General features: G+C 39.3%; 1 protein-coding gene across 2 annotated transcripts; it reads left to right on the top strand.

The window, feature by feature from the left end:
* Window positions 1-24,072: 24,072 nt before the first annotated feature.
* Window positions 24,073-77,189, top strand: DEPDC1B (DEP domain containing 1B). Of its 2 annotated transcripts, XM_084880612.1 has the most exons (11): window positions 24,073-24,193; window positions 30,145-30,410; window positions 44,093-44,228; window positions 46,939-47,066; window positions 47,689-47,819; window positions 49,916-49,963; window positions 53,752-53,892; window positions 67,167-67,333; window positions 69,012-69,188; window positions 71,188-71,373; window positions 74,564-77,189. In XM_084880612.1, exons 1-11 carry the CDS (start codon window positions 24,146-24,148, stop codon window positions 74,723-74,725), a joined length of 1,590 nt encoding a protein of 529 aa, XP_084736738.1. In that variant the 5' UTR covers window positions 24,073-24,145; the 3' UTR covers window positions 74,726-77,189. The 2 variants fall into 2 exon arrangements, with proteins under 2 accessions (XP_084736738.1, XP_084736739.1); XM_084880613.1 differs by lacking the exons at window positions 71,188-71,373; window positions 74,564-77,189 and adding an exon at window positions 70,450-71,140.
* The last annotated feature ends 42,350 nt before the right edge of the window (window positions 77,190-119,539 follow it).

Raw genomic sequence — 119,539 nt, 5'->3', positions numbered from 1 at the left:
TCTTTTCCGCTTGATATTGTTGTAAACAACCCATTTTTCATTGCCAGTTATCAGTCGTTTTAAAAATGGATCATTTTCATTACGTTTCTTTAGCAAATTGCAGCTGCTAATGTGTTGCGTTAACTGTGATTCTTTCAGTTCGTGAGGAACCCATGTATCGAGTTTTTGAACATAGCTAAGTTGTTTTAAGTGATTTTCAATGCATGTATGTGATACATGAAGCTTCTCTGCAATCTCACGTGTTGTACTGTGACAGTCTGAATTGATTATTGCTTTGATTAGGGCGTCATCAACTTCAACTGGACGACCAGAGCGTTTTTCATCTTTGAGTGAAAAATCACCAGAACGAAATTTGGCAAACCAATTTTGACACTGCCGTTCTTTTAAGGCTTCATCACCATAAACAGCACATAACTTTTTATGAGCTTGCGATGCGTTTTTCCCTTTGCGGAAATAAAAAAGCAAAATATGACGAAAATGTTCCTTTTGATTTTCCATTTTTCAACGAACGCCAAACGAAAACTACAAAACAGATCAAAAAACTTTTTTTATTGATTAACAGCTGAATAGCCAACTATCAAATAACAAAATGTGTTTTACATTTGTACTACGTCTGCAAACTAAAAATTCAACTGAAGCCATATATGTGTGAAACCCGCAATTACTTAGCTGCCGACCCAATATTATTTATATTAGTATGGACTCATGAATACCTATTTTATACTCTGGGTTATAATCCAGTAAAGCTTTATTTCATTACTCACATTTGTATGTCTCCATTAGGAGGTCTTCCTGTGTCACTTTGATATATCCCCACTTACTTTCTGGCACTACAAGATGCTCCAGGCTCATCTTATATATTTCCTGCCCTAATCCTAGAACAGTCGAATCTCCTAGGGGCCCTGGCTCCTTTGGTTGGAGAATGGTATTGGAAACCAAGAGCTGGAATTAGGTGTGCTAATTTCTACTGGAGTATCATTGCTCTGGGCCCTCTCAACTGACAGAGCCAGGAAGATGTGTGTATACTAACCAGAGTATAAACACATATCTAATCTATCTATCTATCTATCTATCTATCTATCTATCTATCTATCTATCTAGAAGCCTAAGTGACCAGACAACCAGTAGCTAATGATGTGCACTGACCATGAGGGGGCAGATGCTCAATGCAGGAGCTGCCCTCTGTCAGTGCACTCCCATAGCCAACCTCCTGCGGCCGGCCAACCACCTGCAGTCCCTTCCCCTGGCTGACCATCCCTGATTGGCCCCAACTGGGCGAGCTGGCCCCAATTGCTGAGAGGGACCCTCACCCATGCACGAATTCATGCACCAGGCCTCTAGTATTTCTATACGTAACTATATCTTATTAAGATAAATGAGTTCATATTGATATCTCCATATTACCTCATGGATCATTTTAGCCTTTGTCTCTTGCTTTATAACTCCAACACTGAGAAACCTGGCTCCCACCATCTGCTATCTATTTACTTAATAGTTCAAATCGAGTATGCATGTATAGTTGTTTCTGAATTGTTAACCCAAACCTCACTTTGTCAGTTACAGTTCTTTTTGTCTTCCATATACAGATTTCTCTTATTTCCAGATTTACTTACCATATTTTCCGGCGTATAAGACGACCCCCTAATTTTACAGTTAAAGCATAGGTTTAGGCGTATATTCGCTGTATAAGACTACCCCCCACTTCCGAGGCAACACCAGTTCTTTTTTTAATAGACCGCCTCTCTGACTCTGGCAGGCTTTTTACTAGAACACAGTGGTCGTCTTATACGCCAGAAAATACAGTAGGTTGCCTTTCTCCCTCATCTTCTTCAATGAGGTTGTTTCATACAGTATTTGTAACACAGTTAGATTCTTTTGTCACATTCTACATTTCATCCTGGAACCTCTCACCTTCTAAACGATTAAAAAATTTTGGCCTTCTTTAAGGTTTACTCCCTGTGCTGTAAAGCTCTTTGAGTTTTGACAAATGCAGGGTGTCATATATCCACCAGTATTATCTGGAACAGTTTCAATGCCCTAAAAGTTCTCTGTGCTTCACAGTTACAAACCTTCCCTGGCCTGAACTCCTGGCATCCACTGTTCTGTCTGCCATGTCCATAGATTTGCCTTTTCCAGAATGTCATATAAATGTAATTATATATTATGTAGCCTTTTTAGATTAGATAGGTCCACTTATAAATATGTATTTAAGATTCCTCCATGTCTTTGTATGGCTTGATAGCTTATTTCTTTTTATTTCTCAATCAGATTTAATTTTTCTTTATCCATTTGCCTATTGAAAGGCATCTTGGTTGCTTCCAGTTTGGGGGTGATTATGAGTAAAGCTGCTATAAACATTCACATGCTGGTTTTTGTGTGGATATAGGCTTGAAAGCATGTGGGTAAATATGTAGGAACACAATTGCTGCAGAGCTCTTTGCAGTGTCGTTCTGGTTTCTGTTCCTTGATAGCCCTGTGGTGTCATGTGGACTGATTGCTTACATTATGGCACCTTTTATCCATATATTTTCCTCACATGTGCACTGTATAACTTTCCAGTTTTCTTCCTTGTACCATTTTGCAAAGTGAATCAAGATAAATGGTTTTCACAATTCCCCTACCCATTGAAGAGTAATCATAGTTGCCAAGAGGGAAAATTTAAACCTGTGATTTTAAGAATATGTGCCAGTTTTATATCTACAGGCAAAGCAGTCTGTCATGCAATTCCTCATTGAAAACACATTTCCTTTGTCATTATTTACTTCTGCCACTGGAGAGCACTTTTGCATAAAACTGCAATATATTTTGTCCTAGTCAAATCAAAGCTGCACCTTAAAGGAGTAGCATCTAATTTTTTGTCCCTGACTACAGGAGGGAAGGGAGCATTTGTTGCTGCTGGATGGTGATGGTGGTGATGGTAGTGATGTGTGCGATTGTCTTTCAGATTTGAGGGACTCCTTTCCTACTTCGATTACTGTGCCAATTTCTTCCTTCTGGGCTACTACTGACTTCCTTGGACTGATTATGCAGGCTCTTTTTGGTCTTCCACCCAAGGGTGGGACATATAAATCTCCCAACTACATAAAACTACTACTTTTGTCATCTGTGACTCACAATCACATTGTCATTTTCATACAGGAGTCTTTGTTATGATTTCTTAATAGATTAACATTTCAGGGTGTGGTCCTGTAACACAATTAACTTTATGTTTGCCTAATTCATTGTTGTATGCTGGCACATTTTTTCTTCTTTTCCCCCCAGCTTTATTAAGGCATAATTGACAAATAGACATTGTATATATTTTAACTATGCAACTTGATGTTTTATACACATTGTGAAATTATCACCAAAACGAATCTAATTCACACAGCTATACAATAAAGTATTGTCAACAATAGTCACCATGTTGTACATTAGAGCTCCAGAATTTATTCGTTTTGTATAACTGAAATTTTGTACCTTTGGACCAGTATCTCCACATTTCCCTCTCCACTCCTCCCACTCCCACTTCTGGCAATCACTGCTAACTCTCTGCTTCTATGAGTTTGGCATTTTATATTCCACATATAAGTGAGCTCACATTTTATATTCCACATATAAGTGAGCTCACAACAAAGTGAGCTTTGTTTTTCTGAGTCTGGCTTATTTCACTTACAATAATGTCCTTTAGCTTTATTTAGGTCATCACTAATGACAGGATTTTTTTTTTTTAAGGCTAAATAGTATTTCATTTAATATACACACACACACCATATTTTCTTTTTTAAATTAAATTTACTTTTTCCATCACCATTGATCCTCTCTGTGCCCTCTTCCACCTCCACCCACTCCCTGCAATCACCACACTGTTGTCCGTATCCAGGAGTTCTCTCTTTCTCTTTTTTCTTCTCTCCTCTTTTCTCAAACCCTTTTCTTTATCCGTTGATAAACACTCATCCGTTGATAAACACTCGGGTTGTTTCTGTATCTTGGCTATTGTGAATAGTGCTACAATGAACATGGGAGTGCATACTCTATGAGATACTGATTTTCTTTCCTTTCAATATATACCCAGAAGTAGGATTGCTAGATTATATGGCAATTCTATTTTTTAGTGTTTTGAGGAGTCTCCATACTGTTTTCCATAGTGGCTGTACTAACTTCCATTTCTACCAACAATGTACAAGGGTTCCCTTTTCTCCACATCCTTGCCAACATTTATCTGTTGTTGAGAATAGTCATCCTAACCGGTATGAGATTGTATCTCATTGTAGTTTTGGATTACATAATTTTTACCTTCTCTTTTTAGAATGAGAAAATAAAAGGAAAAAGATAATTTTTGTTAGTAAATACGGTATTTTCCCCTTTTGAGCATTTATACACCCAGAAACAAAGATTTTTAATTTGCTAGAAATAATTTTTATGTAAAGCATATTATTCTTTAAACTGTTACGGGTTTTAATCCAACTTGCCAAATTCTATTTTTTAAAAACTAATTTTTGGAAGGAAGCTGATTCCCTTTAACATCATATAATAATAGTCTGCCTACTGTGTGGTTCTGCATCTCCCAACCCCCTGTCTTTGTCTTTAGCAGGGCAAAATAAACAATAAACAGCATTCATTTTTCTTCTACACAAAAGGAAAAAGAAACTTTAGATATTGTTTTTAAATAAACAATGTAGAAAGATTTAAGTACTTCTAGTTACTTGGCTCTGAACTTTTAATAAAAAGTCCTGTCTCTAACTCACAGGGATTGTAAAATTGAAGAATGGAAGCTGCTAGTCTAAAACATATCTGTAACATCAGATTATAGAATGTTCTTTGATACATTAATTTTTTCAAATGTGTCCTTGTAGGGAATATGTTTTTATGGCTGTACATACCCAGTTGGCAAACATAAGACAATCAGGGCTAATATGGAAAAATGATATGGACTGCAGATTTAAATAACTTTTACCCTGATGCATGAAGTAAGAAAAAGGGCAGAGTATTACCTGAACTTATACATAGACAGATGGTAGAATTCTTTAATATCGTGAGGGCAACATTTCAATTCTTACCCTCTAATTAGTTAGTAATTGAATTACTAATTAGTTAGTAATTAAGCATATTGATCACTCACAGTTTCCCCTTTTCTTATTTTTATAATTATTTTAAAGAAAAAAAAGTTTGTTAGAATAAGGCAGAAATGTGTGGTGTATGCTTCTAAAGACAATAGACAAAGGAAGGGTCTTCCTTCTGCCTAATTAGGGAAGCTAGCAAGGAGAAGAGCACCAAGACAGGCAGGATAGATTTTGTTGTTAAGATGTCCTTTTTCTTTTTACAGTGTTTACCATGTAAAACTCTCGGTGCTTGATTGATTGTAGCCATGCATGCACTGTAGAAAATAAACAATTTCATTCTAATCCTATATAACAAAAGCCTAAGTGTCCAGTTGTTTAGTTATCCGTTCAACCAATCAAAGTGTAATATGCTAATGATATGCTAAAGCCACTCAACCCCTCGCTATGATGTGCACTGACCACCAGGGGGCAGATTCTCTGACCGGTAGGTTAACTTGCTGGTGGAATCCAGCGGATTGGGACTGAACAAGATGGGCCAGACATGCTCTGGAGCCCTCCTGCAGTCCCTCTCTGGCTGGCCAACATCCCTCATCTCTCTCTGGCCCCAATCGTACACCAGTGGGGTCCCTTGGACTGGCCTACACTCTCTCATAATCTGGGACACCTCAGGGGATGTCAGAGAGCCAGTTTCGATCCCATCACACAGGCAAGGCCGAGGGACCCTACTGGTGCACGAATTCATGCACTGGGCCTCTAGTTTAAAAATATATAAAGTTAGGAAGAAGAAACTTAATTATTTACATTGTTGTTGTTGTTTTTTCTGTGTAATTCTTTCCCACCCAATTTAAAAAATAACAGAAGCTGGAAATAGAAAATGTGGAAAACACTAAAAGTATAAATGGAAAATGTAATCTACCATATTTTCTTCATACAAAGAGATCTACTATTAGTATTTGTTATAAGTTTCAGGTTAACTGTTGCAGAATAATGCTATCTAATAGTCAACCTCAAAATCTTAGTAGTTTACAATAGTTTTATGAGTCAGTGGGTTGATTGAGCTGATTTTAGTTGAACTCAGGGTTGTTGCCATTTTTTGGTTAGTGTAAATAATGTTTCAATGACCATAGTGGTACATATATCTTTACAGATTAGTGCTTCTATATTCTTCAGGAAAATACCCAGAAGAGGAATTGCTAGATCATATGCTTGTTCTATTCTTAAGGGTTTAAGAACCTCTATACTATCTTCCATAGTGGCTGCACCAATTTATAATCCCATCAACAGTGTATGAAGGTTCCCCTTTCCGCACATTTTCACCAACATTTGTTATTTCTTATTTTTGATAGTAGCCATTCTAACAGGTATGAAGTGATATCTCATTGTGATCTTCATTTGCATTTTCCTAATAACTAGTCATGTTGAACATCTTTTTCTATGTCTGTGGCCATCTATATGTCCTCCTTAAAAAATACCTATTCAGAGCCTCTGCCCATTTAAAAATCAGATTGTTTGTTTTTTGCTTAGTTGTAAGAGTTCTGTATATATTTTGGATATTAACCTAGTATTAGAAGTATCATTTGAAAAGATCTTCTCCTGTTCAGTTGGTTGCCTTTTTGTTTTGTTGATGCTTCCTTTTGCTATACAGAAGCCTTTCAGTTTGATTTAGTCCAGTTCATCTGTCTTTGCTTTTGATCTTCCTGCCTTTAGAGTCCAATTTGCAAAAATATATCTGAGACAAATGTCCAGAAATTTAGTGACTGTTTTCTTCCATATGTTTTATTGTTTCAGTCTTACATTCAAGTCTTTATTAATATTGAATTAATATTCTGAGTTAATATTGTGGTGGTGTAAGATAATGATCTATTTCCATTCTTTTGCCTGTCCAGTTTTTCCAACACAATTTATTGAAGAGACTTTTCTATCTCCATTGTTTTTACTTATTTCTTTCCTTTATTTTTATTTTTTCTATATCTTTAATTCCCATAATAAACATATGTATTTTATAGTGTAAAAAATTTAAACACACACCCATTAGGATGGCTACTGTTTGAAATAAAAAGGCAAACAAAATAACAAGGGTTGGTGAAGATATGGAGAAATTGAAACCCTTGTGCAGCTGCTATAAAGGAAAGAATGGGTTTCTCAAAAAAATAAAAATAAAATTACAATATAATCCAGCAATTCTGCCTTTGAGTAAATACACAAAAGAATAGAAAGCAGAGACTTAAAGAAATATTTGTACACCTATGTTCATAGAAGTCTTCACTTGAGCCAAAGGTGGAAGCTGCCCAAATACCCATCAGCGGATGAATGGCTAAACAATGTGTTTATTTACAGCAATTGGAATCCTATTTAGCCTTAGAAAGGAAGGAAATTCTGACACATGGGTCAACTTAGATGAAACTTGAGGACATTATGGAAAATAAAATAGGATAAAAGCAAATACTGTATGATTTCATTTATATGGGTACTGGGAGTAGTAAAATTCATAGAAACAGAAAGTAGAAGGGTGGTGGCCAGCGGCTGGAGGAAGGGAGGAGTGAGGAGTTGTTATTTAACGAGTACAGAGTTTCTGTTTTGCAAGATGAAAAGAGTTCTGAATATTAGTTGCACAAGGATGTGAATGTACTGAACATTGCTGAACTGAACACTTGAAAATGGTGAAGATGGTAACTCTCACACATGACTCCCCTTATCTTTCCTAAATTTGTAACCTGACACTAGGTTTATTAGATTTGGTGTCAGAGTTATGCCAGCATTGTAAAAGGAGTTGGAAAGCTTTAAAAGGTCTGTTAGACACTTTCACATAGCATATGGATTGGGCATATTTATAAGGAATCTTGCAGATTATAAACTCTGAATTCTTCATGTTACTCATACTTTACCTGCCCCACCTGAGTACAGACCACTGGCCTTCCTTCTCTGCGTTCACTCTTGCCACTGCTCTGTTTCAACCATGTCCAGGGCTGGGACAGGCCAGGTTTTTCATGAGCCACCTTGGGTGGTGGCAAAAGGGCAGACCTTGGAATAAGGAAGGGGGAAGGCAAGCCTTGTGCTCAGACACTGGTCCCCCCAACCTCTCACCCATCCTTTCCTCCTCACACAAAGGATCTAACCAAATTTCCAGCTCCTTTGCCATTTGTTCCCCTTCCTCCAGAGACTCACACCTTCCTTTTGAAGGCTTTTGAAATGTGTTTATTAGCTTTGTGTACCTTTGTATTCTTAAGCTCCTATTATGAACTCCATTCTCATCTTTGTACTTCCCTGCCGGATATAAAAGAAAAAAAAAGGGCATAAAAGAAAAAAGGGAAACAGAGAGCGTGGGGGCTGCTAGGGAACGCTAAGCTAGGGTGGAGACCATTAATTAGATTCCCCATTGTCTAGAGAAATCTTCAGAGAACCACAAAATGGGTGTGTGCTCGCTTTGGTGACAGGAAGTGACAGTGACATTTCACAGCTGCTGCCCTAGAACACTGTGCACTGCAGGAAAGAGCCTTCTTCCATCTGGAATGCTAACGCGCACCCCTGCCCCAGCCAATCTTTTCTGCATCGGCCAATATGAATTTTAAAATATAGATCCAGGTATGCCTCTTTCCTGTTTAAGCCTTTAATAGCTTTCCTTTATATGGATGATAAAAACTAAAAACCTTAACTTGCTCTCAAGGCCCTAAGGCACATGTGTCAAACACAAGGCCCGCGAGCCAAATCCAGCCCGCCAGGCCTTGCAACGTGGCCCGCACCACGCTGTCATCACTGCACTCCGCTGTCAGTTTATGACATTGTCAGTTTATGACTGTTCAGTAAACCATTCGGCCCGCGATTTAGGCTGGATTTTAGATTTTGGCCCCTTCTCTGATTGAGTTCGACACCCCTACCCTAAGGAGTCAGTATCTGCCCAGCCTTCCAGTTACCCTAACAGACGCCCCGCCCCTAACTTTTGGCTGAATAAAGACCTCAGCATTCTTTTTGGCCTCTCTAATATTCCAAGTCCCTTCTTTACTTCTGTCTAGAACCTGTTCAACTGACTAGGTCCCTAGCCCTCTGCCACCACCACCACTGCCCCCAACATACACACAAACCCCTAATCCTTGAACTGATAACACCTATCCATGTCTCAGATCTTAGGGATGCCTTCACAACTGCCCAGAGTATATCAGATTCTCTGTTGTGTGCCTAGGACTCAGTGCCTGTTTGTAGAGCCCGCACAGTATTTTCAGTTAAGTGTATGATCATCTAGTTCTTATTTGTTCTCCCCACTAGTAAGCTCCATGAAGGCCATGACTCCGCTTGTGCTGCTTCGAATTTTATCTTGGGTGCTTAGTATAACCCTTTGTAGTAGAAGCACTCACTCAAAAAATATATTTGTTAAATCAATATAGAAATTGGTCAATATAAAAGACAAGGTGTATGTTCTGTAACACACTGGGTCAGGTGTTGGGGTATAGGAGGGTTAATTCATTTCCCCTGCCTGAGTTTGGAAAAGTCTTAGAGATAGATGCAGGAGCCAGGAAGGTAAAAATAAAAACTAGAACTGAAGAAAATGGTATGAGAAATACCATTTCCAATGAAAAGGAATGGAGCCTCCTTGGAGAAATGGTTGACTTCAGATTTGGAGAAAGATGAGCTTGAAATCTCTTGTGATAGAAATAAAGACACTACTTAAAGATTAATGGGATATTCTGAAAGGACACAGGAGCTGGTTTCATAAAGACAAATAATAGTAATGGATCATAATTCATTAAATAAACAAAGATTTCATAAGTCCATGATGACACTAAAAACAAACAAACAAACAAAAAAAAAAAACAACCCCACAAACAAACAAAAAAACAGAAAGTGGAGTGAAGGTGAGGGAAGCTCTTCTTTACATAGAATGCCAGTTAAAAATGTAGAAGGGCTCTAGCCAGTTTGGCTCAGTGAGTAGAGCATTGGCCTGTGGACTGAAGGGTTCTGGGTTTGATTCTGATCAAGGGCACATATCTCAGTTGCAGACTGGATTCCCAGTCCTGGTTGGGGTATGTGCAGGAAGCAACCAATCCATGTGTCTCTCTCACATCAATGTTTCTCTCTCTCTTTCCCTCTCTGTCTCTCCCTCACCCTTCCACTCTTTAAAAATCAATGGAAAAATATCCTTAGGAGGATTAACAAAAAAACAACAACAAACAACAACAACAAAAAGAAATGTAGAAGGAATGATAGAATTAAAACATCACTATTTGCGATCACATTATAATAGCAGATTATAATGGATGCAAAAACTGTTGGGAAATGGGATATTCACATGTTTTCATAGTTTCACGTTGTTTATTAAGTATAAAAGAAAAAGATACACTTAAATGAAGAAATCTGATGGGTACCACCTTAACCAACAGTTTAAACTCAGTATCAGAGATAATGGGACCAACAAGTTCTTTCCGATGTGATGTGATTGCAAGCTCACAAGATCATCAACATAATATTCTTGCTAAATATTTAATATGAGTCTAACCATAGGAAGCATCATACAGCATACAGTATTCAATGACACAGTCAGTCTAGCCTTTTCAAATTTGTCAGTCAATGTCTCATAAAAAGGAGGGAGATTATTCTAGATTATGGAGAGTAAAGAGATAAGACAATTATGCAGTGTGCAGTTATTAAAATAAGTATAAAGTAAGTTTTGTGGTTAATTGGAGAAATTTAAATATGGATCATATTTTGCCCTGGCTCAGTGGATAGAGCATCAGGCTGTGGACTGAAGGGTCCTGGGTTCAATTCTGGTCAAGGGCACATACCTGGGTTGTGGGCTTGATCCCCAGTAGGGGGCATGCAGAAGGCAGCTGATCAATGATTCTCATCATTGATGCTCCTATCTCTCTCTTCCCTCTCCCTTCCCCTCTGAAATCAATAAAAATATATCTTAACAAAATAAATAAATATGGATCATATATTAAATAATGTATATTTATTAAACCTCCTGGGAGTAAAATGGTATCATAGCTAAATAGAAAACTGCTCTTGTTCTTAGGAAATACTTGTTAAACTGTAGAGATTCAGCCTCCTTTCAGCCCCCCAAAAGAGAGAGAGCAAGACAGAGATGGCAATAGAGCACAATGTTAGCAATTGATGAATGTATTTGGAGGGCATATAGGTGTATTTGAACTATTCTTTCAACATTTCTCTAGGTTAGAAATTTTTTCAAATACAAATTGAGGTGATACATAATTATAAGATGGTTTGAGGCCTGTTGAATAAGTGGTTAAGTTGGCTTGTTGATTCCTGTAAATGGCCTGACTAGGGATCAAACCTGCAACCCTGGCCTAACAGGACAATGTTCTAACCAACTGAGCCATCTGCCCAGGGGCACTGTTACTTCCTTATACCTAAATTAAATAGACTTAACTTGCTGAAGTCACTTCTGGACAACCACAGGCTTCTTCCACCTCCTGTTTGCTCTGCCCCTTGCCACAGGGCCTGTTATTATAAAATCTATGACTCAGAGTAATAAAACAAACTTGGTAAACTTTGTAGGCAGTCAGATGCCCACAAAAAAAAGCCTTAGGGCCTGAGCCATTCTTGCCCAGTTTCACTTCTGAAACTCTCCGTTCAGAGAAGTTCCAAGACAAGATACAATACATTACTGTAAGGTAGTGGCTCTCAAACTAGAACCTCTTTGGAAACACGGATCCTCTGCCCACACCATAACCCAGAACAGTGGTCGGCAAACTCATTAGTCACCAGAGCCAAATATCAACAGTACAACGATTGAAATTTCTTTTGAGAGCCAAATTTTTTAAACTTAAACTTCTTCTAACACCACCTCTTCAAAATAGACTCGACCAGGCCGTGGTATTTTGTGGAAGAGCCACACTCAAGGGGCCAAAGAGCCACATGTGGCTTGCGAGCCACAGTTTGCTGACCACGGACCCAGAACAATTGCATCACAATCTGTGGAAGTGGAACCCAGGCATCAGTAGTTTTTCAAGCTCCCCAAGTGACAGGCACATTTGAAAATAGTTGCTTTAAGGTAAGTCTTTCCATGTGGAAATATGATTAACCAAGGAATAAGTATTTAGTACCAACATCAGTCAGGGAAGAAAGGCAGCCCACCTGGGGCCTCCAGGTTGAGATAGGATGCAGGCTCAGAAGGGGAAAAGCTCCTCGGGGAGAATAAAGAGAAAGAGCGCTCTTGCCCCAATAGCCATCCAGCCCCTACCTTGCTCAGACCCTCCCTGTGACCACTGTATTGTAAAACTTTTTTTTAGAGCTCCTGCAAACCCCCCACTGGGGATGGTGCCTGCAACCCAGGCATGTGCCCCTGACCAAAATCAAAGCCAGGACCCTTCAGTCCGCTGGCCAACACTCTATCCACACCAAACCAGCCAGGGCTTATTTTATTTTATTTTTTTAGTCAGGAATGGATGTTGGATATTGCCAAATGATTTTTATAGTATTTCTTTTTCTTTATCCTAAAATATTTCTAAAATAGAAATTTCTAACATAACAAGAATAGAATAATAATATGGACCTTCATGTACTCAGCATCTAGCTTGTTAGAAATTGAAAATCTCAGTCCCCAATAAAATCCGGCAGAATTAGAAACTCTGGGGGTGGAGCCCAGAAATCCGTGTTTCAAGAAATCTTCCAGGTGATCCTGATGCATGATGAAGTTCTGAAACCACTGCTCTAACACAGTACGGTGTCTTTAAAAATATAACTAAAGCCCTAACCGGTTTGGCTCAGGGGATAGAGTGTTGGCCTGTGGACTGAAAGGTCCCGGGTTTGATTCCGGTCAAGGGCATGTACCTTGGTTGCAGGTACATCCCCAAGTAAAAGGTGTGCAGGAGGCAGCTGATCGATGTTTCTAACTATCCCTTCCCTTCTTCTCTGTAAAAAATCAATAAAATATATTTAAAAAATAACTAAAATACAATTATCACACCTAAAATTTTAAACACTAATTTCTGTTTACCTTTAAATATCTATTTAGTATTCTAACTTCAATTGTCTAATTGCTTGTAGTTTTTGTTACTTTTACAGTTGGTTGAATTATGTTCCAAATAATGTCCACACACTGTGATTAGTTGATTTGTCTCTTAAATCTCTTACTGGTTCTCCCTCCATTCTCCACCCTCCCCTTTTGTTGCAGTTGCGCATACTTGGTTATTCACAGAACCTCCCACATCTCAGATTTTGCTGGTTGCAACCCCTTATATTCTCCTATTCTCTTCATTTCTTATAAATTGGTAGTTAAAACAGCACTCAGGTCAGGTTTAAGCTGCATTTTGGGGGCAAGAATTCTTAATAGATAGTGTTGTGGTCCCTGTCTCTTTGGAAACTTCTGCCCAAAACTTGGTTCCTTCTTTCTTCCCATCTTCTTGGGTCTTATATTTCTCCTGGACTAACCAGGCAGAATTTGTAGCTCTAACTTGACTCTTTTCGTGGCCCTTAATCTAACATTCCTTTAGTATGCTACTTCTTTTTTTTTTTTTTTTTAAATATATTTTATTGATTTTGTACAGAGAGGAAGGGAGAGAGATAGAGAGTTAGAAACATCGATGAGAGAGAGTCATCGATCAGCTGCCTCTTGCACACCCCCCACTGAGGATATGCCCGCAACCAAGGTACATGCCCTTGACTGGAATCGAACCTGGGACCTTTCAGTCTCCAAGCCGATGCTCTATCCATTGAGCCAAACCGGTCTCGGTATAGTATGCTACTTCTGATAACTTTAGCTTCAAGCATAAGACAGGCAAGATGCTGCCTAGGTCCTCAGGACATTTCCTGGCAGGGCCCTCAGAACCCCTCCTTCAGCCCACAGCTTGCTATGGGAGGGGATCTGGTGGTAGTGGCATTTCTGTGATCTCTCCTCTTATGTCCCCTCTCCCCAAAGGGACTACTACAATCAGCCTTGCATCTATATTTTAGTCTCCAGGGTTCTGGTGTGTACACAGGCTGAGGACCACTCGGAAGAGCCACTGTCCCTCCTCATCCCTTATTGGAGCTGGAATCAAAGCGCTGCCTTATTGTTAATTCCAGAAGCGACAAAGAAAGCTAGTTAAGAAAATGCAGTCAAACAGGTTTAAATGTCTAGAAAGTCTCTCTGAAATGAAAGGAAAATCCACCAATGATATATCCAGTCAAGCTTGAAACCAAATGCTGTGTTTTTTGATCCTCTAAAGAAAATCCTTTCATCCCTTCACCTTTCATAGTTGGTTTTTGGGTTACACTGTAGGTGGACTAAATTTCTGGTGATTTGTGAGTTGGCTCCTGTTCCCTCTTTGGTCTGGGGTAAACTCTTGTTTCTTTCTTTTTTTCTTAAAAGTAAAGGATCTGCTTCAGTTAACCTTGGGAGGGGTGGTTGAGGCTGGAGGTGGCATGAGAAAGTCTGCTCAGGTACTGGTCATGTTTTGTTTCTTGTTCTGAAGGTTGGTTACAAGGATGTGTTCAGTTTGTGAAAATTCCCAAACCCTATTCTGATAATCTGTGTGCTTTTCTCTGCATATGTTATAATCCAATAAAAAGTTGATAAAAAGCTGATCTGTGTTAGAAATAATAAAAAAAAACAAGAAAAATTATAAAATATAACGTAAGCATCATCCATAAGGACAAATGCTTAAAATGATTTTTGTTTCTCATATCCGAGCCAGTTTCAGTTACTGGCTCTGAGAGAAAATAAGAGTGGCAGTGTTGTAGGCGAACAAATAATGATTGTTGCCTTTGTTAGTCCTGTAAGATAGCCCAACACGTACAGGCACACTGCCCAAGCCTGGCTCACAGATCCGCCTTGTTCCCCAGCTGCTTTTGCCTCACAATCACATTTTCATCCTGCTCTGACTTAGCGCTGCTGACCACTGCCCCACTGGGGGTCCTCTGGGCTCTTGTGTTTGTCTGTGGTCCATGGGCCTTGGCTGCTAGGATTCTTTGCTGCTGCCTCCAAGAGTAGGACATTCCTTGTTAAATATCTTGCCCCACAGGGAGCGACCCCTGCACCTTACTACTTAGTACAAGTGTCCCCTGCGAGACAGTGTTTTCCAAAAGTTCTGCACATTCTCCCCTTCCTTCACTTTTGTTTTGTAAATTGAATTATTTGGGGCTGTAGTAAATACAGGAACTTTTATTTCAGGAACTTTTTGTGATGAATATTTAAAAAGTGCAGATAATTTTATCTTATTCTTTACATTTTTCTTAAAATTCAGCTTAGGTGCTATAGGCCAGACAACTGATCTACTCACCCTGAAGTTTATAGTTTGACTATTCGTCAGCTATCTGGAAGTTCAGTAACATGTGCTGATTTGTAATCTGGAAACCTGTGCCTTTGGGAGTAAAACAGAAGAGAAGATCTTTGACCGATGGCTGGAGTTGAAACCTCTAGGAAGGGAATCAAGAGTGGGACAAATTGCTAAACCAGAGGTCCCTGGCCTAGGGCAGGCTGAGGAATGCAGCAGGCGAATTGCCAGGCGTGGGCAGAGAAGCTTTGGCTCAGCTGTGAAGTGGAGAGCAAGTCCTTTGTTCTCTCTATGTATTCTTCCTTCCTTAAACTCCTCATTTACCTGCAGGGGTCAACTTCCAAAGCTCTACCCTGTCCTCCTGATCTAAAATCTTCAACCACGGTGATCTCTATTTGGATGTTTCACTGTTAATCAAATGCTGCATGTCCAAATCTGAACTTGCTTTGGCCTTTGGCATTTATGAGGAACAGGGCTAATGACTTGGGTGAATTCTCAAATGCTAGTATGATATATTTCCCCCTAACATGCACAGGCAAGAAGAGGAGTTAATATCAAAGTCATATGGAGCAGGGGATTCTAAGGGGACGGCTAGACTCACTTTCAAGCTGATAACATTCTCTTGCATACCAGCCTCCAAGCTGGGAGTTTCAAGGTTTCACCTCAAGAAATTTAGAAAGCTGTATGTGTATTTGCAGTTCCTGGATATTTGCAGTTCCTGGTAAAGCGTCAAACTATAAGTCACATATGATATCTAAGTATCTCTAAGTACCTCTGTTGGTAGAATACATAAATTGAATTTTATGAATGTCAAGTCCCTTCTCTCAGCTCCTTCTTGTTTATCCAGACAAGTTCAATTTCATTGTGGTGCAATCTTTTTGCCAGTCTCCCAGACGATATTTAGGGCCATCCATGGCTTTTCCTTCCTCATTTCTTTTTAAAATTTATCTTTATTGTTGAAAGTAATACAGGCCAACCCCCCTCCCCCCATTGAGTCCTTCCAGCCCAGCCCCCTCACCAAGCCTTCACCATACTGTTGTCTATGTCCATGTGCTATGCATATATGCATATAAGTTCTTTGGTTAGGCAATATTCACTAAATATTGACATTTCTTCTATCCCTTCTATAGCCACATAGGAGCTAGAACAAACATTTATAGAGAGTTTGTTTATACAAGTTTTATCAGTTTTCTTTTGTTACATAAGAAATTACTATAAACTTAGTGATTAAGAACAATTTACTTGTTCATGCTTTACTTGGGTCAGAAGTCTGGCATGGTGTGACGTGGTCACTGCCCTGAATGTCAGGTATCAGAAGGCTGAAATCGAGACATCAACCAAACTGAGTTCCCCTCTGGAAGTCTTGGGGGACAGTCTGCTTCCACGCTCATTCAGGGTGGCAGAACTCAGTTCCCCTTCAAATCTCTGACTTCTGCAATCACCCAGAGAAAGCTCGTTCCTCCATAAGGGCTCATGAGATCAAGTCAGGCTCCCTTACCAGTAGATAATCTCCTGATTGTAAGGTCCGCTGAGTTGGGACGTTAATTTCACTTGCAAAAGCCATTTCCAGCAGTAGCTGGATTAGCGTTTGATTGAATATGTGGGAGAGTGTGTGTACATAGGGAATCTCGGAGACCATCTTAGAATTCTGCCTACCATACAAGGGAAGCAGAATGCTAAGAAATTGGAATATATATTCTCACGCAAGTATTTCAGTGATCCTATGAAGCAGATACCACTATTATTTCCATTTTATTGGTTAGGAAACTGAGACACAAGAGATGAGTTTAAGCTATTTTAACAATGCTCCCTGTCTATATTCATTTAACTACACTCAGAATGGCTTTCCTACCTCCAAGACCTTCCTCCTCTAATTTATCTTATGTCCCTTTGGCCAGAACAATGTTAGTTAAAAAATACTTCCCCCACCAGGTCACTTTCCTAGATTTGGAGGGTTATACATTGCTATAGCAACAAGAGGCATGAGTACTAGTATAGTATACTAGAAAATTCACTTATGCCCAAAGATGAGAATCTATTCAGCTGTATCCTTGGTGAAGATTTTGATACTAACATAGAATTGTAAGGTGTGAGTGTTAAGGTGGCAGGAGGGAGGTGTGTTTGCAAGTAATTATAACACTAGGTATAGAGTGTGGACTATATCTTTCCAGATCAGAAAGGAGAAGCAAGTATGAATAATACTGAACAATAAGACATAACAGAGCATTAGGTATAGAAGCAAATTTTATAGGTTAAATTGAAAGTCTAAGAAGTTTATTATATTGTAGAGTACATATATAGGAAATATACTTGAGCACAGAATAAATATCATTTATTTTTAAGAGATGAATAACTTTAGAAGCGTGGTTTCATTTGTTTATTCATTAATTTGTTCAGATGATATTTGTTGATTGTCACTTTGTATCAAGCACTGTAGCTCCAAGTTAACTTTTCTTCCCCTACTGGAGTATTGCAACAGCTTCCTGACTGGTTGCTTTCACTCTCACCTTGCACTCCTCTGCCCATTCCAGTCTATTAGCCACAAAGCAGCCATAGGGATGCTTAAAAAATCCTAGGTAAGGCCTGGACACTCTGTTGCTTAAGACTTTCTAATACATTTTTTTAAATGTTATATATATTATTGATTTTTTACAGAGAGGAAGAGAGAGGGATAGAGAGTTAGAGAGAATCATCCATCAGCTGCCTCTTGCACACCCCCTACTGGGGATGTGCCCACAACCAAGGTACATGCCCTTGACTAGAATCAAACCCGGGACCTTTCAGTCCACAGGCCAATGCTCTATCCACTGAGCCAAACCGGTTTTGGCTAATACAGTTTTAACTAATTCAGAGTAAAATGCAAATTCCAGGGTCTCACTATGTAGCCTACAAGTTCTTCTCTCTCTTGTATCCAGCCCACTTCCTCCACTCTCCTTTTCACTCACTTCTCTTCAACAAACTCTGGCCTCTTTCCCATGATCCCTGGACATGGCAGGCATGTGTCCACCTCAGGCATTCACATGGGCTGGTATTCAATTCACATGTCCACTTAGAATGTTTCCCCCCAGACAGCTACTCCTTTATTTCATGCAGATTGTTTACTCAAGTGTTATCAAAGGGACCCTCCTTTGCCACCTGGGACAAATTACCATGCCCCTCCTCTCTACTTTTTTTTTTCTCTTTTCTTTCTTTTTTTTTTTTTTTTCTATTTTTCTTTCCAGCACTCAATTACCACCTGGTGTATATGCTTAAAAAAAAGGATCATAGTTGACTTGTTGTTCCCTCCCTACTGGGATGTCAGTTCCTGAAAAGAAGGGTTTTATTTTATCTACTATATTCTAGTGACCGGAACAGTGTCTGACACATAGGAGGTACTCATACATGTTGAATAAATGAAATGGATGTAAATGCACGTATTTCTTTGTGGAATTTATTTTCTTAAATACTGAAATAAAAATATTATTAAACCATTTCAATGAAATAGTATTGTTTTATATTTTCCACATGTTTTTATGCCATCTTCTTTACACACATCCCAAAGAACATGATCTCTATTAGTGAACAGTATTGATACAAAAAGTTCTGGTGTGTGTGTGTGTGTGTGTGTGTGTGTGTGTCTGCAGGGTGGTGGGGGAGCAGGGAGGGCATTTTCCAACAGAATGGTGCTGGGACAGACCAATAGCAGTGGAAATCAAGTCATGGAATTTGCAACTTTTAAGAACCTCAGCAAACAGACTGTCTCGGTAGCTTAAATGCCAACAAACACAACAGAATGTATAATAGTTGCAGAACAATCAGGTTTCAGCAGAGGTCTTTCAAAATGACACATCCAACCGGCTGGGAGAGCTTTCACACAGCAGAAGGACTGAGTGTGGCGGCCAGGAATCCTCCTGAGAGTGAAGGCCTGACTCCCAGCCACTCCCTACTCAGTGTGATTGAGAAATACAGCTTCCAACACCATAATGTACTTGATGTCTATATTGTTTTTTCCTCCACAGCTTGAAACTTCCTGATGTTAGTGATAAGTTGGCTGGTGATAAGTCAGTTAGTGATAAGCCAACTGCCAGTTCTCACACTCTATAAAGATTTTTGAGGCTCACACTTTATAAAGATGTTCTGAGGCTGAATGAAGAATCTTTATATATATTGATTTTTTACAGAGAGGAAGAGAGAGGGATAGAGTTAGACACACCGATGAGAGAGAATCATTGATCAGCTGCCTCTTGCACAACCCCTACTGGGGATGTGCCCGCAACCAAGGTCCATGCCCTTGACCGGAATCGAACCTGGGACCCTTCCAGTCCGCAGGCCGATGGTCTATCCACTGAGCCAAACCGGTTTCGGCTGAATGAAGAATCTTGATGGTCTCACTCTTAATATGCCAGATAAGAATATGTACGGTAATTTATTAAAATTGCTACACTTGGAATGTGGAAATGAAGTTAATAATTGCTACATTCAGGATGTGGTAATAAATTTTAATAATTTGAAATAGAGCAGAGAATTCAATTGTCTTGGGGGTGTAGCCATCTGATTAAATTTATACTTCATATGCAGTCAATCCCAGTTAATCACCTGTAATAAAGAGGGAATATGCTAATTGACCCTCACACCATCACAAAGACGGTGGTGCCCACAGCCGATAAGGAGGGAATATGCTAATTTGACTGTCACACCCTCAAAGATGGCGGTACCCACAGCCAATAAGGAAGGAATATGCTAATTGACTGCCATGCCTTCAAAGATGGCAACGCCCACAGCCACAAGGTGGTTGGTGCCCAGTCCCCTTAGCCTTGCCAGGGGGCAGGCCCAGCCACTCTGCACTCTTGCCACTGAAGTCCCCCAGTCCCCTAAGCCCCCCAGCCACCCAGGGCCAGCCCAAGGCACAGGCAAGCCTTGGATGTTGGCTGCCCAGCTGCCCAGGGCCACCTGAGGCTCAGATAAACAGGGTTGGCCAAGGCTTGCAGCAGCAGAGGTGTGATGGGGGCATCGCCTTCCCCTGATCGTTGGTCACCTTCCACCCATGAGGGTTCCCAGACTGTGAGAGGGGGCAAGCCAGGCTGAGGTGAATTTTCAAGCGCCAGGCCTCTAGTACAAAAATAACAAGCCAAACCATAGTTGAAAAGAATTCAAATGTGTAATGTTTATGAAACTCATTCCTGGGAAGGAGCATTTGGATAAACTTACGAAAGATTTCTATCTTTTCCCCCCTTCTCCTGAAATGTGTGTTTGTATAAATATAAATGCAAAACTTGACTTTATATTTGAAAATTATGCTTTTTGCTTTCTGAAGGTATTGGTAAAAACCAATTAATCAAACTACCAAGCCAAACCAAACTCCCTAGGTTTTCACTGAAGAAAGTCTAGGTTCAAATACAAGTTTTGTTAATGGGACACTTAACTTCTCTGGGGAAGTCACTTATCCTCTCTGAAGCTTAGCTTCCTGAACAGTAATAATGGGTTATTCATGATTTACATCTCCAAATAGTTCTGAGAATCAAATAATATCAAGTGAAAAAGCTGCTTTACAAAAGTAAGGATTGTAATTTATTTCTTAAAAAAAAAATCTTTATTGTTGGAAGTATTATATATGTCCCTTCACCCCTCCCCCCTCCCCATTGACCTCTCCCAGCCCACCTTCCCCCACCCCTGTCCCCTAGACCAGGCCATCACCCCCTTATTGCCTGTATGTGTCCATTGGTTATGCTTATACTCATACAAGTTCTTTTGTTGGTCTCTATCTTCTCTCTCCCCTCCCCTCCTGCCCACCCTCCCCTGCCTTCCCTCTGAGGTTTGATGATCTGTTCCATGCTTCTATGTCTCTGGATCATTTTTTGTTCATCAGTTTATGTTGTCCATTATTTTCCACAAATGAGTGAGATTATGTGTTATTTATCTTTGACTATCTTATTTCTATTAGCATAATGCTCTCCAGGTCCATCTGTGCTGTTGCAAATGGTAAGTGTTCCTTCTTTTTTTTATAGCGGCATCGTATTCCATTGTGCAGATATACAACAGTTTTTTAATCCACTCATCTGCTAATCGGCACTTAGGCTGTTTCCAAATCTTAGCTATTATAAATTGCACTGCTGTGAACATAGGGGTACATATATTCTTTCTGATTAGTGTTTCTGATTTCTTAGGATATATTCCTAGAAGTGGGATCACTGGGTCAAATAGGAGTCCCATTTTTAATTTTTTGAGGAAACTCCATACTGTTTTCCACAGAGGCTGCACCAGTCTGCATTCCCACCAGCAGTGTATGAGGATTCCCTTTTCTTCACATTCTTACCAGCACTTCTCGTTTGTTGATGTGTAATTGATTTCTTTAAAAAACAAACACACAAACAAAAAATACTAAACAGTTCCTCTTCCCCAAAAGAAGCCGAGGTGACTTATATTTATAGACTACCAGATAATAAGTAGAAAATAAAGGTAGAAATATAAAATAACTCATCATTACATTCTTTATAGTTATTAGAAATTGGTCTCAAATTTGGCTATAAATTCCTAGTAGATAAATCAGAGATAAATATTCATTTACCATAGTCATGGAGTCGGTCAGACAAAAACATGAACTAGCAATTTCTGTGTTTATTAAATTGGGGTACCAACGAAGAGGGATTGTTGATTATGGTATGCTCAGGTGTGAAAACACAGGATAAACTATTTTGAATAAATTAAAACATTTTTACATTAAAATAAAGAAATGTCATTTATTTAAAACTTTTGAGTATCTATTATGTAACGGATATCGTTCTAGGAACTGGAATACAATGGGAAACAAAGGGACCTTGATCTCATGGAGTTTATATTCTAGCCCAGCAATGGTTCGTAACTGGATCAGAATGAATATCCTTTTTACTCTGCAAAAATGAAGTTCACAGATAATTAACCTACACACAATTAAGAGTTAACATAACATCCTTTTATTTAAAGGTCAAATAAAAGGGAAATAATTTCTAATAAAGCAATATTTATTTGAAAATGTAACTAAATACCTAAGCATGACTACACCTAAAGATATAATGAAATAGGCAAGTATTTGCATCTACTTATAAAAATAAATTTGGATTAAAGAGAAGTAAAAACAATAGTCAACTTAATATCATTTTTAAAAAATATTTGACATTTTGAAATAAGGACTAAGTAAATATATTGCATCAATATGCACCATGTACATGCATTCAACCATTACAGATGCAGTATGTCACAGGAAGGTGTCTCAAACACCACAGACTGCATTGCCATTATTTACATGATTTTCTGACATGAAAAGCAAGTTTTTCTAGATTAAAGAGAGCATACTATTCCTGGAAATTTCAGTTTATATTAAAACTGGCTGGAAATATTTTTTATTTATGTAAAATACATTTATGTGCTCGGCTCAGATAATTACAAACAGGTTTTTACTGACCTCAAGGGCCGGCGGGACACTGAAAATTCATGTCATGGGCCAGTTGCTTGTGCAGCCTAAGTTAAAAAAAAATAAAATTATCACAGGATATCTAGCTCCCCTGACTCCAGCCTACAAAGTACCAGTAGTGACCCTCCTAACTTTTTCTCTCCCCTCCTTTGTTGAAAAACAGAAAACAGCCCCACAGATGCTCAAAATACTCGCAGAAGGTGGGGCCCCTTTTTTGATCACTAGAAGACCAAAAATAAATAATTTAGAGACCTTTTGTGACAGGAAAAAAAACAGTGCAAGAGTGGGTGGCAGCGTTTAAACTGAGACCTGAATAGTGAGATGGGGACAGCCTTGCAGAAAGCTGGGTAAGAACATTCCTGGCAGGGGAGCAGTCCAAAGGCTGTGAGCTGGGAAAACAACTTGGTATGTTTGAGGAGTAGAAAGAATATGGTGGTTGGAGCTAGACTAGAAAGGTAGAAAGCACTGACTTTTTAGGGAACAGGGATGGGGAGAAATTTCCCAATTATTTTTATGTGATATTGAAAGGATGATTATCAGCAGTCCAACTTAAACTACATTTACAAACACTGTCTTTGTGGCTCCTGATCATTTTGAAGATGAGCCTTTCCAGTAAGAGGAATAATCTTTTCCAAAGCTTACAATGGACTCTTGGGTTTTGTATCAGATTCCAGTTCCATCACTGTGGCAGGTTCCAGATGGGCAAGGCTCTGAAATTCCTTGCCTTTCTCTCTCTTGGGCCCTGTGACAAGGGACTGAAAAATTCAGTCTGATATAAAATATAGAACTCAAATTTAAGGGAAAGCCTACTCTACCAAAAGAACAAATAGCTCAATCGGACTCTTTCCCACCTTTGTTGTTAGACACTCCTCGTGGCTAAGTGATCTCATCTGGTTTTTAAATGTCCCTCCACTTGCAGACGCTGTCCGCTCGCTTCCTTTCACTACCTCCTCCCAATCCTGGCAGCACCTCCAGGCTCACCGTGCCCTCGGAAGGACGGACAGGGATTAGTCTATCCAGTCCCGCTGGGTTTCGGTCACTGTCTCTTTCACTGACGTTTTTTGCAGAAAAAGCAGGTGTTTGCAGGGTGGACAGGCTATGTGGTCGTCCGCGGTGGCTGCAGCCACCATAGCCTCAGAGCGTGGCGGAGACACCCTTGCACGGTCATAGACCAGAGCCCGGCAATGAGGGCGAGGTGGGCAAGGTGGGCAAGGTGGGCGAGGGTCGGCAGCCGACGTAGCCCGGGGTGTGCAGCGTCCATAGCGCCCTCCGCCGCAGCGGGGCTCCGAGGAAACCCGGCCCCGCCCCCTTTCGCGTGGGTCCCGCGGCCCCGCCCCGCAGTTTGTGTCACGTGCCGCGCCGCCGCCCAATCAGCGCCCGCTGCGCTCTGGCTCGCGATTCAAACAGCGGCTCCGAGGGTTCACGAAGGTCCGCGGTGTCGCCGCCGCCGCCACTGCCGGGCAAAGGCCATGGAGCCCCGCATCGTGGGGCCCGGGCCGTACCGGGCCACCAAGCTGGTGAGTGAGCGAGACGGGGCCCCCGATTCCCCGGCCTCCCCGCCGGCGGGTCGCCTTCGCTTCTCCAGGGCAGACCAGGCCGGGGTTTGGAGGCCGGGCGGGGGTTTGGAGGCCGGGCCAGGGTTTGGAGGCCGGGCGGGGGTTTGGAGGCCGGGCGGGGGTTTGGGCCGGGGTGTTGCTCAAAGAACGGATAACGGGTCCCGGATCCCAGGCCGTCGGGGGGTCGCATCTTTGTTCCCGAGATGTTGGAGGTGTTCTCGGCCGTCCGCGGCACCTCCCCCTTTGAAGAGCCGGGAGGACCAGGTGACCCCCTCTCCCAGCCTGTTCGTCCTGAGTAATCAATCCCACGCCAGCTACCGGGAGCGGGGCAAACCTATTTCTAACCGGAGGGACCCTCCTGCCGTCCGGGGAGGGCGTGTCTCCGGCCCGAGAGTCACTTGTGGTGACAGCCTGAGGTTGTCACTTGTGGTGACAGCCTGAGGTTCTTTCTAACGGTGCCTGGAGCAGAGGTGGGTCGCCCTGACCGCATTTCCGGTTCCTGGGTTTCTGTGTTGTTTTTGTCATTGACATAAATGAGGGGGTGGGCCGGTGGGTCTAAGAGCCTTTGCTGATGGTCCAGGGCGCTGCCTTGTGTCCTGGGAGAAGAGCTTTGGCACTCAGGGGCACTTATTTTGATTTCTCTTAGGACCTGGGGCAAGTAATTACAGTGATTTCTGTTTCAGAGGATTACCATAAAGCAGTGTTTCCCAAACTTCTGACATATGTGAACCCCTTCTATACTTTTCGTAACGCTGAGTACCCCTCGTACTCATGAGAACGTAGAATTAGGCGCAGCTAAGCATGGTGCAGTGCACATCCCCACCAAACTCCGGTGCAACTCGTACCCCCACCAAACTCTTCCCGAACACCTGGGGGTACGCGTACCACACTTTGGGAAACACTGCCATAAAGGAACAAGTGATGACAATTTGGTATGTGCACGGCAGGTTTTCAGACAGCTTTCTATGAAAGCAGAACCGTGATTTGGGAGAAAAGAACCTTTCTCTTGGGTCTGTCACCACTTGTGGTCACTTGTTAACTTGGGAATTAGTCTCCTTGTTCTGTGCGCCCTAATGGACATCCAGGAAATGACGGGAATTAAGTTCCAACCTCTGATTCACCTAGACTTGCATATGGAAGAGGTGAGGACAGTGGGACAGGGGGAGGTATAATTAGGGTTTCCTTTTCTTTCTGGAACCAGTGTCACAGTGGCCGGTGGGGTCAAGCCAGAGCTAAGAAAGCCAGCTTGTAAGAGAAATCATGATTGGGGCAGATGGTTGTTTAATATTTTATTTGGCTCATAGACCTCTTTGGGAATCTTTCTTTTGTAGGCTAGTGCACATGCCACATACTCATGAAATTATACATAGATTTCAGAAGACTCGGAGAGTCTGTGGCATTGTTTTATTTAGCTTAACCATCTACTTGCCCACAGTTTTGTGTGTCAGCCAATCTGGACTGGGTTTATGTCAGTGTTTTTTTTTTTTGTTGGAGCCACTCATGTGCCACGATCATCTAGTGACTTGACTAGGAAAGAAGAACCCTTGACTTGGTTCTGGCTGTTGGCTGGGCCAAGTGTCTTCACATAGTGGTTCAACTTCACCAAAGGAAGGTTTCTGCCTGTAACTATTTGTTTAGATCTCACTGGTCAGAGCAAGTCAAACAGCTAATTCCAGATTGTAGAAATTCAGCTCCACTTTTCTTTTTTGTTAAATTAATTTTTTTTCAATTACAAATTGACATTTAATATTTCAGGTATACAACATAGTGGGTAGACATTTATATAACTTAATGAGGTGATCCCTCTTCCCGGAAGTCTAGTACCCATCTGACATCATACATAGTTATTACATTATTATTGACTATATTCTCTATTCAGTTCCACTTTTTTTTTTTTTTTTAAATCTTTACCTGAGGATATTTTGTCCATTGCTTTTCAGAAAGAATGGAAGGGATGGAGGGATGGAGGGTCCGAGGGACTGAGGGACTGAGGGGAGGAGAGACAGAGAAAGAGAAACATCGATGTGAGAGAGACACATCAACTGGTTGCCTCCTGTATGTGCCCTTACTTGGGGTGGGGAGCGAACCCGAAAGCCAGTACATGCCCTTGACTTGGAACCGAACCTGAGACCCCTTGGTTTGAGGAACTGTGCCCTAACCACTGAGCACACTGACCAGGGTTGTTGTACTTCTTTCTGGACAGATTTGCAGTCATGTTGCAGAGGTATCTGTGAACAGGATGGGAGGAGTGTTTGCATTCATCTTTGCAAACACTCGACTACAGACATCCAGAATGATTCATTAAAAAAAAAACAACCAACAAATACAAATTTAAGTTTTTCTTTCTGCTAGCCTCAGATATAGATGGTGATGGTAGGGAACAAATAGGGTGTTTTAAAAACAATGTTGTTTCTGCTTCCACTTCCCAGTTGTTTCTACTATTTGAAACCATGTGGTAGGTCCCATGTCAGGGATGAATTACAGGTTGTGCTTTATCAGGGTCTTTCAAAACCTTTAATCTCTTTTGGGGAAAGAAAAGAACACACCCTCCCTCCCATCTCCACCAATATATTCACATCATTTATGCAAGGAAAACAGAGAGAAGCTCTGGATATTGGCACTTCTCCTTTCTGCTTTAGACTTAAAAAAATTACATCATAATTGGAACTGTTTTTTAAATCTCATATTCCCAGAAATGTATGAAGTATACTTTCATAGATGCGGAGTGCCTATGTATTAGTACTTGATTCTGAATCACATTAAAATATTATCAAAGGAGGCTACTCTGAGGAGCATGCCCCAGCCTTTCCGCACCTCTTTCCTCGCACTTGCTCTCTCTTTCCCAGAGCATGCCGTGCCTCTCCTCCCTCTTTCGTCCCTCAAGGCATCTCTTTCCCTTTCTCCTGGGCTTCAAGGGCCCTTCTACTACCTCTGTAACTGTCTAAATAAACTTTCCCTTGTAAAAAATGTACACTATCAAAAGAGTTTAAAAGAAAAGTGTTCTTATTCTCCAGAAGTCTTCAGTCCCCAAGAAGTGGTACTCAAACATACTTTAGCAGAAATTGATAAAGGTTAAGCAGAAAATTAAATTATGTGAATAATTAATGAAAACACCTCAGTTTCACCAGAATTTCCAGATAGTCAATCGAGTTCTAAACTTTATTCTATTTGAGAAACTTGATCTTAAACTAAGATTTTGAAAACATAGGAACAATAGCCAATTTCTTTTTAAGTGAGAATTCCTGATTTGTCAGTGATAACACTTCACAGATGCTTACTCTCCCCCCCCCCCCATTGTGTATAAATATATAAAAGTTTCTCTGAGCAAAATTCAATTGTGCCTTAAAGCTTTTACCCAGTAAATCATAAAGCTTGTGGTGGTTTTTTCTCTACTTTCCTTCTCCCACTCCCAGCTTACCACTTTCCCCTTCTCCCAATTTCTCCTTCAACCTAATCTTAAGGAAAATCTTTGGAAAATCTATTATATTAGCAACCAAAGAGCAGGCCTTTACTTGCTCCTGTTATGGCACATTATACTTTCTAAAACCACATACAGCTCCATTTTCTAAAGCACCAACAAGTCTTATCTGAAAATATCATTTTATAGACTAGGTAAATTTGCCAAAAATCAAATGACAGACTTATAAGTCAATTCATGATGAATATGGGACCTAATTAGCAACTTATTCATCACAACTAAAATAGCTTTCATTTTTGTAACTCACATATAAATAGTTAATTATTTTAAGAGAAATGATGAGAAAGAAAATTGCTTTTACTGAAAATTGCTTTTGTTGATCCTTTCTTTGAACTTAATTTTGAGTTATTTGTATCATCTGATGTGACTAGTGAACTTGAAAAGACTTACAGCTGTCATTGAATCTGAGCGCTAGAATGCCCTCCAAAGATTGCTTGGTTAAATCCCCTTATTTGACTGAGACCTAAAGGGATGAGTGGACTTGATCAAGTTCACACTGCTAGTAATGGCAAGTATAATTAGATCTAGAATTTTGTTCTCTCTGCGTTCCTGCCCAGGTGCTATACTATCAATATTATATTGATAGTAGTTCTATAATAATGATATTGGTACTAAGAAGGAAGGAAATGGGATAAATATTCTGGAAGAAAGAACAGGAAGCACATTTCAACACTTAGTGTTGTATTTTATAGTTTAACTCATGATGTTAAGCAAAAACAGTTGTGCTGTATGACTATTTTTTAGATTATGGAACTGAATAAATAAGTAAAACAAATGGTTTTTAAATCAAAACAAATCTGTCCTCTTTGCTATAAAGATTATTTCTTCAAATATAGTATGTTATAAGAAAATCATATTCTCAAGCTCAATCTTGTTCTTTGTTGACATAGGATATTTTCTTCCTAAATGTAAGTGAGGCTTTGTTCAGTTTCACTCAGTGGATAGAACATTGGCCTATGGACTAAAGGGTCCCGGCTTCAATTCCAGTCAAGGGCATGTACCTTGGTTGCTATCTCCTCCCTGCTCCCAGGCCCCCAATCGATGTGTTTCTCTCACATCAATGCTCTGTCTCTCCCTCTCCCTTCCACTCTTTCTAAAAATCAATGGAAAAATATCCTTGGGTGAGGATTAAAAAAAAATGCAAATGGTGAATTAAAGATGATTATTTTTCTCTATTGGCAGAGTAGCCAAATAGCCATCTCATATAATAAAGAGATAATATGCTAATTAGTTGAATGACCTTCCAGAATGACCAGTTGGCAGGGCTGAGAGGCCATGAGGGCTTTGAGGGCTGAGCCCCTTGCATGAATTTCGTGCATTGGGCCTCTAGTTTAATTATATTTGGAAATAAGTGGATACAGAAGCCACACTCCTCACTGGGTTTTGAAATTCTAGGTGAAATACTGGATTGAGTAAATATAAATTATAATACGTGCCATTCAAAATAAAAATAAATAAATTCTAAATTCTTTTTAAAAGTTCCCTATTTAAAAAGAGATATGAACCTTTGACAAGGATATCTTATAAAATTTGTAGTGTGAAATGAAAGGCAGCTATCAGAGAACACATAAAAATTCAATAGAATTCCAACAGATTTTTTTTTTTCTGAGTGGGATTGCAGGTTGAAAGCTCATACACAGAGTAAAAGTGGAAGAATTCAAAACAATTTTTAAAGATGATAGACACCTTGATCTATCAGAGATTTAAACTTAATATTAATTAACTGTAATTACAAGAGTATAGTATTGTACCGGAATGACACATATCAGTGAGATAGAAAAGCATTTAGAATCAAGAAAGGTAACTTAACATTTTAATTCAGTTAGAAAATGATGGCATGATTGGCTCTCCATTTGAAAGAGAATAAAGTTAGTGCTCTCCTACCTCATATCATAAAGAATTTCAGTTAAAGTTTCAAATCTATCTATATAATAGAGGGTATGCAAATTAGCCAGGACACCATAACACCATGACCAACAGCAGGGACCTGAGGCTGCATGGCACCTGGCCAGGGCGAGGGACCTCAGGCCATGCCCCCTGCCCTACGGGGCTTGATGGAGGACCTCAGGCCACGCTCCTCACCCCAGCACCAGGCTGGGAGACCTCAGGCCGCGCCCACTGCCCGGAGCTGGGCAGGGGGACCTCAGGCCATGCCCCCTACCTTAGCGTCGGGCTGGGGGACCTGAGGCTGTGCCCCCTGTATAGAGGGGTCTGACGGTGGGGTGGGCCGGGTCCAAGGGGGATGGGGCCAGCTGGGTCTGGGTCCTTTGCATTTTCGAAGCACGTGCGGGTGGTGGGCGAGGACTTGACTCTGTTATTTAGACAGCCTCTTAAATGGAAAAATTGCATTTGTTGTCTGAAATATTTTGGATGCAATAATCTGAAAAAAAAAATCAATTGGTTACTAAATGCCTTTCTCTCTTTTTTCTCCCAGTGGAACGAAACCATTGAGCTTTTTCGCACTAGGATGCCATTACGGAAACATCGCTGTCGTTTCAAAAGTTACGAACGTTGCTTCACAGCGGCTGAAGCTGTGGACTGGCTGCATGACCTGCTCAGGTGCAATCAGAACTTTGGCCCCGAAGTGACCCGCAAACAAACGGTGCAGCTGCTGAAAAAGTTCCTGAAGAATCATGTTATCGAAGACATCAAGGGCAAATGGGGTCAGGAAGATTTTGAAGACAACGGTCACTTGTACAGGTAACAGCAACCAGTAAACTGTGAAGGGGAGGAGTATGGGGAGGTTGAACGGATCTGTCAGAGTCAGAAACTTCCTCATGTGAAGGAATTTATCTTGTCCCTTGGAGGGCTGCCTCTCCTGTGGTTTGTTAAGTGTAGACCTGAGTGAGTTGTTACAATAAAACCGATTGGAATGTTTCCTGACTCCATAGAGCATCCCATAGCAGTCTTTTGCTGCGGTGACTTTTAGTAAGGAAATCTTTCCATGCCTGTAAGGATGCCTGCCTTAGCTTAGTACTTGTTCTAGGGGATCTGAAAAGGTTAAACAGTACCTCTGGGTCAGCCTTTGTGAACAATGAGAAGGTACATATTCAAGGGATCTAGTGGCAGAGTGGGTCTGATCAGTAAGCAGAACTCAGGACTCAAGTGAAGAATTATACTAGCATTCCCTGATGTCTCAGATTAACTCTGGCAATGCATGTCTGCTTTTCTTCAGACATTTTTTTGCTTGTTTCAGTGCTTTCTTATGATCGGACACTTACTACCAGATAATCTCTTTGCTTGTACTTCCATGCCCACTACTTACTAGGCCTTTACTGCTGGATGTGGAAGGGCTCTACCTAAGATTCAGGGGATGGGAGAAGACGAAAGAGGGAATGAAGTCACACCAGTTCAGAAAAAAATTGTGTTATCTACAGAGAGGCTTACCAAAGTGCTAAGAAACTGTGAGGGATTTTAAAAAATGGAGAATATGGATTCTTAACTGCTTTATTTTACAACATCAAAATAAGGAATTGATTCTTCATCTATTTGCAAATCTAATCTTCCTCTAGCTCCTAATCTCCCTTGTCTGCTTTCATTATAATTTGGCTGTAGTGCCATTCAACTGCGAGCAGCACTGGAAATGGAGCAGTGAGGGCAGCCTGCCCCAGAAACTAAGGAATCCTCTTACAGCACAGTTATTGAGGGCATTTGGAGGCCGCTGGGACACCTGGCTTGAGTAGAGAAAACCTGACTTTTTCAAACCTCAACAATTTCTTTGGCTTCTTTTATACTAGCTACTGAGAAAGGCTGACAAGCAAGGAGAGGGTGCCAAGGCTGAGACCAGACTTTGCTGTTTGTTTAGAATCTAATTTCATCAGCAATCTTCAGCTTCTACTAGTAGATATCAAGTTGTCATCTGAGCAGTTAGTTGTTTCTCCATCTGGCAATTATTTCTGACTTGCTGATCCAACTTTTAATTAGGATCGTGTGTGATGTTAGCCTGTTCGGCGATCATCATGCTCTAGCCCTGGTTCCACATGCTGCACTTCATTGGGGATTCTTCAGTGGTTATTTTTCTTGGGAAACTCTAATTGCTTGTACCCCATCAATATTTAGCCAGCACACTGCTAAAAGATTCTATGGATGAGCAACTTCCAATCTGTTCTCTTGGGCACCTCTCATTGAGTTCCATGAGTCACTGAGAGTCATCAAACTGTAAAATAGGATCGTGCTCTAGGAGCTGACCACCCAGCACTGACATTGAGAGCATGTCCCCTTCAATATGAAGACTTCCCTATGTTTCCCCTTTAAAAAACAGTGTGCATAGATTAAATTCATCCATGAAATAATGATCCAGTTTTTCTTATAGAATATTTGAGTCATAAGGGAGCAGTATTTTCTTTTATTATTTACCAACTGGAGTGGCTGGGAGACATGAGGTTGTGCCCCCTGCCCGGCATGGGGATGGGGCCAGCTGGGTCTGGATTTTGCCTAATGGGGCGTGAGTAGGTGGGCGGGGACTTGATTCTGGGTCCCGCAGTGGGCCCCTGACTCTGATAGAAGGAAGGTTTTCATATATATTTTACTAATTTTCTTTCATTTTTGAAACTTATATTATAGAAAAAGGGCAAATAGCAATCCTATCTAATAAAAGAGTAGTATGCAAATTAACCATCACTCTGCTACACCACCAGCCACACCCACCAGCCAATCAGGAGTGAGTATGTAAAATTAACCCAACCAAGATGGCTGCAGCCAGAGAAAGAGCAGAAGGGAGGCTTGGGTTTCCCTGGCGATGAAGGAAGCCAAGCTTTCTTCACACCCTGGCCGGCCTCTGCTTAAGGCTACAAAGTTTCAATTATAGAAGATAAATAAATCCCCATAAAAATGGCATCAGCTATGGAGCTGGAGAAAGCAGGAGGCTAGGGTTGCCCCCAGCAATGGAGGAAGCCAAGCTTCTGCAGCCCTGGCCTGCTTTGGCCTCTGCTAAGGCTACAAAGTTTCAATTATAGGAGATAAATAAATCCCAACAGAAATGGCTGCCACCACAGAGCAAGCAGAAGGCTTGGCACCGCTCCTGGCTACAATATTTTAATTGTAGAAGATAAATAAAACTCAGATACCAGGGCCTCTGCTTGGGTCGCTGGGGGCATGGCTGGCCTGAAAACCAGCACAGGTCCCTTGCCCAGGCCGCTCCATGCCCCATGGGAACCCCCACCCTGATCCAGGACACCCTTCAGGAAAAACAAGCTGGCCCCCACCCATGCACCAGGCCTCTATCCTATCTAATAAAAGAGTAATATGCAGATTGACCATCACTCCAACACACAAGATGACTGCCCCCATGTGGACACAAGATGGCCTCCACAAGATGGCCAGCAGGGGAGAGCAGTTGGGGAGAGACCAGGCCTGTAAGGGAGGGCAGTTGGGAGTGATCAAGCCTGCAGGGGAGGGCAGTTAGGAGTGACCAGACCAGCAGAGGAGGGAAGTTGGGGGCGAACAGGCTGGCAGGGAAGTGGTTAGGGGTTGATCAGGCTAGCAGGCAGAAGCAGTTAGTGGCAATCAGGAAGGCAGGCAGGTGAGCATTTGGGAGCCAGCAGTCTTGGATTGTGAGAGGGATCCCAGATTGGACAGGGTGCAGGCTGGGCTGAGGGACACCGCCCCACTCCACCCCCATGCATGAATTTTGTGCACCAGGCCTCTAGTATTAAAATAGTTCCTTTCATTAATTTCTTTTTAATATGCATGAATTTCATGCACCGGGACACTAGTGGATTATATAAAAATAGAAGTCTGTAATATGATAGTTGCTTGTTTTGGGCTATTTAATGAGGAAAGTATTTGGCCTAGTGTATGTAGATCTTTAGCCTACACCTGACCTTTGACCTGCTCTCACTACTAATGCTGGTTTCATGAGTACTGAGAACCCAGAAGGTGTTCATGGTTTACAGAGGGCATTCACTTGCTCAGATGTAGTTTGGAGCTAATGTGTAGGGAGCCATTTTCTTTTTATTCTCCTTTCTCTGTACCTCTTTCTCTTTCCATCTGTCCATGTGTTACTCTCATCCTCCTTTCGTTTTCCTTTTCGTTTCCTCCTACTTCATTTTTTTATTCTCCTTTCTGTTCCTTTCTTTCATATTTACATTTTTTTCTGGCCTATTTCCAAAATACTGATCCTAATTTGAAACTAAAAAATTTTATGTAGATGCTGTCAACTTTGTTGAATACTGCTACTTTCACAGTTCTTAAAAAAATAAATAAATAAATAACAAAGGAATCATGCTACCCAGTTTTAAAACCTATTGTACATAAAGCCACAGAAATGAAGACTGTGGTCTTGTGAAAAGATAGGCATAGGTCAGTGGAACAGAAGATTCCAGAAACACACACAAATATGGCCACGTGATTTTTGACGAAGGTGTAAAAATAATTTAAATGGAAAAGAGTAGTCTTTTCAGTAAATAGTGTTGGAGCACTTGGATATCCAATCTCTATATGCAAGAAAGTGAGCCTTAACCTAAATCTCAGACTTTACACAAAAAATTCAAAATGAATCATAGATTTAAATGTAAAACTACAAGAGTTTTAATTAAGCAGGAGAAAATCTTTATGCCCTTTATGTTCTTAAATATGATATCAAAAGTGTGATTTATAAAAGAAAACATAATAAATTGGACTTAATAAAAATTAAAATCTTTTGCTCTATGAAAGATACCAATAAGAGGATCAGAAGACAAGGTAACGATGGGGAGAAAATATTTGCAAGCTACATAAATAACATATCAAAAATATAAAGAACTAGCTCTGGCTGTTATGGCTCAGTTGGTTGAGTGTCATCCCATGCACCCAGAGGTCACTGGTTTGATTCTTGGTCAGGGCACGTGCCCAGGTTGCAGCTTGATCCCCAATAGGGGGCATGGCAGGAGGCAGCCAACCCATAGTTTTCATTCAGTTATGTTTCTCCTCTCTCTCTCTCTCTCTCTCTCTCTCTCTCTCTCTCTCTCAAATCTATGTAAAACTCAGTAGTAAGAAAACTAACAACCCAATTAAAAAATGAATTAAAACACAAAACACTTTACTTGATCAGATACTTTACCAAAGATAACCAGATAGCAGATAAATATTTGAAAAAATGTTTAATATAGTTAGCATTGGGGAAATGCAAATTAAAACCATGACAAGATACCACTACATATCTATTAGAACTGCTACAATAAAAATACTGACAATCCTATGAGCTAGTGAGAATGCTGAGCAGTTGGAAATCTCCTTTATTGCTGGTGGAAGCCTACATTGGTAGTCACTTTATAAAACAGTTTGGCAGGGCTACACTATGACTCAGTATTCCTGCTCTTGGGCATTTACTCTAGAAAAAGGAAAACATGTTCACACAAAAACTTGTACATTAATATTTATAGCAGCTCTATTAATAATCACCACTAGCTGAAAACAACCCATATGTGCTGCAGTGGATGAATGGCTAAACTGCATATTTGTACAATGGAATGTTATTGTCTGTTGGGTGTGGGCAGTGGGGGTGTTCAGCAGGAGGCTGTCACTAAGAAGTCAGAGCAGGAAGGAGTTTTTTGAGAGGGGGAATAATGGAACTGTTCTGTTTCCTGATTGTGGTGATTATACAAATGTTCTAAATTTAATAGAAATTTACATACGTACACAAAAGTCTATTTTACTACATGCTAATAACATTTTTTTTTAATTCTGGGATTTGAAAAGCCCTATTTTCATTTATTTTCAGTGGTCTGGGAAAAGTTCTTTATAACTACCCTGGATCTTTTGAAGGGTACTGTTTTAGGAACTTCACCTTCAAGTTAATGCACTATTGGCTCCCTCTAGTGGACATCTTTTGTTTTAATAGTAATGCTCAGAATGTGTGCCTGTGATTTTTGTTTTTGTTTTTGTTTTTCTTTTTCTTAATCCTCACCGTGGAGAGAGAGAGAGAGAGAGAGAGAGAGAGAGAGAGAGAGAGAGAGAGAGAGAGAGAGAGAGGTGAGAAAGAAACATTGATTGGTTGTCTCGTATATGAGTCCCAACCAGGGACCTGCAACTTTCTGGTGTGTGGGATGACACTCCAACCACTGAGCTGTGAGTTTGTTTTTATTCATTTCCTCAAGCCTCAGCTTCTTGTCCTTTAATAGTTAGATAAGTTCCTTAGGCTTGCTAGGCATCAGTGTTTTTATCTATAAAAATACAGGGATGAACTAGACCTTTAGTACATTTTAAATTTCAAGCTTTAATAATTTCAAATATTGAGTACATAATCATGTTTTTCTTTTTTAATAATTCTTTATTGTTGAAAGTATTACATATGCTCCCTTCCCTCCCCCCCCCCCCCCTTTAACCCCCTTCAGCCTGCCCTCACCCCTTCACTTCACTGCCCCATTGTCTGTGTCCATGGGCCATGCATATATGCATACAAGGTCCTTGGTTGATTACCTCCCACCCACTCACCCACCCTCCCCCACCTTCCCTCTGAGATTTTGCACTCTGTTCCATAATCACATGTTTTTTTTAATCCAAGGCATTGAAGGTGACAAAAAAAGAAATATAACATGATTCTTTTCCTCCCTAACTTTGCAGTCTCTTGTGGTAGAGTATTCATATGTGATAAAGATAAGTAGCAGAATTAAGGCTAATTAACCTGTAACAAACAACAAATTGGTGGTGCTACACTGGTGGTCCTTGGGATGGCACATTTTTTTCTTTGACTGGTGTAATGTTTTGGGCATAAAATTTTGTCTATATGATTTTTATTTTTCATATTTTGTGGAGGTAATACTTCCATGTGGGCCATTAGTGTACAATAAAAAGTCTCGCCTGACTGGCATGGCTCAGTGGTTGAAACTTGACCTGTCAACCAGGCGGTCATGGTTTGATTCTCAGTGAGGGCACATTCCTGGGTTGCAGGTCTGATTCCCAGTGTGCAGCATGCAAAAGGCAGCAGATAAATGATTTTTTCTCATCATTGACGTTTCTATTCTCTCCCTCTCCCTTCCTCTCTGAAATCAATAAAAATACATTTCTTAAAAAAGTCTCCCTTCCAGCTCTCTTCTCCAGCCATCCAATTCCCTTCCCCAGAGGCACCTAGTGCTATTAGTTTCTAACTCATGGTTTTAAAAAACTATGAACCTGAAAGTTTTTAGGTGGGGCAAACCCATTTCCATTGCCACACTTCCCACCATCTCCCTACATCTTACCAAGATTATGCTTGGCCAGTGCAGGGATTGTGCCTGTGACCTACTCGGTGTGTACTGGAGTGTTTTGAGACCTCATGGAGGAGGAGGGGAAAACTTCAACCTGAGTCCTGAGAATGGGGTAGGACCTGAATAATAAGGGACAGGAAGAGAGATGATATTTCAGGTGACAAGAGTGGCAAGACTGAGGTTCTCAGAAATGAATGTCATCTTTCCTGGGAGAAGAAGTCTGCCAGCATGTCATCATAAGTGAGGTTTCAGTATGTATAACAACATGTTACCTGTTATTATGCAGGGAGTGTTGTTAGGTAAGGTTGTGAAAGAATTTGTTTTTATCTGTGTCCCCCACACCCAGCACAGTGCTTTGTTTTATTGAGAAAGAAGTTCAAAGATTAGTAAGTGAAGAGTTTCCTTTATACTGGGAAGGAATTGAGCAATAATCACCGCACCTCTATTCCTGAGTAAAAGTGACTCAGTCATTTCCCACATCAGGTGAGCTATGGTTAAGTGTAACACAAGCTCAGTAATACAAGGGATATACCAAGTACAGTTCGAATTCCAGTTCTGAAGTTACTGCTACCCATGTGATCTTAGGCAGATTGCTTACTCTCTGAACCTCTGTGTCCTCATCTACAGAGTAAGGGATGTTAACATTTTGGTCTTGATTGGTATATGGTCTCATTAGACCAGGGCACAGCAAACTTGTTCTGTGAAGGGCCAGATAGTAAATGCTTGTGGGTCAGACAACCGCTTGACTGCTGTTGTAGGCTGACAGCAGCCAGAGCACATGTAAAGGAATCCGCATGACTGTGTTCCGGTAAAACGTACTAAAGCAAGTGGTGGGATTTGCCTGAAGGTCATGGTTTTTTCCTCTGCACTAGACTGTTTCTTGAGGACAGGAACTGGTATAAATTTTTTTTTTTTTTTTTTAAGATATTTTTATTGATTTCAGAGAGGAGAAGGAGAGAGAGATAGAAAATCAGTCATGAGAGAGAATCATTGATTGGCTGCTTCCTGCATGCCCCACACTGCAACCGAGGCATATGCCATGACCAGGAATCGAACTGTGACATCCTGGTTCATAGGTCAATACTCAATCACTGAGCTGCGCTGGCCGGGCTGGTATTAATTCTTGTATCTCTGTTACCTAGTGGTATCTGATATGTAGTAGGCACTTACATTGTTGGAAGTGAAGTCATCACACACAGATGAGTACACATTACTAGAAGATCCTGTTAGTTCAGGCCCTCTGAAAACAGAAGAAGATGCCAGAATGGACCTAGGGAATGCAAGTGATTTAATGCTTGGGTTCTGGGCCACAGAAAGGATAAAGGGAAAAGGAGCAGGAATTGTGGTGAGCCTTCAGCTTGTGATGCAGGCCTGGCCTCTGTGAAACAGAGAGGGAAAGGATTGGGCAAGAAGGGCCTCAGGCCACAGGGTGCAGTTCTGAGAGAGTCAGGCCAGGCTGAAGGGGAGTCCTGGGGCAGAGGCTGCCTGCTAGAGGTGTTCCTGTGTCATCTTTAGGATTGGTCCGGCTCCAGAACCCCCACTGTGCTCACTTACGTGCTGGAAGCTTCCTGGGCAAAGCCTGACAGATATAGCAGCCAGAGACTGGTGTCTGTTGGGTTCTTGAAGGGAGACATGGGCTGTGCACCTCCATGACCAGCACAGTCCATCTCTTGTGCTGCCCAGAGCTGCTTCTCCACACATGTTCATGGGGCTCTTTCTGAGGTGAAGTCTAGGAAATGGAGACTGCTAGGAAGAATACTGTCCCTAACGCTGTAGCTGGTTTCCTGGCTACAGCTGGTGCTCATCTTCTCCACTCCTCACTGTAAATTTCCCCACCCTCACCTATCACCTTGGCAGGTTTGGGTTTGCTTTCTGGTCGTGTGACCCAAAAGTTCATTTCTGAGAGTAGGAACCCTTGATAGCCATGCACTTCTTAGGCTGGTGTTTTTCACATGCCTATTTGAGAGCTGCCACAGGTGCTCCTGTGTGGATGGGTTGGAGAAACCGCCCTCTTTCTGCTGGTCAGGATCCGTTACTGCTGCTGGGTTAGTGATTCCTCCTCTTGCCCGCTGCTCCCTGCTTAAGGAGACCAAAGTGCCCTATTATGTTTCCTGATCTGAGAACTCTCTAGGGGACAGGACCTCTAGTTGTGGGACTGGGTCACTGGGAGGGGTGGTGAATAAGGCTATTCCTGCTCTGCCTCATGGTTTTTGGCCATTTATTCGTATGAATATAAGACACTGCATCATATAGAGTCCCATATTCCAGCTTGTCTCCAGTACAACACTGTGTTGATTACAGTGGGTTTATAACAAATCTTGAAATCTGGTAGTGTGTCTTCCAACTTTGTTCTTTTTCAAAATTGTTTTGGCTGTTCTAGTAATTTTGCCTTTTTATATAAATTTAGAATCAACTTGCTTATTTCTACAAAAATTTCTGTTGAGATTTGAGTGAAATTGTATGGAACATGTAAATCAGTATGCAGAGATTTGACAAATTAACAAAATTGAGTCTTCTAAATCATGAACATGGTATTTCTCTCAGTTTATTTAGGTTTTAAATTTCTCAGCAGTGTTTTTTTTAAGTACACAGACTCTACACAAGTTTTGTTAGATTTAGATTTAAGTAGTTCATAGCTTTTGGTGCTATTGTAAATGCTATTTCCCTGTAAGTCATATTTCTCCCCTCCTTAAAAATACTCATTTGATCCTTTATTTGTAATGGAATCTTTATTCACTTGGAGTAAGGAATAAAGAATAATTTCTGAGCTGGGAACTCAAAGGTTTCCTTAGTTTGACAACTAATTATTTCTCACCTCTTCTTTTTTTTTTTTCCTCCTCCTCTTCCTCCTTGCACAGGTGGGAGGTGGGGTCCCTTTGGGTGGCCTGTAGGGATCAGGCCCCAGCTCATTCCCCTAGGCTAGCAGCCCGGCAGCCCCGCCTGGTACCCCGCTGTTGCCTGGCGCCACCCCCTCACCTACTCCACCATCCTGCCTGCGGGGCTATTGGCAGGGCACTCCCCCCCCCACACACACACACCTGCCTTGGCTTGGTGCTGCCTGTTCACATGCTCCACCATTCCACTGCAGTCCTGCTCTTGTGGGGGCCCATTGTAGTTGGCAGTGCCTCCACTGCCACCCTCTGCCAGAGACTAGTTGCCAATGCCCACCATGTTTCATGCTGCCCCCTGGTGGTCAGCACACGTCATAGCAAGCAGTTGAATTCCTGGTCTAACAATTTGCATATTAGGCTTTTATTATAAAGTTATTTTTTGCAGCCAATGGAGGTGGCAGTAGGAAACCTGAGTTTTTTTGTTGGATGATAACTGTGGTCAGTACCTTTTCTAGCCTCAGTGTACAAATGTGGAGTCTGTACTAGATCATTTCTAAGGAACTTGAAATTCTGGAATCCATGATCATGTTAGAATTAAATTTATAATTTATAAAGCAGAAACAAATGTAGCCCACTAGAGGGAGCACTGTTCTTTTTTAATGTTCTCAATTTTATTGAAAAATAGATCTTTTATGCAAGAATGTATAACTCGTAGCTGAACAATTTATATAATAATGATAAAATGAACATCTGTTTACCCACAATTTGCATATTTTCCTTAGAGGCCATCAATATCTTTTTTAAAAAATATTTTTTATTGTTTGAAGGATTACAAATAGTAGTACATATGTCTCCTGTTTTCCCCCTTGACCTCCCCCCAGCCTTCCCTGTCCACCCCCCTCACCCCCTACCCCCCACCCTGCATATGCCTTCACCTCTCCCCCTCCACTCCCCACCCCGTGTCTTGTATCCATATATGTATGAGGTCATCAATATCCTGATTTCTGTCTTAATCATGCCCTCGCTTTTTTTTTTTTTTTTTGGCTTTTTAGAAAATTTCTTTATTGATTAAGGTATCACATATTTGTCCTTATCACCCCATCCCATCCCCCACCCCTCCCCATTCATGCCCCCAACCCCCTGTGGTCCTTAACCACTGGTTAGGCTCATATGTATGCACACAAGTCCTTTGGTTGATCTCTCCCTTTTATCCCTGCCCTCGCTTCTTTCGTGTTTTAACACTTAAATCCTTAAACAGTATATTGATTTGTTTCTGAAATATTTTTGTTTTGAATTTTATATAAAAGATATTAAAGAATGTGTGTGCTTCTCAGATTTGTTCTTATATTTCTCATAATTTTTGCAATTCATCCATGTTGATATATTTAATTGTAGTTCCTGGGTTTTCTCATTTATATTCTATTTTGTTATATCAATATATCTGTTTTTCTGTTAGTGGTGATTTGGGTTGCTTTCAGTTGTTTTGCTTTATAAACAATGCTCCCATGAACATTTATGAACCTGTTTCCCTTTGCACATGTTTCTTTAGGGTACCCAGAATTACCTTGGAGTAGAATTATATTAGGGGGTATACCAATATGCATGTTCAACTTTACTAGGTAATTCCAAACTTTTCCATACTGAGTATGCTAATTTTTATTCCAGTAGAAAATATTTGATATTGACTGACTTACATTTTTGCCAGTCTGGTAAGTGAAATGCTGTCTCCTTGTGATGTTATTTTGATGGCTTAAAGAGTTTTATTTTTTAAAATATACTTTCTTTTTAAAAATAAAATATACTTTATTTTTAAAAATATACTTTATTTTGTTTACAGAGAGAAAGGGAGAGGAATAGAGAGTTAGATAATTGATGAGAGAGAAACATAGATCAACTGCCTCCTACACACCCCCTGGGGATGTGCCTGCAACCAAGGTACATGCCCTTGACCAGAATTGAACCCTGGACCCTTTAATCCACAGGCTGATGCTCTATCAACTAAGCCAAACTGGTGAGGGCTTAAAGTGTTTTATTTTGCTCTTTTTTTTTTTTTTGTCAAAAATTTAAAATAGGTTTGGCAGTTTGCCCTTTACCCATAAGCCATAGGTTGAGCTAGAAAATTCACTTCAAAAATGGCTTCTTTCTCTGCTTACAAACATGGTGCCTTTGTGCTTTTTGGCCTCTCCTTTCTATACGAGGTTTCATCCTCAGGGCATCTCTATATGGGTTTTGCTTTTTTGTGGCAGGATGCTTTTAGGGTAGTAGTTGCTGTCCTTACATTGTTGCTGGAATTATATGCAGTATAGTATGTGACTGTGAGTGTGTATGTAAGTGAATGTGTATGTATGCATACATGCTATACTTTGGCTGGAAATAGGATTTTTGTTGTGATTGTAGGCATCTAAAAAAAAAAAAAACAGGACTGGATTTCTATAAGCCATGCTCTACTTATGAACTAGGGTAAATTTTACTGGTTTATTTTTAACTTGATTTAATGATTTGCAAACCTCATTATTTTCTTACTGACTCAAAACTGACCTTTCAAATAAAGTATAGTTATTGGATGTTCTTTTCAGAGAAGATGAAACTTAACTTCTGTTGGTCAGTCATCTTTTTCCAAGTCTATTGTGACTGACTGCTTTTGAAATATTTCTCCATAGTACTCTATATTTGTGATTCTTCTGATTCATCTCGATAAAAGTTTCCTTGTAAACAATAGACATTTAAAATTATTCATTTCTGCATTTGTCTTAGGAATAAGATCTATAGTTTATTTGATTGATTTTTCCAATGGGTATCATGGACAAAATTTTAAGCCTTTATTTTGCCTTAAATAAGTAAAAAGTCAAAATAAAAAGTTAATTACCACATGACCGGAGTTGAATGTTGTCCTGTACACCAAAGGTTGCCGGTTTAATTCCTGGTCAGGGCACATATCTGGGTTGTGGGTTTGGTCCCTGAACAGAAGACAGCCAATCAATATTTCTCATATCAATGTATGTGTTTGCTCCCCCCTACTTCCTCTCTCTAATCATGTCCTCAGGTGAGGATTCAAACAAAAAGTTAATTGCCTACTGACTTCTATGCCAACATTAAGAACTAAAGTTCTTGCATTAGTTCATCAATGCAGTGCAATGCAATACAGTGCAATACAGTGTGTTGTTTTCTAACAAGCTAATAGAAAAAGAGCCTTTAAGTAAATTATGTATTAATTACATTTCTGTTGTTCTTTATCAGTAATGGTCTAGACTAGTTGATAGAGAGTTAGATTGTATTTAGGCTTCTGTGAGTTAGTTCAGGAATAATGCTGTTGAAACCTAGGAGGGATAGGAATAGTGGGTTATTGAACGTCAGAATAATGACATTGGACAGCTTTTACCTCCTTGGAGATGAATTTCTAGACCAAAGCTTCAATCTCAGTGTGAAGTATTGGATATTTTAGGGAAGGAGGATTAATCTTTATTAGAAGTAGTTATAATATAGAGTATTAGATCAAATGATTTTTGTTATAATATATGCTTCCTTAACAAGTATTATGCTTCCTTAGCAAGTATTACCGAGGATTTATCTATCAATTTCTATTTGTATGCTTATCATCTACAAATTTCAGCTGAAGTTATGAAGCAGTAAGGATTTTGAGTTAAGTGAAAGGAATGGCTCACTTGGGCATCCCATTAAGAACATATTGAATCATGAAAGTCAAATAATAAGAGAATAAATTCTATTTATTAAAAAATATGTCATATGCTTGATTCCTGTTTTTCTTCACAAATGTTGTTTGATGGGCATGATGAGTGGATATTTTTTTAAATTAGTTTTTATTTATTTTGGAGAGGAAATATCAATGTGAAAAACATCAATTGGCTGCCTCCCACACATACTCTGACTGTGGATTGAGCGAGCAACTTGAGGATTTGCCCTGACTGTGAACTGACCCTGTGACCTTTTGGTGTGCGGGATGATGCTCAGTGGCCAGGGCTGAATGAATATATTTTAAAAAATATATTTTTACTGGTTTCAGAGAGGAAGGGAGAGATAGAAACATCAATTATGAAAATCATTGATCAGCTGGCTCTTGCACGCCCCACACTAGGGACCTCGCCCACAACCTGGGCAAATGCCCTGAACAAGCATCAAATTGTGACTTCCTGGGTCATTGGTTGGTGCTCAACCACTGAGCCACGACAGCTGGCTTGAGTGAATATTTTTTAAAAATATTGTTGGTTATAGTTAGCCACGTATAATGATTTGATTAAGTATGAACTCATTTAGTATATGAAGTTTGCTGTTATATAAATTCTCAAGGATACAAGAAGTGACTATTGTTAAAATATCTGTGTTGTCTTCCACTGACTATAATAATAATGGTTTTCTTCTTGGCTTTTAGATTTCCTCCCTCCTCACCATTGAAACCATATCCAAAGAGGCCCCCATATCAAAAGGATACTATTAAATTTCCAGAATGGAATGATACCCCACCAGGCGTGTCACAAGAAAACATCCCAGTTAGGCCACTTGTGATGGTAAGTGCCATTACTAACAGACTGATGGCTAGCAGCAGGAAGAATAAGTAGTACTTTGTGAACCATCAGGCTGAGTCCAGTTCTCTCTGTCAGTTCCTTATGAACTATGGTCTGAACGTACTTTAAAACAATACCTTATATGTCCATAGACTGAGTTTTGCATTTTATTACTCTTGCCCATTGAGATTTTGACTGAAGATATGGTAGCTGTTTTCATATGTTCAGACCAAAAAGTTTTTTGTTAAAACTCCTTTATTCTTTTCCTTTCAGTTCTATATCTTGTTCTTTTCCCTCTTTGTCTCCTCCTCCTGTATTTTATCACCAGTTGAGAGTGAGAAGGTTGGGGCATGGAGTATTGTGGAATGAGCCCTACACAAAATAAGAACAAAGATAGAATCTGCTGATCTTAGAAAACCTATGCTAATTATGCAATGAACTTTTTTTGGGACCTATTTTTTCTTTAAAATATCCCCATTAAAGACTACCAAGATTGAAATAATGCTTAAAAAATAAAATTCAGAGACAAATTTTGTATGGCAGTTTTTAAGAATTATAGTAACACCATGTGTTTAATTAATCTAGTCTTAAATGACTTGATGTCCAATTCATGCCTTTGTTTGCAGATTTGATGTAAACATTTTTCAACAGTGTAATGAAAACAAAAAATATCTGAAGAAGTTGTATTATCTCAGTTTGGAGAGTATAGTTAAGCAGCTTAGGCTGTATCAAAGATAATTCAAGAAAAAGTAACACTGGTGACAGAAATGGGGACTCTATAGTGCTATGTCTGGGATAGTGATGAATTTTCTTTTAAATATGTTTGATGATAAAGTTGGGTTGTATTAAATGAAGTGTCTAATAGGCAGATGGAGATAATGGTGCTTGAACTTAGGGGAGCAGTCATATTTGGAAGTCATTAACTTATTCACTCAACAAAGGTTTATTGATTGTCTACTGTGTGTCTTGCATTGTACTAGGCTCTACAGATTCAGTAATATGTGATACAGTTTTATTCTAAAAGGATTCATAGTCTAGTGAAGCCTAACAATACAAACATAGATTAATAGAAAACATAGTAGAACTATTCTGAAAGAGTGAGCATAAAGGGTATTTGAGGGCTATTTAATTCCTAATAAGGGACACTTTATTAAGGTCTGCTTGCTAGTTCCTATCCTAAAGAAAATTAAAATGTAAGTCCTGTGAAATAAGGTATATTATTTTTGCACATTCACATTTAAAAATCTAATAAGACCCCATCCATAGAATTGTTATTCAACAGAGATAGAATCCCATATTAAATTAATGTGTGTTTATGCCATCAATAATAACTTCTTTTTTCTGTTCTTTTTGGTTCCTCAAAGTCATAATATTCCTGGTATTACCTCTAGGAAAACCAACTGCTTGTTAGCATACTTTAATACACCAGGACAGTGACTTCTATTTTCTTTTCAGTTTCAAATCTTTCAGGATCCCTGAAGTGTTATACAAGTGTCTTGATTCATGCACTTCCCTGTCCCCAGTGTAACTTTTCCTGGTCATCTGAATTTACATTTGTTTTGATAACTATTGTCTTGCCTTTTCTCATACTTTCCCCTTAAATGGAATTGTAGAAGTTTGAAAGCTCCCTACTTGTTAGAATTCCAGTAAAGCCTTGACTGCTGCTTCTTGAGAATTGTCCAAATAAGGAATGGCAGAGCAGGATCTATTTCCCTTGATATAGGTGTTAGAATGATGGCGGTAATCAATAGAGAAACAGTTAATCATCTTGAAGAACTTGAGCTTATTCGTTTTTTATTTCTTACTTTCCCTCTTTCTGTTTTTGCCTCCACTTTGCTTGTTGGTTTTTGTTTTGTCCTATCTTCTCTCTTTCCTAGCCATTATATCAAATAAAATGAAATACTTAAATTTATTTCTTATGTTTGCTGAGAGTGGCAGTATAATGTGGAAAGTCAGTGTGGGCTCTTGAATCTTGGCTCCTCCATTTACTATCTATTTGAGCTTATGTCTGTTTCATTCATTGGGTTTCTGTCCCAGTGTTCTTTTGGATGGAACTGGAATGATAATACCCCTCTGAGGTAGGGTTGTTTCGAGAATCAGGTGAGGTCACACAGATATTTAGTAACATATTTAAAAGAATTGTTTATAGGCAGAAACAAAAGAAAAAATACCCATAATATCATCCAGAGAGAATTAATATTAACATTTTTTGTGTGTAGTTTTTCTCCTTGCCATCTCAAGCTCTTCTCTGTGGAGGTTTGTTTTACCTGCCTTTTGCATATGCCTCCAGTCTGGGGGCTGCTAGTCAACACTGAACTTATTCTATCTTAGCTTACAAAAATGAGAACACCCTTGAATATAATATAATTTTATTTTAAATAATCATTCAATTTGGACAGTGTATAAATAGGTATTCTATTTAATTTTGAAATAATAAAATTTTATTTCATTGCTACTTCTCTTGATTATTGGGAGCTCCCACAGGAAATTTCATGATTATCATCATAGCTTTTCTATAATTCATGAATCTTAATTTATAATATGACCTGATTTTAATAGCCATACTTTATTTCTCTGCACTGCATGCAAAGAAATTTAGTTTATTTATTTTTATTTTAAATCAAATTACAAACAACAAAATTAAAGAATTTCTTATAAGACAGTACCACTGTCAATTGAAATATTTTCTTTCTACTCCCCTCTCTGCCATCAGAATTCTGAGATGTGGTACAAGCGTCACAGCATTGCTATTGGAGAGGTGCCGGCTTGCCGCCTTGTCTACCGCAGACAGCTGACAGAGGCCAATGTAGAAGAGATATGGAAGTCTATGACATTATCACAGTATGTGCATTTGATATTAATGAGACTTCTTATTGTGTTTTTTTTTCTAATTTGCTTCTTCATTAAACGCTGATATTTAAATTTTCTAAAATTACGTATAAAAATCTCAATTTAGCATTATTTGCAGCTGTGCTACTTATTAAACATAATTTAACTGGATTCTGTTTTATTTTCTATGCAATTTGTATAATAGTTAGGAGTAGACATTTGAAAGTTCTTTAATTTTCTAATAATACTGAACTCTTAATGAATTACAGTGAGAAATTTGGTCTTTTAAATATTTTATGTACTATATAATTAATAGCAGGTTTTTGTTTTTTTTTCTCTCACAAACATGTACTAGTACCAGTTGTTTTTCATCATTGGATAAGCTAATTCTTGTTTTTATAACATCTTATGAAATTTTCTTGGCATTTAAGGTGTTAACGTCATTAAATGTTAATGGCAAAAGGATATTTTTCAGTGTATTCTATCATAATCATTTTCTAGCCTTTTGCCCCACAAGAATTGGGTGATATGCAAGAAAACAACACAGTTTAAAGATTGATATTTTCTAGTGCTGGGGTAAATAATGACCTTTAAAAATTTAACTAAATAATGTAAATATCATCTTTCTTCTTAGTTTACAGAAAATCCTTGGTCTAGATTCCTTAGAAGAAGTTTTAGACATTAAACTTGTCACATCCAAGTTCATCATACATAATGTATATAGTGTGAGCCAGCAGGGAGTTGTTATCCTTGATGACAAGTCAAGTAAGTGCATAGAAACCATTTTGTTTCTGGTTGATCCATATCTTTGCTGCTTACCTATCACCTTCTATTTGATGCTTCTCTAAATCCTAACTAAATTTACACTTTCTCATCTCGCGAACTCATACCTTTTAACTAATTGTTTGAATTAAAGAAATGTCATAGAATGATGAATACTCAGGAGTGAAAATGTCAGCAAAATCCATCCAGAGGCCAGTTCAGTTAGCCTCAATGGGCATTATCCTCAGAAAATCCCTAAAAAGTGAGTAGGTTTAAGACCTACCTTAGAACTTGAGTCAGTTTTCAGGTGGATTCTGGGGTCTGATTGATTTTAGGTTCTCATTGACCTTTTTGTTATGATATTTCTGTGTAAGTGTTTCTGGGATACTTTTGGTTTATGTCTTTTTTTTCTTTTTATAAAGGTAGCTTTTTAGAGGTTGAAGGTTTTTCAATTTTGTATACTTTTTTTTTTCCAAGTCAGTTTACAAATGAGGAAAAAAAAACAAAACATTTAGCAGCTATCTATACTGTTTTGTTTTGTTTTAAATATATTTTTATTGATTTCAGAGAGGAAGGAAGAGGGATACAGAGAAACATCAATAATGAGAGAGAATTATTGATTAGCTGCCTCCTGCGTGTCCCGTACTAGGTATAGAGCCTGCAACCTGGGCATGTGCCCTTGACCAGAATTAAACCTGGGGCCTTTTAATCTGCAGGCTGATGCTCTATCCACAGGGCAAACTGGGTAGGGTCCTGATTTTTTAAAAATATTCTCACAGTACATGTAGTGGGCCAGAATCTCCAAACTGATTTTACAACTTCCTTCCCCTGGATAAGGGATGGGCTAGAATTGAATAGGCTCTTTGACTGGGTCTTCCTTTACTTCAAACACTTAATCCTGGGATTTAGCTGGGATTAGAATGACATTTGGCTGTGGGAAGGTGGTACAGTACTTTTGGGTTTTATTCGAGTTTAGGCTGGAGCTCCTGGCAGCAGACAGAGCTGTACCAGAAGGAGCCTGAGCAGTGGTGAGAGGGAAGAGGTTGCTCAAGGCTAAGTTTCCTGACAAGAACAGAATGTGTCTTTGAAACTTGAAATACTCCCCCTTTTTAGCCCCTGTATCAGGAATGAAGGACACCAGGAAACAGAAATAGATTTGTGAACTTAGGAGTTGTCTGGTTAATACCAACATGTAAAATTAAGTTACATAGAATGAGGGGGGCGTTGCCTTAGAAGTAGATCTAAAATACTTTCACGTTCTCTGAGTATAGCAAACATTCATACTTTTAGCTACCAGTTGGATGACCAGTCATTTTTATTTTTTTTGTCTTATTAAGTAAGTTCTTTATCAAGGAGAGCACTCACAAGTCTCAGGTTCATTAGGTCTAACAATTCAACCAGTGTCTTTGCAATTTTACCGAAAGTAGAGATGAAGAAGTGGAAGCATGAGTACCAGCCCTTCTCATCAGATGCCTGTGACAGGGCCAGGAAGGAGGAAAAGACTACCAGAATGGCTCACCTAGGATTTTTGTAGCAGTGTGTTAACCATTATTATTATTTTAAGGCTGTTCTAATATGAATAGCCTACACTAATGTCAGTAGAACTTGGTTTGCTTAAAACATTTTGAAAATTGAAACATGTAAAGTGATACATATATTGGACCTTGCGCATACAGAATTCACCTTTTTTATTTTTATTTTTTATTTTTTGGTGAGCTTGTTTCACAAATGCATTTCATGACTAACCTTTTTGCTTTTCCTCTTTTTTTCATTGACTGATATAAGTCTTAGGATAATTGATTTGTATGTTAGTTTGTTTCCCTGGAACAAATGATCAAATTTCTTCTTGTTACTAAAACTTTAAAAAGTTCATTTTGTTTTTAGAGAATTTTGCAGGCATGATTTATACAAGCAAATGTACCATTGCTGCTAAGGAAAAATTTTCATCTTTTAAAGTTCTAATACATAAATAGGTGATTTTGATTAGCAGATATGTTGTTTACTAATTAGGCAAGTACTACATTCTTATGATATCAATCATGTTTGTAATTTCTAGAGTTATATGCAATTGAATAAAATATATTTTTATTTTTATGCAGAAGAACTTCCTCATTGGGTACTGTCAGCAATGAAGTGTTTGGCAAATTGTAAGTACTTATTGTCTGCCAATTTTATGAACTTAACAGAAATTGGCACCCTGAATTAGAATATATTTTTGCCCAATGACCTGAACCTGTGTGATTGGTAGTTAATCGTTTTTGAGATTACTGTACTTTTACTGATAATTGTGTGACTTGGTGAAAGGGCTGATTATAGAATGGGTTTAAAGGAATTTGTGTTTTCATTTTCTGTTGTCTGATTTTTATTCCTGAAACATGTGTTCCTAAGTATGTCCTATATTTACACCATCAGTTTGCTTAGCAGATCCTGTCTACTATTGGCTTTTTACAGGGCAGTAGTTTAAATGGGGGAGAAATGTTTTAGAACACTAATCTGATTGGAATGCAGGATGGTTTGGAAGGAGAAGAACCTGCATGCAGAGAAGCAAGAACTATCTTGCAATATCTGCTTGATAAACTCTTCCAAAGTCTGTCATGGATAACATTTATAAAAGACTAGTTTTTAGTACATTAGTAATTTGGATGCACCTGTATCAGGGTGGTCCTTTTGAGGTTTTCATAGCCATACAAAATCTATTTCATAGGCAGTTGATATCTATTTTATTCAACTATCCTAAGAATTATATCACTTCATTGGATATCACAGGCACTGTGAAACGATGAATAATTGAAGTATCTCTTTTAACATTACTATTTTGAGGGAGATTTTCAGAAGGCTTGACCCAAAGAGGGAATTTCACTGGTTAGTGGCTTAACTCAAACCAATGGTTTTAACAAGAAGAATTCTAGTTATTTGGCTGACTGATAGTGGTGATATTCCTGGGTCTTTGGAGGCCTCACAGAGGTAGTTTCTTTCTTCCATTTTGGGTGAGACTAGTGTGAGCAGAGATAGGTGTATGCATTCTTGAATTAGTAGACTCTGAATTACTTAACTGAAGTTATTTTGTTTGATTATAGAATGAAATTAAAATAACTATTCAGATGATAGTGGGTGATCTCAGTGGTAATATACAAAAAATGATTATATATTATTATCTGAGTGTGAATAGCAATATTAGTTTATGTGAAGCCTAAAGCTCTCCATTTTTAACTATTAAAATTATTGTCCATTTTTGGTTAATATTTTAGAACCTCTGAGATGTAGAGTTCTATGGTTTACCTTGAGAGAGTGATTTTTATTCTTGCTCGATCATTTGAAACCATTTAAGTTTAAATTATATATTTGGCCAGAGTTGGCAGTGACAAGATAGGAGGTGTAAATGGGAGATTAAATGGCTCATTTCTGAATTCCTGGCAAACTTAGGACTTGGAGGTTGAGGAAGCCAGAATAAAAAATCTGGACTATAGTATGTTGTAAAGTGTATATTAAGGTGTATCTATTGTATAATGTTGAATTTTCAGTGATGATAAAAACTTAGTGAAGAGTACAGTTTTCCCTAAAGGAAGGATGTATATATAAAACCACCAAACTTCTGCAGAAAAGATTAGAATAACTGGAATTGCTCATCAATGAAGAGGAAAGATGTGAGGAGCAACTCAGTAAGGTTCTCCATGTGGGTCAGGTGGTGTTATATTTGGTGGAAATTCTTGGGACAGGAACATGTCTCAGAGGTAGCAAGTGCAGTGGATGGCTGGCATATCCATAAAGATGTTTGTTTATGTGTCAAAGAAAACAAGGTGGTGAAAGGGCAAAGTTAGCCTTTTGATTAGTTTTATAAAATAATTAATTTTTCCAAATTCTCATTGGTCTCCAAAATTAACTTTGAATCTGTAGAAGTTATGAACTATTTCTTACACTTTTTATTTTTAGTGAGTCTAGGTTCCTGTTGTAGTCATCTAAAAGGGAGCAGAAAGGATAGACTGATTATATAATATTTTGAAGACCTAGTGCTTCTTTTCTATAAATCTGCTGCCCTCTTCTTTAAGACTGTCTGCATTTATTGTAGACCATGCACACATAGGCCTGGGTACTTTCATTGGTGTCTAGCGTTGTGGTTGACCACAGAATGAAGAACTAATGCCAGATAAGTACAAAATCAGGTTAGCTGATTTTTTTCTTCTTTGTGCATGTAGATTGCAAGAATTCAATCAGAAATGGATATAAACAACTCTTCCAAAGTCTGTCATGAATAACATTTATAAAAGACTAGTTTTTAAAAATATCCTGAAGTTCAAGATAATTAAGAAATGAAAGATCTTAGAAATATGGCCTCTTCTCATAGAGTTCACTATGCAGAAGTATTTTTAGGAAACTCCCCCCTCCCCCCTTTTTTTTGTGTGCATATTTTTAACAAGAATGATGGAATGTTCACAAAAGGGTACAATTGCTTAGAATGAACTGCATATTTATCCTGGGAGGGAGTAAGCCAAGGCAATGTGTATTGCTTGCTGAGACATATCAAACTAATGACAGCATTTCACTTGATTTAGCCTGCAATATTTTAGAGGAGGAAGCAAGCAAAAAATGGTGGTTGTTTGCTGCTAGGTTAATGTGGTACCACATATAAAGATCTTTAAAAAATTTTTCTTATTTTAACCAAATTATTTTATAAGAAGTGTACAGAATATTAAGAGGTTAGAAGAGTTTTTTTTAGAGAGACCAACAAAAAGCCATATTCACTGTGCCAATTGCCTTGAAATGTGAAGGCCCAGAATGCTTGTCTTTTTCAGTTTGATCTTTTCTAGTTATAATAGTTCTGTAGTTAGAGTTTTCTTTCTGTTTTTATTGGCTTCATCTTTCATTCTCCTGAAGGAGGAGATCTCTTTGGGAACAGTTGTTGAGTCTTATGTTCTGGCCCGGAACTGGCCAGTGCAATTGAACTTCTTTCTTCCATGTGGTGATGGAAATAGAGAAGGCTGGCCAAATGTTCCCGTAAAACTATTTGCCATTTCCCTGAAGACATGGGCAGTTCTAGTTTGCCCCTCCACTTAACAGTGTAAATCTGTGGTCTCTGTAGGTATTGTTGGGGGCATTTGCTGCCAACTCCGAAGAGAGCTAAGCATTTCTTGTTCCTCTTAGTCCCAGACACAAGTGGATCTTTGCCTTGCTGCTGGCAGTGGGCAGGGCTAGAACGAGGTTGTTCCAGGCTTTGTATAGTTACTCCAACTTTGCAATATCTGCTTGATAAACTATCTTTTGATGGTTAGTTGGGGATTGAGTAGAGAGTTTTATAATCAGAATGAAAGACACAATGTAAAATTCCCTTTTCAAAATATCTTTAAGAAAGAATGTATAAATTCTATCCAGTCTGAAATAATTTAGAGGCAGAATGTGATAATTTTCACTCAACTCTGACTCTAGAATATTATAATATAGCAACGATAAAATAATGAAAAGCTTTAAGGTTATTTTGTAACTTATCTATTACATGTGTGAGCTAATTGTTATCATGAACTAATTGCTATCATGGTCAACTGTGTCAAGACTAGGAAAATATTGAATATTTCAAAGAAAATTGTCATTGTTTGCATTTAATAAAAATGCCTTTCGGAAGGGCATAAAAGAGTGTTTTTTTTGTTTTTGTTTTTAAAAAAATAGAAGTAAGTGATTTTTCTCATTGTGTTATAATAGATTTCAATGTAGACATAAGCAAAACGTATAATGTCAATTTATTTAATGTCAGTTACCCCCATGAAAACTTTTCTGTCATATTTGTGTAAGCAAAATATATAATGCCGATTTATTTGATGTAAGTTTTCCCCATGAAAACTTTTCTGATCTTGAATATCTGTACAGAATATACATATTCACAGAGGTTAGTACTCAGTGGGTGCCCTGTTAATGTTTCTCTTTCTATCTCATTCTCTTTCAATAGGGCCTAATTGTTCAGATTTGAAACAGCCTATGTACGTGGGATTTGAGAAAGATGTCTTTAAGACCATAGCAGATTACTATGGTCACTTGAAAGAGCCTCTGCTTACATTTCATCTTTTTGATGCCTTTGTCAGTGTTTTAGGTAAGTTGGAATATAATGAGCCTTTATCTGCATTACTAATATTGAATCATTTCATTTTCACTATCATGAGACTGTTAGCCAAACTTCCATAGTGTTTTTGAAATAAAAACTAAAAGGTTCTTGCCTAGTTGGTGTCCTGCCTTTAAAGGGGGAAATGAAAATGGTTAAGCTCTATTATGAAAATCAAAGCAAGGACAACTAATTATTTCTTAAGAAAGAATAATATGTTGTATGTCATTTTTGTATAAAAAAGTATGAGTTAGTTGCTAGAGAAGAATGTAAATTTGACATTTACTGTTCATGAGTAAATCTGCTACTCTGGATGTGATGCCATAAATAGGTATGGAAGGTGTATTTTCATTTAGAAATCTAATTTATTTTTATGGAAGAATCATATTTTATAGAGCTATTGGTCATTTGTGGCATGCAAAATATAGTAACTTCATCATTTTGTAAAACTTGTTGCTATTCTTCGTGTAGATCCGTACTTCAGAATTTACGCTGTCAAGAAAACATGGCAAGCCCTAGCCAGTTAGGCTTAGTGGCTAGAGCATCAGCCTGTGGACTGAATGGTCCCAGTTTGATTCCTGTCAAGGGCACAGGCTGAGGTTGCAGGGTCCATCCCTAGTAGGGGGTGTGAAGAAGGCAGCCGATCAGTGATTCCCTCTCATCATTGATGTCTGTCCCTCCCTCCCTCCCTCCCTCCCTCCCTCCCTCCCTCCCTCCCTCCCTCCCTCCCTCCCTCTTCCTTCTTCTCTGAAATCAATAAAAATGTATTTTAAAAAATAACAACAACAACAACAACAAAAACATGGTTAAAAGGAAAAAAAATCAACATTTGCTATGGCTCTTTCTGAAACTGTTTATTTTTCTAAGAAATCAGATTTTCCACTTGTTTTATGATTGTTCAAGAATACTACTGTTTTATTGTCAAAAGGTTTGCTTTAATAACCAGACCATTGTATGGGTATTATCCTCTGTTATGTAAATTTATATGAATTACAATACTCTTGCATTTCTTGAGTATTGTGGGGTTAGCAATCTTCCCATTTTTTTTTATCCTCTTTCTCCTCCTTTTCATCTTCCTTCTTGGAAAGTATGGATGTCGCCTAGCAAAATAAAGTATTAACAACATGTGAATAATTTACCTGATCTCATAGCACAGTACTTAAATTTTAAAATTTTGTAGGTCTTTTGATAAGAAACAAAAACAATTATAAATCATGTACATAAGGGTGAGTGTTTTCAGAGAGACATTATTGGAAACAGATGAAGGGATTTGTCCTGTTACTGAATTTTGAAGCCACTGGGTCATCTTGGTATTTTGTTTACAACCAAGGAAGACTGGGGGCTTATGTACTGATGAATATCATGCCTAATGATGAGTACTTGCTGTTGTTGAGTATGCATATGGACTGACTGAGTACATTCTCATTATTGCTACTTAATTCCCATTATGCTGCTGGTAAAAGAATTCTAAAAACTGGATTAAAAATCACTTCTTAGATTTTTTCCCTCATTTTCCATTTTCATAATGTCTTATTGTAAAATTATCTCATTTAGAAACAAAAGAACTTGGAACTTTTAAAAATGAATTCTAATTTGAACCAGTTATATTTATGATGTCTCTGGTCTATTCTACAATTGTCCATTTTGAACTCAGCTAGGAATTACAGCTGATTATTTCCAAATTGATGTCAGAGGCAGCCACCCTCTAAAATATAATCAATAGAGGGTTTATTGTGTAGAAGGATAGACAGAATAGAGAATTATCACACTTGGATATCAGCAAGACTAGACTAATGCGTGTAAATGGTCATGATATAGTAACCTTCCCCAATCCAATCCTTTAAAAAAAAAAAATATATATATATATATATATATATATATATATATATATATATATATATTTGATTTCAGAGTAGAGAGATATAGAAACATCAATGATGAGAATTATTGATTGGCTGCCTTCTGCACACCCCACACTGGGGTGGTGGAATCAAGCCTGCAACCCAGGCATATGCCTTGACTGGCATCTACCATGACTTCCTGGTTCATAGGTCAACCCTCAACTATTGGGCCCTGCCAGCAGGACTGATACAGTCCTTCTTAAGTAAATATGTTTGATATACCCTGCATTAAAGACCATATGTAATAAAAGAAGAAAGTCTTCTAGATTACTAAAGACTATACTTTGTTTATATGATTAACAAAGGTTATTTAATACTAAAGGCCCAGTGCATGCAATTCATGCATGGTCTGTGTCATCCCCCCCACACACACACACACCTCCCTGGCTGTGGGTTCCAGCCGGGGTCCTCCTTCATTCCATGCTGCCCCTTGGTAGTCAGTGCACTTCATAGCGAGCTGTCGAAATCCCGGTCAGCCAAACTCCCGGTCGGTCGAACTCCTATGGGAAAAATTTGCATATTAGCCTTTTATTATATAGGATAGAAATCCTGTTACAGCCTGTGGAAAAAGATATCTAGAAACTGTGTATCTACAAACTAGATGTGTAGGTTGAATCCCAGGAGGGTTAACTCATTCCTTAAACCTTTTGACTTACATTGATTGGAATAAGATGCCATTAGGTAAACATATTTTAACGTAGGTAGTCAATTTTGTATAGAAGCTAAAAATCCTACATTTTCAATGGAAATGATTTTCAGTTTTGTTAATGAATTTCTTTTGAGGTCTATTCTTTGATATCTAGCATGAAATAATGCTAGCTAATGCCAAAGCTGTGACCCTGAGAGCAGTTAATCATTTTTATTTTTATTTATTTATTTATTTATTTTAAAATATATTTTATTGATTTTGTACAGAGAGGAAGGGAGAGAGATAGAGAGTTAGAAACATCGATGAGAGAGAGTCATCGATCAGCTGCCTCTTGCACACCCCCTACTGGGGATATGCCTGCAACCAAGGTACATGCCCTTGACTGGAATCGAACCCGGGACCCTTCAGTCCCCAAGCCAATGCTCTATCCATTGAGCCAAACCGGTCCCAGCAGTTAATCATTTTTGATATATGAAACAAGACATCTAAGAGTTCTTAAAAGAAAAAAAAAAAGGACTTTTCAGAGATGTAAGACTTATTATTTATAATTAAAAAAATGATTTAATTTGGCTCAGTAGTCTGACTTAACATAACTATCCATAATTAATTTTTATTTCCTAAATTTTTAGTTCCTTGTATTAAGATCAGAGTTCAGCAGATCCTTGAATTGGGTGAATGAGGTAGTATAGCATCCTTAACTCACACTCCACACACACCCTAGATCAGGGGTCTTCAAACTACGGCCCGCGGGCCACATGCAGCCCCCAGGGGAGTCTGATCCTGCCCGCCAGGTTTTTTGGGCAGTGAGCGCAGCCAAGGTGTTACAGTAGGAATTAGTAGTTCATATAGTCCGGCCCTCCAGCTCTCTGAGGGACCGTGATCTGGCCCCCACTTTAAAAAGTTTGAGGACCCCTGCCCTAGATTCTGCGAAGCTTGCAATAATTTGGCATATCGAGGAAAGGGCAGCAATAGGAAGGAAGCACATAGGGCTTGGGAGCAAGGTAGAGAACTTTGAAAACTGGGTGACTTATGGGTTGCATGTGTAATCTGAGATCCCACAGTAGTGTCCTGTGGGCCAATGGGGCTCATACATACATGTGGCTTGTATGTTTTAAAAATAAATTTAATTAGTTGCCAAACTCCAAGAAACAAGAAATTTATGTAAGAATTTATAATATTGGATTCTTTAGGAAAATTGGAGGATCTGGCAATTCTGCACTTGAATTTTGAGTGGCACAAACTGCAGCAGCTCTGTAGTGTCTCCACTAGAAGGAGCAAGTGTTTCAGGGACATGAATTCTATTTGGCCAAGTCTCCAATGCTCCCCATTGCTTTTCAGATTCTAAAGCTCAGTTCACTGGATCCCCTTTGCTCATTTATTCCCTTTATCCGTTCTGTAAGCAGTTGAGCCCAAGACTCCTGGTTTATTTGCTAATAGACTGGAAGACTGAGATAGTAGCTCTTTGCTGTTCCCTTCTTTCTAAATAATAAGTTTATAAAGTGCCATTGAAATTCAATAGACTGATTGTACACTGGATCATCTTACTCAAAGGTTGAGATCTCCTCCTGTGTTTTTAACCTAGAAGTATCCATAAAGATAGTTTTCTATTCTTCGGCTCTTTTTTTTTCTTTTTTCTTCAGAGTGTGCCTAGGTAGTGTGCTTGATCAAACAGAGGGCTCTTGTCTATGTCAGTCCAAAGTTTTTGCTGGTGATGCTCTCTGTTCTCAGGGCTCAGGTCTTACTTATGACTGGAGCTTTTAAAGATGCAAATGGACCAAGGTAGAGATATTGAATCCCTTCCAAATGTAAGGACTACTGTTATATGTTGAGATTGTTTGCAAAAGTGGCATTAGATACTTCTTAAAGGTGGAAATTTAGAGAAATGCCTAGGTATTCCCTGGTTATAACTAAATGCGTAAGATATTTATAAGCATACTGTTAGTCACTAGGATGATTGAAAAAATTTTTGGAAAAAAAATGTCTTTCTCCCACCATTCAGCAGGATAAATTCCAGCTGTGTTAGAGAATTAAATGTAAAAAATTCATATTCTAAAACATAGTTGATATTTATCTGATGTTGGGGTAGATGAAGGACTTTCTAAGCATAAAAGCAAAAGAAGTCATAAATATGCTGAAGCATTGGGACTCTTCCCGTAGGAAAGGGCATCATCGTGTGCGTGGGTGAATCTTTATCTCCTTCTGAGCAATTCACAAAGGCATCTTGTTTGCCTTTCTTTAAAAGCCTCTGCTCTCTCTCGCTGTGTCTTTCTTTAGGCAGGGTGTTCTTTCCAATTGATGTGTAGTCTGAATTCTTTAGGCTTAGTATAAACCTTTCCCTTTTTATATCTCTTTTCAGTGAAAATGAAATCTGACATGTTTTTTTTATTCCTTTGGTTGTTCAAAACTGCAACAAACCCTTTGAATCTCTTGTTCCCTGGCTGAACAGACATGGGCCCAGTGCCTTTCTGGGAACTCCAAGCCCTCTGAAAGTCTTCATATTTCACTTCTTTTTTTGAAGCTCCCATAAGGAATAGCTTATTGTTAACATTACACATGTTAGTGGAATGGTTGGGTCTACTTTACAAAAATGAAAATTTGTTTTCCTAATTATTTGAAAATAAAAATCTGATATAACCATTGGGGAATGGGAGGGAGGACAGCAGGGAAGGTCATCATGGCCAAAGTATCACCTAGCCTCTAATGATATAGAATATTGTAAATTTTCTTTTAAAAAAAAATATTTTTATTGATTTTTTACAGAGAGGAAGAGAGAGGGATAGAGAGTTAGAAACATCGATGAGAGAATCATCGATCAGCTGCCTCTTGCACTCCCCCTACTGGGGATGTGCCCGCAACCAAAGTACATGCCCTTGACCGGAATCGAACCCAGGACCTTTCAGTCCGCAGACTAGAATATTGTAAATTTTCATTGATTTCATTTATTTATTTCTTAAGGGACAGTTGGGTTTCTTTGAGTATTGAATTTACCCTTATTGTCCCTCAATATAGCAAAATAATGAAGTGTTTTCATGATTGAAAAAACTCAGATGATTTGGTATATTTTTAATTATCTTTTTATTATTTTATTTTTATTTCATCATTGAAAACATTGCCAAACGTAGGTAATTTGGTTTGTTGACCTATTTGTATTGACTTTGGGCCCCAGATTTCTCATTGATAAGTGGCAGTAATGCCTGTCATACTAATAGATATAAAACTTAGTGCAATGGGCAGCACTTATTTTTCTACTACAGTTTCTCTTAAAAAAATTATTATTTTTTTATTGATTTCAAAAAGGAAGGGAGAGGGAGAGAGAGAGATAGAAACATCAGTGATGAAAAAGAATCATTGATCTGCTGCCTCCCCCACTGGGGATCGGCCTGCAAACTGGGTATGTATTCTGACTGGGAATTGAACTGTGACCTCTTAGTTAATAGGTCAACACTCAGTCCATGAGCCACACCAGCCAGGCCCCAAAATAAATATCTTTTATGTTTGTTTTGAAAACTACAAAAAAATTGGAACAATGAACAAACTAAGGATAATCATATGTTGCTATCCAGTCATTTCTTCTTTCAAATGATAGGATAATTTTTATGTAAAAAATCTGTGCTTGAAATAAACACTATTATATCATTCTGAAAAAGGAAACAAGTTATCTATGGGACTATAGAAGGCCCACTTTCTCAAGAGAAAGAAGATTCAGTATTTTTATGATGACATTGAGAGTGTAGAAATGGTGAAAGATGAGAAAGTTACTCTTTTAGCTTCCATTTTAGGAAAATAAAATGAATCGAAATAAAATAGTTACAACATTACAACACTTTGACTGCAAAATGAGAATAGAATGCTAACGTTCTTCAGAAGTTCTTAAAACTGAACCTAAAAAACCAAGACACTTTTTAATAGTAATACTTTATGATCTTGAAGAACCCGAAAATACTTGCTGAAGATGTTTGTTATACAAGTCTCAGTTCAACCCCAGTAGTTCCGTAAGCCATTATTTCAGAAACTGAGTATTGGATGTGAAAAAAGACATCCTGTATAATAAAGACATCCTGTATAAAAAGCATAATATGCTAAGGGTCTGGTCGACTGGTCAGCCATTCAGCAAATCAAAGTGCAATATGCTAATGATATGCTAAGGCCACTTAACCACTCTCTATGACGTGCACTGACCACCAGGGGGCAGACAGTCGACCTGTCGACCAGTTGGTCTGACATGCACCAGCCACCAGGGGCAGACAGTTGACTGGTCAACCAGTCACTATGACCTGCACTGACCCCCAGGGGGCAGACACTCCAACCAGTAGGTTAGCTTGCTGCTGGGATCTGGTTGATTGGGACTGAGTGAGACAGGCCAGAGCCCTCCCTGGCTGGCCAACCTCTCATGTTTCTCCTTGGCCCTGATCATGCACTGGTGGGATCCCTTGGCCTGGCCTGTGCCCTCTCACAATCCGGACCTTTATTTTTTTTGGGGGGGGGGGTCGGAGAGCCCATTTCGGTCTGATCCTGCAGGCCAGGTCGAGGGACCCCACTGGTGCACACATTCATGCCCCGGGCCTTTAGTAAAATAATAACAAAATATCAGAGTGTATAATATGTAATAAGAGTAGGTATTTTTATAAACATTTTTGTTTTATATTCCTATGAATATGCATATGTGTTGTTATGATGTAAAATATATTTCTTAATTTTAGTTGTAAACAACTTAAAAACACCTCTAAATTTTATCTCTACCTGTATATAATAAGGTGATTCTGAGGATTTAATGAATGTGAATGTTTCTCAGAAAGTATAATATTGCTCAAGTATTATTGGTATTAATAGTTCATTTTGACAGATGCTTATATTATGCATGGTTTGTCCTTTATGCTTAGCTAAAACAACACATGGTTTGTTCTTTACACTTATATTAAAAATGCCTTTTAACTTTGGCTCAAATAGAGTTATATTCAGTTTTTCATTTCTATTATAGTGAAATTAGCATTTTAAAGTGTTGTGAGTTTCTTCAGGCATAAACTACATTCTATTTTTCACTTTATGAGAGGAAACTAGCAGTACTTTATCTCCTGGCTTTCATTTTGAACTCTCAAGGAAATTGTTTTGAAGTGCCCTCTTTAGTATAAAAGAGACAGCTTCAGATTTAGCTATGTTCAGAAATTCTTCGTGCTTTTTACTGTTTCTAATCCTTGCCCCCACGTTGAAGAATGTAGAATGATATTTTCTTTGTCTGCTTATTAAATATTTGTGGTACTCTTTGAAACAGCATTTTTACTTCTAGGCACTTATCCTTAGGAAATAATTTTGACCACATGGAAAAAGTGGCACATATTTGGAGTCCATGCCCTAGACCACATGTGTCAAACACAAGGCCCGCGGGCCAAATCCAGCCCGCCAGGCCTTGCAATGTGGCCCGCACCGCGCTGTCATCACTGCACTCCGCTGTCAGTTTATGACATTGTCAGTTTATGACTGTTCAGTAAACCATTCGGCCCGCGATTTAGGCTGGAATTTAGATTTTGGCCCCTTCTCTGATTGAGTTCGACACCCCTACCCTAGACTATATGGGCTCAGAACCACTAACTAGCTATGTATTTGGGCAAATGACCTAATCTCTCTCTTCTTTTTAAAAAATCGTTGTTGTTGAGAGTATTGGGAATGTAAAATGGCACAGCCATTTTGTAAACTTTTGGCAGTTCCTTAAAAAGCTAAATACAGTAGGTCCTCGGATTATATTGGAGATCTGTTTCTATGGTGTGACGTAACATGATTTTCGCCATAAGTCGGAACCCATGTACATAAGTACCTACATCAGTCACATGGAGCACATGTACAGCAGTAATGAAGTGAAACAGTAAAAAAAATTTAAAAGATAACAATTCCTGACCTTTACTTGTGGTAAATAAATAATAAAAAACATAAAGCACTTTTTTTTTTAATAAATAAACTAGAGGCCTGGTACACAAATTTTATGCATGGGGGTGTCCTCTTAGTCCAGGGGATTGGACCTAAACAGGCAGTTGGACATCCCTCTCACAATCCAGAACTGCTGAATCCTAACTGCTCACCTGCCTGCTTGCTTGCTCCTAACTGACCCCCCCTTGCCAGCCTGATTACCCTAACTGCCTCTGCCTGACAGCCTGTTCGCCCCTAACGCCCCCCCCCCCCCCCGCTGGCCTGGTTGCCCCCATCTACCCCACCCCCCCCACCCCCACTGGACTGGTTGCCCCCAATTGCCTCCCCTGCCAGCCTGGTTGCCCCTCACTGCCCCCATTCCCCCCCCCCCCCCCCCAGTGCCTGGTCACTCTACGCAGCTTTCTGTTCATTTGTTTGGTTGCCCCTCACTGCCCCCAGTGCCAGCTTGGTCGCCCACACAGCCTGCTGTTTAGTCATTTGGTCTTCCCTCACTAAACCCCCTGCAGGCCTCATCACCCCACGCAGCCTACTGTTCATTCATTTTATCTTCCCTCACTAACCCCCCTGCCAGCCTTGTCACCCCACACAGCCTGTTGTTTAGTCACTTGGTTGTCCCTCATTACTCCCTCTCCCCCCCCTCCCCCCCCCCCTTGCTGGCCTGGTTGCCCCACAGCCTGCTGTTCAGTTGTTTGGTCGTCACTCACTAACCTTCCTCCCGGCCTTGTCACCCATGCAGCCTGCTGTTCAGTCATTACTGTGAAGGTGTGCTCACCAATTTGCACAGTACCCTTTTATTAGTATAGATGGGAGATGGTGACATAACCACAAATCAATGTACGTCGAGTCCGACGTAACCTGAGGACTGTCTGTGTGGAGTTAACATGTGACTTGGCAAATTCCACTTTGGGTTTTATACCCAAAATAATTGAAAACATATGCCTAAACAACTTGTACATGAATGTTCATAGCAGTGTTACTCAGAATAGCCAAAATGCAGAAACAACTGAAATGCCCATCAAATGATGAATGAATAAAATGTATATCCACACAAAGGAATATTATTCAGCCATAAAAAGGAATAAAATACTGTTACATACTATAATATGGATGAATTGTGAAGACATTATTCTAGGTGAAAGAAGCCAGACTCAAAATTACATATTGTATGCTTTCATTATATGAAATGTTCAGAATAGATAGATCTATACAGACAGAAATTATTGGTTTCCAGGGGTAGGGGAAAAGATTATAGGAATTAACTGCTAATAGGAATGGGGATTTCTCTTTGGAATGACAAAAATGTTTTTTGAATGAAATAGTGGTTAGGTGCATAGCTTCATGAATATACTAACCCTTCCCCCCACACACACATCCACACAAACCCACAAAGAGAATCAACCCACTGAATTGTACAAAAGATTAAAAAAAAAAAAAAAAGAACAAAGAAATACGAACCAAATTGAACCTTAGGAGTTAAAAAAAAATACAGTATTGCAAAGGAAAATCTCATTGGATGATATTGGGAGCAGATTAGACAATGCAAAAAACCCCAACACATTAAGGAACTTAAATACTAACGGCAATAAAAACTAGCCTGAACAAAGTATGGAGAGAAAAAAACACCTGAGAGTGGGGACTAAACTGAACAGCCTCAGTGATATAGGACAGTAAATATCAAGCAGTTTGTTTTACATAAAATCCCTGAAGGAGGCTCCTCAAACTGGCTCACATCCTTTTGCCACATCCCCATCATTCTCACAGCACTGGCGCTATGGGCTCCTCTTGTACTTCCTTTTCCAAGCCTTGGAACCAGCCACTTCTTCAAGGATTCTTAGTTCCTTTTAGTAAAGTGATATTTAGAAGCCAAAACATAGTGCTAGATGTGCTCATTATTTATTGGAGGTATTGCTCATAAAAAGAAAATGTTCTTAAGTAGCATGTAAAAAAGGAACCCTGCTATTTGATTTCCATCAAAATACTGTTTGAGAGGTGGTGGTGGTGGTGGTGTTAAATTGGTAGAACAGAGACCAGTATAAGAGACATCCATGTGCCCATCCTCCCCAATTTAACATATAGAAGCAAAATCTCTAGCAAATTGCTTTCCAGAGTGGTTCCAGCAATTTACAAACCCGTTAGCATTATACTCCTATTTGACCATTCCTTACTGATATTTGGTTTCATTGGTTTTTTTAATTTTTCTAATCTGGAAAGAAATTGCTATTTATTGGTTATGTGGGTTTCTTCTTGGGTGAAAGGCTTTTTCTATCCTTTACCTGTATATCTCTCTCTCTCCATTCTAAAATAAATATTCTGTAGTCTTTTTTTACCTTCAGTCTGACAGCTATCATTTTGTAGTCTGTGACTTGTCTTTCATTTTAATCACAAGATAAAGAGTTTTTGTATTTTACTTTGTCAAATTAATTTTTGTGTCTCATGAAGTCTTTCTATCTTTTTTTTGCAAGGAGCTTCTATACTTCTAAGATTTTTAAAAATATGTTTTTATCGATTTTTTAGAGAGAGAGGAAGGGAGAGGGACAGAGCTTGAACCTCAGTGGAGGGCATGCAGGAGGCAGCCAATCAATGTTTCTCTCTCATCGTTGATGTTTCTATCTCTTTTTCCTTCTCCCTTACACTCTGAAATATAAAAATATTTATTAAAAATAATAAATATAGCCCTAACTGATTTGGCTCAGTGAATAGAGCATCAGCCTGCAAACTGCAGGGTTCCAGATTCGATTCCGGTCAGGGGCATGTACCTTGGTTGTAAGCACATCCCCAGTGGGAGGTGCACAGGAGGCAGCTGATCTACGTTTCTCCCTTATTGATGTTTCTAACTCTCTATCCCTTTCTCTTTTTCTCTGTAAAAAAAATCAATGAAATATATATTTTAAAAAAGTAATGAATATAACGCAAAAAAATTTTTTTGATGAAATATACTTCATAATTTTCTTTTATGGTTCATGCTTTTTGTGTCTCCAGAAATCTTTGCATTTAAATATTATATTATTTCACATATAATGTTACTATGTTGCCACATTTTTTCATTTTTCCCTTTGTACTATTGTTTCATACACTATAATCCTACATATGTTTTTTAATAACCCTTTATAAATCCTACTACACATTGTTATTTTTTCTTTAAACAGATATTTTTCCTTCAAAGAAATTAAGAAACATAAAAGCAAGTTTTATCTACCCACATATTTGGTATTCTTCATTTCTTTGTGTAGATCCAGTTTTCATCTGATATCATTTTCCTTTTGCTTGGAAAGTGTTCTTAACATTTTTTATAGTATAGGTCTATTGGGAAACAAATTCTGTGCTTTTTTTGGAGGGGGCTCTGAAAAGTACTTGTTTTGACTTATTTCTGAAAGATATTTTCAGTGGATATAAAATTCTATGTTAAAAGGTTTCCTTTCAGCACTTTTAAGTTGTCTATGGTAATTCCTTATTTTTGTTCCTCTGGGCATAATGTGTCCTTTTTTCCTCTGACCACTTTTGAGGTTTCTTCTATCAAGAGTTCTATGATTTTTAAGAATTTAATTACAGTGTGTCTTTATGTGATTTTCTTTGTGTTTATTATACTTTGATTTGTTGAATTTTTTTTTTTTTTTTACCTGTTCATTTATAGATTGCATCAAATTTGGAAACTTTGGGGTCATTATTTCTTTAAATATTTTTCTACACTTTCTTCCCCTTTTCTAATTATACATGTGTTAGATCATTTGATATTTTTCCACAGGTTGCTGCAGCTCTGTTCATTGCCCCCCACCCCCCACCCCACCCCCCCACCCCCAACCAACACACACACTTTTCTCTCTCTCTGTTTCTATTTTGGCTAAAGTTTATATTACTGTGTGCCTAAGTTTCTTGATTTTTTTTCCCCCCCACAGTATGTAATATGTAATGATTTGCATCTAGTGAATGTTTGAGGCTTAGTATATTTCATCTCTAGAAGATCCATTTGGTTCTCTTTTATATTTTCCATTTCTCTCCTCAGGACCTAACATAGTTCCTGACATATCATAAATGGTCAGAAAATATTTATGGAATGTGAAAGATGATTTTGCCTTCAAGTCAGAGACTAGAAACTCCAAGAGGTCGGATATGGATTAGTAAATTGGTGAAAGCAGTTTGATCTCTGTAGTGGGCTTGGAATGGCTGTGTCCAGGGACAAATGGCTGTGTCAGGGACAAAAAGGTGCACACAATGTTAGAATTTTTAGCAAAATCATATTGGGTGCAGAGGAAAGGCATGTAGCATAATTTAATTAGCCTCTTTAACCAGAAAAAAATAGTTTAAGAGGGAGGAAGGATTATTGGACAGGTGTTACTTAGAAAGAAGCAGACTTATTTGGCAATGGATTAACCATAGGAGCATTAGTTCTACTGTTTAGACTGAGAATCGTGTAAAATGGTGACCTGCTCATCCTGAGGAAATAATCAAGGGGGAGAATTCAGGGAAGTAATGGCACATTCATGTTCTTGCTCATGGGGGTTAGTGGTTAATCTGACTGCTCTTAGTTCAGTGGGAAAGAATGCTATGAAAATTCAGTTATAATCTGTTAATGGTGTGGAGGGGGAAATGGCTGTATTTGTTCAATACTAGTTGATGGTTTGTATTTTTTGTGCTAATTTGTGATTGACCATGGATCTATAATCAGTTGGCCCAGTAGTTGAATATGTAAACACGTTCTACATAATTTTAGTAGTGTATATTTTATAAAAATGTGAACTTTATAGTGTCAAGTAGGCTATAGGTTTTTAAGATTAAAAACTCTTTTTTTTCTAAATTAGGTTTGTTACAGGAGGAGAAAATGGCCATTGAAGCATTTCAGATTTGCTGCCTCCTCCTGCCACCTGAAAATAGGAGAAAGTTACAGCTGTTAATGAAGATGATGACAAGGATCTGCTCAAATAAGGAGATGCCGCCACTTTGTGATGGCCTTGGCACCCGAACACTGGTAGGTTGAGCTATAACATCTAACATGACTTGAGTTTTTGGAATACTGGTAAAATTAACCAAACTAAAGTGTACTAGCTTGGCAAGCTGAAGAAGATACTAGTACATGGCAGACCCTGTTATGGAGCATGGCTTGGAATCCACCCAGCCTGGTATTGTGCTTTTGGCCTTAGTGTCTTAAAGAACATAGTAAAAGTGAGTAGGGTAGACTCTGAGTGTATCCTGTGTATTGTCAACACAAAGAGAAGGAAGGTGGACAGAAAGGGTAAGGGATTTCTCAAGAAAACAATACTCTCCTCCAGGTCAAAAGGGTTGCAGAGCCATTATTACTATAACCAGTAGGAGAGATGCAGATATAAAGGGATTAATGAGGGAAGAAGTAAAATGTGGAATTTGACCAGATAACTTGTTTCTGTCTCCTGAGGTATGACCTAAGGGTCCATGAATGAGGGTTTTTCTTAAAATATGCTCCATTTTGCTTAAAATTGAGTAATTTTAAATTCTATTTTGTATTGTCAGCATGTGTTTTAAAATGGGGTTTATGTTTGGAATTGCTAATTAGCTAAATTTCTTAATTTATCTAAAAAAAAAAAGGTCTTGGAGTGAAAATGATGCTTCATTGGTGTGTATATGTTATTCCCATATCCTGGTGAACCCTGTGTTCTCCTGGGGGTCCACTGGCCCAGTTTTAGAAGTGTGGAGTAAGATAAGAGGAGTCCTCAGTGCCCAGGGAAGTGACTCCTGTCCTTCTTGGGGAAGGAGTTGGTAGGGAGGCTAGTGGACCTTTCTGGAAAGCTGAAGAAAAGTTTGCACATTTTCTCCAGAAAAACACATGTAAAATTTTGCATACAATTTTAAGGCATTCATGGGTACCCTTGGGTCTGTAGTCTCCCAGTACAGAGTCTCTGTGCACATAAATGTGAATGAAGATCAAGTTTCATCTGCAGTGTTGATAAAGTGATGCCTTATTAGACAGAATTACATGTTTATAGATTTTGAAATACGATCGATTTTACTAAGAAAATCAATCCAACAGATAGCATTAAGAATGGAGTAGTTTATATGAATTCTGTTTATATTTCTGCTTACCGTAAAGGGTCTCATCACTTAATGTACTTATTGTAAAGTCTCATAGTTTTCCTCAAGGTCACTGTTAAATGTACATTCAAAATCCTAGAGATAATAACAGTTAACTAGAAAAATATGTAGTGTTTGAGACCCACAAAACTGCTAGTAGATTGAAAAAAAAAATCAAGGATTAAAAAAAATCAATGATGTAATTAGGATATTATCAGATTAAATCGCTATAAAGTACACTGAATTTAAAAGTGCTACATGATCAAGGTCATGGTGGTAATTATAAGTTACAGAATTTGTTTAGATACATATATTTAAAACCATCTGTGAAAGAGGCTTAAAAGCCTTCAGACTAGCATTTCTGCTAAGTCTCTGTGAGATGCGATGCACATTCTGATCATGCTGATTAATGAGAAAATCTACGCACCTGAGATGACCAGGTGTGGCCAAGTGCCAGGTAGGATGTTCACCCGGGGCTGGGGCCATTTCTCACTGACTAGTCACATTTGGTTTTTGCAAATTAAGATCATACTCAATTGAGAGTAGGGGGAAAAATTGATTGGTATTGAAAAGTGTTCCCACTTTTTTTCTTCTTCTTTTAGATGATTCAGACATTTTCCCGATGCATCTTGTGCTCCAAGGATGAAGTGGACTTGGATGAGTTATTGGCTGCTAGGTTGGTGACATTTCTGATGGACAATTACCAAGATATTCTTAAAGTCCCTTTGGCCTTGCAGACCTCCATAGAGGAGCGTGTGGCTCACCTACGAAGAGTGCAGGTAAAGGAAGGGATATTCTCAAATCTTATGAAATTGTCAGCTAGGCTTCTTGAGAGTTTATGTTATGAGGACTAAGTGAATTAATATGTACAAGGTGCTTACAATAGGCATGGCACATAGTAAGCGTACAAGTTTGTTATCACTGAAAATTTGTGGGTTGCCTATTGGTTTTGCTACGTCAATCAAAACTGCATACTTGTGATTGCAAACTCCTTAATTGAATTTGTTCAGAGTCTATATATACTTCCTGATGAAAATTATTTATATGAAATACATGTCTTTTTAAAAATATATATATTTTATTGATTTTTTACAGAGGGGAAGAGAGAGGGATAGAGAGTAAGAAACATCGATGAGAGAGAAACATCGATCAGCTGCCTCTTGCACACCCCCTACTGGGGATGTGCCCGCAAACAAGGTACATGCATTGACCCGAATCGAACCCGGGACCTTTCAGTCTGCAGGCCTACGCTCTATCCACTGAGCCAAACCCGTTTCGGCTGAAACACATGTCTTCATTCTTAATAGCCCTGCAGCCTACGTACTGATATTATATTTTTTGGATGAGAAAGCTTTGGCACAGAGAACTTAAGCAACTAGTCCAAGGTGACAGTGCCAGGATTCAAATGGATGAGATCAGTCTCCAGAATCAGTGCCCCTAACTCCTTTGCCATACTGCCTCACTTCAAAACATATGTGGTAGGTGAGCAAGAGCCATAAAGACCTGAGCCAAACTCCTGGCTCCCCTCTCCCTTAGTTGTGTGGCTCTGGGCGAATCCCTTAACCTCTCTTGATTTTAGTTTCTTCAATTGTCAAAATGGGCCACACATGCTGTATAAAGTGGTTGTGAAGCATTTCACAGTAGTATAACACTAAATTATGGATTACTGTAAAACCCCTTGCACAACTGTCTGACATGGTAGGTACCTCTTTGAAAGGGAGTGCTGTTGTTGTTGTTATTGCTCTAGTATGTGGACTCTAAAATGGGGTTTGTATGTCAGCCTGTAGGTACAGAAACTTTTGGTAAAAAGTCTTGGCAGAAATTCTGCTTGGTTCCTTCAGAATGATTCGACCTCTTCTTCACTAAAGTGCTTTTTGAGGTTCCTCAGTTTTGGGGCAGTTTGGGGCTGGTCTGGGGTAGATCAGTTGTGAGGCAGGCGTTGTTTTTTACACCAGCCTTCTATCAGCCTCATTTGCAACCCTCTTCTCCCTGTTGTGCCCTTTAATGATAGATATCTGATGTTTTTCTCCTTTTACCTAGGACTCACTCTTCATTCCGGCCCTCTCCTGGTTTTACCGGCCAGAGTAAAGGGTGAGTCCCAGGTAAATAAAAGGAAGTGTCCTTTCTTTCCCTTATGGTCCTGGTCTGTCTCTCTGAGGTTATCTCTAACTCATGTGGTAAACTGGTGTTGAGGCATGGACTATACCTAACGTACTAACTCTTCTTGGCTACACTTATTTTTAATTGTGGCTTCTGGAAAACTATCTTAAGCCAAAGAAGTGGATAGGTGCAACTTTATCCACTGCAGAAGATCAGTAGATGCCCTATTTTTGAGAAGATGACCATCTTGGACTCGGAGGTTAAGTATTTTTCATGGATGCTCATTTATTCACAGGCTTCCTTTGCCCTGTACAGTGTCTGCACATTTGTTGTTTTCACCTGATTCTCACTATTCACCTGTTTGACGATGGTTGTAGGACTTCCCTCTCCATGACAGCTGGGCTAAGGTGTGCAAGGAAGGGAACACCAGACTCTTCAGATGGGGAAGGAACCTGATAGTTCACTGTGTGTTCAACGTTGGTTTTTGTTTTGAATCATTTTAGAATCAACTTGTTCAGTTTATGTTTCAATTTCAGACATTATTAAGAGTTTTCCCCAGTTAAAATTGAGGAATGGCATGGCATTCCTAGTAGGAAGTATTCTGTGTTTAATCTAAACAGATTTTTGTAATTTATTTGAAAATACTCTTTTCTTTCTCTACTAATCCTTTTGCTTTAGATAAAATACCCAGGAGCCGACATGGATATCACTTTATCTGCTCCATCATTTTGTCGTCAAATTAGTCCAGAGGAGTTTGAATACCAAAGAGCATACGGCTCTCAGGAACCTCTGGCAGCTTTGTTGGAGGAGGTTATAACAGATGCCAAGCTCTCCAGAAAAGAGAAGAAGAAAAAATTGAAGCAGGTAAAAGGGATATTCTTTATTTTTTTTTTTTCTTTCTTTCTCTCTCTTTACAGATTAAGGTATTACATATGTGTCTTTATCCCCCATTGCCCCCCCCCCAACTCATGCCCTAATCACACCCCCCCCCCCCCCGGTGTCTATGTCCATTGGTTAGGCTTATATTCTTTTTTTTTTATTATTTAATATATTTTTATTGATTTTGTACAGAGAGGAAGGGAGAGAGATAGAGAGTTAGAAACACCGATGAGAGAGAGTCATCGATCAGCTGCCTCTTGCACACCCCCTACTGGGGATATGCCCGCAACCAAGGTACATGCCCTTGACCGGAATCGAACCCGGGACCTTTCAGTCCCCAAGCCTACGCTCTATCCATTGAGCCAAACTGGTTTCGCAAGTTAGGCTTATATTCATGCATACAAGTCCTTTGGTTGATTTCTCTCCCCTTACCCCACCCTCCCCTACCTTCCCTCTGAGGTTTGATGGTCTGATCGATGCTTTTCTGCCTCTGGATCTGTTTTTGTTCATCAGTTTATGTTGTTCATTATATTCCACAAATGAGTGATATCTTTCTCTGACTGGCTTATTTCACTTAGCATAATATTCTCTAGTTCTATCTATGCTGTTGCAAATGGTAAGAATTCCTTCTTTTTTAGATGTATCAGTTTTCTAATCCACTTATCTGCTGCTGGGCACTTAGGCTGTTTCCAAATCTTAGCTATTGTAAATTGTGCTGCTATGAACATAGGGGTGCATATATCCTTTCTGATTAGTGTTTCTGTTTTCTTGGTATATATTCATAGAAGTGGGATCACTGGGTCAAATGGCAGTTCCATTTTTAAATTTTTAAGGAAACGCCATACTGTTTTCCACAGTGGCTGCACCAGTCTGCATTCCCACCAGCAATGAAGGAAGGTTCCTTTTTCTCCGCATCCTCACCAGCACTTGTCATTTGTCCATGATAGCCATACTGACAGGTGTGAGGTGGTACCTCATTGTTGTTTTGATTTGCATCTCTTGGATGATTAGTGACTTTGAGCATGCTTTCATGTGTCTCTTGGCTTTCTGAATATCCTCTTTGGAAAAGTGTCTATTTAGGTCCTTTGCCCATTTTTTGATTGGGTTGTTTATCTTCCTTTTGTTAAGTTGTATGAGTTCCCTGTAAATGTTGGAGATTAAACCCTTATCAGAGATAACATTGGCAAATATGTTCTTCCATGCTGGTGCTTTCTTGTTGTTTTGTTGATGGTTTCTTTTGCTGTGCAGAACTTTTTATTTTGATGTAATCCCATTTGTTTATTTTCTCTTTAGTTTCCATTGCCCTAGGATCTGTACCGGTGAAGAAATTGCTTCTGCATATGTCTGAGATTTTGCTGCCTGTGGGTTCCTCTAATATTTTTATGGTTTCCCATCTTATGTTTAAGTCCTTTATCCTTTTTGAGTTTATTTTTGTGTATGGAGTAAGTTGGTTGTCTAGTTTCATTTTTTTTGCATGTATCTGTCCAATTTTCCCAGCACTATTTATTGAAGAGACTGTATTGACTCCATTGTATGTTCTTGCCTCCTTTGTGAAATACTAATTGAGTTAGTGGTTTGGATCGATTCTGGGTTCTCTATTCTATTCCATTGATCTATATGTGTGTTCTTATGCTAGTTCTAGGCAGTTTTGAGAACAGTGGCTTTACAGCTTGATATCTGGTATTGAGATCCCACCTACTTTGTTCTTCTTTCTTGGGATTGCTGCAGCTATTCGGGGTCTTTTTTTATTCCAGGTGAATTTTTGGAGAGTTCATTCTCGGTCTATGAAATATGTCGCTTTTTTAATGGGGAGTTCATTGAATCTATAGATTGCTTTGGGTAGTATGGACATTTTAATTATGTTGATTCTACTAATCCATGAACACGGTATATTTTTCCATCTGTTTATATCTTCCTCCATCTCTTTTTTCAGTGTCCTGTAGTTTTCTGAATAAAAAGGGATATTCTTTATTAGTAATTTATTCTCCCTATAGTCCTTATGGTTTTTTAATTCTCTATTTTAATAGTTTCATGCGAATCTCATCTTCTCGGATAGCAGTTTTAAAAGTATATTGTTTAGTTCATGTATTCCAGAAGTCTCAGTGATTTACACATGTAGATTGTGGTCAGTTTCCCACATCTGTTTTCTCCAAAGTACATCTTTTACCATTTATTCTCTAATATTTGTCTTATTTTTGATATGTGGCATATGATATGAGTTAGTAGAGAAATTACTTTAAATTTAGAGAAGCTATTAAATGAGGACAGATTTCTTTGAAATTAGACTGAATTTACAAACAAAATGACTAGAAATTAAAAGCCTTTGGTTTTAGATAGCCAGTGTCAAATTGGTCTCTTGCCTCAGGCATCACCAAGTTTCCTATTAAACAGCATGGCTTAGGGTTTCAGACAATAGTTTTCAACTCAAAATATGTTTACTTTGACCATTCTTAAAATATCAATCCAAGGTTAAATAAATGATTTTTATTTTTAAAGACCGAATCCTGTATAGCTTCATTCCTGATCACACCATATATATATATATATATATATATATATATATATATATATATATATATATGATTATACATAGAGCACTGGAGTTCTGGATTCCCAATCATATTTTTCTGTCATTTTGGAGAAGAGTTCAGTGGTGAGGAGAAGAAAAACTTATTGCCTCTCTTTAAGCTTTTCATAATATAATATGTACTACATTGTTTTCAATTTGGGCAGAAGCAGGTGGGCTGAGAAACGGTGAAAATATTTTGACCAAAATTTTAATTATTTAGAGCATGTTATTTTCAAGTCAAAGTTAATTATGATTATTTTTAAAGTAAGGTTTATTTACAGTTGGCAGTGGGGGAAATATAAGACTTGACTTAAATGAGAAGTTTATTTGAATGTTGGATCAAATTAAAGATGAATTAGATATATAGAAAGTGGAATCAAATGATTCAACATAAAAAATGGATGTGTGTTCAAGTAAAATTGACTGTGATCTGTTTTCTTCTTTGTTCTTTTTTTTTCTGTATGTAAAACAGCATTAAAACAAAACAAGAACGGGAAAATATGGGGTCAGAAACTCTTATTATAAAATTAGATTGCCAGTCTTATTGACTCTTCTCTGTTTTCTAGTTTCATTGTAAATCTCTCTCTCTTTTTTTTCTTTTTTTAGTTTCAAAAATCCTACCCTGAAGTCTACCAAGAACGATTTCCCACACCAGAAAGTGAAGCACTTCTGTTTCCCGAAAAACCAAAACCAAAACCACAGATGCTTATGTGGGCTCTAAAAAACCCTTTCCAACCATTCCAAAGAACTAGAAGTTTTCGGATGTAATGCTTCCACAGCCAGTGCGATCTCTGACGTTGTTTTTAGTAAATGGGCTGTGAAAGAGGATGGCGGTGGAAGAAAGAGGAGCAGAAAATACAGGCTACTGAAATATAAATATGGTCTGACTTCAAAACATGCTGAGTTGCCCAGCCGGCATGGCTCAGTGTTTGACCGTCGACCTATGAACCATTAGGTCATGGTTCAATTCCCGGTCAGAGCGTATGCCTGGGTTGCCAGCTTGATCCCCAGTGTGGGGTTATGTAAGAGGCAGCTAATCAGTAATTCTCATCATTAATGTTTCTATCTCTGTCTGAAATCAATAAAAATATATTAAAAAGACATACACAAAAAACCATGTTGAGCCATTATCAGTATTTTTCTAAAACTCATTGCTAGATTTAAAGTATACAAATCAGTTAAACATTATGAAATATGTAGTAATGTTAACATGTTTGTAATTATTCAAAATTTCAAGGCTATTTTTATTTGTAGTTTTTCATGGTGTTTATGAAATAATTGTGTGTACATCCTATTACTGATGTCTTTGTTATAACCAAGTCTTAGAAATAGTGTATATACTTGAATAAGAAAACACTGGGTACTGTTACTGTGATGCTATCAACTTAATAGCCAATTATGATAGCTCCTGTGTAAATTCTGATTTTCACTGTTTCACAAAGAGTTAAATGTCATGTGTTATGATATCTCTATCTTTTATTGAAGGTTTGTTGGCTGCTATGACAGATTTTACTAAAGCTGGTTCTTTTATAACATATACTAGTGGCCCGGTACATGAAATTCGTACACATTAAAAGGGAATTAATTAGGGAATATTTTAATATTGCTATTTGCCCTTTCTCTATAATAGAAATGTGAGAGATGAAAGAAAATTAGTAAAATGTATATGAAAATCTCCCTCCTGTCAGAGTCTGGGGCACGCTGCGGGAACCAGAGTCAAGTCCCCACTCACCTGTGCAGCTTGAAATCATATGAGACCCAGACCCGGCTGGCCCCACCCCTGTCAAGCCCCGCAGGGCCGGGAGGGGGGAAAGGGGGAAAGGGCGGTGCAGCTTCAGGTCTCCAATCAAGCCCCACTGGGAGTGGGGCAGAGCCTCAGGTCCCCCAGCGTGATGACCATTTGCAGATTAGCTCTTTATTATATAGGATTTTAGTTGGTGTTAATTAGAAGTGGAGTAGATTTTCATCTGACTGCTGTGGTATAATTTCAGTCATGGCTAGAGATGGAAAACTGAACAGGATAAATGTTTTCATTTCCTTTAGACATGTGATTCTAAGTCAAATCTTTGTTGTTTCATAAAAAAACACAAACAGATTAAGTAAAATGAAACTACCTTCTTTATAAATATGTTTCCCCCAGCTTCCTCATTCTTTTGAAAGTAAATAGAATGTAAATAAATACTGTTTGGTTTTTTAAAAATGCTGTACATGGTGTTTTATGTTTTGTTTTGTTTTTGTTGTTTTTTTGGTATTAAGTATCTTCAAATGCTTAACATCATTGCCTTGGCCACTGTTCTCATATTAGTCATTTATTTCTATGAAAGAATAGAACTGAGATTTGGACTTTTGTACTAGTCTTTAGGAGGGTGCTTCGTCTTTTTTTTCCTTTTTTTTTCTTTATGTTTTTGCAAATAGTGGCACACTTGGATTATGGACTATCTGGAAGGCTTCTGAGAACAACTACCCCAAAAGCTCAAGTAACACTCATTAATGGGCATGCTTTGCTCTTTGTTCTGATTTCCCCCTGCACTTGAGATCTGCCCGGTTCTTTTGTAGCAGAATGCCTCCAACAATCAACTCAGATTTTGCTTACTTAAAATGGATAAAAGTATTTGTATTAGCTTGGGTACCATCTTACTTTGCAAATATGTAAAGTAATGGGAGTGTTTGGTGTTTCAGGATTTATTCACAAACCTTGAAATTCTGTGTAGAGCAAAGAATGTCTACTTTTTACTCAATTTGCTCTCCAAAGTAGAGTTTACTTTCCAGAGCATTCTCTCCTATTGTTTATCTATGGAAATATATGTTAATTTTTCTTTTTTTCCTTGTACTGTTACTTTTAAGTATTGAGAGATTATAAAACATCCTTGTCACCTAAGTAAAATTGATGAATGGACAATGCCAATTTTCCAAAGTGGTTCTAACAATTCACACTCTCATCAGCAGTGTATGAGTTCCTTTTGCTCAACATCCTCACCAAAACTTGCTGTTGTCAAGAGTTTGAAATGTCAATGTGGTGGGTGTATGATAGTATCTTATGATTTTACTTTGTATTAATATGGTTAAAGACTATTTCCAAATATATGTACACTAGTGGCCCAGTGCACAAAATTCATGCACATTAAAAGGAAGGCACAGAGTCAAGTCACCGCCCACCCACATGTGCCTCAAAATCATGTGAGACCCAGACCTGTCATTGTAACAGTCTTTGCCTTTGAATAAACATATTTCTCACTCGTATCCTCTCTTATTCTCTGAAGTAACTTTTCCTGTGCTGCATTTCTTCCAATTCAGCACTTTTTTCTTCAGGTAAGTCTAGTCTCCTATTAAATTCTTATATTCACTATTATGGATAGTTGGTTGTATCCACTCTGCAGTTCAGGAAACTGAGACTTGGTGAGGTTGGGTTACTTCCCTAAGATTGCCAGCTTATGAGTAACAGTAGGCAGTCATAATCAGCTCTGACTGACTGCAGAGCCCAGGCTCCTGACTAACATGTCTTATTGTCTCCCAGTGAACACCAATCTATGGTTTTTCTGAATACTTTTTAGATAGCTACATACAAGCTCACATGTTATTTTTCAGCCTATACTTTTTAAAACTTGCGATCTCTGATTTCTTTTTGATTTGCAGTGTTTCCATTGTTTTAGCCTAGCTGGCAAATTCATTTCCAGCTTCTTTTGGTCACTTTCTACAGATACCTGCTGACAATTTTTCACTGAGTTTCCCATAAATTCCCATTTAAAAAAAAAAAAAATATATATATATATATATATATACTGCAACAGTGATTTAAACAAAGTGTTCATTTGAAGCTGTGATTTAAACAAAGTCTTCATTTGAATACAATCATGTATTTGTCTTATTTGTAGGTATGCTTTTTAAAGTATTTTTATCTTTATAATTGCTTTTATTTTTAGGTGTGATAAGTAGAAAATGCCATAGCAATTATCATTCATCCCAGAAACTATAATAAGGAATTTATCAAATAAGAGTTCTGTATGGAAAATTTGAGAGTGCTGCAGCACATTTTTAAGGTTGAAATACCTCCTGAGTGAGCAGGCTGATGGAATTCAGCCCTTCATCATTCTGACTTCTCACACCTCTCCTGGATCTGCCTTCAGGGAATCCTGTCTGGGGTCTAGCAAATGTAATAGACATATGGGCCATGACTCAACGTTTGTATTATCCAGGAGCTTGATTCTGATTCTTACATCTAGAAGAGAGTTTCTAAACATTTTTACAGGAAATGTAGCTTTTAAAAAAAGCCAGTATTTGTGAACTGCTTATGTAGAGGAGGAAACGAGGCCTGGCCAGCATTCGAGCATCTGACGTGGAAGGGCAGGTCCCAGCTGGCCTCTGGGCCCTGGGTGGTACCTGGGCCCCTGCTCAGCTCCCTCAGCACCTGGTGGCCCCCTGCTGCCACCACTGGTTGCTGTCTGCGGGGCGATTGTCAGGGTGATTAGGCTCCGCTTGCACCCACCTTGGCCAGGCCCTGGCCCTCTCACCTGCTCCACTATCCCTCTGCGGACCCGCTCTTGTTGGGGCCCATCAGGGCAACAGCACCTCCACTGTCACCCGCTGCCAGGGTATGTCACTGATTCCTGCCTGATGGTCAGTGCATATCATAGTGATTGGTCGAACTCCTGGTTAAGGGGACAATTTGCATATTAGGCTTTTATTATATAGGATGTCTTTACTTTCATACCCAAGAACCTAACCCCTCAAACTTTAAAGGACTAGAGAAAAGTGAGACTATTACCTACTAAAAGCCATACCAAGAGGCAATTCAACTATTTCTATGCATTATAGTAGTTGCCTAAATTTGCAATACTCACTTAAAAATGAGACATTAGAAATTCTAATCTTGGGGTATTGGAATCATTCTAGGATTTCCTTGCTTAAGACAAAAAAGTATAATATCTTGACATCATTGCATATTGGTTCTCACAAGCAAACAAATTAACGCATAAATTTGTTGATTGATTATTGGGCCTTTAAGAAATTATTTGCTCCTGGATACTCAAGTGTTTTGAAAGTTGAGATCTGAACCACATTAGTAAACAGAATTTGCTTATTTGTATCAACTTGGAAATACATTTATTTAATTTTGTAGAACAAATATTCACCCTTGGATAGGTGGAGGATATATTCTCTAACAGTATAATGAGTAACTTCTGATAACCTTCATATTCAAGCTTTCAATTTGAGGAAATAAAATGTGGACTATAATGGGAAAATAGGGTACTAGCCCAATTTTTAAATATATAATTTTCAGTTGTTTCTGCATATCTGTGTTGCTATGTAAGCTTTAGAATTTCCTAATGAATGTAAGGGTTAATTAAAAATGATTAAAAATGTATAATATCTGCAAATACCACCTCAGAGAATTATTAAGTGAATTGCTTGCTTCATTTGGTTTATGGAAAACAGACTAAATTATGTTTTCCATAAACCATGCCTATTTCAAAACAAAATAATATATGTTTTTGGCTAGGTCTGTTCACTCTGTAATATCTCCTTTGGGGGCTCTTTTGTCAAAACTGAGAACACTTTTAGTATCCAAAGCCTTTTCTATGAGAATATAGCAAAAGTTATTCTCCCTTCTTCTGACTCCCTCAAATTTTACATGTTGCTCTTAACATATCTCTAAAAGTAAAAGCAAGGTAGTATTCTAGTGAAATAAATGCAACTTTATTTAATTAAAAAACAAAACAACATACCAGAGGACTAAAGAGTTTAATTTTTTGTGAAAAATAAGTAAACTATGATTGGTATTTAAAATTGAAGTACTTTTGTTTTGATTAGTTGAAGGCTAATCCAGCATGGGAATGAAAGAGGCCTTTTGCTCACAGTTTCCACTAAGAACTTGTGACTTTTTCAAGAGTGCTGGCAACAAATATTTCAGTGACAATTTACCAAGATAGCAAGCAGTTTTACTGCTAAAGATAGTTATTCCAGGATAAGATATAATTTCTGATTTTCTGAGAGCCCATGATCCCAATTTACCTGGAGTTATTGGTATTTATTCTGATATTTTAAAACCAGTTGTGTTTTAGAGTTCCCTTTTAAAAAAAGCAAAGTCAAATGGGAAACTTGTTTGAAGATTGGAATCAATATGGCTGAAATCAACTGCACACAAGATCTTAAATCAGACCATAATATGATTTACAGAGGAAAATAACTGAATTCAGTCATATACCTAGTAAGCTATATATTGTGTGTGTGTGTATATATATATATATATATATATATATATATATTAATAAAAGAGAAATATACAAATTGACCATCACTCCACTATACCCACCAGCCAATCAGAGCAAGTATGCAAATTAACCCAATCAAGATGGCGGCGACCACAGAGCTAGAGCGAGCAGGAGGCTTGGGTTGCCACCGGCGATGGAAGAAGCCAAGCTTCCTGCCTGCTCTGGCCAGCCCTGGCCTTCGCTCAAGGCTACAAAGTTTCAATTATAGAAGATATTGTAAATAAATCCCAGATACCAGGGCCTCTGCTTGGGTCACAGGGAGGGGATGTGGGGGCACGTGGCCAGCCTGCAAACCACCACAAGACACCCATGCTGCCCCACACTCCAAGGGAACCCCACCCTGATCTGGGACATCCTTAGGGAAAGCCAGCCAGACCCCACCCGTGCACCAGGCCTCTATTCTATCTAATAAAAGAGTAATATGCAAATTGATTATCACTCCAACACACAAGATGGCTGCCCCCATGTGGACACAAGATGGCCACCACAAGATGGCCAGCAGAGGAGGCAGTTGAGAAGGAGCAGGCCTGCAAAGGAGGGCAGTGGGGGTGATCAAGCCTGCAGGGGAAGGTAGTTAGGGAAGACCAAGCTGGCAGAGGAGGGAAATTGGGGGCGACTGGGCCTGTAGGGAAGGGCAGTTGGGGGGAACCAGGCCTGCATGGGAGGGCAGTTAGAGGCAATTAGGCTGGCAGGAGAGTGGTTAGGGGGTGATCAGGCTGGCAGGCAGAAGCGTTTAGGGGCAATCAGGAAGGCAGGCAGGCAAGCAGTTGGGAGCCAGCAGTCCTGGATTGTGACAGGGATGTCCAACTGCCTGATCCTGGTAGATTGGGCAGTTGGACATCCCTCGAGGGGTCCCAGATTGGAGAGGGTGCAGGTTGGGCTGAGGGACACACACCTTTGTGCATGAATTTCATGCACAGGGCCTCAAGCATATATATGTATATAATTAATCATGGTTTTTGTCCATATTCAAGGGTGTCCTAAAGATTCCAATCTTTGAAAAGCTTTTTTATATGTATGCACAGGGTAGCCACATCGGATTGGATAATACTGCTTCAATGTTCTCTTAATTATTTGAAGCAATAATTATAATTTAAAACCTACAGTGACATCATTTATAAATTTATTTTTCTACTTCTCAAAATACCAAGTATAATTAGACACAATTACTGCTTAAAGATAATGAAGGCTTTGATTCCAGAAAGTTCCTTTTACCTCTTCACAGAGAATTAAATGATCTATTAAGGCTATTGAAGGCTTCTGATTTAGGCTATTTGACTTTTTACACGTCATATCTATCTAATAAGGACAGATGCTCCCAGTAGGGGTTAGTCTTGTGTTGGCAATTCTTGTACCATCAAGGAAAAACTAGGGCTTTATTTTTTTTAAGTCATTAATTGTGGAAGACTCAACTTAAAAATCAATTATTGTAACAAAACTAACTGGGTAATATTTGTCCCCTCTGTTATGTTTCCCTTCCAAACCTCCGAAGGCTAAATTGCTTGCTTAATACTCTCCAAAAGTGGACTGTAAGTGGTAAAAATGAGCAATTATCTAAGTTCAGTTGCATATGATTTGGGAAAAATGTCATATTATTAGGTTTTAAAGTGAAAAACGTTGCCTGCAAAATTCAGTTTGAGGGGGAAAAAGCCAGGTAAGATAATTTTGTGCAAATCAGTGCCTTGCTTTAGCGGTGTTCTGCATTGTGGGGATAACCGCCTGCTCTCTTGACTTAAAATAAGTTTTGCTCTCATTCCTCAGACTGAGCTAATCTTTCGCTCTCTAAACCAAGCACTTTATAATAAATGCAGACATGGAAATAAGATAAAACAAGAATTTACAAATAATACCTTTGGCCTTGTTGACTTACAGTTATCAACCTACTATAGGCAGTCAAACAAGCATAGCCCAGAAGACATGGACTTCCTATTGGAGGAGGACGGGGCTGTGTGTGAACAACAGCGGAGAAGCCCCTGGGCCGTGTGGGGAGCTTTCACCTCCCACACCTTAAACAACGGATCAAGAAAATGCTATGTAATTGCTACTCAAATGCAACCTCAAGGCAAGACTCTCAGACCCTTCTTCCCAACTAAATTACCATCCAAGGATCCTTTCTATTAGGATTTGTAGCACCAGTTTTGGTTAGAAATCAGACTTTTTGGATTTTAGGTTGTGGCACTACCTGCCAGTAAAGTGTTGGACAGGTGGCCTTGACCAGGTCAGAATCTGTCCGGGCTTTGGTGTTCTCCTCACTGCGATGAAGGGGTTGGATTACGGCGGTCACAAAGTTCACACAGTAGGGACAGGAAGAAAGAAGTTGCTATGCATAGTGGGATCTACAGCAAAGTATATGATCCAAAAATATGGCCAAGGCCCCATGTTGGCCGAACTAATCCTATGTGTAGAGATGACAATCTTTGGCTTAGATGATTTGTAAGGTCACGTCTAGTGCTAATGTTTCATAATTTGTTTTTAACCACTTTGCACATTTAGCCCCTTATTGCCTTGTGCTTATTTTCCTATATGTATTTTTCTCCTCTGCTTCTGAGGGAAACACTGGTATCAGCAAGTTTAGTTCCGTATCAGAGAGAAGAAAGCTGATCAGGGTAGAGTTTAAAGTCAATATTATGCACTGTGAAATGCTTTGTTTTCTGAAAGAAATTTTATCCTCATCCTTTGGCTTGTCACAATGTGCCTAACTTAACTTGAATTAGCATTTGTGTCTGTTTACGTTAGTATGCCAGTTGGTTTAATCCACAACAGCTAGCAAAAGTTTTCCTTCATTAGTATCAAGACTTGTGTTATATGTCTATACCTGTTTCATCAAAGCTGTTGATAAAATACTCAAGAATTTTGGGTAGTCATTGTGCCAACCTAAGTCATTATAGCCAACCTTTAATCCCCTTACCTATTTGTTTGTTTTCATCAACAGGTGGCTTTTTAACTTCATTGTCTTGGTTAGACCAAAACAAACAATACGTTTCATTCCTAGGGGACTTCGTACTGTGATCTCAGGTATATTTTCTCCGGTTTAATCCTTTCAAATCCCAGTAGGCAAACAGAGTAAGAGGAGGAGACAGATTCAGAGAGGTGCCCAGTTACAAATGCAGAACTTCCTTTCCGGTCTTCTCCCTGATCTCACTTCATTCACTCCTCACGTCATCCCACCAAATCCACCCTCATGGGGAGTAGGTGGGCTTGATCCTAGCAGATCTTTTAGAGCGGCTTAATTTTGTTTCCCTGTATCCTCCATCTGTGCCTTTTCTTTCTATGGCGGTCTTTTTCTCTTCAACTGCACCTCCTCAGCTCTGCTCACCTGTTTGTTGTTTTGTATGAGACATTTTTGAGGAACTGGCAAGATAGCTGGTGCCCTCATGGAATTGCCCACTTGCTTCAGGACCACCACTCTGATGCTGACTCTTGCCCTCAGCACAATTCATCCAGGCTGCACTCTGTTTATTCAGGAAGACCAGTTCGCTATCCAAACGTTACAGCCCTTTCACTCATTCACTTTATTTTTAGAGTCTACAATGTCGGCCTCTTGGCTGGGCAATAATGAAGAAAGACAGCTCTAACTCCCGAGGGCCCCTAGCCACTGAGGAAAACGAACATGCCTCCATGTAACTATGGATGATGCCCTTGGTGCCGCAGAACCCTTCAGGGGACACAGGAGAGGAAGGACATTTTCCCAGGGCTGGCGAAGGGGTACGGAAGGTGTCACTGAGGAACAGATATGTAAGCTGAGCCCTGGAGGATGTGTCTACCAGTGAGGGAGGCCGGGCAAAAGGCATTTCCTCAGCAGGACCAGGATGAAATAATGGGTAGTGGCGGCTACAAATTAGTTCATTCTATATTGTCTAGAAACCCAAATCATGCTTATATTTTAATACAGAGTCTTAAGTGGCTTTAAAGAAGTGAGTAATAAGGGCATTTCATGAACCGTGGCAGGGAATTATTTTAACTAAAGCGTTTTGTAGCATTTCCTGAACAACATCTCCAAGGTGGCTTTCTTTTATTCCAGCTCAGTGGGTCCAGATCCAAGTGCTTTTGGAATGAACTTTTGGGTCCTTTTTAGGTTGCTGCCACATCATGGTTTCTATTTCCAAGTTCTCACAGAACATGCCAGTGTTCATTGGTACCAATACATTTGCAAAGCTTGCAAACAGTTGTTGGTGTTGATGAACCTTCCTTGTGCTTTATTTAAAAGAGCGACCCTTTTATTGCCTGCTTCTATTTTTCCATCAACAGCGATTCCCATGACTCTGGGCCTATTCTGTCTCATTTCGTGACATTTAATGAATGTTAGAACTGGCTTTGCAAGTGCATTGCCTTAATCTTGTTGCCTGCAGTGAGATGCTTTTAATATATTCTCCACATGTGAACTGTGTTTCCCTTTAGCTTTTCTTTAATTTCCATGTGGTTAATCTCCTTCTCCTGTGGGGAGCCTCGATATTTATAGATTCCCCCTTTCCACTCTATCTTCAATAATTTCCTTTTTTACATTCAGTGAACACATCCATCACAATAAATGGTCTTTTCCCTATTAGTATTGATGTGCATTTATATAACCCAGGCTCCCTTTTTATATATTGCTGTTAATGTTCATGGTAATTTTCAGTAGCTTGGGAAGCTGGGTATTAGAGTTGGCACAGAGTTTCAAGTCATGATGCCAGGTTTCAAGTTTATTACTAAGTCAAAACCAAGGTTATCTGGGAATTTTTTTCTTAATTGGTCCAATATAAAATGAAAGTATTAAATAAGAATCTCTAAATTATTCCTCATTTCATTAAAATATTCTTGACTTGATAGCCCTTTTACTCGACAAAAGATGCAAAATATTCTCATTACCAGTGCCGAATATTTTCATATTCAAAAGCTTGATTTTATAAATTTTTATAGCCCCTAGTAGATTTAAGTAGGGGGTTGAGTGATAAGCAGTTAACATTGGTCAAACTTAGAGGCTATCTCAACTTATTTTAGCAGAGTCTACAATAATATAGTTTTAAAATTCTTATATTCTTTCTATACTTCATTTATATTCTTTTCTACAAGGTAATTTTTTTTCCTATCACTATGCATGTCACCAGATGTAGGAAAGGATATAATTGGCAGGACTTGTACTGCTGTTTATTTATTTTTATTGCTTTTATGGCTTGTGTGGTTTTCTCAGAAAATATTTCAAAGTAGCACTGTGTGCTTCTGAGAGCCTGCTGAACCAGTCATTCTGCTGAAAGGCAGAGTCCTGCGCCAACCACTTTGATTGTTCAGCAAGCTGGGCAGATATCAGTGGCATTTCCATGATTCCAGTTATATATGCTTTTTCATTTCATAACTGAACCACGTGAAGAGGGAGATCTTGATAGCATTTAATATTTGTTTCAAAGCCCTACATCTTTGTTACATCTTTCTGTAGCAAATTCTGTATGCTGAAAATATTTCCTTTTGATTATTTTAGAAATTCTTGTTTCTATTTATGGCTTTTGTAACTTTTTTGGTAATGCCAATATAATTTTAAATAATCAGTTAATTTTTGTTTTTTAGGATTCAATCATCTTTATATATTTTATTAAATTATGGGTCTGTAAGCCTAATTTTTTCTCATCAATTATAAAGTATTCCTAGGGCCTCTGTGACTCTTGTTAGGCCACTGAGTAAGCAATACTAAAACAGATTTTAATTTATAAATTTTAATTCCAATTCATTCCATCCTTTTAAATAGAGTGAGATTAAGAAATGTTAAAATCCACTCATCGTAATTAACCATGCTTCCTTTTTGTTTAAGACATTTTGGGCAGCATTTTCTTCGGCAGGCAGGAAGATGTCAAAATGTGGTAATCACCCCTCCTTCGTGTATGTGTCAGGGTTTGTGTCCGTATACAGTGTTGACTGGTTTCATCACTTGATTCCAAATGCCTTTGGCTGTTTCAAAATTCAAATTTACCCTTAAAGGGAAAAAAAGTCATCTCTACTGAGGATACTCAAAAGAATTGGCGGCCTGGGCCTCACAGAACTGGCTGGAAGATTACAACTGAAGAAGAACTAGGCTTGGGAATTCGGAAGGACCTTCAAAGTACAGGAGGCAAACACAGCGGGGCATCACACCACAAAGCAATGTGGTTTAGGCTGTCCCTTCTAGCTTGGCCCCATTAGACTTACCCCCAATGGGTACCAATTGGCCATGGAGTCTTGTATCACTTCCTTTAGACGCCATAGTCCCAGGTGTGGGTGTTGGTGCAAATTGAGCCTGTGTGCCTTGCACCCTGAGTGAGGATGTGTGAATCCTTTAGGAAGCAGAACAGTTTCCCAACCAAATTTACTCAAGATTTCCCCACAGCTGTCCATCACAAGTTTGTTTACATTAAACATTGATATTACAGGTGCAACGTGGAAGTATTTTAATGAGTTAAAATGAGCATGAGTTACTTTTGTACTTCGCAAAGTAGATTACAGAATCATTATAAAAAGGAGACAGCTGGTTTTCTTTCAAGTTCCCGGCACAGAGTTAGCACCTGCGCTATGATCTGGGGAAGTCACTTAGATGCTGCTGCACCCAGCTTGCTGCTCCTCACTCTCCCAGCTGGAGACTCCGTGCGGTAACTTCCACATGGTGTGAGTTGGTGGGAGAAATCAGGTAAGAAGGAGAAAGAAATTGTAGTGAAATGTGCACACATTCCTTTTCCCCCCTCTCATCATCAGGAGAACGCCACTCAGATCTCCAGGTGAGCTCACGTCTGATTCGAACAGGAGCAAGTCCGCGAAAAATAATCAAAACAAAACAACAGCAACGAAAAACAAAGCTGGAAAGGCAAGTGCTCTGCTTTGTCACCTCTGGGGGAGCCGCTGGGTGTGCCCCCTGTTAGCTGAAAAGTGTGAGCTTAGGGAAACGAGGAGGAAACACTCCCCCTCATTTTCTTCTCAGCATAAAGGGAGGAACAAGGCAGGGGAAATACAGATGAGTTAGTATAGTCATTGTTTCCTTAGGATAACTGGTGATGAGGTGCTGATGCATCTTTTTATTTACCTAATTGGCTGTTCTTGAAATAGTGTTCAACCCTACCACCTTCTCCCATTTATTCACTCACTTCTATTTTCCTGTTAATGTTCTTTTTAGGGAGGGTCAGCTCTATCCTGGTGAAGGACCCAATGTTCAGGCTAGCATATCTTGGTGTGGTACGCTCATTAAATTTCTTGTATTTTCGTGCAGGAAGTGGGGAAATGCTGTTTACACCCATTTTTTGCAATTAGAACCTGTCTTCTGGGAGAGCCGAGGGAGCTCCTGTTTGATGGTGAGTCCCTGTCTCACCCAGAGCCCTTAGCAGTTGCATGTACTGCCCGCCCTGGTGGATGTGCAGAGCCTGTGCGGCTGCGGGTGACATTTTGAGATGCTTCTGGAAGTGCTTCTCGCCTCACTTTAGAGCAGTGGTTCTCAGGCTTCCGCTGCATTGCAATCAGCTGGAAGGCTTGTTAAACCAGGGCTTTTTGAGGACTGCACTTGGAGAGGGCGATTCAGCATGAGATGTGGCCTGAGAATTTGCATATCCAACAAGTTCCCAGGTGCTGTGGCTGATGCTGCTGGTCCCGTGAACACACTTCCAGAGCCACTGGGATGGTTCGCTGCAGCAGGTATATAAACAATCACCCTAAGTGAAATATTAAATTAACGTTTGTTAAATATCACAGGGCGCAGAGTATTATGGGGTGTTTGGGAACTGTTTCAGGGAAGTGTATACAATTTCTGCTACCTAGGCTCTTAATATTAACTGTAAGGCAGTGTTTTGGTTTTCCAAGTAATTGGAAAAATCCCACAGAGAATGTTATTTAACAAAATTCTTTCCCCTGTTGTTTAAAATAGTAGCTTTTAAGAACATGGCCTGAGTTTGGTCTAGGGCAGTGGTCGGCAAACTCAGTCAACAGAGTCAAATATCAACAATACAATGATTGAAATTTCTTTTGAGAGCCTAATTTTTTAAACTTAAACTTCTAACACCACTTCTTCAAAGTAGACTCGCCCAGGCCGTGGTATTTTGTGAAAGACCCACACTCAAGGGGCCAAAGAGCCGCATGTGGCTCGAGAGCCGCACGGGTCTAGGGAACCAAATAATTGGATTATCTCAGCTCTGTCATTTGGGCAAATTATTTATCCTCTGTGATGAACCAGTCTTCAGCTTGTTGATCTGTCTCCTGTATATATGTTTTCTATTTCTTTACCTCATGTTCTTTATTTTCTTCATTCTGTTTCTTTGACTTTAATTTGCTAATTTTCTTTGAACTTCGTGTGAAATAAAAGCTTAGATTATTATCAGCATTTTGTCTTTTCTAATATGTACACATAAGTCTATAAATATTCCTCTAAACATAGCTTTAGTAGCTTCCACTGAGTTTTGATGTATATTATTTTTATTATAAGTTTCAAGTATATTCTATTTCTTGATTTTATGAGTTATATAAAAGTATACCAGTTCATTTGTAAACACATGGGGCTATTTAATGTCTTTGAGACTAAGGTTCTTTATCTTTAAAATATAGTAAGTTTCTGAGAGGAATAAATTAGCTAATGTTACCAAAATGCTTAGTACAATGTCTGGCAAAGTTAATTTTCAACAGATGATAAGATAGCTATTACTATTATTTTGTGTGTGATTCAGGGGTCCAAAGTAGAAAACTTAGAAAACTTACCATCCTATAAAATGCTTTGGGTTAAAAAGAATACCTAATTTCTATCCACACTATATCTGAAGCACCCCTAATGTTTGTATTTTACAGATTTACCCTCTGACTTTCCATAGGGTAAATTTAGCTATTCTTTTCCAAGACCCACTTTCCTGCTGATGTTATTGTATAGGAAAGGCCATGAAAAGACCGATTCTAATTCATATTTAAGTTGCTTTTTACCCCAGAATCTAAGATTATACATGTTTACTTTGGAAAAATTTAGATGCATTTAAATTCTACCTGTATATTTAATATAGTATTATTTTAACAAAACATTGAGCAATTAATGTTGTATCTTAACATTTGTTAGTGTCTTGTAATTGAGGGACTATGATTACAGTTTTTGTTGTAGTTGCTTTTGATCTACCAGATTGATTTTATGACTCATAAGTGGATCATATTCCATAGCTTTGGAAAATGCTGCTTGCATGTAGCATGGTTATTTCCTGGGTCTGGCAGGCGCTATGTAGGGTTCTGTGAACCAGGAAGGTGGACAAATGGTTATTAGGAAAGTATTTAACTAGAGTCACAGTGTTTGAAATGGCTTGTCTTTGGCCTCTTTGCTTTCCTTCTGGTAAATCTCTCTGACCACCTGCTTCTATTCCATGCCTCCTGCTACAATAAGATCCCTAATATGGAAAACATTTGGTAATTATAGTTTTAATTCAGAGGTTTAGGGCACACTTTTTAAAAAATATATATATTTTTATTGATTTTTTACAGAGAGGAAGGGAGAGGGATAGAGAGTTCGAAACATCGATGAGGGAGAATCCTCGACCAGCTGCCTCCTGCACACCCCCCACTGGGAATGTGCCTGCAACCAATGTACATGCCCTTGACCAGAATTGAACCCGGGATCTTTCAGTTCGCAGGCCGATGTTCTATCCACTGAGCCAAACCGGTCTTGGCAGGGCACACTTTTATGGGTGAGCAATTCATGTGGTTCTGAGTAATTTCAAACACTTTTCTTCAGGACTGTCTCATGTACAGTCTTCCCAAAGCCAGAGGAGATTCAGTAAAACCTCGGTATAATGGACTAATTAGGGTGAGGTGTATCCATTAAAGCCAAAAATCCATTATATAATAAAATAGGTTTTCCGAATGGGTATGTTAAAAAATTGACACATTAGTTAACCTGCTTTTACTTACGTAGGCACATTTGTATAATTAAAATTAAGTATGTATGAAAAGTTTAGTTTCTCGGAAAAGTTTCCTGTACGTATTACCGTAATTTTAAATTTATTCTGAAAAGGTCTAGTAAGTGTGTGCATTTACCAGTCACTGCCAGTAAATGAATGTACATGGCTGGGGCGTGGCTTAGTGCCCGTGGGACTGTCAGTTTGCAGGTGTTGTAACTGCTGCAGACAATCATGCCACACCATGGGATAATAGGACCAATCACTGCTCTCAATGAGATGTGATCACATGCTAATCATTTGCAGAACATTGTTTACTGGTGACTCCTGGATTTAAATATGTGGACCATAGTGTAGACATGTAATATTTATGTCGATGAAATTACTACGATGTTTTTTCCAACATATGGCCTATTCATTGAATTTTGCTAAAAATAACAGTGAATTCATAACAAAAAATAATTTATTAACTTAAATATTAGACAATCTTGGTTAATTTTCACATTTTACATACAGACTGGAAATTTTATCCATTAAATCTGAAGTCCTTGAAATCAAGGTCTGCAAAATTGAGGGTTTGCTGTATTCACATAGTCCAGTGGTTGGCAAACTGGCTCGTGAGCCACATGCGGCTCTTTGGCACCTTGAGTGTGGGTCTTCCACAAAATACCACGGCTTGGATGAGTCTATTTGAAGAAGTGGTGTTAGAAGAAGGTTAAGTTTAAAAAATTTGGCTCTCAAAAGAAATTTCAATCGTTGTACTGTTGATATTTGGCTCTGTTGACTGAGTTTGCCGACCACTGACCTAGTCCAATGCAGGAACCGGTCCCAAAGCAAGGACTTTGTCTGGTTGATGTAATTCACTCCAACATTTTGGGAGAGATGTTTGGTATAATAATCTGTTTCCCAAGTTTTTTTTTTGTTTTTTTTTTTGTTTTTTTTAAATTAAGTTTTCTCAAAATATTTACTATTTGGAAAAAAAAAAAAAAATTACCCAGCTGATTCTTAAGTGCAGCCAGAGTCAGAGCCACTTGAGAAATTTCACTTTTCTTTCTTGACTAGCTTCTCCCCAGAAATGACTCTCCCCTACATGACCATGTTAAGAGATGTTGCTTTTTATTTTAATGTGAAAAGTTGACTAAGTGGAACCATTTAAAAGTAGCGCTAGGGCAGCCATTTCAGAGCAACTCCTTGCTCGTCTTATTCCTGAAACCTTTGGAATGTTTGAACAGACAAAATAACCTTGGGACTGGGCCATACCAACATTGTATTTCAAACAACTATTTGCAAAGCTAACAGGAAAGCAGACATTCCGACCACTGAGCTGAAAATAAAAGACATTCTTTAGAATTAGCACCACCACACATAGCTAAAGAATAACTCGGTTTATTTGCACCTACAGAAATTCCTCTCTTTTATTCATGTAAATATTTCCTTTCCCTTTTTCATAAAACCCCCTTGCCTTCACTCCCTAAGTTAAACACTATAGGGGTTTCTACTTGAATAGTTATTTTTCAGTGCTTCTTGAATAGTTTTTAATCAGCTTAACAATAATCCACAACCTTCGGACCAACTTGAATAGTTTTTAAAAGTTTCAAATAAACACTTGTTGCCTCTTATTTTTAGGTTAATACTACTTTCAGGGACAAGACTTAAATTGCAATGCCCTCTCACCCCCTCCCTTGTATGTATATGTTAACATATAGTTATCATATGAACCAGCAATTCTACTCCTAGTTGTATACCCAAATAAACCGAAAATAGGTGTTAAACAAACACTTGCACAAGAATGTAATATTGTGATTTGTGATAAGAAAAGTATATTTGGTCTTCATCCCTGTTTGCAGTTCAGAGCTAAAACCTTTGAAATTTCCTAAGTGAGGAGAGCAACAAAGGTGTCTTGTTCTGTTAATCAGGTGGCTATTGGAAAGCACCTAAGGATGGGTGCTGGTTATACCCCTTGGCCTCCTAGGAGGAAAGCAGGGCTAAAGACACAATCAATCAACAGCCAGTGATTTAATCAATCATACCTATGTATTGAAGCCTCCACTAAAAACCCAAAAGGAGAGGGCTGGGAGAGCCTCCAGCTTGGTGAACACGTGGAGATTTGGGAGAGGGGCATGCTGGGAGAGGGCATGGAAGCTCCTGCGCTTTCCCCGTACCTTCTCCTATGTTTGCGTCCCATCCATCTGCTATTCCTCAGTTATATTCCTTCATAACAAACTGGTGATTTTCTGAGTAAAACGTTTCTCTGAGTTCTGTGAGCTACGCTGGCAATTTAATCCAACCCAACTTATTTATATATTGTCCCTAGCTGTTTTAGTCCTATAAAAGCAGAATTCTATAGTTGAGAAACACTGTAAGGCTCCCACTACCAAAAGTATTTACTATCTGATCCTTTACCAAAGAATTTGCCAGCTTCTACTTTGTGCATGCCTCAATTTCAGATGAATTATGTTGTATAAGTTATATGACATATTGCATGTTAATTATATATTGTGTAAGCTATTGAATAACTACTCACTACAAAAAAATATAGATATGAAAGTAGTATCCCTACGGCAGTCAAAAATGAGATTGAAAGAGAGAAGGCTAGCAGAAGCTTCAACATAGCAAAAACTTTCTTATTTTATCACAGTTTAAACAGAAAGCTCTTAATGCTCAAAATCATGAAGATATGGGAAAGAATCAAAATAATAAAGAATTATAGTTAATAAAACTGAAGACAGAAGACAGAAAGATATTTATGAGGACCAGGGCCTTTTCCAGCAGGAAGTGAGAAAGCCGAAGGAAGATGAAAAGGACAGAAAAGGAAGACTCAGTTTGTACAGTCATCAGATGGGCACAAAGGTCAGGAATGGCTGCCTGATGACAAGGCCACTGATTTAGATAAATAGCCATTTTTTGTTATCACTCGTGACTGGAGCAATAGTTCATTCAACAACATTTAGTGACTTTTTCAGAATCATGATCTCATAATATTTACAGAGAAGCAAACAACATACAATGGACAAAAGAGATGTTTCTTAATTAGATGTTTTGAAACACACACACACACACACACATACAAACATTGTCATATGATAAGGCAACCAAAAAATATTCAGCTGACATTGTAGTGATAAAAGTATTCTAGAAGTGTGTTAGGCAGCTAATTAATAATTTTTTCTCAATTTTTTAACATTTATGATTTTTATCACCTTTTAAAAGTATGTTATAATTTATTTTTTTCATTTTAAATATGTTTTTGTATCTAATACTACATATCTGTTGCTAATAGCATATAGTATTTTGTATCAAATATTCTATATATAATTTGTCATTTTATATTTTTATAAGAACATTATTTTATAATTTTATTCATTTTATATTAATTTATATTTTATATTACTCAGTAAAGGCTAAATCTGTAGTTTCCTTTGTATTTTGTGGGTAGAAGATTCTCAGTCACTGACCATTTTACATACCTAGTAAGTTAAATAAGGCAAAATTTGAGGAAATAAAATAAAAAAAATTAAAATCCTTGAGCAACATTTAGCTTATAATTCATTGAAGTGAACAGAAATTGCTCACACAGTTTCCAAAGCCTTGATGAATGTCATAAACAGGATTTAAATGTGAGATTAGCTAATGTAAGTAGCAATTAGAATTAGATTTAACTTGTGCATTTGGAGTTACGATGGAAAGCTCTTATGGGGACTTTCTTATTGCACACATAAAGAAATATAAGGAAAAGAAAGGAATTGCATTTTCCTGTATTTTTCCTGTGGTGTGTTATTTGTAAGATCCTCAGGGAGCAAGCGAATAGATGAGTAACGTGAAAGGAAACTAGATAGAGGATTTAATTATTTCAAAATTGCCCCGTTTTATTTTTCAATCAGAAATAACTACAGGAGCCTTTATTAAAAAAAAAAAAAAAAAAAAAAAGGAAAAAAAAAGAGTACTTTTTCTAGGGAAAATGGCAACAAATATAGCAAATAACTGTAATAAATAACTTTTTAAACCTTATTTAGAGGTCCTCATTGTGAAGAGTCAGGTTATGTTTTTTGTTTGTTTATTTTTAAAATATATTTTATTGATTTTTTACAGAGAGGAAGGGAGAGGGATAGAGAATTAGAAACATCGATGAGAGAGAAACACCGATCAGCTGCCTCTTGCACACGCCTCACTGGGGATGTGCCCGCAACCAAGGTACATGCCCCTGACCGGAATCGAACCCGGGACCTTTCAGTCTGCAGGCCACTACTCCATCCACTGAGCCAAACCGGTTTTGGCAAGTCAGGTTATGTTTTGATTCCCATCTAGCCTTTGATTTCTGTTTTGTTCCCTAAAGAACAATAACATGGTGACTTGGGAAAAACTGTATTTCTGGGCAAATTTTATGGTGATGGGGGCCATCACACTTCAGCATTTACTTCCAGGTGCAAAATTTGCTTCGCTCTCACCCACACCTATCTTTGCCTTCTATCAGTGATAGAAGAATATGAAATCTCAGAGCAGAACCTCAGTCCCACAGAAATGAGTGAGACGAGATCCTCAGAGTCCATCTCTTTTCAAACCCTCCTTTTCCAGATTAGGAGAGAGGCCCAGGGAGGTGAGAGCTTCTTCCAAAGCCCTGGCTTCTGTTTGTAGAGATGAAACTAGAAGGACACCCCCTGGTGTTTCCCATCACACTTTCCTGCTTATTATCTCTTATGCACTGTTTTTTAACATCGATTTAGAATCCTGGCACTTTAAATCACACCCACAAAGCATACCCTTCAGGCAGTCTGATGAAATAGCCTATTATAAGACATCTGAGAAAAATCATCCACTATCCTCTCAGACGTTTCTCAAAACAACATTTATAGAAAGCAAATAAAATGAAACAGCAAGAAATAGCCAGATCAACTTTTCAAAGTAAAGATTTTGTGATTTACTGGGTTTAATTCTTGGTTTTATTGTAACCTCACTTTGATACGTATCATGAACTACAGTGGTAGAACTGAAGCCACTTTTAAAAGACAAATTTCAAAACAGCTTTATTAAGATACTAGAGGCCCAGTGCACAAATTTGTGCATGGGTGGGGTCCAGCTGCCCTGATCAGGAAGGGGAGGAGGGAAGGGGGCTATCAGAGGTGGGGCTGGCTGGGTAGAGGGATTGTGGGTTGTTGGCCAACCGCCCCTAACCCCTGGTCGAACTCTCAATCAAGGGGACAATTTGCATATTAGCCTTTTATTATCTTCTAGAGGCCTGGTGCACAAAATTCGTAGATGGTGGGGAGGGGTGTCCCTCAGCCCAGCCTGCACCCTCTCCAATCTGGGACACCTCGAAGGATGTCTGACTGCCCTTTAGGCCCGATCCTACCAGAATCAGTCTAAAGGAGAAGTTGGACATCCCTCTCACAATCCAGGATTTCTGGTTCCCAACTGCTTGCCTGCCTGCCTTCCTGATTCCCCCTAACTGCTTCTGCCTGCCAGCCTGATCACCCCCTAACCACTCCCCTGCCAGCCTGATTGAAGCCTTACTGCTCCCCTGCCATCCTGTTTGCCCCTAACTGCTCTCCCTTGTAGGCCTAGTCCCTCCCAACTACCCATCCTGCTGGCCATCTTGTGTCCACATGGGGGCAGCCATCTTGTGTGTTGGAGTGATGGTCAATTTACATATTACTCTTTTATTAGAAAGGATAATAAGAAAAGTGTAATATGCTAATTAGACCAGACAGCAGAATGACCTTCCAGATGTCCTTTCAGATGACCTCTGGATGAAGCTGGGGCTGTGAGAGCTAAGGCAATGGCTGAGGCAAGCTGCTGTGGCTGCGAGGGCAGAGCCCCTTGCATAAATTTTGTACTTTGGGCCTCTAGTAGAGGATAATTCATATACATTTAAATTTATCTATTTAAAGTATATAGTTCACTGATTTTATTATATTCACAGAGCTGTGAAAACATCACCACAATCTAATTTTAGAACATTTTCACCAACCCCAAAAGAAATCCCATTTCCACTAGCAGTCATTCTCTATTCCTACCCATGACCCTCCTCCTAGGCAACCACGAATGATCTCTGTGTCTGTATAGATTTATCTGTTCTAGACATTTCATACAAATGGAATCATACCATATGTGGTCTTTTATGTTTGGCTCTGGTTTCTTTCACTTAGTAAGATACTTTCAAGGTTCATCTATGTTATAGCAGATATAAATACATCATTCCCTTTTATGGCTATATATTCCATTTGTGTGTGTGTGTGTGTGTGTGTGTGTATAAAATTTTATTTATCCATTTATTGGTTGATGAATATTTGGATGATTTCCACTATTTGGCTATTAAGAATAGGCTGCTATGAACATTCATAAACAGGTTTTTGTGTGGCATATGTTTTCATTTCTCTTGAGTATAAATCTAGAAGTGGAATTGCTGGATCATAAAGAAACTGTATGTTTACCATTTTGAGGAGCTGACCACCATACTGTTTTCCAAAGTGACTGCACTATATCCACATCCTTATCTAAACATCCACCAACCATGTCTTGGCTTTTATCAATAATGCTGCAATGAACTTAAGGGTACATATAACTTTACAAATAGCTGTTTTCACATTTTTAAAGTAAATATCCAAAAGAAGGACTGCTGGATCATCTGGTAGTTCTATTTTTAATCTTTTGAGAAACCTCCATAGTTTTCCATCAACATTGACTATTGGTGCCTACAGAGAATCCCCTGCATTTCATACAGTCATCTTACCCCCATCTGGGAAGCCCTTGGTTACCAGAATCAATCACTCGAGCCAATAGAGTAACTCTTTGTTTTTCTTCTGTTTGTTGGTTCAGTAGCATAAGGAGTACAAAAGGACCTGATGCCACTCTCATCCTACAATTCAATGGAAAAATTTTTTTAAATCCTCGCTCAAGCATATGTTTTTATTGACATTTTTAGAGGAAGAGGAAGGAAGGGAGGGAGAAAGGGAGAGAAAGAAGAGAGAGAGAAATAGGTTGCTTCCCATACCCACCTGCAACATAGGTATGTGCCATAACTGGGAATTGAACCTGCAACCTTTTGGTACATAGGGTGACGATCCAACCAACTGAACCACCAGGCCAGGACTCAATGGAACCATTCTTATGTCCCTGGTGGAAGCATTCCACTTGATAGCCTAGACCTCTAAATCAGTAGCAGTCAAAGTTGCTGGGAAGGGAAGAAAAAATTCTGCAATGGATTATTATTTATACAGGGTATGGCAAAGTAGGCTTACAATTGTTCATATGGAAAATAATTCAATAATTATAAATAATAATACAAGAATAAACTGTATTTCATATACTCACCCTGTATAGTGAGAAGAACCACTTTTTAAAAATATATCTTATTGATTTTTTTTTTTTTTTTTTTTTTTTTTTTTTTACAGAGAGGAAGGGAGAAGGATAGAGAGTTAGAAACATCGATGAGGGAGAAAAGCAAACATCGATTTGGCTGCCTCCTGCACACTCCCTACTGGGAATGTGCCTGCAACCAAGATACATGCCCTTGACCAGAACTGAACCTTTGACTCTTGAGCCCACAGGCTGATGCTCTAACCATTGAGCCAAACCAGTTAGGGCGAAAAGAACCACTTTTATTTTTATCCTTTGATTCCCAGCTCCATGTTCTCTAGCTAGGATGAAGATAGCACCATATAAAATCTCTGATTCAAGACATATACTTTATCCTATAAAACAGAACTCCATCCTTACCACTGGTGCGGTAACTCACTCTTCAATCAATCATTCAACATTTTAATGAGCCCAGTTGCTTCTGGGTGATGATTCGGGTGATAAAATTAGTTAATTAGTTGGGCATAAGCTCATTGCTATACTTCATTTGTTTTGAAATCAATTCCTCCATCAGAAGCAGTGCTGTATGAAATACCATGATGATCTCACTCACATGTGGAATCTAATGAACAGAATAAACTGATGAACAAAATAGATCGAGACATAGGAAATATGGAACAGACTGTGGATTCTCAGAGGGAAGGCGGGGGAGGCTGGGAAGAGATCAACCAAAGAACTTATATGCATATCTGAATAACCCATAGACACAGACAATACGATGGTGAGGGCTTTGGGTAGGGGGCGGGCTAGAAGAGAGTCAATAGGGGGAGGGGAAGGACATATTCAATACTTTCAACAATGAAGATTTATTAAAAACAAACAAACAAACAAACAAAAACACAAACCACAACAACAGAAAACCCTGGAACTTGAAAAAAAAAATCCTAAAGCATGAGTTAAGTGTGTCTCTCTGAATTAAATAAGACTTGATTTCAGTGTGTGTGTGTAGGGGGGGGGAATTAAAGAGTCTCTTCTGAAGTGGATGCCCTTTGGTAAGCATTCACACGTGACACAAATGTCTTTATACTATGCTCCTTCTGAGTATTCTATCCAAATACCTCTTCCCATTTTTTGTTGCAACTCAAACAAGACATTTGGCCATCAGACCTAGTTTTCTTTCCTATTAAACCCCATTTTCATATCACCATTATATCCTTGGTGCCCTTTGTGGCAAATGTGTCCATCTGGTGGTCTTTGGTGGTAAAATGCTGCCTCATGGCTTCTGTCCTCGAATTCCATCATCTCTTTGAAACCAGAGGTCACATTTCCATGGAAGCTCCTTTCATGGTCATACTTGACCTACAAAGTAAGCAATCACACAGCTTTTCAAGGATACAGGTGCTCCACCCAATTATGTATGCATCAATGCCACAATGAAGGAAGTGTATTCTGGGCCTATATGGGGAATATAATTGGGAGGTGGGTGTGCAGTTCATACATAATAAATACTCCCCAATACTCCTATTTCCTAAGAATTTGTATTTCCTGACATTTTAACCTCATTAAATATAGACCACTATTGAGACTAAGTTTCAGTCAATAATCCACATAAATTGTCAGAGCCTTTCTTGCTGCATAGTCTAACATATCAATGAATTTGGTTTAGTCAAATATTATATTTCATCCTTATTCTACCACTCTTAGAATCTACTTACACATATATTCCCCACGTTTACAACAATATATTTAGCAAAATCTTACAATTCTTTTTGAGATTATCTTCCTTCTATGTTGTAGTGTGCCAGAGTTATGAGTCAGGGGCCCCTAGAAGTAGTTGTAGTTGTGGTGGGTCTTGAGAAGAATTATCACCCCCTTTCTAGTCATCTTCCCTGTTTTGTTTTTCAAACAAAGGAAAGCTAGTGTCCTCAGACAAAAGAGGGCAAGATACTTCCCTAGGTAAGGAAGACTTGGGAATTTCAAATTGTCAACCTCATCTTACCTAATAATAGACAAACACGGAAATTGACCATATCTCTGCTAGCCGGCAGCCAATTGGAGTGAGTATGCAAATTAACCTGACAAAGATGGCAGGTTAATTTGCATATGTAGGCATGGAGCGGCCAGGAGGGGTGGGATGCCTGCTATGAAGGAAAGGGAGGCAGTGGAGGCCGGGAGCCAGGACTTGCAGGCTCCCGGGCGGCTGGGAGTGAAGCCATGGGAAGGAAGGTCTATTCTTGCATGAATATTGTGCAAAGCGGGCCTCTAGTTTCAATATAACCAGATGTTCTCATTCCACATTTTAGGCTCCATTCTTTCCAAATCAGTGCTTTCACTTTCACCTGAGAGACTTAGTGAGACTGTGAATTCAACTGATGTTGAATATTCAGCAACCTGCACTATTGCATTTTATGTTTGAATTTTAGCAATATCAGCTCTGCTCCTACAATAAGTAAGCAAATGTCTCTGGGCTTTCTGATGCTTTATGGTTAAATAATACTTATTTTGGCCATCATGACTCTTATTAACATATGATGTCTTATTAACATTATGGCGTAGTAGTTAGAATGCTTTCTGAGGACCACAGGATCCATTAAAAAATTGAAACAAAACTACACAGTTCTTCGCTAACCTGCTCTGTTTCGATTTTTTTTTTATTGTTTAAAGTATTACAAATAGTAGTACATATGTCTTCTTTTCCCCCATTGTCTGTTTCGATTTTTATGTCTTAGAGTTTTATCTGCAATGTAATGAACTTTTCCTCCAGACCTCCAAGTAGAGGGCACTGTGAGTGAGAAATGTGTGTGGATTTAAGCTTCCTCACAATGCACTGGTTACATAATGCAATGAAGGCAGGTAAGCTCAGTCCCACTGGTATGGCTCAGAGGTTGAGCATTGGCCTATGAACAGGAGATCATAGTTTTATTCTTGTTCAAGGCTTATGCCGGGGTTGCAGGCTGGATTCCCAGTGTAGGGTGTGCAGGAGGTAGCCGATCAATGATGTTTCTGTCACCATTGATGTTTGTCTGTCTCTCTCCCTTTCCCTTCTTCTCTGAAACAGATAAAAATATATTTTAAACAAACAAAAACAGGTAAATGAAGACCACATATGCCTCTGCTTAGTTGAAAAGCTTATTATAGAATAATAAACATTACCCTCATAGGAAGTATGAATCTCAGTCTACCATTATTGGTGTTTTTCCTACAAAACATAATTCCTATTCTCAATTCCCGCTAATGTAGTGCAAATAATCTTGGTCAATCTCTCACTTCATACTTGGAATCCAGTTTTTAGTGCTGATGTTGAAGATGATTCCTCCAGTCCTATTCAACTGTGTGTGACTGTGTTCCTATGTGATGCTGGACCTTTGGGCTTCATGGGTTGCTGCCAAGTCATTCCTGGTGCCTGTTTGCACTCCCTGTTTTCTTCTCCTTCTCTTCCTTCTCCTTCTCCTCCTTTTCCTCCTCCTCCTCCTCCTTCTCCTTCTCCTTCTTTAAATATATTTTATTGATTTTTTACAGAGAGGAAAGGAGAGCAATAGAGAGTTAGAAACATCGATGAGAGAGAATCATCCACCAGCTGCCTCTTACACACCTTCAACCGGGGATGTGCCTGCAACCCAAGTACATGCCCTCGACCGGAATCGAACTCGGGACCTTTCAGTCTGCAGGCTGATGCTCTATCCACTGAGCCAAACCCGTTATGGCAATGTTCACTTCTGATGGCTCATCTTACTCATTCATGTCCTCCTTCCTGGTGCTGTGTAGTCACAGCTTCCAGCTTCTCTGAAGTGTTGGGGCATCCAGAATCCCTGCACAGGTGCGCCCTCTCTCTTTCTGGAGATTTGTTAGCCTGGGACTGTCTTTGTAGGACACCGCTTCCTCCAATCTCTGCTTTCCTCTAGGCCAGGGAAACTTTTTTTCTTCTGAGCTGGTGGAAGGGTGAGGTGGGGAATTATTTTATTCTCAGACACTTTGTATTTTATTTTCTTAGCCTTAAGTTTAGTTCTCACACCCCTTCTCAGAATTCTATACGCCTTATCTGCCTTTTGTATGAGTTTACCCCTTCCCTAAAGCAGAACAAAGAGCTGACATTCTGCTTGGAAAGGGGGAGTATAGTAAAAATGAACAAAATATAATCTTACAACTCTTTTTTTCCTTCTCCTTTTTGTTACTGTTAATCCTCACGTGAGGAGAATTTTTTTCCATTGATTTTTTAGAGAGAGTGGAAGAGAGGGCGGGAGAGAGAGAGAAACATTGATATGAGAGAGACACATTGATTGCTGCCTCCTGCATGTGCCCTCACTAGGGCTGGGTTGGAGATTGAACACACAACTCAGGTAAATGACTTTGACAGGGAATAAAACCCATAACCCTTCAGTGTGAGGGCCAGAGATCTAACCACTGAGCGCACTGGCCAGGGCACAACTCTTTTCCCACCTTTTAATAAATATTTATATTAAAATAGCTGCCTAGTTAAAAGTTTGCCAAATAATTAAAGCCTAGAAATTACAAATTATATGTTTATATATAATATGTTTCATATATTATAAATGCCCTTATCTATTGCATAAATATACATTGTAATCACTTCCTTTTAAGCATTTTCTCTTGAACTTTCAACATTTGAATTGGATTCAGAGCAGAGAATAAGTACAACTCTTAAAAGTGTCAGACTTGCCAGATTTCCTTCTCGGCTCTCATGGAAAAAGTAAACACAACATAGAACACCCATCACATTTTAGACGTTAAGAATGTGCTTTATGTAACTTATGCTAAAAAAAATTCTGGAGTTATATAAACTTGTAGATTATAAATGAGTTATTGTCTTTGGGAGATGGCAACAGAGCAATTGGTGGAGTAAAGAATTTACACAAAAAGGTGAAAGGATTCTTAAACCAACTGGTTTCTTCCTTTTAGGTCAAACTCCCTGAGTAATACATCTGAAAGTTCTTTAAATATCATGCAGGAAGACTTTCAGAATATGCAAAATTATTCAAATTTCCCGCAATCAATCTGGTTTGATTATGTTGAACTGAAAAACAAGAATATAACAAATGCAGACACAGGAGGAAATGAAGTGAGCTTATTGTGATCAAGGCCTTTTCCCACTTAGAAAAGATGATCATTATTTTGATTATTGTGGAGTGGGAGAAGCAGATAAGCCTTTCATGCCTCTGCAATAAAATTTTCCTGGCTCATATATTCCTCATTAATTGCCCCCAATTCTTTAAAAAAACAAAACAAAAAACCCTTCCTACCTTTTCTTCTGGAATAATTTTGTAGTTGTGTTTGCCAAATCTTTAAGCATAGATGCAATGTGATAAACAGTGCAAATAACTTACTCTGTGGTAGAATGATATGACTGATAAAATTGCAATCTTTTCTAATTCTTTTTTCCTACCCTCATCCTATTTGTTGAGGATGGCTAGAAGGTTCTGCGTGGAAGTCTGAGTTTCTCTTCTTCCAGGGGAGAGTAAAGCTTGGAGGTGTTGCACTGATGTTGAGGCCAGACTAGAAAGTTCAGGGAAGAACCACAGAGGGTGTGGAATGCTGAGGCCCTGGTGGTGGTGCCTGCTGTCTGAGTAGGAGACTGTGTAGCTTTCAGAGGCAGGGCAAAGAGTCCAGCAGTGGGGTGGATCCTGCGAATAAGAGTCAGCCACCATGGAATGAGCCACTTGGGTTGGAAAATATACTTTAAGATAGATAGAGGACCAGGCCAGATTCCCTTCCTCAAATGGATTACAAAGGCCCCTGCATTATATGCTGCTGCTGGTGGTGGTTGTTGTTGGTGGTGGGGGGGTGGTATATGGTGACTTGAGTAGGAAAGGGCTCATCTAGTTAGAATTAGACGTGAGAAGGCAAACAAACATGGCATTTTGTAGACCTGGGGGTTGTGGAACCAATCCATACCCATTACATTTGTTTCAAAAGCATAAATAGTAGATCCTGCCGTCTCCCTTTATCTACTTTATACATGTAGCCAAGGCAAGACCAATTTAGGTTCCCCCTTTGGCCAGAAGATTAAGTTCTAAAAAGAGTTGAAAAAAGCCAATAATTTAACATAGGAAATACTAACTATTCTGTTAGTCAGGTAGGTACTACCTGTTAGGAACTTTGAGTGTGAGGGGGAAATATGTTATCTGCCCTTGAGAAAGCAGGGACAATCCAAAGAAATCATAAATTAAACCTGTAATGTATTAAAGACATCAGTAAAGCATTTGTATGATGGATGTGGCCAGGGCTGGGGCTGGGAAGTCCACCTTAAAAAGAAGTGCCAAAGACTTAGTTTTCAGTCATGGAGGAGAACAAGTCATGTTTGTGGCCAGAGAATTTGAAGGGAATGGATAGAAGTCTTATATCTGCTCATCTGCAATGTGGTTGCCCCTTTCTAAAGCACAGTCATGTAAAAAGCAGTTTAGTAGGGAAAGAATCAGCAAGATTATTTATTATGAAGATTAGAGACTTAGGCACAGATGAGGCTGATATTCTGAAGCTCACAGAATTTGCCAACCTATTACTCTGGGGGGAAAAACCCCACATCATAACTTAAAGGAAAAAAAAAATGTAAATTACCTTAGGAAGAAAGTGAAATCAGAAATCTTGAGGCCTCCTTTGAGGGAAATCAGATTTGTAGTTCATTCTTGGAATCAACTAATATTGGGTGAGAACATTAATATTCTCTAATCTAGAGACACAAATGAATGTCAATCTTTCCTGGGAAGGTTAGAAAGAATAATTCTCTGATTATCTTCAAATGAAAACAATAAGTTTAACGACCCACAGTACTCTTCAACTTCCATGTCAAACCTTACGCCACCTTTTGATTTAATTATACACTTCAAAAAATTCCAGAGACATTTTTTCTCCCTGAAAGTTTTGTTAATGAATGGACTGTTTTTGATAGAAGCCCAGGCAGGAGCACAGATAATCAGAGAGACCTAATGAGCCAGATGTAAAACAGACTATAGTGTTCAAGAATTATCTGAAAATGTCACCCCAGCACCAAGAGACCAAGAGCAAAATAGCAGAATGCTCTGTGCAATGCAGCCCCAGCAGAAGATAGCACTCTGTAAAGCCCAGGCAAGCAGCCTAGAGGAGGGGACAAATGCAGGAAAGAGCCCTATCCCACTGACCAGAAAGCCTGGTCTGGTCCTGCACTGACCACTGTGAGCCCTTGGGCGAATCACAGACCTCTCTGAACCTTCATTCTCTCATTAAAACTCAGGACGTTGGAGAGGCCCTTCTTCAAGTCCTAAGATATCTAAAACTCAGGAGCAGACGCATAGTAATATGGTACCAAGTAGTCTTTGTCCTACACTGAATTGTAGATATAATTTATGTATATTTGTGTTCATTCCAGAGGTTTGCATATCCACTAAAGAAGAACCAGTTAAGGGCCAAAAAGGGGGATGTGAGGGATTCAGCCCTATGGGATCTATTCTTTGTTATGTGATAACTCAGCTAGATGATGGAGAAGCTTATCTAAAAACTCTGCCACCAGGTGTTGGCCTGGTGTCAATATGGTTTTTTAAAAAAATATATTTTATTGATTTTTTTATAGGGAGGAAGGGAGAGAGATAGAGAGCTAGAAATGTCAACGAGAGAGAAACATCGACTAGCTGCCTCCTGCACACCCCCACTAGGGATGTGCCTGCAACCAATGTACATGCCCTTGACTGGAATCAAACCTGGGACCTTTCAGTCCGCAGGCCTACGCTCTATCCACTGAGCCAAACCAGTTTCGGCTGGTGTCAATGTTTTAGGGCACTGGATAGAGGAGGATGTCCCAGGGAACCAGGTGAGGGAGTTGCTGTGATATCTGAACCTACTAAAAATCCTTTCAAGGCATTTCCTTTCTTCATGGGACCATGTTTTTTCTCTTATTTTTCACAACCATGAGTTGGACCATATTTTTTTCCTCTATGAAAAAGAAAATTCAGTGGAAATGCTTTACAGAATATCTTACAGCAACAAATATCTCAGGACTAATGAATATTTTTAGAAAATAGAGGGAAAGGAGACCTCGCCTATACAAAGTATTGAAGATACACATATCATCTTCGGAGAAAAGTGGCTGTTATTCTGTCATGTCCACATACACATTATTGCTATAAAGATAACTGAAATCTCAAGCCTTTCAACATTAGAATGTATGGGCTCTGGAGATGAGGTCACACACAAGTGGAATCTGAATTTCTGTTACATCTCAGATGTCCCTACTGAGGTCCTAGAAGAACTGAGAGGGAATGGTGGGCTGAAAGCCAAATGAATGAAATGTGGACTTTCAAGAAGGGAGTGATCAATCATGGCACATACTGCTCATGTGACTGGGGATTGACCACTGGATTGAGCAACATGAGGGACATCATGGCCTCAATGCAAACATTTTCTTGTGATTGGAGTAGAGTTAAAAGAAAATAGGTTTACAAGAGGAGACCAAGTGAATCTAGCTCTTCCAGGGAGATTTGGTGGTTATTAATTACAACAGGTAAATTATGAAGGAGAATTTTATGACCGGGGAACAGCTTTCTTTGAGGTCCGAGTGTAATTATTTTTGAGACCATTGAGAGTCAAGGTTATTTTTTTATTTTATCTAATCCTTCAGGAAAGCAGCTTTCTAGAAAGTTCACAGTATCTTCATAAGAAATCTCTCATTTAAATGCCTCTCCTTTTCTAACAACATGCATTTTGGAGTATAATGCAAAGCAACCTAATGAAAATTCTCTCCCCTATGAACTTGAGTTTTGCACATATTAAATATACACAACAAGTGCTTGTCGGCTTGATTTGGTGCTGGGCAGGATCCCACAAAGTCTCCTCCCTTGACTTTGTACCATCCGTTTCCCGAGAGTTTCATGGGATGTCTGGTGACAGCCCCGGCTTTCCCCCTGCCTGTAGTGACCCTCATCCTGGAACAAACTGGCTCACTGGGCCAGGGACGGTGAGCAAGAGGGATGAAATCATTGTTTTGCTTCAGTGTCTGCTTTTCCCAAGAGGACTTGAGCAGCAAGCGAGTATATCTCTAGAATTAGCATGTTCTGTCTCAATGTTGTGAACATTCATTTAAACCTACTATATTTAGTGAAAGTTTAATTATCCAAGTAGGGAAACTAGTTTCAAGCTGTCACCTTTCATTCCTCGCTCATCAGAACAGCCCCCGCAGCTGAGGATGGCAGTTTCAGCTGCACCTGGTGAGGGCAGTGGCCGAGGACAATTCCATTGCTGGAGTTCCTGTGGGCCCGCAGCAGGGGAAGCTGGCTCAGCAGCCTCCCACACCTATCTGCTGGGGCCTCGCTGCTGCTCACACCCTGTGGGCAGGGTGGTGGGACTGTGGGTCTGCTCCAATGGGTGACTGGATTTCCTTCCCACACAGAGATGGAGTGATCAGATTTTCCAAAATTACACTCAGGGAGCAGGATCTCTTTGTGGCTTTTACAAGTATGTAAGATGTTGGGGAAAATGTGCTCTGTGTAATGGGATTTCTTGGATTTTTTTCAGCGAGGCCATTGGTTCCTAGGCTTCCTCACTCACTTCTGGCAGAGCCTCCTCCAAAGCCACGCCTGGGGACTCACTTGGGCCAGTCAGAGGGTTGGCTTGGGGAGGTCCAGGCCGATGCAGGTGTGGATGAGTTGGATGCAGGGAGGCCACCCATGGGAGAATGGACAGGCACCAGCTGACTGGCACTAAAAATGCTGAGACACAATGATAATATTCTGCACATTCATTTTCTCCGTCAGCAAACATTTATTGATTGGTTGTTGGAGAGTCATGGAGTCTGGCTTCAGCTTTGTTAGGGAGATCCAGGTGAACAGAAGAAATTGTCCTAATGTATACTTACAGAGTGAGCGCTCAGAAGAAAAGGGACGTTTCGTGAGTGTTTACAGAAAAGCCTGAGGTGACCGGTTAACGAGGGGGAAGAGATGTGTGAGCTGATATCTACAGCAGACCGTTTCATAATGCCGTTTTATTATACTGTTGATGAAAGGGAAAAAATGATTCTCAGCCCAGGCCACTATCGGTGTGGAGTTTTCATGTTTTCTCCAGGAACTCTAGTTTCCTCCTACATCCCCAAGATGCGCATGTGGAATGAATTAGTGTGTCTATATTGTCCCAGCCCGAGTGAGTGTGGGTGGGTGTGAGTGCACCCTCCGATGGCGGGATCCTGCCCAGGGTGGGTGCCCACCTTATGCCCTGAGCTCCAGCCACCCATGACCCTGAACTGGAATAAGCAGGTTGGAAACAAATTCACTTAGTGGTTTTTATTCATTTTCTTAAATGTATATATAGCTCACATTCTTTTAATGTCTAATATCAGACGCATTTTGGGTCTTTATTTTAAAAACGGGGTGATGTTTTTGTGACTAGAAATATTCTGTAGAGACTTAATTCGTGCTTATATTATTAGCCTGGTGGAACTGTGGCCCTGGGACTGTCAGCGTTCCCCTCCCTTCCATGTTCAGGCTTCAGAACACGTGTCCCACTACTGGGACCTTTTTTCCCTTTAAGGCTGCTCTTTAAGTTTATTATAAACTTTGTTTTACCTTTTGTAAATACTGGGGCTTCCTTTGAAAAGAGCAGATTAAAGAAATATTTCCCCTTCTCCTCCTCAGAATTTGGTAGAAATATGAATTCCACCTTTCACAAAACTTGAAGACTGACCTCCAAAAGATAATATGTAGGGAGGGATGCCAATGTGGTAAAGATCAACTGAGGGTGCAGAAACACCGGGGTGGGGGCGGTGGTGATTCAGGGTACAGACCTCAGACAAAGTGGCAGGAAATCTTTTTTTTTCTTTAAATTTTTATTGTTGAAAGTATTTCATCTGTCCCCTTCCCCCTCCAGCCTGCCCCTGCCCACTGCTCCAGGCCCTCACCACCCACTGTCTGTGTTCATAGATTATACATATATACATACAAGGTCTTTGGTTGATTACCTTCCACATACCCACCCTCCCCCACCTTCCCTCTGAGCTTCTGCACTCTGTTCCATGCTTCCCTATCTCTGGATCCACTTGGTTCATCAGTTTATTTTGTTAATTAGATTTCATATGTGAGTGAGATCATGTGATATTTGTCTTTCTTTGACTGACTTATTTCACTTAGCATGATACTCTCCAAGTTCCTCTGTGCTGTCTCAAAGGGTAAGAGATTCTTCTTTAAACTGCTGCACAGTATTCCATGGTATAAATGTACCACAACTTTTTTTTTTTACCCATTCATCTACTGATAGGCACTTGGGCTGTTTCCAGATCTTAGCTACTGTAAATTGTGCTGCTATGAACATAGGGGTGCATACATTCTTTCTGAATGGTGTTTTGGGTTTCTTAGGATATATTCTTAGAAGTGGATCACTGGGTCAAATGCCATTTTCACATTTAATTTTTTGAGGAAATTCCATACTATTTTCCATAATGGTTGCACCAACAGTGTATTAGGGTTCCCTTTTTCCTCCACATCCTTGCTATTTGTTGATTTATTGATGGTAGTCATTCTATAGGTGGGAAGTGATACCTCATTTTCAGAGAAACCATTATTTTTAAGTTGAGGACACTCTGAGGGACAAAATCAATGATCCTTATTTTGGAATCATGGAAATAGTGTCTGTGTGTGTGTGTGTGTGTGTGTGGTGGGGAGTTGCTGGAGCATCCCTGGATCCTATTTTACCCCACAGAAAAGTGGAGAAAGTAGAGCTGAATTTAAAAAAATGCATGTAGTAAGGCCATGTTTGTTCTGACCCCGGTGAGGCAAGTGGAGAATAGAGGTTGAACTGTGCCTTGTGCCAGGATCTCTTGGCTGGAGAGTGGTAAAAGCTAAAACGAGGTGCGCACACACACAGCCTTGTCACAAGGAGCTTCTCCCCAGACCAGGAGCATTCCTGCTGCTGGACCTGCTCACCTGCCCCAATGTGAACCACCTCCAAAGTCCAGGAGGAGTGCACTCCATCTATACATGCACTAGGCGGTGAGATTATTGTCATCTATGAATGCATAATAATTTGACGTGTGTGTGTGTGTGTGTGTGTGTGTGTGTGTGTGTGTGTTTGTATTAGAGGCCTGGTACATGAATTCATGCATGGGTGGGGTCTGGCTAGCCAGGCTAGAGGAAGGGGACATGGGCGGTTGGCCAGCCTGCCTGCTGGTCGAACTCCTGGTCGAGGGGACAATTTGCATATTAGATTTTTATTATATAGGATATACACTGAGTGGCCAGATTATTATGCATCCAGAGATCATAATAATCTGGTCACTTAGTGTAAAAAACCCTGATATGCAAACAGACTTAATGGCAAAACAACTGAACAACTGGCCACTATGACATGCACTGACCACCAGGGGGTGTGCATGGAACATGGCAGGCATTGATAGCAGGCAGCAGAGTGTAGAACATTGTGGGCATCGGCTGTGGTAGGCTGGTAGAGCAGGTGAGTGGAGGCGCCAGACTAAGGCGGGGCATCGGTCTCTGTCATCGGGGCAAGCCTCTGGTGGCTACTGCAAGTTGTTCCTGTGTGTTGCAGCCCCACCAGGTGCTTGCACTTGCTGCCGGCACCTGAGCCACCACTTGCACCTGCTGCTGGATCCCAGCAATGGTGGATTGCCCCTCAGGGTTTCTCCACCTCCCCCTGCTCCTGAGGGGCAATTGGGGCAGCAGCCATTGTTTGTACCTACCGATGGCGCTGCCCACTGGCATCTGCTGCTGACACTGGTCCCAATCACTCCCAATTGCTCCGCACTGTCAGTGGGTGTGAGCGGGGCTGATGCTGTCAGCTCATGGGAGCAGCCCCAGCAGTGGGAGTGGGGCTGCCGGCAGACAGGAGACCTGGGGTCCTGGCAGGAGTGACCAGCCAGGGGTGCAGAAGATGGGTCAAGACCTGCCCCTGTGCCCACCACAGCCTTGTGGAGCCACATTTCCTTTCAAGCTGCACAAATTCATGCACTGTGCCCCTAGTTTACAGATAAGAATAAAAGGAGGGAGAGGACAGAGCATATGTGTGGTAGAAGGAAATGTTCACAATAAGCAAGTGACAGCAAGTGACAGCAAGATGCTGAAAATGATGAGCAAATAAATGGCAATGGACAAATAGAACTCAGTGAGTCAATAAAGAGGCCCAGGGAACAATTGAGAGCTAAGGGAAAATAATGGGAACACCACCGAAGGAGATGAAGCAAGAACTTTTAGAGCTCAGGAAGGAAGCAGAAAGAAAAATGAAATCACCACAGAAATGCAGACACATTGAAATAATCACAAAGAAGAACAGACATTGACATCAGCGAAAACTAGGACAACAGGAATGAGAGAAGCAAGCAAAATATAATAAATAAGAAATGAATGAAGTTAGAATGGATGAAAGAGAATATGAAAGATTTGAAAGATAAAAGAAATGCAACATATACATTATTTATATCCTTTAAGAAGAAGCCTGGAGATATTATTCAGTAAAATGCTTTAGAAAGTAAAATAACACTGAATTTTTCAAATGGACAGGATGTGCTGTGGCCCAGGAAAGCCTAATACAGAATGATCAGCATTGACATATGTTCAAGTAAATTTACTGGTCGTCAAAGACAAAGGAAAATTCTTCTATTGTCCAAATAAAAATCAAACTATTACAAGTAAAAACCAAAAGATCAAGCTGGCATCATAACAAAGCAGAATACACAGTGATATACTGAAAGCAAGAGAAGGGAACCATAATGTAAAATGTGAGTACCATTTTTTTTTTAAATTTCTTTAATGGCTTACTGTGTTACATATGTGTCCTTATTTCCCCATTACTCTCTCTATTCCCCGCTCATGCCCTCACCCCCCTGTTGTCTGTGTCCATTGGTCAGGCCTGTGGTCAGCAAACTGCGGTTCGTGAGCCATATGTGGCTCTTTGGCTCCTTGTGTGTGGCTCTTCCACAAATACCACAGCCTGGGTGATTCTATTTTGAAGAAGTGGCATTAGAAGAAGTTTAAGTTTAAATAATTTGGCTCTCAAAATTTCAATCGTTATACTGTTGATATTTGGCACTGTTGACTAATGAGTTTGCTGACCACTGGGTTAGGCTTATATGCATGCATACAAGCCCTTTGGTTGATCTCTCCTCCTCACCCCCATCCTCCCCTACCTTCCCTCTGAGATTTAATGATCTGATAAGTGTTTCTCTGTCTCTGAATCTATTTTTGATCATCAGTCTATGTTGTTCATTATATTCCATAAATGAGTGAGATCATGTGATATTTATCTTTCTCTGCCTGGCTTATTTCACATGAGTACCAATTCTTGACCAAACATATATAACAATACATTTAAATAGTCTACCTCATCTATGAAAAGAGACTCTCAAGTTTATAAAGAGAGCAAAGTCCAGTCATGTGTCCTATGTGAGGTGCATCTGAAACAATGAAGCCCAGAAAGGCTGAAGATGGAGTAGGCGGAACTGTGCACCCCTCCTGTTCATATCTTGAAGCCCAAACCCGCCATGTGATTCTACACAGAAGATAGGTTCTTAAGGAGCTGATTGAGGGCAAATGCAATCCTAAGGGTGGGGCCTGATCTGATAGAACTGGTGTCCTTACAAAAAGAGGAAGAGACACCAGAGCCTTCTCTTTGCCACGTGAGGACGGAGGGAGAAGGTGGCCTTCTGCAAGCCAGAGAGCTCTCACGAGAACTGACCATGCCGGCACCTGGGAACTTTCCAGCCTCCAGAAGCGTGAGAAAATAAATTTTTGTTGTGTAAGCCACCCGGTTTATGGTATTTTGTTAGGGCAGCCCAAGCTGAGTGACACAGACTAGAGAGAGAGAGAGAGAGAGAGAGAGAGAGAGAGAGAGAGAGAGAGAGAGAGAGAGAGTTATGACTAATGCTCCCTCCCTCCTATGTAGCTGTATTCAGAACAAAAAGCATTAAATTAGATGAAAAGGGCACTTGATAATGGTAAAGGATGTAACAGAGGGTAATTAATGTGGTGAATAAATTCTCATGGGAAACATGGTGCCAACTTACAGGAAACTTAGGAATAACAAAACATTTAATTCTTTCAACTATGACACACAAACTTTAAAAAAGTCAGTAAGATAGCTCTAATAGATATTTATCAAGCTTTATAGTCTTAAAACATGATGCTTTTCTTTAAAGTAATATTAGAGCAGTCATACAAGTTAACTACCTATGAAACCACAAAGAAAATGGCAATAAATTCTCCCAAGTAAAAATAGTATACTCTGATGACAATGCACTAAAATCAAACATTAAAAATATAGAAAAAAAAAAGCTTGACTTCCTGGAAATTACATTCTCTAAATAATTCTTGAAACTGAAATTGCAGAATATTTAGAAAACAACATTTGGCATCAAAAACACAAAGTAAAAAGGGAGCATATATGCCTAGAGAAGCTGAATCTAAAGTTTATATGGAAAAATAAAAGAGCAAGAATTGCCAGAAAAAGTTCCTGAATCAGAACAGCAGTGAGAAGCACAAATGCTCTGCGGTACAAGTACCATGAAGCTAAGGTGATTAAAGCACTCAGGGACTGGGCACAGATAAAGTGCTTTTCTTTTTGTGGATCACAGCGAATAAGTTTAAAAACTACTCTTCTATACATGCCATATATAAATTTCCTTAAAAAGTACACGTGTGTATATACTTGGATAGGTGTAGCACAGCTTTGGAAGTATATTCAAGAGACTGGAACAGTTGCTGAGCAGCTGAGATATACAGGTGGGGAGGGATGCCCTATTTCACAGTATTTTCTTGTATAACTTTGGAGTTTTGTACCATTTATGGTATTATGTCTTCAAAAAAATAATTCATTTGTTGTCAAACGCAACACAGGAAGTGAATCAGGTAAAACATGCTGACCATGGGTATGGAAGGATTTGCTTGGATCACTCCAATGAAGGGTTCCGGCCCGGGAAGCTTCCCAGGACCTAAATAGCTGGAGAGACGTCAGAGACCCCTACAAGAATAGACACACCGATGGTCGATTTTCCTCTTTTTCTAAGATTTCCCCCCACTCTGGCCTTTGACCTCTTGTCTTGGATGTAGGGGCCTAATCATCAGCTCCACCGGCTAGAGGACCTTTCCTGATAAAACCTGAGCTGTCCAATAACCTTTAGTGTGCATAATAGCAGGGTCCTGCACATACAGCTGTAAGCAAAGTCCTCTAGGTTCCTCTTCTTGGTAGCTTCCTGCCTGAATCCCTGCCCATTCCCCACCTCTCCAGGAGCAAAGGGCCATCCTCCTTCTGAGAAAACACTGCCGTTTATTGGGCAGCACGTGGAAGGCTGCGAGGGTATTTGACTTTGGTTTCAGATGGCAACTCAAACAAGGGTGTGTTTGTGCTGCTCTTTACGAGTATTCCCACCGGCAAAGCCTTTGAGGACTGGTAGGGGCAGCGGCTCAGCAGAACAAATTGCAGTTTTCAAGTTCTTTCTTCATTCTTTCCCCTTTTGAGAAAAAGCTATGAAAGCGAAGGGTGGCGGCTGAGTCTTGAAGGCCAGGGCCATTAAATATTTGCTGAAAATCTACCAAGAACACAGGTCTGTATTAGGTCAATATGCACACAATTGTCCTGGGAAGGAAAGGAGGATTCAAACTAGGAGGACTCTCTTGGGAAAATAGCTGCCTCCAGTGCCCTGGATTGAAAACTGGAGCTTCGGGAACTCAGGATCGTCAGGTGGCCAGAGCAAAAAGGACATCTCTAAATGAGGCGGGACTAAAACTTGACCTGTGACTTGGGAACACCCCAAAAAAGTCCCAGCTCCTATGTGCTTAGTTTGTAACTTTCTGTCTAAAAAAAAAAAAAAAAAAGCAGAAAACAGAATTTTCTTTTAACTGCTTAGCCTTTAAGTTTTTTATAACCAACAGAGAGAGAAAAAAAACACACACCACATTTTAATTTCCTTTCTAAAGTGGGTTAAGCATGGATTTTAAATAGAAAACATCCTCAAATGAAAAGAATTACAGCTGGATTTTTCCCTTTAATATATTTTGTTGATTTTTCATTCTAGGTTCCGTGGAGATAAGGAATCTGACGTGGTTAATTTATTGTGCTTTGTATACAGCAGCAAGAATGAGTTTCCTAAAAAAAATCATTTTGCTTAAGTCGCTTTCTTGCTCAAATCCGCGTAGCTGCTCCCATTATTTGATTTTCCACAGCACGTTGTTCGAAGCCCTCACGGTCATGTCTGGTTCCTCCTCGGAACCTCCTCCCCATCAGCAGGACTCCTGTTTCTTTCCTCTGCCAACTGGTTGCGTGTCAGAGCAGTCACTTGAATCTTATGGCCCTTTGTTCGGGCCCCATGTGGGGGGTGTGAGAGTCAGGGTAATGGGGTCCTAGGACATTTGCAAATAAAGCAGCAGATACGTTTGGCATTGGGAGGAACCTGCATCTGCTCTGCTCTCCCTGTTACTGAGAAGTGAAAAGCTGGTGGTGAGCAAGCAGATTCTGCGCTCACATTGTTGCCACATGATCGAAGGAATATGTATCTTTCAAGATCAAAAATAATTTTTTCCCAAAAATACCATTGCCTCCATCTATTTTTCCCCCTTTGATACTGAAATTATTTCAGTATTTCAAATGACACTAGAGGAAGGCATACAATTTTTTGTGACGATCCAAAATGCCACAAATCCCATTTTTGTGGATTTGATTCCCCCCGCCCCCAACGTAAGGATTTCTAAAGCACTTTCCAGCTTTCCAATCATATGACCTGTGAACATATGATTCCTCCCTCAGCTCAGGAAGTCTTTTAGAGCACACTGACTTATCTGCTTTATCTAGGCTAGGCTTCCTCCCTTCCACAGCTATCTCCTCCATCTGCAATATTCTTCTCTGACATTTCTGGCAAACCATGAGCCTCTTAACTTCCCTGCCTGAGAGGAACGATTCCATCTGCACGGGACCCCTTCCTGCAGCCCGGGAGCCTCCTTATCTTGAAGGTATGGGCAGCACAGAGATGAGAGTCACTACGGTGGTAGGGGGAGTAATAATAGTAGAAAAAGCAAAATGTTATTTTAGGATAACAGTAGCAGCTCACATTTGTTGAATTTTTGTGTGCTAAGCATTCTATGTTCATTATGTTATTAAATCCTCACAACAACCTAAGATGTGTGAATTATTATTTTTTAATATATATTTTTAAAATACATTTTTACTGATTTTAGAGAGGGAGAGAGAGAGAGAGATAGAAACATCCATAATGAGAGAGAATCATTGCCTGCCTCCAGCACGCCCCCCACTGGGGGTCGAGCCCGCAATCCAGGCATGTGCCCTGGACCAGAATCGAACCTGGGACCTTTCAGTCCGAAGGTCGATGCTCTATCCACTGAGCCAAACCGGCCATGGCTGATGTGGGAATGATTAACTCAGTTTCCAGAAGGGGAAAACTGAGGCCTAGAGAGGTTTATAAAGCTTGCTGAAGATGTTGACGAGTGGAGTCAGGGTTCAAACCTCGGCCATTCGACTTCCATGACCCATGGTTTTACCACCATTCATAAATATTTACCTGTGCATATTCATGTTGTTTTTATCTGTCTGTCCCATCTTTCTTATGAGATTCTTGAAGGCAGGTCATGTCTCCTTTCCTTCTTTTATTCCATGTGAGACTGCTGTACCCATAAATGAGCAAATAACATTATTGACATTACCTGTTAGGGGAAAAGAATTCCCACACAGGCCATAACTCAGCTGGATATCTGAATCAGCATGAACTTTCTCCAATAGCAGGGTACATTCGTCAGGCCATCCGGGTGGGGTCAAAGGTCTTGAAGATTTTGTTCAAGTTGTTCCTCTTTGTCATTTTTTGGCCGTACTTCTGAGTGCTTGAATTGGCTAATGGGGATTCTGAGTTCTTGCTTAGAAGTTAGTTTAATGGCTATTAAGGATTTTAGAGTCATTTTCAAAATGATAAGATCAGTAACCTAGGACTGAGTTATTTTGCTACATTAATTTCAATTTGTTTTAATGGCCTTTGGCTTCCTGCTTAATGCCAATTGAGGCAACAGATTAATTCCTTGTAAGTAGTGGTTTGTCATGTCTTATTGCTTAATTCTGGGTTTTATGAGGTACCAAGACAGATATTTATAGATTGAGCAGATTACTGTGTCCTCTAAAGCCTTGAGATGCTAGAATTAGACACTAATTCTAGCATCTTCAAAACTTTGTAAGCAATCAATCAAGTGATCAATAAACATATCTGTGATAATTCTGGAGTTTTAATAGTAGATATTTCAAGAATTACAGTCTCAAAGGACTTGTATGCATGCATATTAGCATAATCAATGGACACAGACACTGCAGGGTTGGGGGCTTGCCCTCGGGGTTGGGAGTGGGGGGGGGGTCAATTGGGAAAAAAGGAGACATGTAATTCTTTAAATAATAAAAACAAACAAAACATACACGCGCGCGCGCGCGCACACACACACACACACACACACACACACACAGAAGAATTATAGTCTTAATAGCAGTTTTGTGTAGATTTGGGGATTGTGTTATGTCAGAGGAAAATAAACAGGAAGATTTTTGATAGTATAAATTTCTGATTTGTTAAAGATAACAGGATGCTACCAGGTGTCCACTCCTTTCTTTGAATTGAGATGCAGGTGGGACTTCATTTCTATCTCTCCATCTTGATCAAGAAGAAGCTGTAACTCCTATTTATTCTTCTCCTCTCTTATCTCATTTAAAAAGATGTAACAGTTTCTAGTTTTCTCTCTTTCGATTTTCTACTATTTTTGGAATATGATTTTCTGTCTGTCATCTTAGAATAAAGTGCCCACAGGGAGGAAAGACAAGAGTGGGAGTTACCTGTGGTTACTTCCTCTCCATTTCCACAGGCACTGGCCTACCACTGTTTCTTTTCCTACTGTCCTGACTTTCCGTTTCACAGGTCTGGTGGATAGTGAGCAAGTACATGAGGTCTGGGATCACACCATCTAGGTTTGAACTCTTTGTGTGACATTGGGCAAACTTTTCAATAAAATGGCACACTAGCACCTATTTTAGAAGGCTGACAGAGAATTCATGTAAGTCACCTTGGACAGTGGTGCCTAACTCCCAGTGAGCAGTCTCTAGATGTTAGTTATGATCATATTCTTTCCAAGATTCTGGTTTCCTGGCTTACTACTTTTACCCTTCATGTTCTATTTAAGGTGGTCAGAGTCATCTACATAGAATGCTGTTTTGATCTTATTATTAGCTGGTGAAGAAAAAACAGAAAACTTCCAGTGGTTTCCCATGGCTGTGCAATCAAATTTGAATTGTTCGTTATGGTATTCAAGGTATTCTATAATCGCATCTGAACCTGTGGCTTTGACTGACGCCTGATTCTTCTGCTTCTTTTTTTAATTTTTAAAAATTCTTTATTATTGAAAGTATTACATATGTCCCACTTCCCTCCCCCTTCCCATGACCTCTCCCAACCTGCTTCCAACCCAGGCCTTCACCCCCCTATTGTCTGTGTCCATTGGTTATATTGGTTATGCTTATATGCATGCAAGTTCTTTGGTTGATCTTTCTTTTTTTAAATTCTTAATTGTTGAAAGTTTTACATATGTCTCCTTCCCCCCCCCCCCCAGCATTGACTTCTCCCAGCCCGCTCCCCCGCCCCTGTTCCCCCCCCCCACAGGCCCTCACCCCTCCTACTGTCTAGGTCCATTGGTTATACTTATATGCATGCATACAAGTCATTTAGTTGATTTCTGATCTCCCCTCCACTCCTCTGCCATTGTGAGGACCAAGCCCCTTGTAAGAATTTCATGCACTAGGCCTCTAATTATACTATATTTTAATATCAGGTAGCAGAATGTCTTTCATAAGTCTCTTAAATATTGTGGATGCTTAAAAAATTTAAGTAATTTCTTTTCCTTGTATCATTTCCTAGTTAATTTGGCATCTTTAAATTATATCTGTATATGAACAGGCCATTATTTATAACATATGATAATTTTGAGGCATGCTTCTTTTATTGTCTACAAAGAATGGTTCTGGTTTCACTTATTTATTTATTTTTTTTCTCTCTCCAAATTTCCTGCATTGTTTAATATTGTCAGGCCAGTTCTGTTAGGCTCTTGTGATGCAAGTCAAGGGAAAAGGAAGACTAGAAGGACTGAGATTCTCCTTTGGGAGAATCTAAAGGAGAGAGGTAACACAGAGTTTGAGTGATGTGAAGTAACCATATGAAAAGAAGAGGGCTTTATGAATTGTTCCCTTTGACAATGTTTGAGAAGTGGAAAAATAATTTTGTTGTTTTGAAATCACTTCTTGGTTGCTTAGTTATTTTTCTTTGACAAGGACCTATACCTAAGACCAAGTCATGGTTCATAGTTCAGACCTTAAATTTTTTGTCTATTTTACCTGAGGACAGGAACCATACCATTGTAGTTCTAACTTTAGCATGTTAAATCCTCAATAAGTCAAGGAAAAAGCAACTTAGTTCTTACCCAATTTAAGAACCAATTAGAAGAGTTTGAAAAAAGGGTACGTACATGGCATGTGTAATGGGCAAGTAAGTCTTTAAGAGAAGGGAAACTGCTGTCTTTCTGGAGGCATCTTTACAGCAGAATTTTCCAAGTTCCAAGGGTTAGACCACAGCCTTTCAGGTCCAGAGACTTGATTTTGTGGGCCTTCTGAGAGGGCATCTGCTTCTTAGAAGAGAACTCATATTCTGCAGCTAATGAGACTGATGTGTCGATGAGAATGACATATTAACTTGTGATTATAAAGACAACTATCCCAGAAATCAAAATTACTCATCAGCTTGACCACCAGGTTCTATTCCAACAGACAAACTTTATTTTATTTTATTTTATTTTTTAAATCAATCTTTATTTTTCATATTATTACAAAGGTTCCTCATTTCTTCCCCCCTCCACCAGGTTCCCACCCCACCCTCCGCTCCCTCCCCATCCCCCATTGTCCTCATCCATAGGTGCAGTTTATGTTCAGTCTCTTCCTCCCTCCCTTTCCCCGATAGTAAATCCCTTTTCAGATAGTAAATCAGTTACTTAGCATTTTCTCATATCAATAATACCTCCACATGCCCAATGATACATTTCACACAAAAGACATTTCCAAATAGGTCAACCAGCCTCATCCAGGCCCCACCCAAGGCACTCACAGATCAACACCCCAGCCCTATACTAACTCAACACATCCAGATCTAAGCCTTCATCACTTGATTCAGCAGA

This window comes from Pipistrellus hanaki, assembly GCF_964339955.1.
Source record: "Pipistrellus hanaki genome assembly, chromosome: 4".
NCBI lineage: Eukaryota > Metazoa > Chordata > Mammalia > Chiroptera > Vespertilionidae > Pipistrellus > Pipistrellus hanaki.
The sequence above is the reverse complement of the archived record's forward strand: the minus strand, read 5'-3'. Positions and strand labels throughout refer to the sequence as shown.

Excerpts from the sequence above, each read along its gene's own strand:
- DEPDC1B (XM_084880612.1), top strand. The coding sequence starts at position 24,146 with ATGGAGCCCCGCATCGTGGGGCCCGGGCCGTACCGGGCCACCAAGCTG. Across the intron at positions 44,229-46,938 it reads CAGTTAGGCCACTTGTGATG|AATTCTGAGATGTGGTACAA; the intron begins GTAAGTGCCATT and ends CTCTGCCATCAG. Across the intron at positions 71,374-74,563 it reads AGAAGAAAAAATTGAAGCAG|TTTCAAAAATCCTACCCTGA; the intron begins GTAAAAGGGATA and ends TTCTTTTTTTAG.